Source organism: Acomys russatus, chromosome 4 (assembly GCF_903995435.1).
Source record: "Acomys russatus chromosome 4, mAcoRus1.1, whole genome shotgun sequence".
Taxonomy (NCBI): domain Eukaryota; kingdom Metazoa; phylum Chordata; class Mammalia; order Rodentia; family Muridae; genus Acomys; species Acomys russatus.
In genome coordinates this window covers 10,089,789-10,233,967 of record NC_067140.1, presented here as the reverse complement: position 1 = coordinate 10,233,967, position 144,179 = coordinate 10,089,789, and the positions used below count along the sequence as shown (strand labels likewise).

Genomic DNA, 144,179 nt, shown 5'->3' with positions numbered 1-144,179 from the left:
TATGGCCTGGTGGTCCTTCCTCCCTCCTGAGAAGAGACCGGATGAACAGGGAGAAGCATACTCACGTATTATGTGAGGAAGAGATCCAGTAGTGAGAGAGAGGGTTGTTCATGGTGTCTGGGCACACAGCGTCCAGCTGCGAGTTCCACACACTGTTCTCTTTGGAGAACAGAAAGGTGACAAACTACAGGAGTAAACGAGAACAAGAGTGAGTCCTGTGCGTGCACAAGAGCGTGCTCAGGCTCGGCTCCGCTGGCAAAGTGAGAAGTAGGCTGCAGCAACAGCTTCTAGGGCACATGTAGGCTCTGGCCACCCCACCTATTTTCTCTAACAGAATGGTGGGAAAGATGGGGCTCACCTCATCCAAGAAGAAGTATGGTTCCTCAATCTCTCGCAAGGGGTCTCGAAGAAAGCTGAGCATAAATTCCTGCACCTGGAGCCGGTCAACAGCCCACAGCTCCTGCTGAGTAGAGAGCAAGTCATGGAAGAGGCCTCCAATGGTGAACCCGCCCCACTACCCGACTCCCTGGCCCAGCCATACCCCCTGGTACTCAAGGAGGAACTGCTGGAACTCAGAAAGGGATACCCGGCAAAGCTCTGGCCGCTCTCCAGGCCTGCAGGGAGAGAACAAAAGTGTCTGGCAGCTGGCTGACTTGATCAACAGACAAGGGCCCTTGCTAATGTAGACACCCAGTGATTTGTCATGCCCCACCCCCACCCACCTACCGCTTCCCACCTAGATCTGGAACCACCCAAAAGAACCCCAATTGGCTATTCCAAACCAAACCTCAATGTGCTGGTTTCCAAGAAGGGGAGGTCCATCTGCAGGAAACAGAATCTGGTCAGGGAGAGAGTCCTGGGAGACCATGTAGGAAAGGGGCTCTTAGGGAGCAGATGCCCTTGGGGGATGGCTGGAGCAGTGGCACCCAAGAGCCCCGAAGCAGGGCAGCAGGGCTAGGAGAGGAGGCAGAGGAGCTGGGGCAAGGGCGGGGGAGGGCAAGAGGCTCATGCACCGTCTTCTGGGCGCTGTACATGAGGCTGCGGTACAGCTGAGCAAACTGCCCGTAGGTGATGTCCCCACTGCGCTGTTCTAGGTCCTGCATGGTACAGAACGGGACTTCAGTCAGGCTCCTTATGAGGAGCTGCTGGCCTCTCCTGCCCTGCCAGTAGATAAAGGGTCCATTACCGTTAGTCGTTCTCGGAGGAAGCGCATGTTGGGGACCCGGTAATTGACCTGTGACAGCATGTTCTTCAAGTCCTTGGCAGATATACTGAGGAAAAAAGGACACCCTTTTGACCTTAGGCCATGCCCACCTGAGATGGACAGGTCAACACCTAAAGTCTGGGAACCTGCAGTCTTAAGGGTAACGCTGGTTCCAACTTCATGGTATGATAGATGGAAGTCCCTTCCTTTTCTCTGGGCCTCAGTTTCTGCATGTGAAAGAGAAAAACCCGGTATTCTAGACGTGACCAAGCTCAGGAAAGCAGGTCAGGCCCAGCAGAGGAGGGCAGGGACAAGCCATCTCCAGCGGTTGCCCCCAGCTCCCATCTCCTGCCTATTCAGGGCAGGGCAGGGCCTACTACAATGCCTTCCACCACCTACTAGGAAATCCTGGGACGTACAGCTCCTAGGTCCATCAACACCCCAGAATCAGCAGCAACGAGAAAAACATGGTCCACCCTTAGCCACATGAGCTGCTGCTGCTGAAGCTGGACAGTAAACTGGCTCCCGGAAAAGAACTCAGTCAAGAGCTACCCTCCAGGTATGGCAGCTTGGACAACAGGAAGAACAACATAGAAAAGGATGTTTTCAAGGCAGGTAGTGGTGGCTCACGCCTTTAATCTCGGTAACTTCCTGTGAGTTCGAGGCCAGCCTGGTCTACAAAGCGAGTCCAGGACAGCCAAGGCTACACAGAGAAACCCTGTCTCAAAAAACCAAAAGGATGCTCTCCTGGGAGTGGGTACTGGAAATAGTGGGCACATCTCCTTTGGCCTAAAAGCCAGACAGGAAGGACCAAAACTCCCTAAGTAGGGTGTGACATAGGCTCAGCTCTGCACTGATGGTTGGATGCTCTAGAGCAGCTGTTCTCAGCCTTCCTGATGCTGCAACCCTCATGATACGGTGATTTCCCCCAACCATAAAGTTATTTTCATCACTACTTCATAACTTTAATTTTGCTCCTGTTATGAATTGTAATGTAAACATCTGATATGTAGATAGTCTTAGATGGCCCCTGTGAAAGGGTCATTCAACCCCACAAAGGAATTAGGATCCACAGGTGGAAAACCAATGCTCTAGAGTCGCTATTTGTTCTGCATAGGGCACTGAGTCACCTGACCCTCAGTCAGCCATGTAGGTGCCGTCGAGGGGCCCCATTTCTATGAAGGAGACAGAACCTCTGTTCCTTCCCTTTTCCATCGTCATACAAATATGCTGTTCTTTTTGTCTTGTCCCGCTTGCTTCTCTAGTTGCTGCTCCCTTCTCCCTCCATGTAAAACTTACAAGGCTGCACTCCCTTACTACCCTTAGCCCCTAAGCTGCTCACTACTGGGCTGAACCTACAATCCCCACAATCTTAGCAAACATAAGGGTAAACTTACTCCTTCCTAGCTTCTCATGTGGTAGGAGTATGGAGCTGGACACTGGGGCTCCTCCGTTTTCTTGCTATCTGGGTCCCCCAAGACTTTCCATTCCACCTGTTCATAGCTGGGGATGTCCAGCCCCAGCTCATCTGAACTCATTCTACCAGCTTGGTGACTCCGTATCTCTGTACAGGGACACCTTCTATGAATCATTAAACGCTAAGGCGCCCACAATGTGTTCCTCCCACCAGCTTCTTGTCTCGGCCAATGACAACTTTACTTTCCAGTTTCTCAAGTCAAAAGCCTGTTGATCTCTGACTGTTCTCTCTGACATCCAAAAATCAATGGTTAGGAAATTCTTTTTGATACAATTTTAAACAAGCAACTTTAGCCCAAATCTAGCTAATCCCTACCATTATTACCTCAATCCGAGCCCTCTCATCTTCCACCCAGAACATTAGAACAGTGTCTAACAGTCTAATTCTGCAGTATCATCTTCACTGTGCCAGCTAGTTTTATGTTACTTGACACAAGCTAGAGTCACTGGGAGAGGAGGAAGCCTCAACTGAGAAAATCCCTCCATATGATCCAGGTGTAAGCAAGCCTGCAGGACATTTTCTTAATTAATGACTGATATGGGGCAGGGCAGCCCATTGTTTGTTGTGGGGAGCACCCCTAGGCTGGTGGTCCTGGGTTCTAAAGCCAGGCCGAGTAAGCCATAAAAAGCAAGGCAGTAAGCAGCACCCCTCCATGGCTTCTGCATCAGCTCCTGCCTCCAGGGTCCTGCCCTGGCTTCCTTTGGTGATGAGCAGCAGTGTGGAAGTATAGACTGAAAAAGCCCTTCCCCCGACAAGTTGCTTTAGACATAGTGTCTCATCACGGCCACAGTAACCCTATCTAGGACAGTGAGCAAACTCTAAGTCAGAGCAGGTCATTCCTTTGCACTTCCCATGACTTCCTGCTTCTGGGGACTACCAGAGGGCTTTACAACAGCACAAGCGGCATAGACAGCATGCCATCTGGTCTCTGCTTCCCCCATCTCCTGGTCCTCTGGCTGCACTGCTAGCCACTCTTCTAAAACCGAGAAGCAGCTCTCCACTCTCAGCAGCAATGAACTATTTGCATCGGAATTCCTACCCCCTCACAAGGTAACTCCTTTCTCTGGGCCCTCTGGCTCAGATGCTCTGGTGACTCTACCAACCGGTTAGGCACATACCCCAGCTCAGCACCTACCGGTCCTCTCGGTTCCGATCTACTGAGTAGAACTGCTTCCGGAGCCACCTGAAGAGAGAGAGGGGGTGGGGGGAGGGAGAGGGAGGAGCCTGAGGTGAGGGTCCCTTCTCCAGCTAAGGTAAAGCACAGAAGGACCTCAAGGCGCTGCCTCTTTTTCCCTGGTTCCAAGACATGAAGATGAGTCTTACCTCTCAATTTGCAGGGGTGTGGCTGCTTGCAACGTGTCCTCCATCAGCCAAGTTAAGCCCTTGATCCACATGTTCACTTCATCCTCAGATGTGGCTGTGAGCAGACCAACAGCTGAGCTAAGGGCACATAGCTCTCACAAGAAGAAGGGGAGGCCCGCTTTCCCTTTACCTACACCCCGCCTCCTCCAAGTCCAGGCCTCCCACCTTGCAGGCTTAGGGTCTTCAGGCGGAATTCCATTCCATAGAGGATGACAAAGCAGTGTGATTGGTCTGGCCGGAAGGCAGGGTCTTCTTGGTAGCGATCGAAGTCCCGTGATGTCTTCCCTGGGCGGATCTCCTTGATTTCACGAATATCAACTGGGAAGGTAGTTAAGGTCCAAGGTCAGACTGAGGTCCTCACAGTCAGTATCAAAGGGAGCACAGCCTGCTTTTCTCAGTCATTTCCACATCCTCCTCCCTCAGGAGATGGACCACAAACAGACAACCCTTTCTCTGAGACAGACTGACCCCACGCAATAGTTAGCCCAGGTGATAGAGAGGCTGGCTTATCTAAGAGTAGGCCTTTTTGTTGTTGTTGCTAAAGGCTAAGGCTCTTTGGGGACAGTTAAGTAGATGTCTATGTTATCCCTTCCCTATCTTTGTTCCATTGCTGGGAACACAGGCTACACACCTGAACCTTGAAAAGAGTGGGACTCCAGAAGGAACAACAGAGATCCAAGGCAGTTTCTTTCTTTCTTTCTTTCTTTCTTTTTTTTTTGAGACAAAGTTTCTGTGTGTAGCTTTGGCTGTCCTAGATTCACTCTGTAGACCAGGCTGGCCTCGAACTCACAGCGATCCACTTGCCTCTGCCTCCCCGAGTGCTGGGATTAAAGGCGTGCACCACCACAGGCGGCTACCAAGGCAGTTTCTTGTGGGCCACTTTCTAACACAATACACATGAAGACCCAAAGTCCTACAGCAGGGCTGGACAAGTCTAGATTGGTCTCAGAATCCCAGACAGAACTGTGGATCAGGTCCAGAGAACTGGCAAATCCTGAAATGACCCACACACCAGACATGCCCACACAAATCTTAGCAAAAGGCCAGGTTCTAGTTAAGGCCCAGGCTGTCCAAGAATATCAAGCATCCTGCACTGTGTGGCTTGGTATCCTTATCTCAGCTAGGAAGGGGTTCTCAACTGCTTCCCTCACAAGCGGAGGTGAAGCAACTGTGTGGATGGGCCTGAGAGGTAAACGACAGATTCTGGCTACTAAGCTTATCAACAGGCAGAGCAACTGTAAGCTAGTGACTCAGTTACCTCCTTCCAACTTAGCTTCTCAGGGCAGTGAGCTGGTGGATTGCTCTATCTCACACTCCTCTGAGTCTCAGCATAGAAACAACTGCCCTGCATCCACTGCTACAGTTACAGCGGGTATTAAAAGCATTAGATAGGATGCTGGAGAGACCAAAAGAGATGCTCAAAGCTTGGAAACTGTGTACACCACATAGAGGGAGCTGTTCCTTGGCCAGCACTTGCTCAGATGTGGGCTCTCAGCCCACCTAGTCTGAGAGGTTCTGCCACAGCCACCCTGACTGTACGTCCACTTCACTTCATCCCTGAACTACCTGGGAGCCTAGGCAAAGAAAACACTCAGGCCAGGAAGAGAGACTGGGGGTTGATAAAGCTTTCCTTCATCTTGGGAACTTCTTATAAATGTTCTGACCAGTCCCCCTTCTGACTAAATTCCCCTAGATTCTAGTTATAAGCACCAGCATGGCCGAAACATCCCAAACACCCAACCAGCAGCTCACAGTCTTCCTGTCTTGTCCCTTGAGCCAGCCACAGTAGGCTCATCTGTTCCACCTGGAATGGTAGCAACACTTCTGGCCCTGTCCCCAACACTGCTACCACAAACCGCACTGGCTTTACCTGGATCTAATTCTGTCCCCTCAGGAAAGCTCTTAGATCTATCCTCTAGCAGGAAGTCCAGACTATCCTGAGGGTGGCCAGTTCTCACCAACTTGCCATCCTTCCTGACTCTCCTGAAGCACAGACCATTGTTTGGACATCTGGTCCTGTAGACCCATTCACTCCCCTCCCGAGGATACCCACTGTTAACCTACTATGAACCCACTCCCTTTACAGCCTTTGAGATTCTCATGTTGGGCTTAGAGATATACCTGAAGCCTCTGTCTTGCCCTCTTCCTTGATCCTTCCAAACCAAGCAAGACCTACAGTTTGGTCTGGAAGAACAGCAAATGCTCCTATCCCATTTCATCCCGGACCCTGGCCTGGCCCGTTCTCCTGCTGGATTCTCTCCTACTAGAGATCCAAATGAGAAGTTTCATCCTGCAGCAGTCATCCTCTCAATGCCTCATGCTGCTATGAAATGTATATTCTTCACACTCCATGGGAGGCAGAGCCCCTTCCAGTACCCATAATGACTGAAGGCAAAAATGAGAAAAATGCAGGCACACAGAGCAGGCGAGCAAAAAAGGCATAGAGGATGGAGCAAAAGCAGGAATATTCTACTCAGTTCTAGAACCAACCTTAACTTGAGAACACAGTTTCTAAAGGTGGAAGGAAGAGCTGCCATTAGGGGGAAATGCCTACATCATACACCACCCAACCACCACAAACTCTGCCCTTTGAAACAGAAACTAGAATATTCTTCCAGTGCAAAGCTATCATTCTCCTCCCACACATTTGCCCAGAGGTGTATATGTGCACAGAGCCAGTGAGCCCAGGTGAGCTCTAGCCTACACTGTATTTCAGGCACATTTGCACAGAGTCCAATCTGAAGTCAGAGCAGGCAGGGATAGAGCAGGGTGGCCAGGCACACCACTCTTCTAGGCCCACTGATCACACCAATCCCTTATCCTTTCTCCCATAAGGAGACACCAGTGCAGCCCTGATGCCCTCTAAGTCCATGAAGTCAGAAGTAGACTGAAAAGGACCTGGTGGCAATGAAATAGTCTACCAGGCCCTTGAAAGCACAGCTTGTGTTATCCACCCATCCTCCTGCATCTCAGGACAAACACTGAGAGAGCCCAAGCCAGTTCCCAGGGGCTACTAACACGGGGAAGAGACTCCCTCATCAGATGCAGCCTCTGCTTTAACTGCAGAAGAGGGTAGGAAGACTTTGCCAGCCCAGCCGTGATTTGGGTGAGACCTTCTGTATGTTAGGGATGACTCCGTGTGTGTGTGTGTACCTGTGTGTGTGCACATGCGCATGCAACTGCTTAGATGTTCGTTCCCTATGCCTGGAACATTCCTTTCTTCCTAAAAACTATGGGAGAACAGCATTTGGAGGAACACTGGGGAAAAGGAAATCCAGGATACTGAGAGCTTCCTGATATCCAGGGGCTGAGGAAGTTAAAAAAAAAAGATATTGCTGTGAAAACAAGGGCCAATTTTTCCACAACTGGGGACCATGATGACAAGGGCCCAACTGTGGGCCTATCCGAACTAAATGGGCACAGTCTAGCTAGCACAACCTGTCAGGAGCTGCCATGTGTGCACTCCTCTAAGGACCAGGGCTCTAGGCCGAGTGAGAGGTTTACCCTGGCTTTAGGAATAGCCTGGGCTGCCTGGGAAGCCAGGGACACCCAGTCCTTCACACCTAACCTTCATAAGCTCTTACAAAGAAGTCGAGGCTTGGTTTTTTCCTGTGTTCCTTCTGTGTGGCTTTTCTGAGGTAGCCCTGGATCTTGCACTTCTCCAGATTCAACCTCCAGAGTGCTGAGGACACAGGTGTGAGCCACCAGGCTCTTCTCACAGGGATCTGGATTATGAAAAACCACCCACATCTATGCCAAGGGCTAGCGCCACATGTAGCTCTGAGGACAGACAGACGGGATATCAGGCAGAATCCTGGGAGGTCTGTGCTTGTCACTGGCCCTACTAGAGACCTGCCTACTCCAAAGCCCTAAGGGCTCTTTCAGGTTTAGTTTCCCAAATTGGAAAACTGTGAAATCCTCTCACCTCACAAGGCCTAGCTGGGAAGCACTGTCTGTGAGCCTGGTTATATACACAGGGCCTATGAAAGATAGCTCTAGGGGAAACGAACACAGCTGCCTGCCAGGGTCTGCTCAGAGGGGCAGACTCAAACCTCTAACAGTTTTTTTCTTGAAGATAAAGACCACCAGGAAAAGAATCCAGGCAGCTATTTCCCAACTCACAATTGGGCCTTACAAGATAAGGCATCTGTGGGGAGCAGGTCTCCTTCTGATTAGTGTGTGCCAAGATGAGCTGACACAGGGCTACTTGAGTGTGCAGCGCTCCACCTGCACACTCCTCATAGTGTACAGTCCCCAGTGGTGCAGTCCAGGGGGGAAAAAAAAAAGAGAGAGAGACCAACAGATCTGAAATTGCAAAGATAAACTTTTCTCCTCTCTGGATCATCAAGACAAATGTATCAATGGGGGCATCCCACTAACCAAACATCTACCTGGGAGCATCATCTCTTACTTGCCTGGTCATTCCAATCTTGTATTTTGGGTTTGCTAGGAGTTGAAATGTGATTCCTGCCTGGAGCTTGGAGCCATCTCTAAGATCTGAGGCAGATGACACAAGACTAAATTTGTAAAATCCAAGTTTGTACGTGAGGCGATGGTTGCCTCTCCGCCTCCTCTCCTCTTTTCTGCCTCCTCAACCCAAGGACAGTCTCCTGACGTGGGACCCTGAAACTAGAGACCGGCCTTAGTCAGCGTAGCACAGGTATGATGCTTACAGACAGCAAGCACCTTGAGGACATGCCAGTAATGGCAGTGTCCCTCTAAAAGACTTCTCATTCAGGGTACCCGGGATGAGAACAAACCCCAAGCACTTTGAGAGCTGTGAGGATAGTACTCTGGGTGGGGTGAGGCCTGCTTCTTCTGTGAACAGGCTCCTAACCCTCAAAGAGCACTCAGTGCACTATGTAAGCGAAGACACAGTGCTGTTACAGGGACAAGCAAACGGCGGACAGGCCGTCTGTAGCCTGGGGAAGGGGGAAGAGGGCTCTTCTGGTACTTGGCTCCCAAAGGCAGGCTACTCTGGCCTTTGACACTCAATTCCCAGAGACCAGGCCAGGCTCTTGCCTGCCAACAGCACTCTTGCCCATTACAGTGGGTCAACCACCGTGTACATCCACTACAGAGATGGACACAGGTAAGTGGCCTATAACCTGTTTGAGTTCTAGGACACCCGGAACACTACAGAAAGGGAATAAAATGAATGGGGCACTAAACCTTTCTTAGGGGTTCAGAACACAGGCCTTGGCAGCCAAGCCACAAAACCCCAAAACTTAATTTAGACCCAAGACTCTGGGCCAGAACGTGTCCTAGCATTCCCCACCTTCAATACAGCTACTTTCCAAACAGACCCACAGAAAAATATCCCCCACATATAGGCTCACAAGGTCACAAGGCAAAGGGAAGTTGGTGCCAAGATACACTCCCCCTTCCTGTGCCTGTGCAGCAAGCAGCTGCTGCCACACCAGCGACCATGGCGAAAAAACAGTGACCCCCCCCCTCCTCCGAAGCCTAGCCAAACTAGTTCCATCCACAGTAGACTGCCTCCAGCACCTGACTAAGAACAGCTGCACCTAACTCTGATTTCAGCTTCTTTCCTACCTTGGTAAACAGGAAGCTGCCATTCAGACAGCTGGACAGAGGTCCATGGGGCTCTCCCACTGCATGGGACTTACACTGCTATGTACAAACTGTATCAGGCTACAACCGCACAGTACACAATCCTCACCAATACACACTGTCACCTAGAGACTAGATTCTAGATGACTTTCCTGTTCAGGAAAATGAGGACTGGAGAGGCGAAGGGGCTTCAGCACACTGGTGATTCATGGCAGACAGGGGTTTTGAGATGTCCTCACGGTAGTGCCGTCCGTCTCTGATACTCGGTATACAGGGAAAAAGAAAGGAGGTTTTAGAGGGCAGCCCTCTTCCCTAAAACACCACTTATTTCACGTGGTGACAGCATACATAGGTTGCAAAGGAAGGGAGGAAGGAAAACAGCCAGGAGAGACCTCAGTCATCTGAAGCTCATTCCATGACTTTGTTGGTCACAGGCATCTATCTGCTCCACACCAGGCCCGGAGCTGGGTCCTGGGTAAATAGATCAATAGGCATGGAGTTCCTGCCCTTCAGAAAATCCCAGCCTGATGAGGAAACAGATGGGGAAGCAGATAACTATGAGGTCATGCAAAGAATGGGGCAACAGGGAGACATCTGTGGTGCTGTGTGTGAAAAACTCCCTCCACACCGCCTTGCCCAGACTTTCCTGCTTCTTTGTGAGCTATAAGCCCACCGCCATTAAACATGGGCCAAAGTCCTCTGCTCTTCTGATGCACTGCCTTCTCCTTAATGATAATCATGCCCACAGCTTTAATTCCTTCTGATACACAGACAATTCACCAAACATCTCTAGCCTCCAAATGTTTCACTATACTCCAACTGCCAACTTCCTATTCCTATCCATCCACCCAAGACACCCAGACACACAGAGACACACACACTAAACCAAAGATAAATTTCAACTATTGTCTTCTCTCACCCAAAACCCTAAGCTTCTGGCTAGGTTCCTCAAGGTATAACAACCATGTGACCATTCAGACAGGTACATGAACTGAAAACTTCACAACCAGCCATTAAGATTCTCTCTTTTAGGGCCTATCAAAATGGTTCAGGAGGACATGGTAGACCCACATGGTAGAAGGAGAGAATCAACTTCCCCAAGTTGTCTCCGGACCCCAAAACACGCACACATTCTGAAGTTTTTTGATTTCGTTGTCTCTCATCAATCTTCAATCCAACCGAGCAAGTCCGGCTGACTCTGTTATTCACGACGAGCAAGTCTAGGAAGGGCACCATGGTGGGTGCTAGAGCTCAACCACGGGAAGAAGGGTGAGTTCCTTCGCACTAGGCAGGTTATGTTAACTGGCCTGCAGACACTTCTCAGAAATGGCAAAGCACAGAGGATGAGGTTGTGGCTCTGCTGGGTGGGGAGGGCAGCAGCTGTGGGTGTGGCATCTGGTATCCTGCTACTCATCTTTTGCACACTTGCTGTGTCTATTACACAAGCTCTCTAATTAACTGTGCTGTTTCATCCTTATAACTAATACTATTTTAAAAAAAAATAAAGTATTGGGGGGCTGGAGAGATGGCTCAGAGGTTGAGAGCACTGGTTGCTCTTCCAAAGGTCCGGAGTTCATTTCCCAGCAACCACATGGTGGCTCACAACCATCTATAATGAGATCTAGTGCCCTCTTTTGGCATGCATGTGTCCATGTAGACAGAACACTGTATGCATAATAAATAAATAAATCTTTAAAAAAAAAAAAAAGTATTAGGGTTTCCATTTCCCAAGCAAGGATACTGAACACAGAATGATTCTACCCAAGGAGACAGTTTGTGAGTGGCAGAGCCACAGTTTTTCAAAGCCAAGCTGCATGTGCCCTTGGCTTGTGCTCTGTGCTGCCTTGGGATCCCTGTAGGAAACAGCCAAGTGGGAGCAGTGTGGCGCTCTCATAATAAAAGCCTATGTGTACTGTTTTAATCCTATTATTATTAGTGTGTGCATGTGTGTATGCATGTGATTTGTAAGGGTGTACACGTCCCATGACACTTGGGAATACCAGAGAACAACTATGGGTCCCAGTGATCAGTGTGTTCACACAGTGGGCTAGCTATCTCTCAGGGCTGGCTGGCTGTTTTCTGTAAATGCCTTGAGAACATGAGCCTCATCTTCACTGCTCCATACCTAGCAAGAACTTAACAGTATGTGAGCGTTTTTCTTGGCTGACCAACCTGCTCCCGCCAGCACAACAGTGAGCCCTCCCAGCCTCAGCTGCCTGCAGGCCTCTCTGCTGCCCAGTCTATGCAAGACCCTCCCAAAGGGCAGAGGGGCAAGCAGTAGGTTAGGAGATGAAAGGAAAATCTGGGATCTCCCTCCCACAAAGAAAACAAAGCAGCTTCAGACTGAAGGGGAGACCAGAGAGAGGGACTAGGGAGGCGGAGGCTTCCCTTGGCAAAACTACTCATCTTCTTGTGTAAGTATGGCCAGTCTTAAGTCCCCCACAGAAGGTCACAGGGATTAATTCTCAATGACAAAGGAAGTCATCAAGTTGGAAGGCTTGGTGACTACGGACATATTTCTTTAAACTCCAAGAGATTTTCCTGCCCCAGAGCTTTATGCCCATCCCCTCCATAGCACCTGCCACACTCCCTGGGTCCTGCCAGCCAAAGCCACTCTCTTTTTGCTTTCTAGAAAAGCAAGGCCCCAGAGAAAGATCTAGTCTCGGTCTTTAACCACAGGGGAATTAATTCACTGTCATCCCAGGAAGCTACTTTGAAATTCTCTCCACCTCTCAAATTAGAGAGAGAAAGGGGGGAAGGGGAGAAGGGGAGAAGGGGAGAGTGCGCTACCTTGGGACCCCACCCCCAGGTTTAGTAAGTGCCATCCCTCACCAAAGCGCAAGGGCATCCTAGTACAGAACTTCACGTTTCTAGTATAGGCCAGTTCTAAGAACAGAAATCAGGACAACCTCTTGGGAGCAGGCTGGCACTGGGCACTCTCATGTCACTGCTGGACGGGAGGCCTGCAACAAAGCCCCTGACAAAGTGCTACTGTCACCTTCTGAACCTCCTCGGTGGATATGCTAAGGGTCCCAAGAAAGGCCGCAGCCCCAGCTAGGACTGCCACGGGAACACAAGAACATTGCACTCCATACTGTTGTGGTGAGGCAGTGACTTCCCACGTGAGAAGCATCAGGTGGGACCATTAGGTGGCCTGCAGAGCCTTAGAGAAGGAAGTCACTGCCTGCCCATCAATACCCCCACCTGTCAAATGAGGAACGGTACACCACGCTGACCTACTACCTCCAGAGGCTGAGAGACCTGTGGGACCCAAGGCTAATGAAGGCTTTCCTCCCTTTTGTCTTAGGCTAATCATGCTTTGAACTTAATTTGGGCCCGAGGCTAGAATCTCCCCAGGACACACCCACATCTTATGACACAGCCAGGACTTATATTGTCAAAGCCTTACTTTTACCACAGCTATAGCAAAGCCAATGACACTCTGCCCCTCAGGCACACATGTCCTCAAGAGTCACTTCATAGGACTTTAACTCAGCCGTATCTCCAGGAAGCCAACCCCATAATAAATGCCCCACTTGAGCTGAAGAAAACCTATATCCACAAACAAATGGTGTCAAACTTGCTAAAGGCTATCCAAGTTCTCTCTTTGGTCAGGCCAGTATACTCTTCACAGTGTCTGTGTTCTGCTTCCAAGCACCTCAAGAGCCTCTACCCCATGCTGATATGTCAGTCAATGAGGAAGGGACTCTACAGAGCAGGTGGCTGCCAGACAGAGAGGCCAACTCCATCTGGGCCCTCTGACTCAGTCCGCAGCACTCTAGGACAGCAATGCCTGTGAGCCCTGGCTTCACATCTGCTGTATGTTCCAGACTGCAAACTCCCCAGGATCAAGGACTGGGCCATCTCTTTTTCTTGCTTCCCAACTCATGTCTTCCTGGCCTGGGTTCAATAAAGATGCCAGTCTTCTGCTGGAGAAGGCCTCGCCCAGTTTACTCCTGAATTTTGCTGAAGCCAGAGCCTCTGGCCAACACGGGAAGGGCCAGTCCCGGAAGGAAGCAGCAGAGCCTATACACAAAGCCTCTATGCGGGCTATAAAAAGGAGCCCCTCCCTGCTTCCCCCAGGATGGGCCTGGTTCCTAGGAGGTGAGAGTAGAGTGCTAATACTTGCACCTGGGCACAAAGCCACCCCAAGCCTCTCAAAGGCTAGCCCAGCACTACCTCAACGCTCTTCTTGGTCTGCGTGAGCATACCAAGGTTGAGCTGGGAAGGCAAGTAGAGGCTCTTGAGATCAGCTCCACAGTCCTCACCACCTCTCCCCACAGCTCTCCAGAATTCAGCTCATGGACCAGTACCTCCCACCCTGTGGGCACTGACAGGCAGATTCTCTAGAAGTCTCCAGGAGCCTGCATTCCCAGTTCTCTGGTGGCTCCAGCACATGAAGCTAGGAGCTGTGAAGCAACCATGATAAGAGGCTACGAGAAGCTCTCATTCTGAGGCCACGGGGCAAACACCAAGGCCATCTCAAGTAAGGCTAAATAAAGGCAGGGACACTACAGAAGAGCTTCCAAGTCCAAATGCTAGGACGGTCTCCTGAAGATCACACACACTGTTCCCAGCTTTACAGAGAAGGCCATTCCTTCCACTGGACTCCAAATTCCTCTTGAGCCTAGTTTCCCCACAGTGTTCAGGTCTCCACCACAGGACTCACCTAGAGCCCTGAGGCCACAGTGCTCCAAAGAGTGATGTGGCTTAGATAAACAGTACATGTAACACGGAGGACAAATGAACGTTTATGCCACCAGGCCGAGGTCAGGGCCTTTGTCCTGCAGCGTGCCCTCAATCATCCTTTGGACAGAAAGGCCCCTGCTTGCTTCCTCCTCAGCACTCACCACACCCTGTAATTATTCGTCTGGCTGTTTGGGCCCTAACTGTATGTTCACTACCAGACTTCACAGGGCCTGCCACAGTGAAAAGCTAGAGAACACGTGGTGCCTTGCTTGTTTAGTGACCCGGTGAGGCCCAAGGAAGCCATGGTTCTTTTTTAATTGAGATTTATTTTTACTTTGTATGTATGAGTACCTGTCTGAATGTGTGTCTGTATATTATGTGCATGCAGCGCCCATGGAGGCCAGAAGAGGACGTCAGGATTTCCTGCTGGGGCTGAGGTTACAGACAGTCGACATACCACATGGGTGCTGGTTATTACCCCTGGGACCTCTCACCACTCTAACCACTGAGACATCTCTCCAGCCTCTCCCCTCCCTTCCTAAACAAAGTGGCTAGGCTGACGTGAAGGCAACCACCCTAACCCTAACCCTGAGTGCTACCATAAACTGGCAGAGACAGAAGATCCCCCACCCAGCTTCTTATGCCCAACACATAGCAGCTAGGCCCATGCGACACCTGATGAACGGATGTAGGAACACAGGAATGGAGGCACACTGGGGCCTGCTCTGAGGGGAGCCTGGAAAGGTGCTTCTTGGGAGTACCTGGAACCCTGTGACCCTTTCCTCTGTAGAGGTACTGATGGGCTGTCACCATGCTACAGTAGAGGCAACTCCAGGGATGAGGCTCTGGCTTCCACGACAGATAGTACCTCACTGTAGGATGGGAGGGTCTGGGAAGGGCAGGTATCTGGCTGAGTACCATGGCCAAGAGAAGACTGGAGAGTCCAGTATGGAGGCAATGAGTCTAGCTTGTCCATAGACAAAAGCCTGAGTATAGAACAGTGGTCAAATATCTATATACAATAGTCCACCTTATCATCACTTTCCTAGAGTGGGGAAATAAACAATACTACAGCAAGGCTCAGAGACCCCACACTTAACTGTGACCTCGCTCCATGACCTCGCTCTTAGGACCTTCGTCTCCTCCTCTCTGTAATCGGGACAATAGCTCCTGCTTTCCCTAGATGCATGGCGCTATGCAGAGGGTGAGAAACGCACCACGCACTCCTGGAACATTACTCCAACACCAGATCCTTCTGTTCTCTGTACTTAAACTCAAGGAGACAAGGGGCTCCCAGTCACATCCCAGTGGAAAGCAGAAGCTGCTGTTAACTGAGATAAGAGCAAAGGGAAGGCATGACTAAGAGCCCCTAAGATTCAAATGATCTGCTGCCATTTCACAAAAGTATCTTATACTTATATACAGACTTACTTCGCTAGCCTCACCTATAACTTCTTGAGGAGGAATTTTGTTTGTTTGCCTGCCTTTTGAGACTGGACTCACTCTGTAGCCCAGGGTAGTCTAAAATGATGTGGACCAAGACAACCTTGAACTTGTCATTCCTGCCTAAGAGTTGTTTTATAGAACAGTCTGATAAACTAAAAAGTGACCTACCTAAGTTCACAAAAACACACTGGCTCTAGCTCAGTTACCAGGAAGATAGGATTAACATCTGAGGCATTCTGTGTCACTAGCAGGGATTCCTCCAAGACAGCGGACTCCACACACTACACGGTGCACCAAACACTCATGTACTCCTACCCAACACCGCTCCAACGACGCTCCTCAAGTATACATTTAACCTCTCCCCGCGAGAGCGCAAAATGGGGGAAAGTCTGTCTCCTAGCAGCAAGACCCAAAGCAGGCTTCCATAACCTCAGGCCTTACCACTTCCTCTGATGTATTCAGTTGAGGATTCACTGCCCTTGAAGCCATGTTTCATAAGAAAGGAGACAGAGTGAAAAGAGATACTCTGAGTTAATTAAAGCGGATGTAGCCCTACCACTCTGGGCTGTGGCAGAGCACTTCCTGGAAGACTGGGTCTCCCTTATCATTCAGATAGTGAGGCCAATCAACATAATAGATGTCTTCACCCAAGCAGCTGCTCCCAGCCAACACCCACAGTAGTGAAAAGCCTGAATCGTAGAGGCGCTGTTGAGAACTGCAGCTTCTTGCCCTTCAAAGGACTTGGTGGCCAGGCACCCGCCTCTGGCCACAACAGACACATCTACTCTCCTATCCTGGCCCTCCTGGGGCCTCAATCCCATTTCTTTCCTGTCAGATTCCACACACTAGGCATGTACACCATGCCACACTTGACGCCAAGTACTTTACACAAATAGTCCACCAACCCTCATAGGAACCTAGAAGTCAGCACTGCTTACAGAGAAGCTCAAAAGGATAAATACATATCCGAGATCATAGAGCAGGTGAGCTGTGCACACAACAGCCCTTGCAGTCTCATCTCTGTACTCACCCCTACTCGGAGTTTTTTTTTTTCCCCCCTCATTACTGCATTCTGGTCCTGTCTCCTCCTCAAGTCAAGTAAGGGGTTTGCCAACAATGTTTATTGAACAAGTAAGTGCCCAGCATTCCAAGGGGCCACCTGAAGCCACACTGGTGGTCAAGTGCCCTAAACTCCAACTCAAGTCGATGCATCTATGTAAACCATCTCTTCTGAACAAAGTCCTGGGAGAACTGCGGTGCTGGGCTTCCTAGTACTCAGTTTGCTCAGCTTTGCTAGTCATCCGTGAAGCAGGTTCAGAGAAAACAAAGCCCCACCTGGACAGGGAACCCAAAAACTCTCACATCACCCAAGCTTAGTGTGCTCGGGAAACAGGAAGAGGTCTAGGAAACACATGGCAGGAATAGCTAACTCTGGAAGTGCAGGCACATGCCCTTGCTGTTCTCTCAATGGAGTACCTAGCCAGCACAAAGGAATCCTTGAGAACATCTACCTACTGTTCTTAGGTGCCGTGGGCCTACCTCAGAGCAGGCCTCTTGATACTGACTCCTCACCAGTCAGATGCCCAGGACCACAGTGACTACATCATCCCGGCAATCACAACATACTTTTACAGTCCCCACCTGGAGCTACTGGGCCAACAGCAGTCCTCAACTGGACAACCTCACTAACCACAGGTCTGAACTGCCTCACCACAGAGGCACTATATGGAAAGCTATAGAGCCAAAGCCTTGGATGGCTGGCTAGGAAGTAGATGTTCAAGAGGTCTTTTGCCTACAAATACCATCTGAACATGGAGGTTTCTCTTCACAAGGAGCAACGTAGGCTACAGAAAACATGAGCCCAAGGCTCATGCCATCACGACCTAAGAGAACTGTCCTGTAAAGATTGGCTGAGCAGTCACAGCGAAAAGTCTCTTTAGCACAGGGCAGGAAGTCTCTAACTGCTTTTAACTCACTCAAGTTCTGCAACCTAAACGCCAAACGCCAGCCCGACTCCAGTCACAACCACCACACAACCAAACAGCACCAAAGCACCTTCCGCCCTTTTCAAGCGCGCTGCTGCTTCAGACATCAGACATCAGAAGGTGCTGGCTTGTTTCACAAGTGCCAAAGCGAGAGAACGAAAGAGCTAGGAGATGGCAGTCTGTCTTTCAGGTCGATGGCACCCTGAGGGCAGTGGTAGTCTTTCTCTCTGGCCTGGCTTTAGGCACGGCTAAGGTTATCAGGGAAAAACCTTGAACACCTGAGGCATTTGAACAAGAGACCAGGTGGTAGGGACCCAATTGGCAACTCAATCCTTTTCACAATCTGCAGCAGGCTGCAGGACTGGGAACACACCAAGGCAGTGATATGCAAATGAGACATGGGGCGGGGCTTCAAGGGGAGCTCCATTCACAAGATGTGAACTCCCCAACTGACCAGTCTGCCAGCCTTTAAAGGGCCAAGCCAATGAAAACCTGCAGATCTCTGGATGCCCCTTCAGGTCTGGGAGAACGATTGAGGTTCTCTTTATTCCTGCACCCAACCCTCAAAGACCTGAGTGAGACAAGATGGACTAGCTGGTACCCTCTTCCTGTCCAGGCCCCAACTTACAAAGATGCCCAATGTACAAAACCCCAAACATTTTCTCTACAGAAGTGTGTTCTACATGGTGAGTGGATGGATAAGCGGGGCAAAGTAAAACCGTTTCCGTTTCCTCTTGTTTCCGGAGTAACGGGTTAAGGGAAATGTGAGCCTCTCTCTGCCTTCCTCCCTCCAAGCCCTTTCTTCCTCTCATCGGCCACATTAGACCTCCCTCAGCAGCACACCCATCCCAGGGTCTCGCAGGGCAGACATCATCTACCGTAGCCACTGTCCTAACAACTGGTTTGTAAACATCTGCAATGCCTCAGCTCACATCTACAGCATGTTTAGGTTAGCCCTTACTCTACATCCACTACCCTGCTTACTTCCAAGAACGACATTTATAGTAAACATACTTCCAATAACGTACAGAGGAACCAAAGTGCAGAGAAGGAAAGCACCTGACTGGGTGACACAAACTGACATACTGGCTTCAAATGCAAACCTGTCTTCAACCACTGCTCACACACATGGTTTAAGAATGCAGCTGTTACCGAGAGCTGGCTCCCAGGGAACTAATGCCTCCACGGAAACACGGGAAATACTACAAATGTAAAAGAGGTGGCCATGCCTGCAACCTGATGTCTGAGTGATGTCCTCAGGACCAACGGAACTGTCTGTAGTCCCATCCCCCGACACTGGAAACCATGGTTTCTTAAATCACTGAACTGTTCTTCCAACAGAGGCTGGGGCTGATGGGCACTGATGATGGTTAGGTGCCAATTGTTTGGCAGCTGTGTTAGACCTTAAGTTTGTACTTGAGGATGTCTGCTTTACCACAAAAACCTTCCTTCCTCCTCATCTCCTCACCCATCTACACACATGCACACCATACCCAGGAAGATCTGTAGGACAGTCTCTCTGTTGCTACTTCCTGGCACCCTCCCCTCTCTAACACAGACCTAGTTCTGAGTCTAGGTCTCTCTAATTATAGTCTCTTTGGGGGTTCTTGCATGAGGCAACTCAAAACCTGAGCACGTGCCTGTAATCCCAGAACTCGGGGAGGTAGAGGCAGGTGGATCTCTATGAGTTCGAGGCCAGCCTGGTCTACAAAAGTGAATCCAGGACAGCCAAGGCTACACAGAGAAACCCTGTCTCGAAAAACCAAACCAAAAAAGGGAAAAAAAAAAAGCAACTCAAAGCCTGCAGTTGTAAATCTATCCTTTCCTCAGCTGGGAGGACAGAGCTGAGTGCCCATCCAGACTCACACCAAGGAAAATGACTCTCAGAAAGCGCTGAAGTTGCCCTTCTCCACTCCTCCCACCAGAGTCTTGTGTAAACCCTCCAAATTCAGGCCTGGAAAGGCTGAGACCGGGGAACAGCTCTGGGCTCCCCTGTGGTCACCAGATCATCCAACGGCGAAGGGCAGGACCCCAAACTGGCTGTCAACTCCTAAAAGGAGTACCTGACTCTAAGGTCCGGGGAGCCTTTCTGAACCCAAGCGTATCCTTACGTGCTTGCAAAGGCAAAGGAGGGTGGTGGTTTTTACCAAGAGCCCCAGCGATGGGTTTGGATGTCTGCCTATCAACACAGACCTCCAAAACTCAGATTTTTGGACAAAAGCATCCAGGGGTAAAATCAGCCACTATTTTATTTCAGCTTTCCTACCCCAATCCTCCCAAAGGACCATTTTCTTCTAAGAGGGAAATGAGTAGGCCCCCCTTTGCTCCAAAACCAGCCCTACCCCAACATCTGCCCAAGTTCTAAATGGAGATTCCAAAGGTGCTTGTGTCAATAAGCCCATCCCAGAGCTCTCAAGGGTTTCACAGACAGCACTCTCAGAAGAAATGGCAGCAGGCAAGAAGATCTAGTCGTTTCCCCAGGTTTTCAGGCTGGATGAGGGGTCCTTGCCTTGGCTTCCCCTCACCGACGCTAACAGCGGCCGGGTTCTAGGCGCCAGAATCCCGATCCACTTGTCCAAACAGTGAGGACTTTTAGGCCTCAGGGCAAAGTGCCTGGAACACTCCCCTCTGCTGGGGAAGGGGGTGTCCTATCAGGTGATCCAAGACCCGGATGCCCCCCCGCCCAGAGTGACCACCAGGGACTAGGTGGAGACCCGGCGCGAGGCGCGGGGCCCGAAAGTTTGCCCAAGTGTTTCAGAGGCGGGCAAGCGGGCGCGAGCCAGGCCGGACAGGGGCGCACTTACTGGACCCCTCGATCTTGTCGGCGCCGCGGCTCCACGTGATCTGGCGCGTCTCCAACTTGACCTGGAAGGTCTTCCGTTCCGGCCGCTGCGACTTCTTGGAGTAGAACAAAGTCATGACGGTGCCCACCTCGAGGCTGCGGCAGAGGTGCAGCACCTCGGCTTCGGAGGGCGCGCCGGGACCGCAGCCATTGGCGCAGGGGGTCGCGGCGCCCGCCATGCTGCAGCGACCTCGGCGACGCAGGCCGGCGGGCCCAGGGCAGCGGAGGCGGAGGCGGTGGCCCGGGAGGCGAGCGGGACCCGGTGGCGGCTCCTGCAGGCGGACACGGGGCGGGACTGAGCGCGGGGGCGGGGCGGAGCCAGGCTCCGCCCTCGGCGCGCCGGGAACAAAGGCGCGCGTGGGGGCGACCCCCGCCCGCCGCCGCGCCTGCGCCCCGCGATCCCGGGCAGGCCGCGGCGGGCACACCTATACCTCGGTCCCGCAGCGCTTTCCCCGCGCGGGCCACAGCCGCTCGTCACGCACGCAACCCCGCCCACAGGCTGCGGCCCGTCGGTCAGTCAGGCGCGAGGACTGGCCTCCGTCCCGCACCGGCCCCGCCGCAGTGTGCACGCCTCCCGGGGAGTGAGGGTGAGGCGCGACCCCCGGCCCGCCCGCCCGCCCGCCGAACCCGGTTACCTGGGCGGGCTGCCTGACGGAGGGAGCCGCGCCAGGCTGGCCGCCTAACACCCGCGGCGGCGGCGGCGGCGGCGGGGGCGGACCCTCCACGCACCCTCTCCGGGGAGGGGCGCGCTCACGGATTGGTCAGCGGGCTGTGAGTGACAGCATGCTCGCCCCGCCTCCTCGTCACAGGCGTCTCTAGCGAGGGTTGAGCAAACCGGTTTTGGGGTGGCCTTCGAGGGTGTCCTCGCATTAAGAGGCCCAGCGGTCGTGGGCAGGGCCCTCAGACCCTCGGACGCGGGCCCCGTGGCCTTCGACGCCTCTCGCGTGGGCCGCTACGCGCTGCACACTCCGCCCGCACCCTACCTGCAGATGCCCTGCGACGCTCTGGTTTTTCCTCAGCTTTGTGCCGCCCCCCTTCCCCCGGGGCCGAACCCTCCTGGTCCCAGAAGCCTGCTTTCCTCTGGACTCAGTGCTGGGCTAGTTGCTAGGTAGAGCCACTGCGCAGACACAGGTGACGCCAATCCCGGGATCCTCCCCGCCTGACCTCAGGACCCTGACTCGCCTTTATCTGCGCCACAGCCTTGCCATCCTCATTACATGGCTCTTTTCACCGGCTTCACCTTCTCTGCTTAGCAGTAGAGTTGGGAAGATCCCACACCTCTCCAGGGGACCTTTTTTCCTCTCTGTCTTCCCCTGAGGTCATCCACTGGATCTCTTCCCTTCTACCTTCTGGGCTCTCTTCACTCTAGCCCACAATCCCCGAGGCCCCATCCTGTCTCTGTGTACACTATTTATCCTTTGGGGTCTTGCCTGCATTTGTGCTTCATGATTTACCACTAAAATGGAATTAATCGTGATCCTTTTAACTACGCACGGGAATTCCACTGCGATTCAAATCAGCACCCCTTCGTGCCCCAGCGGTCCTGTCTTGCCTTCCCCTGCCCACCTCCTGCTTCATCACTCACCACTGACCTTCACTCTTGTCTCCAGACATGACACCTGTCTGTGACTGTTGAGTAACTTAAAATTAGACTTCCTAAAGCCGTCCTCCCAACAGCATCTGTAAACTCGAGGGCATCTCTTGATAAAAAGTGTCAAGCGGACACTTGGGCAGCTACCATGCAACTCTAGGCAGGGGTGAAAAGTCCCTCAGAGAATCCACCGTGCAGAAAAGTTTCCTTGGGATCCGTGAGACTAGAATTTGTGAATGTATGAGTTCAGACAATTTACCCAGCTGGAGTGGTGACAAGTGTGCTGTCTCCCTTAAGTGTGGTGCTCAAGAAGGTCAGAATCCAATATAATATCCAGGACCTTTGTCCTAAGGAATTGAGTAGTTGAGATGGACTGACTGCCACCTAGTGACGGACCTTTAATATAGGAGGGAGGGAACTGGAATTAACCCAGTTGCTTGACCCTGGGCTTGCACAACTTATGCTCATAATTATCCTCTGATCAAAGTTTCAGAACACCACGACTTTCAGGGAGGCCACATAAACAAGTGGGAACCTGTGTCTTCTGTTCCATAAGAGAGCCACTGGCTGAGGTAAATCCTCATGGTCATCCAGTAGCTGGCCAATCAGTGTAGGTAAGAGGAGGCATGTTCGTGTCTGTAGGACTTTAAGAGATGTCCAAGGATGGAAGAAGATGGACAAATGCTTTCTTTCTTTCTTTCTTTCTTTCTTTCTTTTTTCTTTTGATGGTGGGCTGAAGGAAAATACTCTCCAGGCAAGCCGGCCATAGTGGCATGCCCCTTCAATTCTAGGAGGTAGAGGCAGACAGATCAATGTGAGTTTGAGGCTAGCCTGGTCTACAAAGCGAGTCCAGAACAGCCAAGGCTAACACAGAGAAACCCTGTCTCAAAAACAAACAAACAAACAACAACAACAAAAGGTAACAGAGTATACAAAGGCCCTGAGGCCAAAAAGGACCCTAGGGTTTACTAAGTGGAAGGGATGATCAGACTGAGAGGGTAGACGGGGCTGAGCAGGGTCTTCCCTGCTTGCCTGGTCTTGTTGGTTCTCCCAAGGGGCACCTGGGAGATTACAACATTTACAATTAAATCATTGTTGAGCTTTCTGTGCCAACTTTAGCAGCCTATAAGCTGAAATGCACTTTTAAAAATCTCTTTTCTGGGAGCGTCCCAGTGTCCAGCCCAACCCCTTTGTTCTTTTATCTGTAACCAGACCCCCAGAGGATCTGTGAATCCCTTCCAACAGCAGTTTGTTTGCCAGACCCATAATCAGGGAGCAGGGCCCTATTTCCTCTTAGGACTCAATAGCTTCCCAGGCCTTAGGTGTCTCCTCCCACCATAGGAAGTGTGAGAAAAGTAGGGCACACACAGGGTGTAGCCGGTGTGGGCCTTCGCCCAGCTCAGCATATATGAGGATATGAGGATGCGTAGGTGTCACTGGTAATGTATATACATTTGCGGTGACTGGGAGGAGCAGCCCTCTCAGCCGCATGAGGCACTCACCGTTGACATCACCCAGACTAGCCCCACTTGGGGTTTATTTCTGGAAACATGCTTCAGCATGCCTTAGCTTATACCAAACCTGTGCCTAAGGTCAAGGAGAGACTTCCCAACTGCCCCTTCTGGCCTGTGGACTTGATCTCAGAGACACTGTATTTAGTAACTACTTAAAGCAGTGGTAAGCATTTTGTGAACATGATCTAGCTGCTTTTATTTACACTGCCTCATTACAGCTCTAAGATTCTCTATTAATCCCACTTAACAAAAGGAACTGAGGCCTTTCTTGGCAGTGGTACACTTCCAAGTCCTACAACGTTGGAGCCTGATGCTGGAGGATCTCAAGTGTGAGGTCAGTAAGTTAGGCTGGCACCTTCCTAGGGTCGCACAGCCAGCAGGTCCAGAGAAACACCAACCCAGGTGTGGAGGGGGTTTCTGTCAGTGCTATGCTGCCTACATACGTTTCCCCCTGTATTTTCACGTCTTTCTGAACATCAGATGTGTCTTCTCTTTCTTCCTTTTACATTTAGTGGGTGTGTGTGCATTTGTGTTTATAACACCATGGCACACATGTAGAGAGGTCAGAGGACAATTTCTGGAAGTTGGTTTTTCTACCATGTGGGTCCTGGGAATAGAAATCAGGTCATCAAGTTTAGCAAGCACCTTTACCCACTGAACCCTTACTATATCTGTTTTCTGTTTTTAGTTATTTTATGCATGTGTGTCAAAGCTGGGTTTTGTTTTGTTTGAGACAAAGTCTCTGTAGCCCAGGCTAGACTTGAATTTAGCAATTCTGGCTCAGCCTCAGCCTCTCAGCCTTGCTGGGATTTACAAGGAGGGGCTGCTATGCCTCCTGGCAAGGCTGGGATTTTTTTTTTTTTTTTTTTTTTTTTAGGATGCTGGCTCTGATAGTTAAAGGGTAGAATGTTTATTAGGGAACAGCCCTAAAGTCAGCATTGTGGAGCAAACAGGAAGGAAATAGGGGTGGGTACAGCCTCTGCCAACCTCCAGGGACCTGTGTTGTTCAGTACTAGCCTGGAATGGATGTTCATTGTTCCGGGAAAAGTTTGTCCTCGGCATCATGGCTCTTTGTGATCTTAGGGACTAGCAGCTGGTTTTCTGTTTATACTTCTTCCAGAAGTAATGACAAGTCTTTCTTTGAATGGGAAGCAGGCACACGGCTATGTTTACTGCGTTTTACTTGAGGCAAGGTATAACCCAGGCTGGTTTTAAACCTGAATTCTCCCCAGCCTCCCAAGAACTGAGATGTCCAGTAGGCACCACCACACCAAGATCTTTAAGAAAAACAGAGTACTTAAACACAAAAGAACAAAAAATACCGTGTTATTGAAATGGGAGATGTGGTTGTAAGGGATCATAATATGGTTGATATGGTGATAGAGCTGCTATGACTGAGAACTAAATGGAGCTGAAGCAATAACTCATCAATGTTTGGTAACTGGTTCCTTGGAAAGCGGATACAATTTTCCTGGAATTAAATTATAAGAAAAGATTCTCACATGGACATGTATTTGATTAAAATAAGAGGGTGTCCTTAGCGGGCTAGTACCACGTGCTAACACACGTGTAATTTCTTCCTTATAATGAATGTGCTTGAGCAACTATAGAAGTCATGATTTAAAAGCGTAGTTTAGTGCTGTTCTGTTCACAAAGGGAGACAGACTTGCAGTGTCTGGCTAATCCATGCATGAAGCTCTGCTCCTTGTCTTAGCCCTCTTATTTACTGTGTTAGGTGTGCACACAGCAAGTACTTCCTAAGCACACACCTCCGTGAACCTTGAGCTTCACCCCAACCCACAGTATAGGCCCTTGTCCTCTGATTCCCAAATCTCTCTGGCGCCCCTTCTGACTCCCTTCTTAAGTAGGTAGCATTCTCATGTAGTCTCTTAAAGGAACTTCAGAGGTGTTTTTTATTTAAGTGAAAAATCACACCTGTCGCCAGGTGTGGTGGCGCACGCCTTTAATCCCAGCACTCGGGAGGCAGAGGCAGGTGGATTGCTGTGAGTTCGAGGCCAGTCTGGTCTACAAAGGGAGCCCAGGACAGCCAGGGCTATACAAAGAGACCCTGTCTCGAAAAACCAAAAAAAGAAACTAAACCAACAAAATCACACCTGTGCCAACATCTGCCAAGAGCCTCTTTTCCATGGCCTATTGTTCTCACTGGCTCTCTTTAGCTGGAAATGGCAGGTACAACGGCTGCTTCACTAAGGTCATGTGTGGCACTGAAGATGGGGGAAACTGAGGCCAGGGTGGACTTGCTCTTTACTCTTCCACCCTTTCTTCCAGCACACACTCCTACTGTGGCTTCTAGAGGATTTCAGCAGGGCAGGAACAGACTGAGCCTGCTCAGAAGTGTCTACAGAAATGCCTATGTGCCATGCTCAGTCTGAGGAGGGCACAGGAAGCAAGAAGGGCCTTATCTAGGTTCTTCAGAGATTGTGGGGAGAGAACAAAGTGAGAGTGCTGTGTATTCATGAAATACAGCCTCTCCAAATGAGGTAAATAGTCCATCCACCCCCAAGCTATTTCTGGTTTATTTCTGCAAAGAAGTACCAAGGTTTAGAAATGAGTGATTAGAATGCCAGGTGTTTGTTCAGTGACATGCATTCTTTGGCTAGTATCACTGAAAACCATTGTTTATGAATATTGATTCCCCACATTCGCAGTCCTAACATTAAATCCACACAGAGAATCATCCAGTGTTATCAAAGCACACTGCCCTCACAGCTTCTGAAAGCCTAGGCTTTTGAAGAATAACTTACATGTAAGTTGTACCCACGCTTTTTTTACTTTTTGTATGAGTGCTTTGCCTGTGTATATACACAGATTGCACATCAGTTATGTGCCTGGTGCCCACAGAGGTCAGGATTACCTCAAACTGTTGTTGCATGGATGGATGTGAGCCACCATATAGCTGCGAGGTTCCAAACCCAGATCTTCTGCAAGAGTAGCTCTGCAACCCCAAGATGCACCCATCTAGCTTACCTATGAAGTTTGAGTTTGAAAAACACTAATAACCTCTACCAGACAATCTATAGGGTAGATAGGCTGTCACTGGGAATTTAATGTAGACATCATTGCCTTAATGTTTTAACAATGATGGCTCTTCCACATGCCAAGGCTCTTCATAATGATCACTGCATTGTTTTAAACAAGGTATAAGGCTTCTCAAATATAAGTATAGACAGGGCAGTAGGTACAGTGAGCCTCTACCCAGCTTTGGAAGTTATGTTGAGGGTTTTTTTGTTATTGGGTTTATGGTGTTAAGAGGCAGGCCCCAGGGCCAAGTGCTCTACCTCTGAGCTACACTACACCACCAGCCCCAACTTCTGCAGTTGTGAACTGATGATCACTTGTTTTCAATAAATATTTAAGTGCTTTTCTAAAAAGATTTTTAAAACTATACACACACACACACACACACACACACACACACACACACACACAGCTTAATTATTAAGCCTAAAAAGTCTATTTGGTAACTTTTAAAAGGCTGCTTGCTTGGGGTTGTGGGAAATAATTAGTAAGTCTATTAAATCTCTTCTTCCTCCCTGTTTGCTGATTTGTCAGGGGACTACTTATAAGCATCCAAAACTAGCTTGACTGAGGTCATTTCAGGGTAATATGTTCTCCAAGAAGTACTCTCTTGTTCAAAACAAGTTGAGAATGCCTGTTTATAGGATGGATTTGCAAGGGCTGAAATAAAAGCCAGCTCTTTCTTAGAAATTAAAAAAGAAAAAAAATCCCTTTGGGGAAATGCCTATATGCAGTGTAAGTAGTATTTAGGAAAAAATTTTCAAGGTTGACAAGTTTCCAGATGTGAGAATGGGAGAAGAGCTGAAGGCTGAGGCTACCCGGTTCAGTGGTGGTGCTTTTCACACACACAGGAAACCCAGGCCCAACAGGCGTAGAATGACAAATACTAAGCTGTCCTCAAGGTTTCTGTGTGCAGAAGTGTGGCTGACAGTGTGTGCAGAACTCAGGAGTATATTGGAATTAAGGCAAATAAGACCAGAAGCATGGCAACTACAGACCTAACATTAGGGGCATCTCAGCAACAAACAGCCTAACAAAAAGAGGGGTAAAATCAGGAAATACAGGAATCACAGAGGCATTTGGAGGAGCAGTCACATGGCTACAAGTCCTTTGAAATAACGTCCAGAAGACATGTTGAGACAATGATCAGTGGAGGAGACTTGTGGGAGCAGAGATTACGTGCAATGGGCATAAGGGGTGTTACTCAGATGAAATGGTCTAAAACTGACCTGTGATGGTGGATTAATCTGCCAGTAGTTAGTAAAAACCAATTATAATGTTGGATTTATGACATGTAAAATATACTTCAAGGGCAGTGCTTTACAAAAAAAGAAAAAACAACAAACAAAACAAAACTGGAGAGATAGCTCAGAGGTTAAGGGCACTGGCTGCTCTTCCAAAAGTCCGGAGTTCAACTCCCAGCAACCACATGGTGGCCTGCAGTTGTATGTGCAGGCAGAGCACCGTATACATATTAATAAATTAATTTTAAAAGATTAAAAAAACTTTATTTAAAAGACAGAGTCCCAGTCACATTACAGAGCTTAAGATGCTCAAAGAAAGGTGCATTTTTTCCTTGTCCCTTGGTCATTGGTGACTAGGGTTAGAGTGCAGGGAGGGGACTGAGGCAGGCAGACACTGGTGGCAGTAGGTGGGGAATGACAGAGTGGTGTGGGTGACTCATGGCAGGTACTTGTTTATGAAATGAGAGGAAGAGGTGGTGGAGGGAAAGATTCAGGGTTATGAAGTTTCTCTTTTCATTAAAAAAAAAAAATTTATTATGTATACAGTGTTCTGCCTGTATGTACACCTGCACACCAAAAGAGGGCATCAGATCACATTATAGATGGCTGTGAGCTACCACGTGGTTGCTGGGAGTTAACTCAGTCAGGACTTTTGGAAGAGCAGCCAGTGTGCTTAACCTGTGAGCCATCTCTCCTGCCCTTTTCATTTTTTAACGTGGCAGTTGTTAGGTCTTACAGCTTTTGGCAGGGACAATGGACCTGCTGCACAGATGGCAGGTGGAGACATGCATAGTTTGGGTGCCAATAGAAGCCACACCCCTTTGCCCAAAACTGGGCACTACAGAAGGAATTTCTCAGATGCTGCCCATCTGGCTGGCTTCTGCTGTTGAATATGGGCTGAAATTTGAGATTTGCTGGCTCATCAAGGCCATAGGGTTTACTCCCCAAACTCAAGCATCTTTCAGCACTCTACACTTCCTGCTCAGCAGCACCCACAGCTGCCCCAGTCTTTGGCGCCTCTCCTCAGCCCCAGTCAGCATCCGCTGAGATTCCCATTCCGGCTTTACTCAGGGGGCCTGCCACCACTGCTGGGAATCAGAGAAGACCTGGCAGCAGGTGGGGCTGGCCAGAAGCAGGCACTATTGCCTTCTCAGTATCTGCCCAGTGCTGGCAACCTAGTTATCAGGTCCCAAAAATGAGGTTCAGCTAGCAGCCGGAGAATATCAGTTGGTTACTGAAGCCCTTCTGTTTTAGCATTTCACCTGGCTAACTCAACACTACAGAATTCAAAATTACCTGCGTATAATCTCTTGGTTCCAAACAGTAATGGTTATGTTTTTATTCCCTAGTGCTGCCTCTCATTGGCCATGAAGCTCAAGTTTCAAGGGACCAAGGATTTTCTGCTGTGGTCCTAGCACCAGGGAAAACTGAGACCATTAAGGAATGTGGTTCTGAATAGACTGCAGGCTCAGATGCAGGCCCTTCAACTGGTGACCCACCTTCAACTGGTGACCCATGCTGACCTTCCCTTTGGCCTGAAGACTTCAGCTTCTCATCCTGAATTTCAGCATTAGGGTAATGGGAGGAACATTTTTGTGGGGATTATGGATACTATGAGGTATCAAGAGCTCCAGGCTTTCAACCAATCACCGCAGAGTTGTCATTCCACCTGGGAGGCAGCTTCTGAGATCTGGTACTCAGTACTGGCTGGAGGCTTCCCCATATAAGCAAACCTCACGCTGTCTTCTGTTTCTGTGCTGTACATGTGGAAAGCTTTCTACAACCATTTCCCAAATAGCTTGGTCCTGTCTTGTGCAGTAGTAAAAGCACTGCCTGCCCTGGGCATATGCAGCTCCTGAAGACTTAATGCACACATTTCCTTGCTTTGTGGGCCTATCTCTAGGGGTGGAGACTGTGATGCTCTTCATTCCACGCAGGACAGATGGACTTGCAGACCAAGCCCCGTGCCATCTTCCCCTGGGAGGAATCTACCCTTGCTGGCCTGAATGAATAGACTATGTACTGCACTAAATCCCAGCCCCTGGCCTGGGGCCTCATTCACAAAGAGGCAGACGCTAATTTTCCGTTAAGTTGTAGGAGTTTATTTTAAATAACCTACAGTTGATTAAAAGGGAATTCATGATAAAAATAGAAGATACTTGAGGAAAGATGTGGGAATGGACTCTGCACACACACTAAACTAACAATGCCTCTAAAACTAATGATTATAGCAAAAAATGTCTTCACATTAAATTTTTGCTTTTTATGTTTTTTTCCATTTTTTTACACAATTACAAAAGAAAAAAATTAAAGCCCTAAAATCTTGATTATTTTTCCTTTTTGTTTTGTTTTTGTTTTTGTTTTCTTGGACCAAATGCTTATTTTCCTCTGAATTTATTGACCTGTGGAAGTTTTTATACAATAAAATCTTTCAAATGAAAGACTGGGGTTTCCAAAGAAAAAGATGGATCTCTTAAAGGGTACATAGAATGCTCAGAACAAAGGATGATGGGAAAATGGTTTCAGTCACTGATTATTTCATTATCTTTAGACTCACTTGCCCTTCATCCCTCCCCAACCCCAAGCTACACGATCTTTAAGATCAAGAAGAAGGCTTAAATATTTTAAAATAATTAAAAAGAAATAAAAATTCACATTTAAAAAGGAACACTCAAGTCAGGAAATATTTTCCCATCATGCTTTTCTGTGAATAGGTGTCTGAACCAAAACACTGCCGATGTCACAACTGCTTCAAGTTTAATGAAAACTGATTCCCATGACGATAGAGTGACAACTCTAATAGGTGCGCTGGGTTTTTGTTTTGTTCTACTTAATTTTAAGTTCCTGAAATGGGGGAGAGGAAGGAGTTTAAGGAATTCGTTTCTATTAAAATATAGAAGTTATTGCAAAACCCTAACTGTAAAAACGCACCAATATAATCAGACTTCGCATACAGTAGCTGAGAGAATTCAAACATTGCAGCAAAACTGAATTTGCCTGGCAGGATGCTGACAAATTCCCATCCACTTGCTCTCTTGAAAATAAAAACAAAGTTCAAAACAAATCATACAGCTAGAATTTTGATATCTGAAATATTTTTAAATAAGTTGTCCATAGGACAACTGGCTCAGCTCTCCCTTATAATATCTCCAGGTATCTCTTTTTGCAAAGATGTTGGTTTGTTAAGACTTGAGGCCTCTCCCTCGGGTGTGAGGGCAAGTGAGGCTCAGTTTATCCATCTTCCCCAAACCACACTGTTCCTTTTCACAGAACCCCTGCCGAGACTGGTCAAAACTCGTAGTCTTCATCAGTCATATCAATGGCCCAAGCAAACTTCTCCCTCTGGGTTTTGTTGTAAATCTTCTCAATTGGGACCCCCCATTTCTTGCACCTGTAAGAAATAAAGATGGAGACAAGAAAGGAGATTAGAATACTCAATAATAGCTCACAGCAGGAGCCTAAGAGGTTTCTGGTGCACCAAAAAGATTCAAAGGACTTTAATCTCAACAGGAATATCTCAGTAGGTGTTACTAAAGATATACAAACAAAAAAAGGTAGACTTTAAACAACCACCATGCAGAAATGGTAAATAGCAGTGTCCTCATGCCACCAGTGGAATTTTACACTAAGCAGTTTGGTCCAAAACATGTATCACACTGCTTCTCAGGAATTAATCTAGGGATGGTGAGAGGGCTCAGTGGGTGTCCTGACTTGTTTAACTTGACACAGCTAGAGTTATCAGTGAAAGGGAGCCTCAATTGAGAACATGCCTCCATTGGATAGGTCTTAGGAAGGTCTACAGAGCATGTTCTTGACCAACAATTGATCTCAGAGGGTTCAACTCAGCAGGCAGGCTGAGTAAGCCAGGGAAGCTAGTAAGCAGTATTCCTCTATGGTGGTCTCAGCTTCATTTCCTGCCTCCATATACCCTTCCCTGGCATCCCTCAGTAATGGAATGTGACGTGAGAATTTTAAACTGAAAGGAACACCTTCCTCCCAAAGCTGCTTTTGGGTCATGGTATTGTATCACAGCAATAGAAACCCTAACCAGGACAGCAGGGTTTGCCACCAAGCCTGAAGACCAAAGTGTGATTCTTGGGAGCTACATGATGGAACCTACTGACTCCTGCTAAACTGTCACAACACACACACACACACACACACACACACACACACACACACACACACACACGAGAAAATAAAGTTAACCTAGCAACACAATCAAAAAGCTGGGTCTCTGGTCTAAAACTCAATAACTCAAGCTAATTAAGCCCCTTCAGAAAGGAGCCACTTGTTTGGATGCTATTGTACGAATATACATGAAAGACTAAGGGAGGGAGGGGCTACGTATCTACACACAATAGAGAATCTATGTGCCTTTCTTGAATGGTCTCTCTACCTCTGTGTAGATCTATGCTCTCAGTTCTTTGCCTTGGCTTCCTTCCCTTTTTGTTTTTGGAATTTTTTTCCCCCTGATTTTATTTATTTAGTTTTTGAGACAGTCTTTTTCTATATAAACCAGGCGCTTTTGCCACCTGCATGCTGGGGTATAGGCATACACAACCAACTAAGCCCAGCTTTCTTTGTTCATGTGCAAAATTTCACTGAGGAAACTGGACAGACCGCTCAATGTTTAAAGAACACTTGCTACTCTTATAGAGGGCCACAGTTCAGTTCACAATGGCCTTCCATAACCATCCAGATCGAGGTGATCCGGCATGTTCTTCTGGCATGCTCAGGTAACAGGCAAAAATGAGGTGGGTTTGGGGTGGTAATGTGCACTCAGAAGGCAAGGATGGGAGGTTCCCTGAGTTCAAGGCCAGCATGGTCTACACAGCTAGTTCAAGGCTAGCCAGGAATATTTATTAAGACCTAATCTAAAAAAAGATTGTTTTATTTGTAACTGAAAAGCTTTGTTAAAATAGAAATGAACGGACCCTTCATAAAAGGCCTAGGAAAGTACATTCCTGTCACACTCACCTTCTCAGGATAACAGGACTAGGAGGTGCTCAGTAGGCAAGAATACTTGTGTGAGAGCAGAAGGACATAAAGGTTGGCTCCCCAGTACCCATGGGGGAAATTAGGTATGCTCTGAGCCACTCTAATCCAGGCCCTACAGGGTGGAGACACATGGATCTCATGGGCTCATTTGAGAATCAAGACACAGAGTGATAGAAGCTACCAGATGTACTTCTCTGGTCTCTGCAGGCATGGGCTCTTCCACATAACATATGACATTGAGACTATCTAGAGTCCTGTACCTCTAGATAGGGCTCAGCACCAGAACAGTAGGCTCTCCTAGAAGAAATGTGAACTTAGGCATGCTATGAGGAGGCAGCCAATACTCTCAGACTCACTGCCTTCCTTAAACAACAACAGGAGCTCCACACAGGCCTAATACTTACCAAGCCACTGTGATCCTAGGGTCCAGATAATTGAGTTTAGAGGTTCCCAAGGCAATTTGCTTATTCTCCTCTCGATCTGTGGCTTGAACTTCCAGCTTCATCAGCTGCTCTTCCAGTCTCTGTACAGCCTTCTTTTTTGACTCTACTACCCTAGAAGAATGGTAGAGTCATTATACATTAAGACTGACTTCTAGGTAAGAATAGCCAAGTAGTTCACATTCTGCTTAGAAGAGAAAAATGGTGGAAAACCTCTCCAAGAAACCTTTGGAAAAAAAAAAAAAAAAAAACTGAGCATGGTGGTTTACCCTGGGAACAACAAAGATGGCCAGCCAAGGCCACATAACAAGCCCTGGGAGCTGGGACACCTATGCCCCTGAGTGATGATGCCAACTATTCGCTCTTATCCAGCCCTCCGTGCAGTGTCAGATACATACTTCTTGGTCTTTGCATCCTTCATGACTTTGGCGTCAGCCTTAGCACTTTTCAAGTCCCTTCGAGCATCTGCTAGCTGATCTTTCTTGGCATCAATCTAGGCAGAGAAAAACAGCAGTAAAGTTAGGAATAAATGAGCCAAAGAGGGAAAAGAGCTCCCATCTTAGAATGTAAAACTGAGAGTTGTCAGTGTTTTCTAGGTACAAGAAGGTTTTATGAGGACAACAGCTGGACAGTGAATGCAGGAAACAATGAAATTGCTATTTGCTGCTTATATATGTTTTTCAGTGAATGTTAAACAGTGTAAGGTTCTGTAAGAGTAACCTGGAAATCTGGTCCTAACCTCTGAGGAAAACACTCTGGCTTTAGAGAACAGAGAGGAGTATGCAGATGACAGGTGTTATCAAATGAGTCCTGTGCCAGGCATTAGTATTCCTTTGTTGTTTGTTAGTTTAAGAAAGACAGGGTTTCATTATGTAGCCTTGGTTGCCCTAGAACTCGCAATATAGACCAAGATGCCCTTGAACTCAGAGATCTGCTGCCTCTGGCTCTCTAATGTATGGGTCACCACTCCTGGCCTTTAGCATTCCTTCTGAGAATACTGTAGGAGAAACTAAATAGAAACATAGATAGACCTATCTACTAAGCAAGCCCAGATCATTAATTGCTGGCTTTGGGGGAAAAGGATGCATTAAATAGGATATCCAGAAAACTAAACAGTGGCAAGTAGACATCAGGAATTGCCTAGCCTTGACTTTCTGTTTTAGAAAGTAGAAGTCTAAAGTGAGAAGAAAATTAGTAGTCATCATTTAATAACTAAGATTTGAAAATCATCTATTGAAGATTTTTCCTCCACAAAGGAAATCTTAGTGATTCTTTTCTTGTTTGTTAGAACCCTTGAAAAGCTAAGGTCTTCTTTGAGTGTTGCCTAGAAACAGCAGTAGGCAATACTATGATGCTAGAAATAAAGCTGGTGAGTTTTGCCTGGTTTCAAAGAATCTCACCACTGGATCACCCTGATGACCTATGAGGTCAAGAGAATATCCCAGAGTAAATTACATGTCGATTTACTCTCATTGGGTTGTTGTTGACTGACCCTAAAATTTGTTAGACAAACACTACACAAAAACACAAAAAACCACACACACGTAGAAAATGCAACCCACGATTAGAAACTGTAATCCCAGCACTTGGGAGGTCGATCTCTCTTCTACAAAGTAAGTCCAGGACAGCCAAGACCCTATCTCGAAAAACAACAACAAAAACAAAAAAATCCTAACAACAACAACAACCAAACAGCCCACCATTGTGAGAGTCATTAAATATGTTTTACTGTTAGTGGCTTCCTTCCAATAGCTAAGGTGCTCAAAAAGTTACTAGAACTGGCTGCACTTAAAAGCATCACAGCCACCACTAGCCATATGCTTCTTAGGCTAGAAGTAGAGCAAACTACAGTCTTAACCATTTCTGTGAATGCTAAACTGGCAAGCTACATCAAATTCTCTCAAAGTATCAAAGACTCCATTGATTCTCTAGGCAACCGGGCGTGTGTTTGCTTTGTGGGCACACAGGAGAAGGTTCCTACGCTTGGAGGGCTTGTGTGGCTGGCAGCCTGAGCTGCTCAAACAGTGGTTCCAGAATAAGAGCAACAAATGACCTCTTCATGCTCCAGGAAGGGTCTCTTGAACTGGGTACACAGAACCCCGTACTCATACTTTATTCTGGGCTTGGAATGACAACACAAGAGGAAAGTAAACAATACCAGAGGATCTCCATTTAACACAGGGGCAAAGCAAAGGCAAAGATGGGCAGCCTGTGGGTTTGGTTCTTGGTCTGCTGGCCTAGGCACAGACTAGAGGTCTGTGATCTGTGTTCATGCACTGTGGATATGGAGATCCCTTCAGGCCAGCTGTAGCAAAGCCTTTAAGTTGTAGCTTTAGATTTACATACATTATGTCAGGATACCCATCTTGCAGAAATCTCAGTAAGAGAATATTCAGAGCCTGAAAATATATTTCTAAAAGTGAGTTGTCCAAGTATAGAATTCCATAAATTCAAAAGGAGGAAAAAAATATATCTGTACTTTGGCTACTCTCTAGATGACATTTCTTGTTGCCTCTTTAATTATGACTGTGAGCAAGAACTCAAATGTGACTTGTCCTGCGACTATTACCAACAGATGTTGAATACTTAATTTCCTGTTATGCATTACAGTGTTATAGAACTTTTACTTATTACTATCTTAAACTTCATAGTAATTATTAGGACCACCTCAAGATATTAACTGAGGGTATTTACTCATATGCCAAACTGCATTTTAATGTAAATTATTTCCATTGTCATCACGTGCATCTATTTTAACATGAAGTATCTGCAAATGGTCACAATGGATTAGGGAGTTCAGATGCATAGTTAAGCAGCCAATGATAAGAGAGAGGAAGGAGAGTGGAACAACATCAACGTGTTTCCATATCAGTCTCTCCCTACAGGGCACAACCCTGACACAGGCAGATCTGACACACAGCAACAGATGTAAACTGCTGTTCTAGGATTGGGAGGAATTAAATGCCATTGCTTGACTATCTTTTAAATTTTAAACAATCTAACAGAGAACAGTTAACTTTCCTCTCTCCTGTCCTGCTTCTGCCTTGGGAATCAAACCCAGAGCTTTGTGTATGGTAGACAAGCAAAGGCAGGCTCTACTGAGTGGTATCTTCCTGTCATGTTTCTTAGCTAGAGCACGGAGACTTTGTGCTGGGGATGGAGCCCAGGGCCTGCTTGCACACCAAGGAAGCATTCTGCCACAAAGCTTCATTCTTATTTCCATTTTCCTTATGTATAACAGGGATAACAATTAGCAATTCAGAGGTGCATCAAAGTTAGCACTTCAAAACAGAAAGTGGTTAACACAGAACTTGTGTCCAACAGCACAAATACTTTAAGAAAAAACAAACACTATGATACTATCAAAGTATCTCCATCTGTCATCTGTAGAATAATCTTTAAGAACAGCCCCACACAAGCCTGCTATTATCCGAGCCCACACAAGGTCAGATTCCAGAAGCCTCTGTTTGAGGAAGATATCAAATGATATCTTTTTTGCTATCCCACCTTAGGACCCACCATACCTTAGACTGCAAATTCATCATTGACTTCTCAAAGGTCTTTGGTGGTGCCCTCTGGTGGTTACAAAGAATTGCAACAGCTCGATTGGCACGGTTATAAGACAGAATCTTTGCTGGTACATTCTCATCAGCTGTAAAGAAATAGATAGTAACAGAGTCAATTTGTATACCAAAATATGTATACATAAAGTGTCTTCTAGGGACTTCATCCCTGTAGAGTTTGTACTGGTCTTCAGCTTATCATAACCAAGTTTCTCTGAAGGTACAAGGTCAAAATTTGAGTCAAAGGCAGGAAGTATCTACATAGCCTGAATGAGTTTCCGGCACAATAGGAATTCTGAGCCTCTTTTTATTTTGTGACCAGGTCTCATTATGGGTTCCTTCCTGAGTGGCAAGAATTACTGTACCCAGCTTGTCTCTACTATTACAGAGAAATCTACAGGTTGTTTTTTAACTTCAGGAGTCTGGCTATGGACCCCTTATAATGTTTTCCTTATTTGTTGTCTCCCACTTACCAGCCAAATGTAGCCTGGAGAAAATGCTGTACTAGGAGAAAAGACTGTAGGAGGATGAGATGAAGGGATCTTAAGCTATATATTTTAAAACCATATTTAAAAAAACCACTTGCTGCTCTTGCTAAGGACCTGGGTTTACTTTCTAGTATTCTTGTGGTAGCTCACAATCATCTCTAACTCCAGTTCTAGGGATTTGACTTTACTTGCATTTTTTTCCTTCAAGACAGTGCTTATTTGTGTAGTCCTGGCTGTCCTGGAACTCACTCGGTGGACCAAGCTAGCCTCGAACTCACAGATCTTCCTGCCTCTGTCTTCCAAGTGCTGGGACTAACGGTAGTGTGCCGCCATGTGCCGCTGCTACCACCATTGATAGGCTTTTTAGCACTTACTTAAACCACACCCTAACTAAATACTTATCTCCAGTATGCCATCTGGCTCTAAGACCATTGGATTCATTTACAGACAACAGTGGAAACTCAGGTCCTAGAAACCAGGAATGGTGGTTCTTGCTTATAGTCCTAGCCTTGGGGAGGGTGAGGCAAAAGGTTCCCTATTTGAGGCTAGCGTGGGCCACATAATGAGTTGTTGTGGCCAGCCTTCAGCTACAATGTGAGAACTTGTTTTAACAGGAGGGGAGCAAAAGTCCTAATGTCCCAGGAGTAATTATTACCTATTACTATGAAGAGAAAAAATAACAGAGACCTTAGGGAAAACATTTACTCTATTATATTTTTCTGGTAACCATGACAACTACCTTCCCTAATTTAACCACACTATCTGTACCCTGTGAGCTTTTAAGTAACCCAGACAAATCACAAGAATGTTTAGAACAGATGCAAAGCTCTTTTCAGTATTCTATGAGATTAATCTAGAATCTGGGGCAGGAGTGGGAAGAAAAGACACTGACTGGTTTTGTTTAGACAGCTAAATCTCTTCTAGCAGTTGGAGGGAAAGAGTAAAGCTCAAGGACACTGCACCATCTCTAGGGGCAGCCCTAGAGAGTACTTACGGGCCGTGAGCTCTTTAAGCTGCTGCTGTAGCGTGATGGAGGCATTGTAAGTACGGAACACCTTGGCAGTCAAGCCCTCCATGAGATCCTGAAGATGCTTATTTAGAATACCAGTCTACAGAAGACAACAAAGAGGATGTTGGAACTGAGGTAAAAGTCAAACCAGCCTTTCCCTTGCAGCAAGCACTAGGAGTCATTGTGCCAGTGCTGTCATCATCCTGTCAGTTACTGCCCTGTCCTTCGAGGAGGAAGGTAGCCAATGAGGGAAAATAATTCTATAATATAGGATTGCAGATACCTTCCTACAAATGGCGTAACTCTTGAGCAGCTCAAAACAACAAATCTGTTCTTTCTTATAAAGATCTTTCCCAGTGAAGAAAATAAGGCAAAAGTTTTAGGTCTCCAGTACAGACAGCTGGAAATCTCATGAAAGAGGAAAAGATACATGCAAGGCTCAACTCCCTCTGCCTTACGGCTCTACAGCAGGAAGGAGTCTGCTCCTAGTTATAGGTGCACTGTGTGCACCAAGGAAGGAAGCATATGTAGAATATCACTGGACGAGCTACAATGAATGGACAGCCCAAATATCCTTTGGCAACTTTCATCCTCAGGAGCTTGAGATTTCCTGGGACTCTAGCCTATGTCCTGTGTCTACTCACATTAAGTCGATCAAAAAGATCATCCTCAGGCTGCTTGTTCTCCATAAACAGTTGTAAGTTCTTAAAAACCTAAAAAAAAAAAGCCCGATTATTATTTTTAAAAATTTTAGAAATAATTTCAGACTCACAACTTTCAAAAAAGAGAAATGGCACAAAGACCACCCATATATAGTATACCCAAATTCTTGCTTTTATGTGTAAATTTACATAAATACCTAAGTATCTGTTCTGAGCCATTTGGAGGTATATATTGTAGCTGTTTAGAGCCAAACATCTCAGTGTCTATTGCCTAAGAATAAAAAAAATGCTCCCTTATAGTCAAACTATGCTTGCCCTAGCTGCACAATTTAACTGTAATCTAGCCAGTTAGAGTAGTGAGTGCCTGTGTGCCTATCTTCTACATTTACAGTGATAGGCACAGAGACCTGAGAAGTGAAAGGTTACCGTTTTCATCAGGTGGGAATTGGCCTGGGGCTGAACATGGGGACATGGGGACAATATGCAACATGACCAGAGGATGCCGTGCTTAAATCACTAAAGTGGTTGGGTTCAATTTTATGTTGGATTTGCTGTAAGGGCTAACTCTCTGTAGACTCCATTACAAACTGCTTCCAGAGATGGCCACACACTCCCAGTAATGTGTCAGAGGTTGCAGGACAGGGCTAAATGAGGCACACAACACAGCAAGCAGTTTCTTCTTTCTTTGAGATCATTTTTGCTAGAGCCCAGCAAAATATAGAGCAGACAAAAGCACTCAATAACTATTTGCGGAATGACTAAGTAAAAAAGCATGCCAGAGAGCACAGGCCACATTAACTTACTCGTTTCTCAACTGGGACTTTGTTATAGTATCTGATTGAGTCCTTCCCGGGAAAGTCAAATTCGACCACATATTCCTGACCATCCAATTCTGGGTGTAGATTGATGTGCTCCACTCTAAGTGAACAGCAACCCACGGTGTCTGCCGTCTCTCCTTCTTCTTTCTCATTGCCTGCTCTCAGAGCAAGCTGTTAAAAGAAGTGGAGTAGGGTTGTTAAGAAAGAGATGAGTGTCAGTGAAGAAACATGGACTGCATATGATCCCTAGGAAACCCCAAAGCAGAAGCCTCCGCAATTTTTTTATGAACAAAGCATCAGCCTGCACAGCCTGGAAACTCAGATCCTATTATGTGATGACGCATATGAAAGCCACAGGGGTACCCGAGACCCAAGCTTCTCTACTCTATCCCTAGGCCTTGGAATGGAGATAGAGGGAAGAGAAGAAGGGGAAAAACAAAACAAAACACCAAAGACACAAATGAGAACTTTTTTTCCTTTGGACAGTTAGATTAAAAACTGTTATCAATTTGTGGGAATTTAGAATTTGAGCTAAAATATAAGCACTGTAAAATGAAAAAAAAAAAAATCTTCTGAGTACCAAGAAACTGAACTTGGTAACATTATCTTTCAAACTGTAATTACAATAAATGACACTTTTTAAAAAGATTTATTTATGGCCGGGCGTGGTGGCGCACGCCTTTAATCCCAGCACTTGGGAGGCAGAGGCAGGCGGATCGCTGTGAGTTCGAGGCCAGCCTGGTCTACAAAGTGAGTCCAGGATGGCCAAGGCTACACAGAGAAACCCTGTCTCGAAAAACCAAAAAAAAAAAAAAAGATTTATTTATTTATTATTATGTATACAGTGCTCTGCCTGAAGGTACAATTGCAGGCTAGAAGAGAGAATCAAATCACGTTATAGATAGCTGTGAGCCACTATGTGGTTGTTGGGAATTGGATTCAGGACCTCTGGAGGAACAGTCGGTGCTCCTAATCTTTTAGCTATCTCTCCAGCCCATAAACCACACTTTTTAATCAATTTATAGGTTCTAAAAGAATGAAATAGAAAAGAAATACCACAATTCACTGCTAGTAGTTTAAGCGGGTGGTGGTGGTGTATTTTTATTTAATTGCATACAAATAAAAATATGTGTTGAATTTTGACATAAATAAGTAGTTGTGCATTATGAGTTATAGTAAAAAAAAAAAAAGCTTGAAATCATGTTATTTAAAAAGCAAACAGTCAGGAGTGGTGGTGCGCACCTTTAATCCTAGCACTTGGGAGGTAGAGGCAGGTAGATCTCTGTAAATTTGAGGCCAGCCTGGACTACAGAGTGAGTTCTAGGACAGCCAAGGCTACACAGGCAAACCCTGTTCAAACAAACAAACAACAAAAACAACAACAAAACCCAAACCAAACCAAACCGTTCACTTTATGCATATCTTCCTGTTATAAAGGCTGTACTCAACAGCAAACATACCATGGATACCTCTTTCTTTGTATCCATATATGCTTTTCCTACTGGGTTTAATTTGATTTGAAGTCACACAGCAGATATACATTCCCATCCCCTGTACTTACAGAGTAGACACTCCCTATACCTACAAACAACTGTTCAATTCGGACAAAGGAATCTGCTCCCACCTTATCAATGAAGTACAGTGCTACAGCTCTCTGCCGAACTTTCATCTCTTTGGACTTCCAGTCTTCCCGATACTGATTTCGGATCTTGTCCACACACTTCTTCAGGCGCCGAGCAGTCTCATACTTCTGCCAGTCTTTCTCACCCTGCAGAACAAAATGTGGAGTAACACACTAAATATTCAGAGCTCTGTACCCAAGAGCAGAAACCAGAGCTTAATCAAGGCTGAAAAGAATAGAACTGAAGAGAACACATGCTGGGGAGGGTGGGAACAGGAGCATAAGAGGGAGGGGATTACAATCGGGAAGTAATGTGAGTAAATTATTTTTTTAAAAAGAATATATTTTGTTCTACTTTCACACAACTGACTCCTATCTAATTGCTAGGAAAGCTTTCCAATCTATAAAATGCACACACTCTTAGGAGAAGCTCACAAAACTGACTTCTGCCAACATAAAGATATAAGCATCCCCATTCCCTTACAAGCATCACAGCCTTACTGCAGAATCTAAGACCCATATCAGTTTTTTGCTAACACTGAATTCCATTAAATTCGAGACAGTCATTGAGTCTTGAATTTGCCCATGTATGTCCTTATTTCATTGACATATCCAAGAAACAGAACCCAAGACTACAACATGTAATTACCAAGGAACACAATGACTTCCAGGAACAGCTATAATTATTTTCTCACTTTGGCATTTAAAAGCCATCTCTTATTAGACTGAGAAAAAATGTTTCAAGGAACACCTTCCTTCCTTCCCTCCCCCGCCCCCCCCCCCCAGGTTTTCAAGACAGAGTTTCTCTGTATAGGCTGATCTCAATTCAGAGATCAGCCAACCTCTGCTTCCCAAGTGCTAGGATTAAAGGTGTATATCACCACCACCACCACCACCCAGCTTCGTCGTCGTCATCTTCTTTTGTTTTTGTATTTTTGCGGCAGGGTTTCTCTGTGTAGCCTGGACTGTCTTGGACTCACTTTGTAGACCAGGCTAGCCTCGAACTCACAATGAAGCTGCTTCTTTTAAACAGAGCTTTTGGCACAAATTTTGAGGTGTGATCCTAAAGCCAAGAAATGCTATGGAAATTACATGTGCCTGGTTTTTTACATCTTATCAAGAAACCGTGGCTGGGAAGCTCGTAGGTCTGAGGGGTGAAAAACAGTACTGTGACTTTGCTAGATGGACATGGCATCAAGCTGCCTTCTAAGTACTATCTCCACACCCACTGACTAAAGCAGCTCTTGTTCCTAATCAGTAGAGTTTTGCAATGGATGTAGTTAATACCAAAGGCTGCAACTGGTCAAAGTACAGAGAACAAGTGTTTGTGAACTATTCAGCCATGAATGGAACCACTACCTCACACACTCTGACCTCAAGATTCAGGAAGCATTGTTATAGGTGATGGAAAGACTCTAAGAGGCACAGGTCAGGGAGCACTGGGGCTAAAGTATCTTTTGGACATGGCAGGGCCACTATACTCAGGAACTCTCACAGTTGTGGTTGTATGCACAGGATCAAGCCAGTCAACATCCAATCATGAAGGGGAGAAGGATACACAAGCCCTGACTCCTAGCTGAGGAGCTATTGATACTTAGTGGCTGATAGTGTGTATTTGTCGTGTTTTCTTTTGAGGTGAGGTCCCTGGTAGCTTTCCCATGCTCCAGTGGATGGCCTCCATTCATGCATGTATGGACATCACTAATACAACTGAGTGGGCTACTAAAAAGAGAAGACATGAAGTTAAGAGGAAGATGTATGTGGAGGGAATCTGGGGGTTATCCAAGTACATTGTATGTACGTATACAATTCTTTTTTTTTAGCCGGGCGTGGTGGCACACGCCTTTAATCCCAGCACTCAGGAGGCAGAGGCAGGCAGATGGCTGTGAGTTCGAGGCCAGCCTGGTCTACAAAGTGAGTCCAGGACAGTCAAGGCTACACAGAGAAACCCTGTCTCAAAAAACCATTAATTTTCTTTAAAAAGATTTATTTATTAAGCATACAATGTTGTCTTCCTGTAGGCCAGAAGAAGGCATCAGGTTACATTATAGATGGTTGTGACCCACCATGTGGTTGCTGGGAATTGAACTCAGGACCTTTGGAAGAGCAGGCGGTACTCTTAACCACTGAGCCATCTCTCCAGCCCACGTATACAATCCTTAAAGAATAAATAATGAATATTTTTAAAAAGACTATTAAACAACAGAAGATTTCTGTTACCACTCTGAGTGAAAACAGACCTGCAAACAAAGGCTAAGAGTTTTACCAGGTGTGAAACTGACCACACGGCAGTAACACAAGAAAAGCAAGCATGTAAGAACCCAAGAACCTGGGGCTGGTGATGGCTTAGCAGTGGCCTGTGACTCCAGCTCTAGCAGGATTTTAGGTCTCCTAATCTGTGGTATTCAAATGCACATGCCTCACACAGACACATGGGTAAAATACATGGAATTAAAGAAAAAGAAATAATCCAAGAATTTCTGCTCTTTAATTCTTTAATTCTACAAAGGAGAGGAGGTGGTAGAGACTTCTTTTTCTATATTCTTGGTTTCCACCTGATACAAAAGTACCTGACCCACGGGACCACATAGAATCCTTAAAACATAAAAACTATGGTCAAGGTAACCAGCCTCCTCTCATGGAGGCATGAGGGTACCTGGAAAAAGCCTTGTTTCCAGATCTTAACAAATGCTCAGAAAGCAATGTTTATTTGGATGTGCTATGGAGTCATCAGCATTTCCTCACAATTGTATGTGTACTTACTATTTGTATGGATTTGTTTAGCTTTAAAACAAGAGGTTGAATAATAGCTGTTGCATTTCCTGGGAAGATGAAAATTTTTCACTGAGTTCTCTAAGTACAATTTGACATTTAAGAGAATGAATTACTGGGGGCTGGAGAGATGGCTCAGAGGTTAAGAGCACTGGCTGCTTTCCCAAAGGTCCTGAGTTCAATTCCCAGCAACCACATGGTGGCTCACAACCATCTGTAATGAGAACTGGTGCCCTCTTCTGGGCTGCAGGTGTACATGCAGGTAGAATACTCTATACATAATAAATAAATCTTGAAAAAAAAAAAAAAAGAGAGAGACTGAATTAGAAAAAAATACAATATAAACTGTCTTCCTGTGCAAAACAATAATGCACCTCCACCATTCTTTCTTACATCAACCACCACCAAGAAGACACCTGAAAGGCTCACTAAAATACACTATCTACCCAGAAATGGACTCTTCCATCACTCCAACACACATAGGCATTGGTCTAACTCGATGATTAACTGGGAGCAGGCAGGCAAACCAAGTTTGAGAAAGTCAAATAAGAAATTTACACAAGAGACCGCTGGAGCAGCTTTCCTGTCACATGATTGGGCTCCTGGAACAATCCAAAGTTATCTCAAGAACACTGGAATAGGGGACAGAACATAAGACAGCCTGCAAAGGACTAACAAGAGGGCTGGCCTCTAAGTACACTTGCCCTGGTTGCTTTCAGTGCTGAACAGAATCTATAAGATGACAATACTTAAAACCTTCTTGGACTGCTTCTAAAAAATATCCACCTAGGTTCTGCAGGGAGAGTGAAATCAAACCCGTTGTACAAGGTCCTTTTCCTGTCCTTTTCAGAGATGTACTGTCTCAAACTCTGTTACCACATCAACACGTAACATATGGAGTAGAAAAGCAATTTGCTAAAACAAAGACAGATAATGTAAGAGCCTTTGACTCCCTCTCCTCTTTTCCTAGTTGGCAACTTCTCCTTAATGGAGAGAAAACTAGTTAGTGACAGTTATAAACCAGTGCCACCACACTTTTTCTTAAATGTAGATACTTATCCATGCAATGACATGGGCACTTGGAGCAGGAAGTAAGCTGAATCTGTCGTTTAGCCTTTCTCAGGATCTGTATTCGCAAGATGCCATTTGCTACTATACTTTGAGTGTGTTAAGACAAACGCAGGCATGGTTGCTTAGATGCTTGGTTCTAAAGCAGCGTCTCTCACCGGCCTAAACTCCCCACTTAGGCCAGACTGTTTACCAGACTGTTTGGCAAGCCAGGCCCAGGAATCCCTCCTCTTGCTCCTTCCTCAGGGCTGGGTCACAAGAAAGTGCCATCACGCCTAGCATTTTTGTTTTAATTAATGTAATTTGGCACATCTTTTATCTTTATTTTTGAAATTTTCTTTTTTTTTTCTTTTTTTTTTTTTGTTTGTTTGTTTTTTGAGACAGGGTTTCTCTGTGTAGCCTTGGCCATCCTGGACTCACTTTGTAGACCAGGCTGGCCTCACTCACAGCGATCTGCCTGCCTCTGCCTCTCGAGTGCTGGGATTAAAGGCGTGCGCCACCACGCCCGGCTATTTTTGAAATTTTCTTACACATATACAAAGAGATATGATATTATCTTTCTCCCATTTCTTCTGAAGGCCCCCATATCCCCTGCCAACTTAAAGTTTTTGGTTTTATAGTAACTCAGTAAGTACAGTTAGTGCCACCCATAGATCCATGTGTGAGTTGGCACGGTAGCACCTACCAGAGTATGTGAAGTCTATCGGCCTCCCTGCTTAGCCTTGGCTAGCCTGGAACTTGATATGAACACCAGGACAGCCTTACACTCAAGAGATCCCTTGTCTCCCAAGTACTAGGTTAAAGGCTCAAACCACCATATGCAGCATATCAGAGTATTTTTTGTAATTAAGTGATATAAGACATAATGCTAACATCTGACAATGCTAGACAATAAGAACAAGAATTAATTAAATATCTATTCTTACATGTTTGAATTATTTCACTAAAAACAAAACTCAGGGCTGGAGAAATGGTTCAGAGGTAAAAAGCACTAGCAGCTCTTAGAGAGGAAGTAGTTTTGGTTCCCAGCACCCATACAGCAAGCAGCCCAGCACTCAATTACCTCCAGCTCAGGGTATCTGCTACCTTTTACTAGACTCTGTTGGCACTAGGCATATAATACAGTGTACATGCATTAGGCAGAGAAAACATTCATACACATTAAGTAAAAATCAATCTAAAAGAACACAGAGAAAAAACAAACAAAAAACCAAAACGTCTCAAGCTTGAACCTGTCTTTACTGAAGAGAATGCTTTTCTGGGTGGCAACACACTATTCAAAGTTCTATCAAGATTCGCCATCTGAAGACGATGATGTTCTGCTGCATAGGCCTTTCTTAAGCCTTAAAACCTAAGACAAGAGTGAGGGCAAGTTCAAGAAGCCACAGGCACTGTCACCTCACTCCTGATCCCCAAACTTTCTACCTTTCCAGACTTTTAATGACTCTTCTTGGGGATTCCATCCTAGTTGTCTCAAGTCATACATCTGATCTTGGATTCAGGCATCTAGACAAACATAATCTCTGGGTAAGTCTCAAGTTAATAAAACCATCTTCTAAAAACTTGGAAAATGCTTACTATGCAGTTATCTGGTGGCTATTGTCTGGACTAAGACTGGGTAGCTTTCTGCTCTTGGGGTGCTGTCCTGGCTTGCCAGCAAAGATCTCACTTGTGAGAATTACAACCCCCTGTAATTTCTGCCTATAGGAAAACATAACCACATATTTGAAATCTATGCCCTTTTCTCCACTTTCATTGGCATCACCTGCCTTGGCCACTACAGTTTCTTGCCTGAAGAACAACAGCCATCTAGAGGCCTCCTAATTTCCTATTTATGTCCAAATTTGTGTGCCACAATTTGACAGCAGGATGTCATGGGAAAGCATGAGATTAGAGATCTAAATTACATTCTAAGAAGATTGACAGAGTTATTAGCTATCAGATCTAGTTTTTTTTTTTTAATTCCCATAGACTAAATTTATTCATCTACAAAGTGGAACCATGAATATATGTCTGTTATGGTTACTAAATGCCACTTACATGAAAAAGCTTTTAAAGACCAAGCTAATACTCATCACAGATTGACAATTTTCTGACTGTGGTGAATATACATAGAATTTACCATTAGTGTGACATTTAGTATATTAACAATGTTCTGGAGCCACCATTACTTGGTAGTTATAGTGTATGTGGTACATGTATATGTGTGTGTAGGCACAAATCCTTGTGCATGAGGAAGATTCTCCACTTTATTTTTAAAAGATTTATTTTAATTTTTTATATTTATGTGTATTGTGCCTGCCTCATGCATGCAGTGCCTACAGAGACCAGAAGAGGGCATCAGATCCCCTAAGAACTGAATTGGTTGTGCAGTGACTGAAACACGGGTCATCTGGAAAAACAGCCAGCATTCTTAGTCACTGAGCCATCTCTTTAACCCCTCCCTCCACCTGATTAAGGCTGGGTCTCTTACTGTACTCACAATCTCAACTAAGCTGGCTGGGCAGTGGGCTCCCAGGATCTGCCTGTATCCTAACACTGAAATTATAGGCATGCATGGCTATGTCCAGTTTTATGACAGGTAAAATCTTGCTTTTATAAAACCTTACCCATTGAGTCTTCACACTCACCCCTATTTGACAGTTTGTGTTACTTTTCACATCCTTTATATCTCACCCTATTCTCTACTCACTCTCCTCTTCCGTCCATAGGCACCCAAGTCTATTTAGAAGATTTCTTTAAAAATCTAACTTTACGCCAGGCATGGTGGCCCACGCCTTTAACCCAGCACTCAGGAGGCAGAGGCAGGTGGCTCACTTTGAGTTCGAGGCCAGCCTGGTCTACAAAAGTGAGTCCAGGACAGCCAGGGCTACACAGAGAAATCCTGTCTTGAAAACCAAAACAAAAACCAACCAAACAAAAGATCTAACTTTAATCTGATTTCCTTTAAAAAGTCCACTCTGATGTTAAGAAAAACTACTTTCACTTATCCATTTCTGTAGCTCTATGAGGTGCTAAGAGAAAGAGAACACGATTTTAACTGTTGTTCTGAGTTCTCTTTTGTGTCCCCGTATACTTACTCTGAACCAAAAGAACTATTTTCCAATTTATATGAAGAAAGTATCCAGATGGTATTTTTCATTAAGAAAGTAGTGACACATGTCAGACCACAGGGTATACGCTGGAAAGCATACAAAATTTACATAGATTTTTTTCACCTGTGACTCTCAGATCTTAACAGAGGCTAAATCCTCATAAACAAGGGTTTCAAAAGTCTTTAGCTTCAGACTCTTGAATGGAATCAGTTTCGGACTACACAGAACCAATTCCTTGGACTTTTTTTTTTTTTTTTTGGTGAGGCTTAGCTCTCTTTTCGTGTAGTTCAGATTTCCATAATGTCTGATGGAAAACACTTATAGAACTCTCCAGAATAGCTAGCTGGCTAACAAAAACCCAAGACAGTCCCTCTCAGTAAATCTAACAATTGAAAACAACACACAAGCATTTAAGATGTATATGGTAGGTTATCAATACAATCACATCTTAAAGGAACCTACTCAGATGCGATTTCAGAAACCCTGAGGTATATAAAACTCTAGGTTTTATAGCTTGTTTCTACATTCAGAGAAAATAGTTCCTACATGTCTCATATATGTCTACCAATCACTTCATCACATCTTGAGCCCCAGTTGGTAAGCAGGGACTGTGAAGGCAAGAGCTGCATCTGCACAGTTGCTATTACCATACATACACCATCCTTGGAACATGGTGCGGTCTCAGAAATTTTCCACAAATAAGATCAGAATAGGAGGAACCAACAACTAGTATCTCTGAAACAGTGTATCAGGCCAACAACCTTTGGAAATTACTTTGTTCTAAATTTTATCTTAGCAAGCATGTGACTATGATGTTTATGTAAATATTCACTGGTATATGTTCATCAATAATGTATATTATATCCATTCTAATTGCAAACCTGCATTCTTTAACTTTTTGTAAAATAATGTTAACTAGGCACCTAAAAAAAAAAAAAAAAAAAAAAAGATTACAATAGGACAATAGGACACAAATATGAAACATCTTTGGGAGGTTAACAGGTAATGCTAACCATAAAAGCTCTTGCCTCCTTTCATGAGAAGGTAGGCTTTTTTTTTTTTTTTTATTAATTTATTCTTGTTACATCTCAATGTTTATCCCATCCCTTGTATCCTCCCATTCTTCCCTCCCTCCCATTTTCCCCTTATTCCCCTCCTCTATGACTGTTCCTGAGGGGGATTACCTCCCCCTGTATATGCTCATAGGGTATCAAGGAGAGGGTAGGCTTTTAATTTGTTAAACTGAGTCTAAAAAGCACATTGCAACTCAAAAGAAAAAAGAGATTCTTAGCCACCTAGAAAGAGGCGTACCCAATAGCCATGCTCACCTTGATTCGTGAACTGGGATTCAGCATGATGTATTTAATAGAACCTTGGATGTTCTCTGTCCAGGAGACCAGCCAGGTAACCTTGTTGTCATGTCGGACCTCTTTCCATTTATGTCCTGGAGGAGGAGAAGGAACCTTGGCATCTCTGTGAAAATAATCGTGAAGAAGGGAAATGAAATGAAAAGTGACAAATCATGTCTCCTTCTCATGACCAGAAGTGAACCTATCTGCCCCAGGCCCCAATTCTGGGAAAAAAAAAAAAAAAAAAAAAAAAAGCCTTGGGAGACCTACCAATGACGATACTACACTGCTCTCCTTAACAATGTGAACAGTCCCAACCACCAGTGAGGAAAAAGCTCTGCACCTCAGGTTCGCTCATAAATCGTGCTCACTTGCTACAGTTGATAATGATGTCCTCAGGCATGATCCTTCTCTTCAGCATGCCCATCTTGGGATGGTTGCCTCGGCCACGGAAAAGCCCTGGAGGTTCTATCTTGAAGTTGGCAATCCGTTCTCTATGATTATCCATAACACAAAATCCATATTCTTTCAGTAACTTTTCATTTTCTTCTTTGATTTTCTAAAATAGAGCAAGGAGGTACACAAAATGGATTCAAACTCCTACATTCTAAGAGTTAACTATTTTTATCTCTTGCATAAGAAAGACCAAGGTAAAGTTTAAAGGTCATTCAGAAATGAATTCAAATAAAGGAAAATGTCCAATGGATTTGGGGGAAGCGGGGGAAGGTTTTTCTCTGTGTAACCTTGGCTGTCCTGGACTCACTTTGTAGACCAGGCTGGCCTCCAACTCATAGTGATCCACCTGCCTCTGCTTACCGAGTGCTGAGATTACAGGCGTGCGCCACCACATCTGGCCTCTAATGGATCTTAAACTTATATATAATAACTTGCCAAAAGATCTACCAAGAATAAATGACTACACAGTTAACAGATTTTCACTGTTTTTCTTTTATACTTACTGCAGACTGAGTCTACAACTTAGCTAAAGCTTCAATCCTTAAATCTTTTATTGTAAAGGGTATAGATTTATGAATGTTATATATTTTTTAGTTTGGCTTAGTTCAGTTTTAAAAATATGGTCTCATGTATCTCAAGATTTCTTCAAATTCTCTATGTAATTGAGAACGACCTTGAATTTCTGGTCTTCCTGTCTCCACTTCCCAAGGGCTGATACTACAGGCATGCACTATCACACACAGTTTCATGCAGTGTTGGAGAACAAAGCCAGGGCTTTACGCATATGAGGAAAGGCCTGTACTAGCTGAGCTAGTTGCAGCCCCAGTGTACCGAGGTATCTTAAGATGTGAACCCTAAAAATTAATATTATAAAGGAGAGGTAAATGTCAGGCAGTGAGGAAGGACTGAAAGCAGAAAAAGGAGACTTGGGGGGAAAAAAAAAAGGATACAAAGCTAATTTTTCCCTTGTAGTTTCTACTGTGTCATGGATTATTTTGTTTCGCGGTGGAAGATAAGAGCATAAAACATATATTTGATAGTGATAATGTAAAATTTAACCCACATGACTATTCTGTTTCATTGAGATGTACAGACTTTGGGTCTGGCTAATACATTTTTGTTTGGTTGTTTCTGTTTTTTGGTTCTGTTTGTTGTTGTTGTTGGTTTGTTTTTTTGTTTGTTTGTTTGTTTGTTTGTTTTTATGAGACATGGTTTCTCTGTGTAGCTTTGGCTGTCCTAGACTCACTTTGTAGACCAGGGCTGGCCTCGAACTCACAGCGATCCACCTGCCTCTGCCTCCCGAGTGCTGGGATTACAGGCGTGCGCCACCATGCCCGGCCTGTTGTTGTTTTTTACAATCAAATTTTAATTAAAAATAAAAATGTATAGCCAGGTATGGTGGTGCACACCTTTAATCCCAGCACTTGGGAGGCACGGGCAGGCTTCGAGGCCAACCTGATTTACACCAAGGCTACACAGTGAAACCTTGTCTCAAAAACAAAAAACAAACAACAAAAAATCCAAAACCTGCTCCCCGCAACAAAAATTTTACAATATGGACTGGGGATGTAGCTCAATTACAGAACACCTGTCCAGTGTGCACAAACTGTCATACCCTGTCTTTATCTTCTAAAAGCTACTTAACAGGACAGCACTTCCCATATTTTAAGCCCCAACGAATTTGTATCTGACGTGTAATGTGTATGTGATATCTAGTTTTTTGCTTGTTTCTAGGCAATCATTCTCCTACTGAGTTAAATCCCCCTAACCTATTTCCTCTATATGTGATTTGTGGTAAGTTCCCCCTCCTTCCTTGTTATTGTTTTGGCTTTAGAGCTAATGCTTACAACCACATGTAACAGCTCCAGATCATCTGAGATCTTCTGATCTGCAAGTGTACCCACAGATATATGCATGCATGCACACACAATTAAAAGTAAGAAACATCTACAAAGTGAATAATAGACAAATTTCAGTGCTTTGGAAAACTGCAGATAAAATGAACCTAAAATGAAAAAGTCTAATGCAATTTTTGTTTGTTTTGTTGAGACATGATGTTTCTTGCTTTGTAGTCCAGAATGAACTTAACTTACAGTAATCCTCTTGCCTCAGCCCTGAGTGCTAAGATTACAGGTTTGTATCAATACAGATGGCTGCCAGTTAGTGTAACTCAATACGTGTAGACGTATGAAATGAATATTAAGTTACTTAAATTATAAGTCTTTTAAAATGCCAAAACTACAGCATCATGAAGTACAAAAAAATTCCTTGAACTTCTTAACTTTTGGACCCAGGTTTGGAAAACAAAAAACCTACCTTAGATTCCTCTAAATTAGGCTTGGCAACATTTCCTAAATAGAAAATATTTTAAGCTTGAAGGCTATATAGTTCCTGTCTCAACTACTCAGAGACTATGGAAATAAACTGGCATATACATACCCATTCTTAGGTTAAGCCTGTTTATGAAAGCAAGTAGTTTGCAGAAACAAACAACAAAAAGCCCACACCCTGGATACTAGAAGGATCTTTCAACAATGAGTACAGCTAGCAGTGGGAAATGGAGATGGATGACAGTAAACAAACAAAGTAAAACACCTCAGTAGAATGGCTACGTACATAGCCAGCAGTATTTCATGTGCCTTAAATGGTAAACACTGGGAGACAGGGCTCCCCACACTTAAACTGACAACAGTAATACAGTTATTGACTGCTACTGAAGTACTCACAAAGCTCACTGTAAATTTAAATAAAAATAACTAGACTTTACTAAGGAAATCTTTAACACAGGAAAATATAATATTAATGAAGTCAATGTGTGTGGCAAGAACAAGAAGATTATACAAGTAATCACCATTCAAATTTTCTAGCTTAATATTAATTCTTTCATACCAATTTTTCTTCTTTGCTCATCTGTTTCCGAGCCTCTGACTGAGCTTTGAAATACTGGCTCATCTGTGTAAAGTCGCATTTGCTTAGGTTGGTAATCGTATTTTTCTCATCATTAGTCATTTCCTAGTTGAATGAAAAGAAGGGAAAAGAATTTAAATACATTAACAAGTCCTCCTCTTTCTTTGTATTTAAAGTACAACTCTTTTTTTTTAAGTCAAAGGTGTCTAGAAAGGTAGCCAATCTCAGTGAGGTCTTCTATTGGGAAAAGAGGTTATTCTGTTATAAGCTATATTTTTTTTAATATAAAAAGATTTTAAGTGACTTATCATAGAGAAAGCAGAGAGAAAGGTTATATGCTTATTGGACCAAAACCTCATTAAAATATTAAGAGATGAGCCAGGTGTGGAGGCACATGGCTTTATTCCCAGCACTCGGGAGACAGAGGTAGGTGGATTGCTGTGAGTTTGAGGCCAGCCTGGACTACAAAGTGAGTACAATACAGTCAGCCAGGGCTACACAGAGAAACTCTGTCTCCAAAAAAAAAAAAAAAAAAAAAGGAAAAAAAGAACAAAATATATACATCTTTTACTACAATAAAACCCAGAAAACTTATTCATTAAACTATAGTTTGCATTCTTAAAAAAGATGTATTGATTTATTTATTATGTATACAGTGTTCTGCCTGCTTGTACCCCTGCAGGCTGGAAGAGGGCATCAGATCACATTATAGATGGTTGTGAGCCACCATGTCGTTGCTGGAAATTGAACTCAGGACCTCTAGAATAGCAATCAGTGCTCTTAACCACTGAGCCATCTCTATAGCCCACATTTAATTTTTTTTTTTCCTCTTTTTACAGTTAAGACAGTATAACGCATGGGCTACAACTCCCAGCCAGCACTTTTGTGGATTATTAAGATATAAACACATGAGCCACAATACCTTTCTCCAATCTTTAAAGAAATTTTTCCTGAATATTTCCTTAGTAGTATACTCATGGTCAAGCATTTTTGCAAAGAATGTAGCTACTTCTTCTGCTTTGGGACTCAGCTTCATAACTTTACCTAAAGGAAGAAAACGGGTCCAAAAGTGAGGCTCAATATTCATATTCTATGTGAACTGAACACTGGAGAAGTCTTTACTGATGGCTTACCTTTCCAAGGTGTACAAAGGTCTGCTGACATAGTTAAAACAACAACAGAGCAACATACTGTTATATGTCTATTTATAAATTTTCTCCTTCTCTTTAGTAGATATTTACCTGGGTCTTTTTTTGGAGACTATGCCAGTTAATTGTTCCCAGGTGCCTGTTCAGGACAGGGATGACCTGGGGAAGGCCCAGCCATTCTTCCTTTTCCTTTCAGCAAGCAGGGTCCTTTACACCTCTTCAATGGTTTTTAAAAATCAAATCCTCAGAAGGACTCCTGCCACTGCTAAGCTAAGCAGCCTCTGTTCAAGAAGAGGAGGAAAGGATAGGGGCAGGGAGTGGAAGAAAGGAATTGTGGGGAAAAGAAATAGGCATCTTTCTTCTTCAAAGTTACGTGGGTGGAATATGAGTAAGAATATATATTCACAGCAGGCAAGCCCAGATTTCCCACATAAAAAACCGAAATAAACCTTCCTCTAGAACCTTGCTACTCAAAGTGTGGTTTGTAAACCAAAAGCATAACAAGCAAGATTGTTATAAATACTAAGTTTTGGGGACTCCATCCTAGACATAGAATCAGAAACTACATTGTGTGTATGTGTGTGGTTGGATGTGTGCAACAGTGCCCATGTAGGGGTCAGAGCCTTAGGTGTCAGTCCTTGCCTTCCATCTTGTTTTGAGATTAAGGTCTCTTTGTTTACTGCTATTACGATGCAGGCTGGCTGACACAGTCACTCATGCCAATTTTCGTTTCCACTTCCCATCTCATTATAGGAATATGCTAGAATTAGACAAACGTGCTACTTCATCCAATGGAAACCCACTGAGCCATCTCCCCAGCCAGAAATGGCACTTTTGCATACAGTGTACCTGAAACACTGGGAACAGCACCAGGAGCTCACCTCTTTCAGGAAATCCCAACCAATCCACAGCAGGTGTGGCTAGGTCTAGGCAGCAAGTAAGTAAAGTAAGTAAAAGCTGCTCTAAAAAGCCCTTATGTTCAAGGAAAGCCGGCAAACTGAAAAGGAGACTCTGGAGAAGGCCTAGGCTTTGTGTACTGTAGTTAGATGGTAACTGGCAGTGAAAGTAAAGTATATAGGAGCCCAATCTACCAAATATTCAGAGAATATTGCACTCCTACTCCTAGGGCCAATTTCTATCTTTTCTGGAAACCAACCAACCAACCAACATTACAATACTATACAGAAACAATCTATGCCATAATAATAGCATTTGGTTGCATTCTAAATGAGATTAAATATAATCCCACTGCTTGTAGTTATGTAACTACTAATGATTCAAAAAGATTGACATTCATTACAGAAACCTAAAACTTAACCTGAAGCAAACTCATTGTAAAATTGAGAAGACATCTCATAATGGCTGGAAGGGCTCTTCCTGACTGTAAAAACAGGGAATATAACACAAAATTGAAACCTGTATGGTAGGCAGAGGATCAACTAAGAAAACATAGTTTAAAAGGTTGTGTAGTTCTTTCTAAGTCCTTTCAAGATTCTGTGTTGGCAAAGTCTCTGAGGAAGTCTCTGAGTTGCAAATACAACTGCAACATGATTCAAATCTAACTGAGACAGGGTTGTCAGTTTGAAGTTAGCCTAGACTTCAGAATCACTACCTCAAAACAAAACAAAAAGTAAAAATAAGTTAAAAAAGGAATTTAAATGAATGTATTCCCTGGCATGTTTGCCATAAACTAAATGTTCACTAGTGCTTTTATTTTTAGTGGGGTGTCTTTAGACTATTTCATTGGCTTTGTCCCAATAAAGAAGCTACTCTGAAAGAAAAAAAAAAAAAAACCTACTCTGACTCACTTTGTTTTAAATGGGCTGTGAAAGATTACATAACAGCTCCTACAGCAGAGAGGTGGGCGGAGGTTGCATAGCTTCCCAGCAATAGTAGTACTTTGTGGAAAAGGCTGAGCTCTGGAAACGGAAACTGTTGAGTCAGAGCTGAAACTGAAGGTCCTTAACAGAGGCCACAACCCTGTGCTTTAGCTAACTCATGTCCAGCCCACCAGTATTTATCAGTTTGGACTAATAAGTCAAATACTCTTGACTTACTACTGTGTGGGAGTTTTATAATCAAAGGGTAAAAATCCCAGGAAGACAAGCAGAGAAAAAACACTTTTGCTCCTATAGTGGAAGACGAAGCTAAAAGGGAAAAGGAACCACAGCCAACAATAAACTGGTTCCAGGCCTCAGTTTCCTATACTGAAAAATAAGAGAAGCCCCAAAATAAAGGGATCTAGTTTCTATCCATCATCACCTTGACTTTCACACTGAGGGCCAGCTGAGCTTTCTCAAGTTAGTGAGTCCAGATCATGCTACAGAATATAGCAACTGTCTTTTCTAAGGTCTTAGGTCTCTTCATCAGGAAGTTTAAATTCAAGTATTTTCATAAGAGTCTCCAAGAATGACCCAATGTGAGGGCTGTGTTGTGCTCTCTGAACAAACTGCTAATTTAAACATTTGCCAGTCAGACCATGAAGTGTTTTGTACTATCAACTTCTTAATAGACTGAATCAGTAGTCTCTATCTACTGCTAGGACTTGGATGTTTGAAAAGAAGCATATTCAATAAACACTTACAGAATGAACACCTTGGTAAAAAACTAGTTGAACATGCCTTATCCAAAGTATCTGAAACTGAAGTGTTTAGGCTTTTACTTTTTCACCCTTAGATTGTGTGTGTGTGTGTGTGTGTGTGTGTGTGTGTGTGTGTGTGTGTGTGTTGTAGACAAGAGGTATCAGCCAGGGCATGATGGTGTACATCTTTAATTCCAGCACTCAGGAGGCAAAGGCTGGTGAACTTGTGAGGTGCTTGTATATGTCTCAGTAGCTTCCCTATCCAGTGTTTCTCCATGTGGCAAAAATCATTTGGTTCAGAAGCACCCAGTCCTACCCCTCAACTATTAAATGGGCCCAGATCTACTTAGTAAATCTTAATGACACGGAGGGTTTGAGAAACAATACTCTAGCATCTCTGGACAGAACTTTTGGAATGAAGAAGTCAGTTGGACATTATCGCCTGATACACTGTTAGTAGAAGGCTTGGAAAACGCCACTCTCAAATCCCTCAACCCAAGGACAAAAACACAGATGATGTAACTCTCAGGCAATCTGGAAAGTTCCAAGAGACCTAAGCAGGCCACGTAATGTGGCTCATGTCTCAGGAACAGGCACAGATCAATCTACCGAATTCAAGACCAGCTGATATACAATATCAAGTTCCAGGCCAGACAGGGATACATAATTAGAAATGTTTCAAAAACTAAAAACAAGGACCTCAGCATAGCATTTCTTCAAAATTCACCTATCAAAGGCACAGCATTACACTACATAGAGTGATGCAGCTTATGATTCCTACCTACAAGCTGCATGACTGGGGCTAAGCCTTTGCTAATACTATTTCTAGTGGTAAGCAGCTTGTTGGTATATTGTATCCTACCAAACTAAAATACTACTATTTGGATGAGAACAACTCCACAGAACAGAACAGTTTCCTAGAAATTGAGTTCAGATAAGAACCTCCAGTGTGTTGGCCGTAGGCTAGCTGTGACAATGACAAGCCTTTTTAGGATTACAGATGGTATTTCCCACCTTCCTAGCCCCCAGTTTTTTTTCAAGCAGCAAATGGAACCTTATAAACTAAATACTAAAGTTCCTTTTCCCAAGCCACACATGGACAATAAAACAAAGTCAAGTAACTAGATAGGACTGTCCCATAGCAGCAGTGTCTTCATTTTCTATCCCAGAATAGAAGAAGCAAACTCTTCTTAGCCAAAATTCAAACAACCTGAAATAACTCACCATCATAGTAAAACTTGACACCCTCTGGAAGAGGCTCATATGGTGGAGCAAAGACAGGCCCTTTATGTTCTAGGAATTTCCACTTGATGCCTTCTGGATAGCGTTCTTCTTCCCACCTTTCAAAGACAAGGCACAACCTCATTAAGTGATCACCTTGCTTAATAAAAAAGATCCTCACCTATTAAATGCCAAAATAAGCTGGGCGTGGCGGCGCATGGCTTTAATCCCAGCACTTAGAAGGCAGAGGCAGGCCAGCCTGGTTTACAAAGTAAGTCCAGGACAGCCAGGACTACACAGAGAAAACTTGCTGGGGTGGGGTGGGATAGAGGAGCCAAAATAATTATCTAATTAATTGGTGGTACTCATCCAAAGCCTGGATAAGAATAACCTGTGCCTTACTGGAAAACCCAGCAATTTCAAGCAAGATGAAAGAACGTGGTACCTAAAAGAGAATTCACTGCAACAGTTTCAGTTCAAAGATACTAAGCATTAAAAGACCATCACTCAAAGAGCCCAGCAATAACTATGGACTATAAAAATGGAGATAACTGTTCTACCATGGTACTCTTAACAACAAGCCACAATGGTACACAGGAAAGAGGCATAATGACGGCACGCAGGTCAAAGTTATGGGAAAGCAGTTCTACTTAAAAATACAAAGTACAGCCAGGCAGGATGATACATGTCTTTAGTCCTAGCACTTGAGAGGCAAAGGCAAGCAAAACTGAGTTCCAGACCAGCTTGGACTATATAGCAAGTTCTAAGATCAGCCAAAACTACACAGTAAGACCTTGTATCTGAGAAAAACAAAACAAGCAAACAAAATCAACCAAACAAAAGTCCCAAAAGACTGGGAAAGATTTAACTGAGGTACACAGTTTAAGGCACATCTTAAATACGCAGAACTATCTAGTAGATACTTGACAAAAATATAAATAAACCGCAAGCTACATAATTTTTTGAAATGTTTCACTTAAAAAAAAAAATCAAGCTTATAGAAAAACTCTGGATAGTACAACTGACCACGGATATATACAAATAACTACTGAAATTTATTACATTTCTATTTTTACTGATTGTTTCAAAGTTAGTTGTGGATGTGAAACTTCAATAAATATTTCAGTAATTATCCTTATAAAATTGATCTTGTATGCATCTATAACACATATTATCAGATCTAACAAAAGCAATAGTTTTCTAGTGTTATTCTAGTATTTAGTCTCTATAAATTCAATGAGACCAAATACTTTACAGGTCAAGATATACTGAACGATTGTGCAATGCAACTGGATGCATCTAACATCCCCTTTACACTGACAGACAGATCTTACCACCCTCGCAGTTTGAAAAGAATCAGCCAGACAGAATCCCTCTGACATACAGATTTAATTTTAATCTTCTCAGATTCTATCCTTATTGCTGCTTCTAAACAAAAGAACTTTTGTGGATTTCTGTTGTTTTGGGTTTTGTTATTGTTTTGAGACAGGGTTTCTCTGTGTATCCTTAGCTGTCCGGGAACTCTGTAGGCCAGAGATCCGCCCATCCACTTGCCTCTGCCTCCAGAGTGTTGTGATTGTTCTAATGTTAATTCCACGCCCTGTATTTTAAACAATGTTCAGAAACACAAGTAAGAAATACACAAATCCTATCAGGCTTCAACAATACTGTTATATAAAGCTATGATCAATATATATTGTTAAGTCACTTTCCATAAGAATTAGGACCACCCAATAAGGTTAGAGGCAAAGAATGACACTGGACAAGTCGTTAATATTATATACAAAAGTTAACTCAATATGAACCAGGAAATTAAAATTCTAAATATAACAGCTAAAACTCATTTAGGAGAAAATAAAGGGGAGTGGCTTTATAACACTAGATTTGGAATTGATTTCCTGGATAGAATGAAAAAGTAATAGGAGCAAAACCACATATACATTGGGCTACATCAAAATTAAAAATGCCTGTGGATCAAATGCCATACTCAAGAAAGGGAAAGGCAACCCACAATGAAAGAAGATAGCTGGAAGTTGAAAATCTTATTAAGAGCTAATATTATGAATACACAAAACGTTCCTTATTGGGCATAATAGCATGGGCCTATAGTTCCAGAACTTGGGGGGCTGAGAAAAAAAAGGAAAATTGAGCTAGGAATCCAAGGCCAGCCTGGGCAACAGCAGGGAGGCTGATTCTTAAACAACAAACAAAGGAACGCTGGGTAGTTAGTGGTAGTGTTGCCTTCCTGTTTTCTATAATGTATACACTGTTCCCTCCAGAATATACAGAGAGTCCAATTTCTCTTTTTCTCCTTTACCAACACTTCTCTTTGTTTGTGTTACCGTCTTTTTTTTTTTTTTTTTTTTTTGGTTTTTCGAGACAGGGTTTCTCTGTGTAGCCTTGGCCATCCTGGACTCACTTTGTAGACCAGGCTGGCCTCGAACTCAGTGATCCGCCTGCCTCTGCCTCCCGAGTGCTGGGATTAAAGGCGTGCGCCACCACGCCTGGCCTGTGTTACCATCTTAATGGATGTGTATTTCATTATAGCTTATTTATGTTAAGATGACAATTTTTGTGTGCTTTTTTTTTTTTTTTTTTTTTTTTTAATTTTTGAGACAGGGTTTTTTCTCTGTGCAATCTTAGCAGCCCTAGACTCTCTTTGTAGACCAGGTTGGCCTCAAACTCACAGCAATCCACTTGCCTCTGCCTCCCAAGGGCTGGGATTAAAGGTGTACACCACCACGCCCAGCTTTGTGTGCATCTTAAATATAAAAAGTACTTAAATTTTTTTAAAATTTTTTTAAAATTTTTTATTTTTTTTTAATTTTTATTTATTTATTTTTTTTAATTTTTTTTAATCTAAAGATTTTTCTAAACTCTGAGAACTAGAAGGAACAATAAAGACTTTCTATAATTAAACACTTTACAGATAGGAAATTACTATTCTAACTGATGACCAAGGTCCACATGTATGAAACTCAAATCTTCTACTCTCCAAATCAGAGAAAATGTCTGAAAGCATGTGAAACACCTGTAAGTGACTCAGCTGCTGTAACAGTCACAGCATAATTGTGGAGGAGTTAGAACACCATGTTTCCCCTTATATTCTTGTCATCAACTCCATTGTTTCGAAATTAGGATTCTAAACCATTTATCACAACTCCTTCAAATTCAACATGGTTTTTCTTCAGGCTCTATAATAATGTCCTTATCATTTAAGCAAATTAAGAGATTCAATAAATCACTAACACAAAACTTTGGTTTAAACAAAAAACTGCAACATACCCTTCCAATATATTAGTATTATTGGAGTGACAGGTATTACAGTTCAAATAAAATTGTAGTGCTAGCCTTTTAACACCCACCACCACCACCAATTAACAAATGTGCATGCACGCAAAATGTCTCCTCAATGGTGGTTGGCTTATAAATTCAAGATAGATAGTAGTTTTCTTAAAAAAAATAAAAAATAAAAATAAAGATGGTTTAAAGATGGTTGATTTGAGAACAGGAGGGGTTTTTGTTTTGTTGCTACAGATTCATACAAGCTTTTCTTTTTAAAGATTTGTCTTTATGTTATGTATGTGAATATTTGCCTATAGTATATTTTATATATATATATATATACACACACACACACACACACACACACACACACACTACTTGCATGCAGTGCCCAGAAAAGGGCAGAGACACAGAGGGTTATGAGCTACCATGTAGAAAACTAACTAAACAGAGGTCTTTTGCAAGAGCAGCAGCAGGTGGTTCTAGAGCACTTAGCTTTCTCTTTAGGGCTATGTATGATTTTCTTAAATCTGAGTGAACTTAACACAACAGAGCTGAAAACCTATAAGGGTCTATGATAGACAACATTTTTGGTTCACATAAATTAAGTACATTGCATGATTAGATCTAAAGCATACTGCCACCAATTCTAACATTAACCTTATAAGGAAAACATATCAAAGAAAGCTATAGAGATCTGGGCTATTTCCTGTTCCCATAATTATGAAACTGAGGAAGATAATTAGAGTAAGCTTATTTTTGTGGTCAGGACAAACATCTGCTGACTTTGGAGGAAGGCTGCTTCTGTAGTCTCTTCCATTCAGATAGTAGAGGGAATCTTCCATCTAAGGTCTCCAACTAAGGCCACTGGTAGAACACCGTGAGGACTTCGTATGTAGTAAGAAGGTGCCCACCAATATTCTCTATTTCTAGCATCTTACACTGTGCCACTGGCCAGATAGCACAAGTTGAGCAATGAGATTTGATAAAAGCATGCATAATCTATATCAAAAAACTGTTCATTTCCAAACCAACCCAAAGGCTAGCCAGTTCCCCTTTGAACCAAAATAAAAATTAAAACAAAAGTTCTGATTTCTTACAATTAATGTATGGCACCACTCAATAAGGATTTCAACCCCCCAAAGTAAAACCGGGACACTAAAGCCCTCCAAGGCACCTTATTCTGTACACAAAGGTAAGACTCCAACTACTTTGGAGCCCACAACAGGAGTGTTAAGGCCACAGGGAGTTCCTACTAACAGGGAAATCAGTCTACATTTCCTGAACACCTAGCAGAGAAATCCAACAGACTGGAATCACCCATTTAACCATTCACATGATTCCCAGTAACAAACACCTCCTAATTATATAATTATTTATTTTAAGACTGTTTAATCCCAGCACAGGCAACCTGGGGTGTATAGCCTGTCTCAAAAAAGGAGAGAGTTGGGGATATAAAGTGTTTCGTTATTCTATCAACAAGCAGTAGGAAAGATCAATGAAAAGTGAAATAAAAGCCTAAGAAAATAAAAAGATAGATTCTTTGGTTGTCGATAACTCTGATCCCTAGAAAGGCTAGGGTTCCCTAGCTCTGTCATCTTCGTTTTATATACCTCCCTTTTAACTCCTAGACATCACACCAGTTACTGAGTATGGGAATACATTTCTGCTCTACTATTCCACAGCAACTCCCTGGGTGCTGCTGTTTCCCATTCCTCAGAGGTACTAGGTACATCATTTTTCTAAATAATTTTCTAAATAATAAAAAAAAATACATACTTTTTTTCTGACTTGGTCTCTGGATCATTTGAAATTTTTCAATAAAAATATATATTAAACACTTCTGGTACAATAGTTAAGTAGTTTAAAATTATTAAGAGAAACAAACATACCAATTTACAGCTATTTTAAAATTCTCCAAGTAGAAAATAAAAGTCCCACACCAATTCACCTGTGAGAACTGTCATTGCTTTGTTTATGTATCTTCACATGTATAACTTCCCTAATACTTACATGCAATAATCTTTCCCAACCTCACAGGCAGTAAACAGATTAAGATTACGGTATTTTCTTTGCATCTGATTTCTTGTTAAGTTACCAATGTTTACAAACTCTTTATTTGCATTAATGAACCCTATATGTTTTGCTGGGCATGGTGGCACACACCTTTAATCCCAGCACTTGGGAAGCAGAGGAAGAGGCAGAGGGAGGCGGTTCTCTGTGAGTTCCAGGCTAACCTGATCTACAAAGCGAGTCTAGGACAGCCAAGTCTACACAAAGAAACCCTGGCTTGGAAAAAAAAAACAGAAACAAAAAACCCTGTGTTCCTCACTTTTGTATCATCTTTCACATTTGACTTCCAAGACCTTTTTAACATTAAGTGTTACCTCTTTGTATTACAAATATATTCCTTCAGGAATTGTATGTGCTCAAGTGCATACTCATATGCATACTGGCACTCACACAAGAGCTCATGTGGATGAGAGCGTAACCTCACACTGTTTCTCGGGAGTCACTCACACTGTTTTTCTTTTGTTTTGAGGCAGGGACTCTACATAGACCAGGCTGGCTTTAAACTACTCACAAAGATCCCCATGCCTCTGAGGATTAAAGAAACTCAACACTCTTGACTTTTGAGAGTCTTTCTCATTGGGAGCAAAGATTCAATGACTGAGTAAGGTTGGTCAGGGAGCCCTGGACATGGACCCATGTCTGCTTCTCCAGCACAGGGTGCAAGGAATCAAACTCAAGCACTCAGGCAAGTACTTTACCAACTGAGTCCTAGTCTAGATTTTATTTTATAAAATTTAATGTGTGTGTGTGGAAAGCATGGGGGAAAGGGGTACCAGAGAGCCCACAAAGGCCAGAAGAGGGTACTGGGCCCCTTAACCTGGAGTTACAGGAGACTGTAGGCCATCTGATTTGCTGAGAACAGATCTTCTCTATGCAAAAACAGCATTATTCTTAACACTGGAGCCATCTTTCCAGCCCTGGAGGGTTTTTTTTAACTAATTTTTTTAATGGCATGAAACTGTTTCTGACATAGAATATTTCAGGCTTAAAACAAAAACAAAAAACATTTATTAGCTTGTGTTTGTGGAAACACAGAGCCACAGCACACAGTTGGCAGTCAGAAGACAATTTGCAGTAGTTAGTTCTCTCCTCCTACTGTGTTGAGTTCTGGTAATCAAACTCAAGTGATCAGACCTAGCGACAAGCGCCCTTAAACAAAGAGCAATCTCAGCAGCTTAAATTTTTCAATTAAAAGCTGGGCAGTGGTGGTACATGCCTGTTTTGTTTTGTTTTGTTACATGCCTTTAATCCTGGACAGCTAAGGCCACACAGAGAAACCTTATCTTGAAAAACATCATCATCATCATCATCATAATCAAAAACTGTTGGAGGAAGGTCCAACTGTGTGTGGGTTTTTTTTTGTTTTGTTTTGTTTTTCTGAGACAGGGTTTCTCTGTGCAGCCTTGACTGTCCTGGACTCACTTTGTAGACCAAGCTGGTCTTGAACTCACAGTGATCCAACTGCCTCTGTCTCCAGAGTGGGATTAAAGGCATGCGCCACCACGCCCGCCTTCCAACTGTGTTTTCAAATGCTAATTTCAGTGCCTTGAGATCTGGTTCCCACCCTGCCGTGGGCATTGTTATGAATGTTGAACTATCTCCCTTAACCATGTGATGATAAGGAGTGTTCCCCAATATTGCTGATTGGCTAAGTAAAGATACTGAAGCCTATGACTGGGTAGAAGAGGGGGAGGCCTGGGGCTTGGGCTCTAGGGAAGAGGAAACAAAAGAGGAAGAGAAGAGGAGGGTTGGAGAAGAAAGAAGATGGAGCTGACCATGTGGCTCTAGGAACAGACTGATGGACCAGAAGCAGCCCTGGGAGTCATCATATAGGCAAGTGATTGGTTTTATGTGGGTTTTAAAGGTACTAGGATTAGAGTAGTTCAGAATCTGCCCAGCATAGTGCTTACAGGCTAAAAATAAATCAGTCTCTCTGTGGCAGGAACTACCTGTAACTGTTTAAAGAAAACTACTGCCTTAATAATTTGCTGTATTGATTAATACAGAAAGAATGAATCATCTTTCTATTTAAAAAATCTTATAAGCCAATAAGATGGCTAAAAAAGTAAAAAAGTTTTTTGTGTAAGCCTGGCAACCTGAGTTTGATCCACAGCATCTACATATTGGGGGGGAGGGGGCGGCGGTGTGGGTGGAGGGAGAAAGATAACAATTCCAAAAAAGATTGTCCTCTAAAGTAGGTAGTCACGTGTTTCTACACCCATAGGACTGCATGTGCTTTGTGCACGCACACATGTGTGCCAAGAGATAAGATGTAAAATGTCTTCCTCATTACTATTTTTAAAACAGGTCTATAACTTAACATGTTCATTCTTGCTTGTTTGTTTGTTTGTTTTGGGGGACAGGGTTTCTCTGTACAGCCTTGGCTGTCCTGGAACTCACTTTGTAGACCAGGCTGGCCTCCAAACTCACAGAGATCTGCCTGCCTCTGCCTCCAGAGTGCTAGGACTAAAGATGTGCACCACCACGCCTGGCTGTACTGAACACATTCTTGAATTTAGTTAGGCTGGCTGGCAAGCGCCAGAAATTTGCTTGTCTGTGCCTCCTCAGCACTGGGATTACAATTGTGTCCACTGTGCTCTGCTTTTTAGCAGGTGCTGGGAATCTGAACTCAGGTCCTCATGCTTGTGCAGCAAGCAATTTACCAACTGACCTATTATCCCAGGCTGAAATTTTTAATTTTGACGGGTTACGTTAATAATTTTATTATGGTTCTGGTTATTATTTGCTTCAAAAAAAAATCCTCACTCTTCTACAATTACACAATGTTCACCAAGATTTTCTTTTTTTTTTCTTTTTTGGTTTTTCGAGACAGGGTCTCTCTGTGTAGTCTTGGCCATCCTGAACTCACTTTGTAGACCAGGCTGGCCTTGAACTCACAGCGATCCGCCTGCCTCTGCCTCCCGGGTGCTGGGATTAAAGGCGTGCGCCACCATGGCCGGCTCACCAAGATTTTCTTATGGAGGTTTCCTTCGCTGTTGTTTTAACAAATAGGCAGTTTTCCAAACCTGATTTACAGTACTCTTACTAATACCACTAATGAACTGAGCACTTCAAAAAGCCACAGGAAAGTATGCTGATAATTCAGCATTAAGATAGGATATATGAGCCGGGCATGGTGGCGCACGCCTTTAATCCCAGCACTCCGGAGGCAGAGGCAGGCGGATCACTCTGAGTTCGAGGCCAGCTTGGTCTACAAAGCGAGTCCAGGACAGCCACGACTACACAGAGAGACTCTGTCTCGGGGGAGGAAAAAAAAAAAAAAAGATAGGATATATGATGAGATAGGTAGGCTTAGATTTACTAAAACATTATTTAGGGTATACATGCACAAAGATATTATACCACCAATAGGTACAGTTTTAATTGAATGAATGAATGCATTTGTGCTTTCCTCCTATGCTGAATTCCCTTCTATCCATAGGCTACTTATACAGTCTATTCTATTCAATGAAAAGAAATTAGTTTTCAGCTATTCTTCTAGAGATTCTTTAAGTACTTCTCAATCAGATGTCAGGAAATTAATCTTAATAATTCAAGTCTTGCTTAATTAGGCTGCACAAAGTGCTGACATCTTAATCCAATGCTGAGATGTTACCATTTCCACTTCTGTTCCTCTTCTTTTTTTGGCTTCTTTTTCTTGTTATCTGGCTCAGAAACTTTTTTATCTTTATCTTTATTCTTGGGCTTTTTCAATTTGCCATCCTAAAAAGACACAGAAAGGATGCACTTAATTCAGGACTGATTATACAGCTGGAGGCTGTTTTGGGGGAGCCACTAAAGAAGAAACAAAACAAAACAAACAAAAAACCAGTTGAACGGGAGATCTTACATCTAACCCCTGCCCCCAACAGAGAAAATTTACTGATACTTTACAATTGAGTTAACATTTTCCCCAACTCCTCAGGAATACCACATGGGCAAGTTGGAAAATACTCCAACAGGCACCCCAGGGTATTTTCCTCATTTGCTTTAAAATGTATTCCTGAGTTCAACACCAGAAAGAAAAAGAGTCTGTTTACTTCAAGGATGCATGCAGGTTCTGAGAGGCTAACTTGAGAGGTCTCACACCTATGATCTAAGGAAGCACTAAATGTTCAGTGGGTTAAAAACAATAGCAACAATGTATGAGAGGCAAAGTGGGGAGAAAGGTAGGACAAGAATTAGAAAGAAGGGAACAAGGAATAAATACACACACACACAGTCTTGTGAGTACTAGGATCAACAGGTATGCACCACCATGCCTGCCTGATCTTTTATTGTGCCACTGTAAGCAGTTGAGAGTACCCTGTCTTTGTGTGTATAAGCAGCAGTAACTGAGTTACAGGAGTTCAAGGCCAGCCTGGATCACAGAGTAAGATCTTAAAATACAAACTAGGCTGGGGATAGTATACACCTTTAATCTTAGTGTTCAAAGAAGCACAGGGATCTTTTTGAGTCTGAACTGTGTGTGTGTATTGAAAGTCTCAAAAAAAAAAGTTTCAAACCTAGTTTTTTGGGGGGTTTTCTGCCATCAAAGGAAGACAAATGCAAAAACAAACACATCTCAACAAAAATGAGACATTCAACAGAATCTGATTTCTGAAGAATTTTTGACTGATCTACATTTTCAACATCATATAAGGCTTTATTTATAAGTTTCATACAGTAATGAAGGATGATCTATGGAATCGCACTGCTTGAAGCCATTTGGTTTGTTCTCTTTCAGTAATAATCAAGGTAGTTCCAAAATTGGTTTGCCATTAGATAAAGGCTATGTAGCTGTTGCTCAGCATAATAAGACCCTAAGTTTATTTTAAAATTAAACAGATCAACAGAATATGATAAATGAAAATGGCTGGAGAATATCCTGCAACTCCATAAAGAGGAGGGTAATCAAAGTCCTGTAGTCTGGGCTGGAGAGATGGCTCAGAGGTTAAGAGCACTGTCTGCTCTTTCAGAGGTCCTGAGTTCAATTCCCAGCAACCACGTGGTGGATCACAACCATCTATAATGTGATCTGATGCCCTCTTCTGGCCTGTGGGTAAACGTGCAGAAAGAGCACTATATACATAATAAGAAAAAAATTAATCTATTTCCACATTCTCCACAATTGTGTGGAGAGCAGGGACTGACTCCAACATGAACTCTGGTACGCCCTATTTGACCAGTTCCCCTTGGTGGGGAGATCTGGTGACACTCAGAGGATGAGTAAGCAGGCTACAAGGAAGAGACCTGATAGGCTGTGGTCTTATAGTGGGGTAGGAGGTCCCCTTCTGTCACAGAACTAGGGGAGAGGGATAGGATGAAAGAGGGAGGGAGGACGGAACAGGAAGTTAAAAGTAAGGGGATAACAATTGAGATGCAATCTGAATAAATTACATAAAAAGACCCTGTAGTCAAGAGGCTGAGGTAGGAAGTGTGCCAGTTCAAAGGCCAGCCTGAGTCACAGAGTGAAGAGCACTGGCTCATCTTGCAGGACATTGGGTTCAGATCAAAGCATACATAGCAGTTCCCAATCACCTGAAACTCCAGTTCCAGGGATCTCATGTCCTCTTCTAACTTCTGCAGGCACCCGATAGACATGTGGTACACATAAACACACAGGCAAACTCTCACACACATAAAAATTTAAAAACTTAAAAAAGAAAAGAAAAAAAGGGCGTATGTGTGTGTTAGAAAGACAGCCCACATGTTAAAATCAGTTGAAGAGAACTAGGTTTGGTTCCCAGGAACTACATGGTGGCTTAAAACCAACCAATCCCAATTCCAGAGAATCTGATGCCCTCTTCTGGCTCCTGTGAGTACATGCATGTGGTGAACATAAATGGAACGTGGGAAAAACACACATAAAATAAAAATAAATCTGTAATATAAAGTAAATTAAACCACCTGCCCGGACAGAGCAACAGCCCCACTTCTCAGCAAAAACTTCTTGTATTAGTTACTCACTATGACAGATTTTGTAACACAATCAACTAAAAGGAAAAGGGCCATGGTTTGGCTCATGGTTTGAGGGTAAACTCCATCACTCAGGGCCTACGTGTACGGGAGCAGGAATATACGGTAGATTGTCACATTAATCAAATGCTGCCTGGCTATGAGTGCAGTATGACCAAACACTTCATTCCTCTCACCATACCAGAATGTGTTTCCTCAAGCCTTAAGCCAAAATAAACTTGTCCTTAAGTTGCTTTTGTCAGGCATGTCACAGCAAAAGAAAATAACCTTGGGCTAGAGAGATGGCTCAGCAGTTAAAAACACCGGCTGCACATACAAAGGCCCTGAGTTCAATTGCCAGCAACCACATGGTGGCTCACAATCATCTATAATGGAATCTGATGCCCTTGTCTATCTGATGCTCTCTTCTGTCAGGCAGGCAAAAATGCAACAGAGTGCTTATATACACAGGCATTTTTTTTTTTTTTAAGAACCTTAAAAAAAAAAAAATCGCACTACCTCACTGAACGTAAAATATTCCTATTTTTATGTTATCGATTTAAATGGAGAAAATACATCTGCTTTTTTGGGTAGAGAGAAGGGGTTAGAGGATTTCATTAATTTAGATTATATTTACTACTTAGGCTGAAACACATTACAGGATATAGAAATGTTTAGTTAAGACATTCTTTGGACAGCTTTTTAGAAGGCACACATATGATCCTATCAGGAAACTACTACCCACAGAACAATCCCAGAAACAAATTAAAAATAAGAAGTGAATGCAAGTGAATGAGGTTTAATAATTAATTCTGACATCAAGTCCCTGCTGTAAGAGGGCTATATATCAAAACTCAGTCTTTCAGCCTGTGTTTTCTCCACAGGGAGAGGGGTCTTAAACAAAAACATGAGAAATAAAGTCAAAAGCTGTCTCTTTTCCAAACTGTTTAATACAGGGTACAACTATTTTATATAAAGACAAAGCAATGGATTGCATTAAGAATCCCGCATTTACTCGTTTGCACTGACTATCTAAATGAGAGTACAGTGGCTGGCTACTCCAACAGCTGCACAATATTTCACTATCAATTCCATACACTATAACTTGAGCCTTTGGCTAAGCAAACACTAACGATCTGAAAACCTACATACAACCTTTCTAACTGCAGTTATATCTTTAGCTCACTATGGCCATAATCATTTTAAACATCATTTCAGTGAAGACTTTTCTTCCTTCTGGTGAAATGAAAGGACCATCAGACTCTCACAGCAAGGGAGCAGGATAACAGGACAGTTAGTGTGCTAGCTCTAGACCCACAGTGCTTGAAAACAAATTCTGGTTAAACAATGCGGTAGCTATATTTTATGACTAGCTTCTCTAAACCTCAAGTTGATGCATCTGCCAGTTAGGATGGAGTTATATTCATCTCTTGTGGTTGCTGCAAGAATTAAAAAGCACTTATGCAAAAAACTGGGATGAAGTAAATTTCTATTTCATTTAACTATGAAGATCAAGTTCTTTTTATAAAAAATGATTTATTTCTATTTTATTTATATTGGAATTCTTCCTGCTTGTATGTGAGTGTTGTATCCCATAGAACTGGAGTTACAGACAGCTGTGAGCTGCCATATGGGTGTTGGGAATTGAAACAGGATCCTTTGCAAGAGCAGCCAGTGCTCTTAAGCACAGCTATCTCTCCAGATCCTCAACTTCTCAATACTGTGATAACTGGAATTTTTGGTTGTTAGTTTGTAGCTCAGGCTGAACTTTGATCTTATAATCCTCCCACTTCAGTCTTCAAAGTGCTGAGATTGCAATTTTGCAGTTACCATACCTGATCAAATTACTTCCTGCTGCCCACCCAGGGTATCCTTGAGTGTCCTCAGAATCACAGATTCCCTGTGTCTGCCTCCCGAGTACTGGAATTAAAAGATGTGTGCCCCTGACCCTACGATCACTATCATTACTTCTGGCACTTTTAAGCTATCTACTTTGGCAGCATCTGGAGCATCATAACCAGGAGCCAGCCACACGTACGCCTTCTTCTCTCTGTCAGGCCTTATCAGGGTGTCAACTTTGGCCACATCAATGCCATAGAGTTTCTTCATGGCCTGTTTGATCTGGTACTCATTAGCCTTGACATTCACAATGGACGCAATCGTGTTGTTGTCCTCTATCTTTTTCATGGCTGACTCAGTGGTCAGGAGGACTTAACAATGGCATAGTGGTCAAGCTTGTTTCTCCTGGGTGCACTCTTTCAAGGGTATTTGCGCTGCCTCCAGAGCCGCAGGGTCTTGGGCCACAAGAAGGAGGGTGACCTGTGGATCTTCTTTTTGTGGCTGTGGACACCTTTCAGCACTGTCTTCTGAGCTTTCAAGGGTTTTGCTTTGGGAGGGGCAGGAGCTTCGTTCTTTACTTTCGGTGCCATCTAAGCTACGGACTATTAAGCCTATTTTATCTACAATATTGACTAACCTCAGAAGGAAGATAAAAGTTAAGAATTCTACTCAAGAGTCCAAGTTTGAGAGCCTTAGGAATCACTGACATCTTTTTTAAAAATACCTTGCTAACAAATTTTTAGTATATATTAAAAAAATAAACAATACTAGGGAAAAAACTACATTATTCTATTTTAAATTTACCATAAGCAACAAATAGAATCCTAAGAAAAGCACTTGAGCTGGGTGGTGGTGGCACATTCCTGTAGTCCCAGTAGTCGGGAGGCAGGGGCAGGCAGATCTGTGAGTTCAAAGCCAGCCTGGTCTACAGAGTGAGTTCAGGATAGCTAAGGGTACACAGAGAAACCCTGTCTCAAAAAAACCCAAAAATTTAAAAAAGGTAAAAAAGCACTTAAACTAAAGTAAGATTTTTAAGGAAGATTACAAGGCAGTAGAAGGGAAGTATGTTCCAGACAGAAGAACAGTATGTACTACACACAAAGCTCTGAAGCACAGATTTGGTATGAAAAACGAACAGAAGTAGCCAATATGGCCTGAGCAAGGTGAGCTCAAGAGGAACAAAACATAGCAAGGCACAAGATGCAAAGGCTAGACTGAGGAGTGGTGCTCAATAGCTTAGATTTCATCCTATGACCAAGAGGGACTCTAAATTAGGGCAGCTATTTAAAGTAAGGGAAAAGTATGCTTTATCAGATAAAGCACTCTAAAGGCAGAATGATTAAGAGTTGTGAGCCAAATGTTTCTTACGAACATTTTTTCTGCATACCTGCAGGTGGCATAATTGCTTTAAAGTCTCAGTTAACAATACAGCTTTAAGTAGACAAAAAGTAGACTCAAGGGTGGCCAAAGATAACTTAAAGATACTCTGGGTCACTTCAAGATCTTGGCACACTCAGTGTCACGGCAACAACTTGCCTGTAAAACTCTTCCCCCCTCTGTTACTACAACAACACACCAATAAATTCATAAAACTTATTTGGCCTTAAGAGCTGTCTTAGGAACAATGAGATGGCTCAGCAGTTAAAGGTACTCACTGTCAAGCCTAATAAATCCAGTTCGAGTTCCAAGAGAAGCGGCTTCTCAAAGCTGTCCTGACTTCCATATGCACATCATGATGTGTACGTGCTAGTTAAAGCTGAGTTATAAAAACATAAGCCTCAAAACCTTTACTAACCTCCTCTTCTTCTAATTTTCTTTTCTTCTCTTTCTTGATATCTTCTGTCTTAATTTTCTTAGGTTTATAATCAGCACTAGAAAAGGGAACATGAATATGTAGTTAATGCAACTATGACTCAAAAGTTCTCACCTATAGGATTTGGCTCTCCCGACTCTTTGAAGTGTCCATGGCAGGTGTGACTGCTGTTATTCGTGACTGGGCATCCTACAATAGTAAAGACCAGACTAAGGACTGAAGGAAGGCACTGGCTGTTCTTGCTGAGGACCTAGCCTTAGTTACCACCACCTACATGGAACAGCTTACAACTGTCTGTAGCTATAGCTCTGGAGGATCTGACGCCCTTTGTGGGTACCAGGCATGTATGTGGTTCACATACAAATGTTCAGGCTCATAGACATAAAAGAAAAAAATAAAGCTGACAAACCCAGACTAGAGACCAATAGATATAATGCTATAAAGAGTCACCTTATATAGATGCTGGGAAACAAACTTGGGTCCTCCAAAAGAACAGCAGGCACTCTTAACCACTAAGCCATTGCTGTATATATTTTATTTTATTTTTGTTTTTTTTGAGACAGGGTTTTTCTGTGTAGCCATGGCTACCCTGGACTTGCTTTGTAGATCAAGCTGGCCTCAAACTCACATCGATCCACCTGCCCCTGGCTGCTGGGATTAAAAGCATGCAGCACCATGCCGGCTATCTATTTGATTTTTAAGTGTTGTATGCACAAATATCTGAGTGCTCGTGTTCATGTGGAGGCCAGTGAACAACCGCTGCTATCCTAAGGAACATTATCAGTCTCTTTTGAGACATGGTTGCTCACAAGCCTTAAGCTTACTAATTAAGCTAGACTGGGTAACCAGGAAGTCCTAGGGATTCTCCTGTCTCTGCCTTCCCAGCCCTAGTATTATATGCACGCTCCACCACAGCTGGGATTTGTATGTGGGCTCTGGATCAGACTCAGATCCTCATGTTTACAAGGTAAGCAGTTTACCTTATATAGATAGATAAAATAGCACCAGCCATTCTATCATAAATCCTTTGATCATCCAGAGTATATACTAAGCTACATATTAAAACTAGTAAACAATGTATTAGCATTAGGTGAATATAGGGAAGAGGTAGATGCAAGCCTTAAATAACAAGAGCATTATCTCTAAACATTAAAGGTTCCCTTATCTATCAAAAGGCATAGATCTTAGAAGAAAAAAAAAAAAGTGAGGTAGAATCTCATGTAGCCCAAGCTAGCCCCAAATTCACTACGTAGTGAAAAATGACTGTGTTACTGACCCTCTTGTCTCCACTTCCCAAATGCTGGTCTTATGGGAATGCACTATCACCCAAAATTTCTCAATTTATATGGGGTGCAAAATTGAAAAACTTCTAAGTGCTTAAAATAATTTAAATACCTTCCACTAATTCTATATTATTTGAAATTACTATATTAAATATGCATTAACTTTTTCATAAGAAAAGACATACTTCACATAACCTAATAAAATATTCTGCTTAGCAAACCCACTTCTCACAAATCAAAGTCTATTAATCACAAATACAAATTAATGCAGTTTTTGTTTATTATAGAGATACATATATTTATTCTTTAAATAGCCTTTTTCTTTTAAAAAATTTTGAAGTATGTTTTCTCTTCCAATTCATTTTTTAATGTTTTATGAACTTTTATTTTTAAAAAAACTTTACAATTACCCAGACTCAACTCAATGAACCCTTCATTTATACTTATAATATGTGTATATTCTTATATTATAACTATATTATATTACTATATATGTATAAACATAAATATATTTAAAATAAGGAATTCATTTATATTTATATTTAGAATAGCCACTCAGAATGAAGTTCTAGGGCTTCATTCAATTTTACATTTTCAGTATTGAATGTATTTTATATATACACTTACCTTCACCAAAACCAAAAAAAAAAAAAAAAAAATCCATGAGCAGTCAGAAGGAGCAACATCAACAAGCTTTATACCCTCTTTCATAATTCACTCAGTCCTTCCTCAGCCTTTTCTAGTTAACCTTTCCTGTTCTCTTTCTTCAAGGTATACAGTGCTCACATATACATTTGTTTACATTTATACACAGATTATTAGTAAATTCCAGGAGAGAATGTGTTTTTTTTTCCTTTCAGAGTTTGTGTGACCTTCCTTAATATTATACATTTTAAATCTATCCATACTCCTGCAAACATGTTAACTTCACGTTTCTTTAGAGCTGAGTAGCATGCTCTGCTATCCACACATACACCTAAGGCTCATTATTCAGCCATCTGCTGATCAACAAGGCTGGTTCCAATCTTTTGCTATAGTTAATAAGGCATCAACAAACATTCTCCTCAGATTGAAATTTCTTTATATGTTCCTCTAGAAATACATACTCATCCTCATCTCGAGGCCTCTTCAGTGGCTTCATATCCTCTTTTGTAGGCGCAAAATAACCATCATCTTCAGGCTCATCTTTAATCCGCGGTGGACTAAATAGAAAGAAAACAAAACAGCTAGTTACTGAATACTAGAATTGTGTTTAAACAACACAAAGTAGGTGCCCTGCCTAGTTTTTGTCAATTTATCACAAGCTGGAGTCATCTGAAAGTGGGAACCCCCAACCGAGAAAATGCCTCCCTTAGATCCAGCTATAGGGCATTTTTCTAAATTAGTGATTGATGTGAGAGAGCCCAATCCGTGTGGGTGTAGTCAGCCCTGGGCTGGTGGTCCTTGGTTCTATAGAGAGCAGGCTGAGCAAACCATGACAAGTAAGTCAGTAAGCAGCACCTCCTCCATGGCCTCTGTATCCGGTACCTGCTCAAGCTGCATTTGGTCATGATGCTTCATCAGAGCTATAGTGACCGTAACCAAGACAGTAGGCATACGTCATCTTATCAAGGAAAAGCTAATGTACATATCATAATTATTTTCTACAATCACTTCTGTATTCCATTACAAGCTTAGGAAAACCTTTCATGTCTTTAAAAAATTAAACATTATGAAAACGAATACTGTCCTCATTTAATATGTAAATGGATAATATCAAGATTCAGGATCAAAGACCTTATTCCAAATTAAGCATTTTTCCCCCCCTCACTAGAATTTAGTTGCCTTTGCCAGTAGGGCTCAAATCATGATAGGAATAAATTTAAATTGATTTTTTAAGGTTACATGAAGGATTTATTATGTATATGACCCCACTAATGACCCAACTGACTGTTTTAACAATCCAAAAACTAAATAAAGCCCCTACATGGAAAGTTAAAAAAAACTGACAACCTAAGCCTGGCATGCTAAAGTGGTGATGTAGCATGTATTTATTCAGTGACAAAAAAACAAAAAAACAAAAAAACAAAAAAAAAGACCATACATATTCACAAAATTATAGCAAAAAGCTACTTGTTAAGCAAGGACTAGAATAAAGTAGTTATTCACTCTAAGTCAAACTTTCCATTGTTACAACTTCTGGTTAGGTTTGTTACTTAACATAGAAACATGTATAAAATCTTTTGCTAAAACTCTGCCTTCTGAAAATAAATTCAATACAGACTTCAGAGTAGGGCAAAATGATGAAGGACAAGAGCCAAGAAAAAGAAAGAACATACTTTGGAGGCTGGGGTAAGAGGAGTATGAGATTAAGACAAAAAACAAAGAAAACTTTTACATTCTAAAATTAAGATTAAAAAAAAAATAGATAAATATAAGGACTAGAGAGAGAAAGGTCGGTGGTTAACAGCACATTGCTGCTCTTTCAGAGGATCTCAATTTGACATATCAGGTTACTCACAACAGCCCCAACTCCAGCTATAGGGCAAGCACCACACCGCACCACACACACACACACACACACACAATCTTATCAGTTAAAAATCACTCTCTGTTTGTTCTTCCAGATAACCCAGGTTCAATTCCAAACACAGAAGTACACAAGTCCAGTTCCAGGGGATGGTGCCTTTGTCTAGACTCTGGGCAGCATCTATGCACAGCCAAAATACCCACACACCCAAAACTTAAAGTAAGCTGCTCTTCCAGAAGGCTTGAATTCAATTCCCAGCAACCACATGGTTGTTCATATGAGATCTGGTGCCCTCTTCTGGCAGGCAAGAAGAACAATGTATACATAATGAATAAAAACAAACAAGCCCGATGGTGGTGGTAGTGCTCGCCTTTAGTCCCAGCACTCAGGAGGCAGAGGCAGGCAGATCTCTGTGAGGTTGGAGGCCAATCTGGTCTAAAGAGCAAGTTCCAGAACAGCCAAGGCTACACAAAGAAATGTTGTCTATAAAACCAACCAACCAACCAACCAACAAACAAAACAACAATAAAACACTGCTGAGCATGGTGATGCTCCCCTTTAATCCCAACACTAGGGAGGCAGAGGCAAGCAGATCTCTAGTCTACAGGGTGAGTTTCAAACCAGCCAGGGCTACACAGAGAAAGTTGTTCTACACCTACCCCTAAAGTACAACACAAGCTCCTAGACATATATAGCTCACCAAAATTAAATGATGAGGCTATAGACAACTTAAACAGATCTATAACAAGCAGGAGTCTCCAATAAAGAACTGCCCAGGGTTAGATAAATTCTACCACATCTTTAAAGTTATAACACCAATATGCTTCAAACTGATAATAAAAGAAAGCAAATGCTTGCTAAAAATTACTAAGATATCAAAACCAAATAAGAAAATAAAAAATTATAAACCAATTCTCCTGATAAACATAGATGCAAAAAATTCTCAAATATTTGCAACGCAAATTCAAGAACACATTCTAACATGATACACCAGTGGAAGAATGGTCCAACACCCACAAGCCAGTAAATGCAGCTACTACAGCATACACAGATTTAAGGACAGAAACCACATAATCATCTCAATGATGCAGAAAAGGCATCTGACAAAGTTCAATAGCCTTTTATGATAAAAAGCTCTGAAGAAAATAGGAATATAAGAAACATACGGAGCCGGGCGTGGTGGCGCACGCCTTTAATCCCAGCACTCGGGAGGCAGAGGCAGGCAGATCGCTGTGAGTTCAAGGCCAGCCTGGTCTACAAAGTGAGTCCCGGACAGACAAGGCTACACAGAGAAACCCTGTCTCAAAAAACCATAAAAAAAAAAAAAAAAAAGGAAACATACGGGGGCTAGAGAGATGGCTGAGAGGTCAAGAGCACTGGCTGCTCTTCCAAAGGTCGTGAGTTCAATTCCCAGAAACCACATGGTGGCTCACAACCATCTGTAATGAGATCTGGTACCCTCTTCTGCTGTGCAGGTCTACATGTAGGCAGAACACTGTATACAAAATAAATATATATTTCAAAAATATAATTCTAAGAAAGCAAGCAAGCAAGCAAGCAACATACTTGTAGAGGAATGTTAATTCAGAACATAGCTGTTCTGGCAAGAGATCACATCTAAAAACCTTCTAGTGCTATGTGATCTGGCTGGAACACAAACACACCTTTGATGCAGGAGACAGAAGGAGTCAGATCTAAGTTCAAGGCCAGCCTAGTATACAGCAAGTATCGGGTAAAGAAAAGCTTAGGTCCAGGTGTGGTGGTATATGCCTTTAATCCTAAAGTAAAGTTAGCTTGTAGGAGTAAGCACCCGTGTTTGAAAATGCTGTCTAACTGAGTGGTAGAAAAGGTGATGAATCAGAGAAGATTTGACAAAATAGGATTTGCCCAACTCTCAGAGGACAGGAAAAGGAAGCTACTTAAGAGGCAATTTTACAGAGAGAGCAGGCAGTTTTACCAGGACAGTAATAGAGAGGTAGATTGCAGAGAGAGAACTCAGGTAAAGATGGAATGAGCTAGAAAATAAGAAGCCAGAAGATTAGAACAGACTGCTTAGATAGTTTGAGGCCAAGAAGAGCAATTTTGGGCCAAGAGAAGCTACATTAAATAAGTCCATTGGGAGAGGAGTTTGAGCCTGAACAGCTGAGTTGAACTAGCCAGCCCGGAGCTCAGAAAGAACAAGTAAGGGTGAGCTCATTAAGCAGTAAGTCTCAAAGGCAGAAAACATTCTAGGCCTAGGTTAGATTACTCTTAGGTTAGAAGCTTCCAGGAGAAGGCAGGCAGAAGGAGGTAGTAAGCCTCCCAGACAATACCTGAGCCAGGAGAATAAAAGTTACTTTTACACATACCTCAACATAATAAAGGCCAATATGACAAACTTAAAGCCAATATAATACTAAATGGAGAACAACTGAAAGCACTTCCTCTAAAATCAGTACCAAAAGAAGAGTCTACTCCCTGTACTGTTACTCATACAGCTTGAAGTCTTAACTAGTGCAATAAAGTAAGACAAAGAAACAAAACAGATACTAATAGGTAAGAAAGAAGTCGAAGCATCCTATTTGAAGACAATTTGGGCCCTTATTAGAAGACACAAATCTTGGATCAGGGGGAAACTTTAACAATACAGAAAAATTAGTAGTTTACTTATATACCAATAATGATCTTGCCAAGAAGGAAATTTGAGATGGTGGATAGGACTGCTATTCAGGTAATAGCTTAAAAACAAACAGAAAACAAAACAAAACAAAACAACCAAGGTCAGCAAGATGTCTTAGCGGGTGAAGGTGTTTTGCTACCAATCTTGTTGAGTGCAATTCCGGCGCCCCACATGGTGGAAAGAGAACTGACTCTTAAAAGCTGGCAGATAGGTGCCAGTGGGTATAGCATGCAAAGCATGCTATGTATGTGTGTGCGTATGTGTGTGCACATGCAGCATGCAGTGCATACACACACACACATAGGTAAGGTGGTGCACATCTTTAATCCCAGTACTCAAAAAGAAGAAGCAGGCAATCTGTGAGTTCTAGGCTAACTTGGCTTACATAGGGAGTTCCAGGCCAGTGATGGCTACCTTGTGTCTCAAAAGCAAAGCAAGGCAAACAAACACACAAGTAGAAAAATGCCTAACAAAAGCAATGAACAATTCAAGACTCTGAATAGATTGAAGACAACACTAGAAAATTCAAAGACCATCCATGATTGCAGATAGGTAAAATTAGTACGACGAACATAAGGTATCTACAGATTCAATGCAATCCCCCTCAAAATATTAATCTGACACTCCTCACAGAACTAGAAAAAACTATCAGAGAATGTATGTTATCACAAAAGATCTCATTCAAACTAAGCAATCCTAAGCATAAAGAACACTAGAAGCATAGTGCCTGATCTCAAATTATATGAGACCAGGGTAACAAAAATAGCATAAAACAAGCACAAATGGAATAAAAGAGGTTCCAGAACAAACTCACAAAGCTACAGCCACCTAATTATCATCAGATATGTCAAAAGCATTTAGAGAAAAGGCAGTCTTCTCAGCAAATCATGCTGGGAAAACTAGACCCTTATCTATTATCCTGTGCAAACACTAATTCAAAGCAGATCAAAGGCTTTCATGTAATATCTAAATTCTAAAACTGTCTGAGGGAAATACTTCCAAAATAGAGACATGAATAAGCCAAGAACTTTCTGGAAAGAACTCCCATAGCTTATGAATTGATTAAAAAAAAAAAAAAAAGACAAATGGGATTGCATCAAATTAAAAAGCACCTGTACACAAAGAAAAAACAAAGAGACAACTTACAATAGGTGAAAAATCTTTGACAACTATATATCTGACAATAATCTACAAAGAACTCTAAGAAGCATCCATCAATAAATGGACAAGTGAACATAGTCTCAAAATATAACTGGCAAAAAGAGAAGCCCAAATGCTAGTGAGGATGTAAGCTGGTACAGCCACTGTGAAGATCCTATGGAGGACTACACCTAAGAACAAAGCCATGGTGTGACCCAGCTACACTAGTCTTGAGTGTATATGCAAGAGAAGTTCTGTCAGTACCACACAGCACAGATCCTTGTATATCCATGGTTACTGCTACACTATCCACACTGGTCCAGGTACAGAACCAGTATGGATGCCAATCAGCAGATGAATGGATAAAGAAAATAAGGTATATACACAAAGGAATTTTATTCACCCATTAAGATGAATAAAACTGTCATTTGCAAGGAAAAATAGAAAAACAAACAACATGTTTTCCTTTATGCAAAAAAAACTCAATTTTTAAAAATGTGGCATGAAAGGGGTTGAAGAGATGGCACCGTGGTTAAAAGCACTTCTTGATCTTCCAAAAAATCTGAGTCAATTATCGGTACCCACAGAGGTACGATAACCTCCACTTCCAAGGGATCTGATGCTCTCTTTTGACTTCTGTGAGGACTAGGCATGTGTGCATAGTATATACAAATACATGAAGGCAAGATACGCATACACATAAAATAAAAATAAAAGTTTTTAAAATTTCATGAAAGTAGAAGAGGAGTGTGAAGAAGAAAGAGGTCTAAAGGCAAGGGAGAAGAAAGGACTATCACATTTTTTCTCCTTTTAAGAATCTAGACTTAAGGCAGGCATGGTGGTACATACCTTTAATCCCAGCACTCAGGAAGTAGAGGCAGGTGGATATCTTGAGTTCAAGGCCAGCCTGGTCTACAAAGCGAGTCCAGGACAGCCAAGGCTGTTACACAGAGAAACCCTGTCTCAAAAACCCAAAGAATCTAGATTTAAATAGATGTACTATATACTTATATAGTACATTTGAGCAAAGAACCATGCAATTATGAAACCTATGCTAACTAGAAAGCGTAAGCTGGAGGTCTGGAGAGATGGCTCAGTACTTGTTAAGAGCGCTTGTTCTTCTTGCAAAGGACCCCGGATTCATCTAGCATTCACTTGGAGGTTCACAACCATCTATAATGCTAGTTCCAGGGACTCCAACGCCATCTTCTGACCTCCATGAAAATCAGGCATACACATGATGCATGCACAGATATAACATATAAGTAAAACATTCATTCATACACTTATTCAATCTAATTTTTCTTTTTTAAACTAAGTTGGGTACAGTGGTACGTGTCTGTAATTCCAATACTTGCAACAATTACTAAGGAGCAGGAGTCAAGGTCAGCCTTGGCTATATAATGAGTTTAGGCCAGTGTGGACTTCAGAAGATCCTATCATTCACAAACAATGAGGAAGAAGATCGTGTTGCACAACTATCTTACAGCAATCATAACAACAACAATATGAAGTCCACAAGGACCAGCACTCAAAAACCTTAGAATGTTCTTTCCTGGCTTGGCTTAGTACACCTCTTCCTATGAGGCCTCTCGGCCTTACCTCAGTAAAGAAGATGGCCTCCCCAAATGAGGCTGGATCTAAAGAGGATCTAGTCTCGGCTGTAACAATGTACTCACAGGGTGAGGAGTAAATACTGTATCCTCTCCTCTTCCCCAAAGCATTATAGTCCTTTGCTTGCAAAAACAAATCTGAATGTTTAAAAGATTAGCTCTCCTTATTTCAGCACATTTTCCCCAAATGCACTTTCACAGCTGTTCCTTCTATCTGCTCCTGAAGATCTACAAGAAACACTGCCACATCTACTGGCTGAAAGTAAACGTTCCATCCCAAGTGTCACATGTGAATTTTAAGCATGTAGTAGGGATTTCAAAGAAGTTCTAAAAGGTTTTAGTGAAGCATCTGGATTCTCCAATACGACTTACTGTTGGCAAGAGGTCCAGCAAAGTCAGATGACAGTGCCTCAGAGAAGCACGTGTTCCTGACCTTCTAACCCCAAAGTCTGTACTAAGTGAACTCGTAACGTAAGTCTATATAATCTATTCAGATTTTAGTTTAATAAAATTCTTGCATGCTCTCTTGGCACAGATTAGGTATCATGCGCCTCAATCAATTATCTAAGAAACAGAATTCCTACGGTAGTTTTTAGAATCCTTCCTCAACCTTATTAGTCTGCATTTTTATTGTTTTTTATTTTTTGTTTTTCAAGACAGGGTTTCTCTGTGTAGCCTTGGTTGTCTGGGACTCACTCTGTAGACCAGGCTGGCCTCAAACTCACAGCGATCCACCTGCCTCTGCCTCCCAAGTGCTGGGATTAAAGGCGTGTGCCACCACGCCCGGCTTAGTCTGCATTTTTAAACCAGTTATAAAACATCCCTGTAAAGGGCATCTGCTTCTCTTTCTCTAAAGGACCTGGATACATGGCAGAGTTTCAAATTTTTCATCTATCAAATAAAACTGAAAGTTTGAAGTCTCAAGTAAGCAAACCTCTCAAAATTCTTTGTCCTAGTCAATAAGGCAAATGCTCTCTGACCAAGTCCTAACAAGCCTATTCTGTTGTTCCATGGAAAGCATCACAATATACACTGATCCTCCCCCCCCCCCCCGAAACAGGGTTTCTCTGTGTAGCCTTGGCTGTCCTGGACTCACTTCGTAGACCAGGCTAGCCTCAAACTCAAAGCGATCTGCCTGTCTCTGCCTTCCGAGTGCTGGAATAGAGTGCTGGGATTAAAGGTGTGCACCACCACGCCTGGTTACACTGTGATCTTAAACGGTCTTCTGAATCTAAAGGATTTCGGGGCTTTACTTCAGAAAACTGAAAACAGAAAAACAGATCAGATGGAGTGCAGAGAGTAAAAACACAGCCTGTAAGTAATATACAGTTATATACACATATATTAAATATGCCTACTTACATGCGTATTTATTCCTAAAACTAAGTCCAATAAAGTTCTATAGTTAAGTCTTACAGTATTATGAAGGAAGAATTCACTGCAGACTAAGAAATTCCATAATCAATACCAAGGAGTTAGTTTCTTTTGAAATGGGAATGGTGAGGTTGCACTGTGGATACACTAACTGCCCACAGCCTATCTACGCTCTAAAGTGGCAACTTTCATGGTATGCCTATATCTCAACTTCTAAAATTCTTAATCTCCCAGCCTTCTCCATTTCTAGTAAATTTCTGGGTGAGTGCTGTTTACTCTTGCTAATGAGAACTGTAAAAACCCACGCTGGCCTAGGTCACGTGCTCCTACTACTGACTTCTCTTGACCCACCAAGGTGTCTAGTTCAGTTCATATTGGAAAAGCTTAAATACCACCATGCAGGGCTGGAGAGATGGCTCAGTGATTAAGAGCACTGTCTGCTCTTCCAGAGGTCTTGAGTTCAATTCCCAGCAACCGCATGGTGGTTTATGACCATCTATAATGAGATCTGGTGCCCTCTTCTGGTGTGCAGGCATACATGAAGGCAGAACACTATATATATTACAAATAAATAAATCTTAAAAAAACGAACAAAACAAAAACAAAACAAAACCAATGCCAGAGTAGCTTAAAAAAAAAAGGCCTTACCTAGAGAAGCCATTTTCCTTCTCCTTCTTTATTTTTGCATCCCCAGAAGCTCTAATCTGCAAAGTAAAAACCACAGCAGCAACTCAGTAAGTGCTTTAAAAGTATTACACACTAAAACAAAATAGAATATTAACCAATTTGTGGGGCTTTAAAAATATTTTATTAGCATTCATTAATTATAGATAAAACAGGTTTCATTATGATATTTATACAAGTTCGTGCGGAGGCTGATCTACCTGTGACTCGTGTCTCCATTCCCAATGATCCCCTTCCTACTGCCATGTCTTTGTCTTTTATTTTTTGTTTTTGAATGCCCCACTGAGTTGAATCCGGGTTGCTTACAGGAATAGAGATAGGGACCTTACCAATAACTATACCACTGGAGAAACTGTTTCTCCTTCCTTTAATAACCATTAAGTCTTCAAAGAGGAGTGAGTCCCCATGAGTCCCTACCCTTCTCCAAGACAGAATTGTTGACAGGTTCAATATTGTTCATTATGCTGATTATCACGGGGGGTTGAATGTTCAGGAAGACCATGCCAGGCTAATTTGGAACATCTTGATCATTGACTGACTCTTCTTATTAGCAAAACTGATATCGGTCAAACTAAAGATGTTTTCCTAAGGTTGGTTTTTGACCATACTAGGTGAAACTGATTGAGAAAAGCCTTCCTCCAAACAGCAGCTTTTTTATTTTAAAATAATAAGAGATTTCATCTCTTCGATAAATATATTCACTTCTCAAAATTTGGCCCTGGCAGAGCAGATTAAAGAAACACAGTGGGCTAATCTATTTCCTACTCTCTCTGCTTTATATATCCCATCTCCTTCAACTTTCTTTTTGACACTTGTCAGAAAAAAGCAAATCTTTCAAATATCTTGACACACACAGACAAAGGGATACTTTTCTGCTCAGCTCCACAGCCACAGGGTCTCTCAGGAAAAGCATAAAACAATCAGACATTGGCTGTCTCTGGGAAAGATGGGGACTGCAAGTCGGGAGTAAACAAGGAGTTGTCTTATCCCACAGTCTCTGTTTCCCAGTGTCTGAGTCTATATTCAAGAATCTTCAATCTTTCTTGAGACAGGGTATACAACCCAGCTAGGGATCACCTGAACTCACTTTGTAGCCCAAAATGACCTTTAGTTTCTACTCCTGTCTCCACCTCCCAAGTGCTGGGATTACAGGCATGCACAGATAACCTGGTTTAGGTGGTGCTGGGAATCAAACCCAAGACTAGTCAAACTTAGTCCAGCAACTAAGTATACACCTAGCCCCAGAATCTTCAGTCTTTCCATCAAAAAAGACACCTAGTAAAGCTTTAGGACTTCTTCAAAAACAAAATTTTCCCTAATACAGAAAGATGTTTCCAGAAACTTTTATCTCTTCATAGTAGTATAAACTAAACAGGTTTACTGTATTATGAAAGACATGTGGTAAATTTGTAGTTCATAGTTTCAGAAAGGTAGAGTCTAAAGTCTTTTTTTTGAGAGGGAAGTAGGGAGTTTAGTGAGACACTGCAAAGAACGAGTGGGCTGGGCAGTAACTACAGTACTGCCTCGACTGACTCTCAAGTCTTCTTACACAGACCAGGTTTACTCCCAAGGCCAAGGGTGTATATGTGTATATATACAAAGACACACAACTAAGGTGCTTTCATTACCTGTTTCTAAAGCAATCAAAATACAAGTCCATTATTAACTCCCTTTTGTTCTCCCCAAAGGGAAAGTTCTGTACCTTTTCCTCCTTTCGTTTTTCCTTGTCTCTGTCTTTATGTTTGTCTTTATGTTTTTCTGAGCTTCCATCTTTGTGTTTGGTTTTCTCTTTCTCTTTGTGTTTCTTTTCAGAATCTTTATGTTCGCTGTTAAAAATAAGACATAAAGGGTTAGCCTAGAGTAGAGACCACAAATCAACTCAAAAAACATTAAGCATGAAAATTGGTAATGCTTAGATGGTCCTGACAAAAGGCTATATCAGAAGTCCCTCCTGGGTTAAGTTTACCAAGTGTAGCCAGAAACACTAAGTTTATTGTATATATTTTTGATAATATAAATGTACATTAAAAAAGTAAAAAAGAAAGAAAGAGGTCATCTGGTTTTTTTGTTTTTAATCTCCCCTCAGCTTCTAGGTACAAGCTGCTGCTGGGACAGGAGCCCATGATGAACCAGGAGGGACAAAGAAGTGTAGCCAGTGTGCAACTATACTGCTGTGTTAGGGGCACATGAACAAGTGGGAAGGAGAAAACATCCATGGCATAACCTTGCTTCATTCTTGACTCTTTGTAAGCGTGACATGGGCCCAATGAAACTTGAGGGATGGTGCCCCTTTAAATGTTGACTCAGCAGTCAATCAAGTCCCTTAAAAATAAAGTTGCTAAGTCCTAAACATGATCACTTGTTTCCTGTCCTAACAGGAACTTTTTAAAGATCCTTTCATAGTTGCCTCATTATTACCTGGGAATTTTGGATTCTTATTCTCATTAACTCTCTTTAGAAACAGACTCAGAAGGAAGCTTAGGGTCATGTAAAATATCTTGGTACCTGCCAGAGAAAGGCAGAAAGTGGAGGAAGGCAGAAACCCATGCTGTTGAATTAGGCGAACATGCTCAGTAATGGAGGTCCGCAGAAGTAGCCACATAGTAAACAAGCAGCTCATGGCAGAAGGAGTATGGGGAGTGTCTTAGAGAACAAGTGAGAAAGCCAGAGTGTTAGGGAAAGTATGTCCAGGCTTTTGGCCTGTATATCAAAGAAAAACAGAATTTAAAAAATGGGGGCTGGGGAGGGGGAGTTAAGCTTTTCTAAGTTAGGTCTCACAGAAGCAGGTAGATAAAATTCTACAGCACTACATAGGAAGCTTTGCAAGTGAACAAATCCAGAACCTTCTTAAAAAGTGACAGAATATACAGCAGGCTGTGTTATTTCTGTAACTTTCTAATAATATAAAATACAATGAAAGTTCTATCTCCAACAGTCATATCTGATGTAGAGGGTTCAATCGGATTTACTCAAAATGTATTTGGTAGCTATGCCAGACTCGAGTCAAAATGGCCCAACACACCAAGAAGAACGAATTCTGTTTGCCTCTTCCTCACAGTAAGAAAAGATCCATCTGAAAGCAAGGACAAAGTTTGTGTTCATTATTTCAAGTCTTGCTTTGAAAATAATATGTGGTCATATTAGCAGCAATATAAAAACATACTTCCTATTTTGAAAAGCAAACACTGCACTATAAGGCAAAGCCATTAAAGTGATCACATATGAAGGCAAAAGCCATTAAAGTGACCACATATGTCCATACAGCACCCATCTCCCAGTAACTTCACTCAGGGAAATGATGTTACGCACTAAGATGCTTGTTTTGCAACTTACATAGTACCCAAAAGGAAAAAGAGAGAAAATGACAAAATCAATACAAACTAAATGATCAGAGAGGAAATTGTGTTGTATCAAATTATGTAACTATTAAGGAATATTTGTTTGACTACTGTAAGTATACACTCAGAATACTGACAGATGCCAACAAGACTATGCAAAATGCCTTTGACTGTAAATGTAGACAAAGACAATAAATAAGCAGCCAAAAAAACACACACTACAGAACAATGTAGATAGTAATTTTCTTTGGTGTACTAGGCTGAATAGTTAAGGCACTTGCTCATTGCAGCACGCTGGATTCCACAGCTAAGCAAAACATAACTCAAGTTCAGGTATTCTGAATTAGGGGTTCGTTCTAGGTGCAGGAGTGCTAACACTAAGCACAATCAGTAGGGATAGTCAGGTCTATAAGGTTCCTATGCTACTTGTTTTACTCAGGGCAGATAAAGCAGGCTAGGCTTCACTAGCAATGATCAAGGGGCCCAAGAAATCTCCTCTAAAAAACACTGTGTTTTCTTTTTTTTCTTTCGGTTTTCGAGACAGGGTTTCTCTATGTAGCCTTGGCTGTCCTGGAGTCCCTTTGTAGACCAGGCTGGCCTTGAACTCAGAGATCCCCCTGTTTCTGCCTCCCAGGGCTGAGATTAAAGGTGTGTGCTACCACCACCCAGCTAAGAGGTTATTTGTCTATAAAGAGAGCCACAGAACACAGATCTGGTAGGCATAGCTAAGACAGGCCTCTGGGTTGTAAAGTACAAAGTTTAAAACCAGAAGGGAAAGACTAGCAGATACAGGACTACCAGAGATGGGACGAGATACCCACTTTGTATTGTCTGTACATTCCTCCCTTGTGTACGTTCTCCTCCAACTCTCTTCAGCTGCTATTTATATGAGCTATACATATAAATGACAAGTTTCTATATCAGCAAACCTTTCAGCTCACAAAGGCTGGATGACACAGAGAATGCTAAGTACACCACTCTACTCATTTTGTTCTCATGTTTCTACCAAAGTACAATGTTTTATCAAAAACTTTATCCTATAACCAGCATAAAAAAATTAACCTGTTATACATTGCAGAGCCTAAAACTGGACTCGTGTCACTCACATAATAATATGAATGGTTTTGATATTACTATGTTTAGCTTCTATTATAAAAATACCATAATTTTTTAAAAACTTAAGTCTTAAGTCTCCGACACAAATTTTATATAAAAGCAAACTCTGTAAACAATTGCAGTCATCTTAATGAGGAATATTATCTTCTCCCTGCACCACTGTCTAACCAAACACTGTGCTTGGTTTTTGATGGTGCGTGCGTGCGTGCAAGAGCTAGTTTGAGTGTTTTGGGGATTTTGCTTGTCTTTGAGATAGGGTCTTACTATGTATCCTTGGCTAGCCTGAAACTCACTATGTAGACCAGGCTGGCCTTAAGCTCACAGAGCTCTACTGGCTCTTGCTTGGATTAAAGGTGTGCACAACACCTGGCTGTACTTGATTTTACAACCTTATTTTACTCAATTTTGTAATAATCCTGACAGGTAGGTTTTATTTTCTTTTAGACTAATTTATTATACAGAGAAAAGTGTATTTAAAAAGAGGAACTTTAAAAACTAATGCAAATTCTGTTAGAGAGAAGCAGTGCTAGGACTTGGTTATTTCCATTTAGAAGTTTGGAACACCTAACATTTCCACTTAAATAATTTGTTTGTTTGTTTGTTTGTTTACTGGATATGGGTGTTTTGCTTCTGCACCACATGCACACCTGGTATCTGAGGAAGACAGAGGAGGGTGTCAGAGGTGCTAGAGCTATGGAAGATTGTGAGCCATTATGTGGGTAATTGAAATGGGGTTCTCTGAAAGAGTAGTGAATACTCTTTAACTGCTGAGACATCTCTTCAGCCCCAGATATCACATTTTCACTCAAGTTAATATTTATCATTTAAGAGAGACTGACAATAATGTATATCAAGACTATCCTAGGTAAGTAAAACAACACACATACACAAATTGTTACTTTTTTATCTGCTAACCCAAGGGGAATCTATGTAGAAAACTCAAAGATCCCCCTAGGATGAAATACCAACCTGATTTTTTAAAGGAACTAAGTTTTCTCTACTTCCAACTGCTTGAAAAAATAAAAAACTAGGTTTGGATTTTACACTAGCTAAACTCAGATAATTTACAGTTAAGGATAGTTTGGGTATTGAGACAAGAGTCTCTCTCCATAGCTCTGCTTTCCTGGAGCTCATTATGTAGAACAGGCTGGTCTCAAACTCAGAGAGATCCACCTGCCTCTGCCTCCCAACTCCTAGCTGGGATTAAAGGTGTGCACCACCATCTCCTGGCCAAGAGATTTATTTATGCTAATCTTGCCACTTTTTCAATAATACAGTATGTCAAAGTCACAAAGCTGGTTTTAACCACCAAAGGCTACAACAGCAGCAGTTGAGAAGCCAGAGAATGACCATTTTTACCAATCAACAGAGTTCAGAGGCTAAATAAGTAAAAGAAATGCTTAAGAGCAAATACACATACATTAAAAAATAATTTTAGATATGCTGAGGACCTAGATATTGTGATGGTTACACTTTTGGATGAAATATGAATTTACCTCCATAGTATAAAGGAACTTTTAGAGAAAAAAATTCCTAATGAATGGCTATGCACAGAGGTTGCTAATTCAGTACTCATGTCCCTCTATGAGTAAGATTCTACCACACCAGCTGAAAAGCAAAGCCATGTTAAAGAGAGTAAACGGATAAATAGACAGCATGTCTAGCCCTGTATGGAACACACACACACACACACACACACACACACACACACACACACACACACCCTGCATCCTCTTCTTTAAGGGCTCAAGAGTCATTGCAGAAAAGAGAGCAGAAAGAAAATGCTAGACGACTGTGTCTTCAGGAAAAAAACTCGAATTCTCTAAGAACTAATAATTTTAAAAAGAAAAATAACAGGACTGGAGAGATGGCTCAGAGGGTAAGAGAACTGTCTGTTCTTCCAGAGGTCTTGAGTTTGGTTCCCAGCAACCACATGGTGGCTCACAGCCATCTATGATAAGATCTGGTGCCTTCTTGTAGCATGTATATGTAATAAATAAATAAAAAATCTTTAAAAAATATATAATGAGCAGAGCCTTCTTTTCATAATGTTCATGCCTGTCTTAGGCTTCAAACAGTTGATTTCCAATGATGATGATAATAATGGTGAAGATGATGATTAAGAAAGTCGCCATGCTATTTTTAAAGTGACAATAGTGAGCCTTCTGGTCCTGTGACTGTCAGATGAGCCAAGTAAACAACAGCGAAGAAGGGCAGGGTTTCATTAAGGTACTTAGAAGTAAGGTGTGAGAAGGGACAAGGCAGGGATGGCAATAAGAAGCCAGGAAGGTAAAACATTTCTCTTTTGCACTAGAAAAGTGTTTGGTTCTTTAGGAAAAATTAAAAGAGGGTGGGCTCCACGCAAAACCCAGAGTCTGACACTGTTGTGAAGCTACATTTGGCTATGGAAAGCCATCAAAATCTGTTCCTTACGATCAATTATAGTGTTTAGCAGATAGCAGAATAGTTCCACCTAATACAAATACACCTTGCTACAACAAAACCCTGGTATATCCACTTCACACATCCGGAAATCAAAGCACAGAAGTAACTTTCCCATTTAATTTAAGTAACTTTTTCATTTAATGAGAAAGACTGAGGATTTAAACTCAGTCTGTCCCCAGAGTCATAACCTCGACCATTCTATTACTTCCCAAACAAAGTAAAACAAACACACAATATTAGGTTTAACAGAATTCTGCTCATCTTCTGAGAACAATGCAGCAAACCCTAAAGGTTTTGAATCAGGCTTGATGGTACATGCCTTTATCACAGCATTTGGGAGGCAGAAGCAGGAGGCTCTCTGAGTTTGATGTCAGCCTGGTTGGTCTACAGAGCTAGTTTTAGGAAGTCCAAAGTAACATAGAAAAATCCCATGTAAAACAAACAAACAAAAAGTTGTCTCCACTGTGAAATCTTAATAGCAAAGAAAGCATTCACTACAATAAGGCTAGAAATAACTAAAAATGCCACAGCTCCAAATTAGATCTATCAATAATTAACTACTGAATTAAAATCCACTAAAAAACTTGACAGCTGCATTTATCTACATGATCTTCTATTAGATTTTGTGGTAATTGTCATTGTTGCCATCATTATGCTAATTACTTGACATGTTACGTTTATGATGAGCTATCATGTACATAAACAAATACAGAAGCTTGCCATGGCAGGTACTGTTATCCACGCCAACGAGAATTGAGAAGGGGGCAAAGAAGCCAAGATGCTTAGATTAGGATACAGCTTGTGAATGACAGGACCTTTTGTTTTATGGTGCTTTTCAATATCACACCTAATATTAAAGAAAACCTGATTATGAATGATTACAGGAGCTCTCTGGTCACATTACAAGCCCAGTATCACGTTGGGAGCTAGAAAAATAGTCTTTTTATTTCAAGTGTTTTTTAAAAATCTGAACTGTAAATGTTACTACTCTGTCCTAGTTTGCTTTCTATTGTTGCAACAAAACACTGATCAAAAAAAAAAAAAGGAACTTGGGAAGTCAGGTATGGTGCCTCACATCTATAATCCCAACACTCAGGGAGGCATAGACAGGTGGATCTCTATGAGTTTGAGGCCAGCCTGGTCTACATACAAAGCAAATCCAGAGCCGGGCTTGGTGGTGCACACCTGTAGTCCCTGCACTCGTGAGGCAGAGGCAGGCGGATCACTGTGAGTTCGAGGCCAGCCTGGTCTACAAAGTGACTCCAGGATAGCCAAGGCTACACAGAGAAACCCTGTCTTGAAAAACAAAACAAAAAAACCTAAAGCAAGTCCAGGACAGCCAAACCTTGTCTCAAAGAACCTCCTCCACCCGGGGGTGTGGGGTGGGGTGGGGGTGGGGAACTTGGAAAGAAAAGTTTATTTGGCTTACATGTTCTAGGTCACAATCCATTGGAGGAAGCCAAGACAGAAGCCAAGCAGAGCCATGGAGGAGTGCTGTTTACCAACTTGCTCTGGATGGCTTGCCCAGCCTGCCACAGGGATGGCATAACCCACACTGAGTTGAGCCTTTTAACATCAATCATTAATCAAGAACACCCTCCTCACTTGCCTACAGGCTGATCTTATGGAGGCATTTTGCCAATTTCCCAACTGAGGTTCCCTCTTTCCGAATGACTGTAATTTATGCCAAATTCTCTCTCTCTCTCTCTCTCTCTCTCTCTCTCTCACACACACACACACACACACAATCACCAACATAAAGCCATTGATGCATTATTAAAAACTAAATGAGCACTAGAGAGACAGTAAAGAGTACTTGTTGCTCTTGCAGAGGACCTACATTTAGTTCCTAGCACCCACATTGTGGCTCACAATAATCCACATGACTCCAATTCCAAAGGGTTTGATGCCCTGATCTTTTAAGGCACCAGGCACATATTTGGTACACATACATACATATTAGAAGGCAAAACACCCATTTTATACACATAAAATAAATCTAATAAAATAAAAAATAAAGACGGGAATGGTGGCCCACACCTATAATCCTAGCACTTGGGGAGGCAGAGGCAGGTGGATCTCTGTGAGTTCAAGGCCAGCCTGGTGTACAGTGAGTCCGGACCGCCAAGTCTACGCAGAGAAACTGTGGGGGGTGGGGGAGGGGATGAGGCAAACCAACCAAACAACAAATAAATAGATGGCTTTTGGGGGGTAGGGGGGACAGGGTTTCTCTGTGTAGCCTTGGCTGTCCTAGGCCCACTTTGTAGACCAGGCTGGCCTTGAACTCACAGAGATCCACCTGCCTCTGCCTCCCGAGTGCTGGGATTAAAGGCGTGCGCCACCACGCCTGGCTAGATAACTAAATACTTTTATGTGACTGGTATAACCAAGCAATGTCACAAGCCAAAACATTGGAGACAGTTAAAGATGAGGTTTTCTTAAGATTAGAAGTTGCTGTGACTAGTACTTTTAGTGACAAGTTTGAGAAAGTTGGGAGTCCAAAGAGAAAGGCAGTGGACATGAGCTGATATTTTTAAAACCGGGGAACCTATAACATGCTTATGGGGCCAGTGCTTGTACTTGGGTAAGTTTGCTACACTTTGTTCATGCAGGGAGTTTATTTAGTTGTTTTGTTTTGATTATAATGAATAATCTACTGAGGATGTAGGAGCCACAACCTTTCCTTTTTAGATAGCACTATGACTCTTGTACACAGGACCTCAGGCTCCTGTCCACACAAACAAACTAATGAAGTCATCTTCAATATATGCTCCCTTGTTTTTTCCCTTAAGTGAAACCAAATAACGAAGGCGGGATCCTGTCAGGCTTGTGCCCACAGCACCGGAAGAAAGAAAGGTTAACTCTCCTATTTAGAGTAATATTATTGCACAGAAATGTAATTCCTGGACTTGGGTTCCAAGTGCAATCTGCTGACAAATAATTGATGCAACCATCAGAAAAGGGGACACAGAAGTCTGTTCCAATTGCCTGCTCCCTCACGGTAACAGTTGAAATGAGGATAACAGTCACCGAGTTAGCTAGGTTTGGTCAGAAAATAAACTAAAAACAGGAACGCAGTACACTGACTGGACTGTATTAGATAGAATATAACCTACTTACTTTGTTGCAAAAACTGTCTAGGGAATGGTCAAAACAGAAGTAGCTTTAAGCTTCCTTACAAGCTGTCTGTTTAACTATGCTCCTAAACTAAACCACAGATCAATGAAGAGTCTCACAGCCACACTTAGTCATGAGTAAACAAACTCAGACCACATTCTTTCAATGCTACTTTCTGATAAAAAGGCCACTGGTTTCTTCATTATTTCCATCAAAAGAAAAGCATATTAGAAGACAAACTGTATACCAAAACCAGCCTCAACCTAGGCTGGCTTAATCTTAAGGAATGGCTTAAATCTCCATACTTAGGAGACAGAGGCATGGTCATTTTTGTGGGTTAAGTCAGCCTGGTTTACATAGTGAGTGCATTTTGAAACTCTGTCAAACAAAACAAAACAAATAAACGAAAAGCTGCCTAAATCTGTGTGTGCTTACTCAGAGAAGACTGTAATTGTGATAGATGAGCAAAATATTGCTTTCTCACATCTGCAGAACACTTCACAAAGATCATCTGAAGCACACATTAATATGAAGACGAGGAAGTTGACTGGAGAAAAAGATTAGGAAATCTAGTGAAAATCATGGGGCATACATATTAGTGGACAGGCCAGAATTCTAAGATAAAGGCTTTGGAATTATTGTAGCCTTTCAAAAAAGTATGTCAATAGCCAGGCGGTGTTGCCACATGCCTTTAATCCCAGCCCACAGGAGACACTTTATTTATGTATTATGTATACAATATTATGCCTGTATGTACACCTGCATGCCAGAAGAGGTTACCAGAACTCGTTATAGATGGTTGTGAGCCACCGTGTGGTTGCTGGGAATTGAACTCAGGACTTTTGATAGAACAGCCAGTGCTCTTAACCTCTGAGCCATCTCTCCAGCCCGAGACATTTTATTTTGACAAAATGATTTTAGTAAAACAGGATAAGAAGAAAGTATGGTCCCTAAGTCCTTGGTTACACGTTTAACTTTATGCTATCCTTTTTACTCATTATAATAATAAGTTATGGTTGAAGTCATATGTCAACACAAAATCATTTTGAAAAGATTGTTTTAAATATTAACCTTTTTCTTTTAAATGTTTTCTCAACAAATTTCTAGTCACATTAAAATCATCTGACTTATAAAATATGCCTCCCATCACTGCCAATGATAAAATTCCTTCATGGTAAGGAAAAAACGAACCAACTCTTTTTTTCCTATTGCACTATACATCAGCTAGAACAGCAGCATAACACTAATTAAGCTGCAGATGTAGCTCAGTTGTAGAATGTAACCTGGGTTCAGTCCCTAGTATCTCAAAAGGAAAAAGAAGCAACAATGGCTTGACATAATCCAATAATTCTACTCTTAGATCTACACACCCAGAAGAATTGAAAACAGGATTTCAGATATGAGTTCATATACCACTGTTCATATCAGGATTACTCACAAGACCCAAGCCTGGTAATGACCAAGAAAAGAATATATTCGTGGGACCATAAGACATAAAAAGTTAATAATATGGAGTGATTAGAAAGATATTACTAAAAAGAGTATTAAGAGAACAATAAGAGGCCGAGCACGGTGGTGCACGCCTTTAATCCCAGCACTTGGGAGGCAGAGGCAGGCGGATCTTGAGTTCGAGGCCAGCCTGGTCTAAAAAGTGAGTCCAGGACAGTCAAAGGCTACACAGAGAAACCCTCTCTCAAAAAACAACAACAACAACAAAAAAAACCAAAATCAAAAAGAAAAAAAGAAAGAAAGAAAAGAAAGGAAACAACAAAGAGAACAACAAGAAAGGTCAGGTGTAATAGTGATACTTGGCAAGCTGAAGCAGGAAAATCATAAATTCCAGGCCTGCCTGGGCTTACCAAGCAAGTCCCAAGAACAAGTCAGGGCAACTTGTTGAGACCTCATCTCTCTATCAATCTAAAAAAGGGTTGGGGATATACACAATTCAGTGATGTTGTGTTGCCTAGCATTTAAGGCCCTAGGTTCAATCCCTAGTACAGTAGGGAAATGGGGAGTGTAGGGCAACATGGTATTTAGTCTACAAACAGCCATGGCGTATTGTAAGGCCTAGTGGTATCAGAAAAGATGTTGTATTTGAGAAGTTTACAAGGCTCAATACACAGTATAAGGTGAAGGCAAATCACAAGGGAAAACAGCAGAGGAAGGCAACCAAAGGCTGCTGGAGAACTACTATGCACATTAGAAGGAAATGAGAACCTTGCAAAAAAAGATGAAAAGGCATGGAGGAGTCAAACTGTTTTTAAGAAGGGCTAGCTGCAGAGTGTGATTTATCTCAGCTCTCAAACACAGCTCTAATGCTTGGGTGTCACTATTCTGGAAACGTCAATTAAGTCAAACTAGGCAATAACTGCACTTTATTACTTTCAAATGTTTGTCTGAGTTAGTGTCTTGCACTATGTAGCCTAGACCTGGCCTCAATCTTGTGGTCATCCTCCTGCTTTAGACTGTTGCAACGCTGACATTACAGGTGTTGGTCTACCATGCTCACCTAGTGGTTGCTGTTGTTTAACCCCCAACCCTCACCCAGGCATCCTTAGTGATTTCTACATGTACTAACATTTAGAAAAAACATGTACTAACAATTACTGAAAATAAAAGAATAAAATCATTGGCTGTAATAATTCTCCTCTCAATTCTAATAGTTTGTGTGTACATATTTTGAGGCATTGATAATACTACAGAAACTATACAGAAAATAATTGTTATGTCTTTCGTATCACCATGAAAAGTGTTTCCATAGCCTTGGCAATATTCTTTGCTCTCCAATCTATTTTGGTAGATAAAACTATTAGCTGAACAATTGCAAGCTGAAAATGCACAAGCAAAACTCGATTCAAATGCTGAGATTAATATTAAGAGTAAATAAAATGCAAACTAATATGACTATGTGATAGGAAAAAAAAAACAAAATGGGTACATGATTTGGGAAGAAATGTTCTCATAAGAGAAAACTTAACTGGTTATTTTAATGATTCATAAAAAACTTGTTTCTGGCTAGGTGGTGGTGGCACACCTTTAATCCCAGCACTCAGAAGAGCAGAGGCAGGTGGACCTTTGTGAGTTAAAGGCCAGCCTGGCCTACAGAGCTACTTCCAGGGTATCCAAGGTTACACAAAGAAACTATGTTTCAGAGCCAGGCGTGGTGAAGCACACCTTTAATCCCAGCATTTGGGATGCAAAGGCAGGCAGGTTGCTGTGGGTTCAAGGCCAGCCTGGTCTACAAAAGCAAGTCCAGGGCAGTCAAGGCTACACAGAGAAACCCTGTCTCAAAAACCTTTAAAAAGAAAGAAAGAAAGAAACCATGTTTCAAAACACCAAAGCAAACAAAAACCAACACTTATTACAAAAGGATATAAATATTGTCTTTAAGTTGTCTGCTGACAATAAGACAAATTAGTGAAATAGTTTTGAAACATCAAGTTTAAAATGTAAATATAGCTTTAAAATCTAGGAATCAATGACACCAAATCACTTTACCAAGGTAATCTCTGCATGTTTGACTAAGCAGTCTATTACAATAGATCTATCTATACTTTAGTTGTTATGAACTGTATTTTTTTTAACTGCTTGCTTTGTTTTTTTAGATCTAAACAATCTTATCCCAAGTGAGGCCTGACTTATCAAAGCATTCTCTTCAGCAAATACAGTGTCTTGCTTTGCTACCCGTGCTGTTGGCTTCACCTAGAGTTGATACCTACCCATGGAAGCCGGATCAATTCCCTATTGAATGAGGCGCTCTGTTGGTCAATCCTTACCTGTTGCTATGCTTAGACTTTTCCCGGTCCTTCTCCTTCTCCTTCTTGTGCTCTTTATGCCTGTGTTCTCGATCTTTGTGTTTATCTTTGTGTTTGTGAGAATCTGCAACCATAAGAGACAAGTTGGTCACAAGGAATCATAAGTTATCTTTTGCCTGCCCACCTTAACAAACAGCTATAGAAACAGAAGTCAAACGCCAAAGTGGCCACAAAAGAACATCCTACTGGAAGGAAGATTTTACAAAGACGCTCCATTGCCCTGCCTCAAATCCAGGAACATATGAATGAGAAGGAAGCAAGCAGCCACTAAGCTGCCTCCATGGTTTCATTTAGCTTCCATTACATAGATGTCCTGTAATTTACAACTCACGTGGTGGATATTTGCTTTTAAATGAAGTAAAATAAAATTGCCACGTCACATAAAAATGTACTTTTAACTTTATAGGAAACCGCTAAACTATATATTCCTAAGTGATGGACTATCATATATTCCCATGAACTATTATTAGAGTCCTAAGCTGATGCAAATCACTAGCAACATCTAGAATTATCAGGCTTACCGTTGTTTCTCTTTAAGGCAAAGCTATGCAGCTATGTACATCAGGCTAGCCTCAAACTGAGAGATCCATTCTCCTGAGTACATCACAATGCCTGGCCAACATGATCTTTATTACCTTAAATTTTGCTACTCTACAAAGTGTATATATTGTGATGGCTATAATAAGAATAACCCCCATAGACTCATATGTTTGAATGCTTAATCATCAACGAATGGCATTATTTGAAAAAGTTAAGAGGTGTGGCCTTATTGGACAAAGTATGTCACTAGAGTGGGCTTTGAGGTTTCAAAAGCCAACACCAGGCCCAGGGTTTCTCTCTTGGCCAACAGATCAGAATCAGGATGTAGCTCTCAGCTACTTCTCCAGCACCATGCCTGCCTACTGCTTCCATGTTCCCTAAACCTCTGAAACTATAAACAAGACCCCATTTAAATGCTTTCTTTTATAAGAGTTGTATTGATCAAGACATCTCTTCACAGCAAAAGAATAGTGACTAAGACATATATACTGCCTCACTGTGTTTTTTAAAATGCTTCACACATATATGCCTGCATATATGTAAATCCACTGTGTGTGTGTGCGGGCGCGCATGCATGCGTGCGTGCGTGCGTGCTGGGTCCCTGTAGAGGTCATAAGAGTACTGGATCCTCTGGAACTGGAATTGCAGATATAAGCCGCCATGAGTGCTGGAAGCCAAACCTAGGTCCTCTACAAGAGCAAGCGCTCTTAACCACTGAGAGAGCCTCCTCAGTGTGGTTTTTAATTCCTGTTTTTCTAATGATTAAATGATTGTTTAAAGAACTGTGCTTATTGACTATTAATACTACAGTTTCTCCCACTGCAGTATTTGTGTGTGTGTGTTTGGGTAAATGTGTGTACATTATTACTGAGTCATACAAGTTCTGTCATTTCCCCCCCCCCCTTTTTGGGGGGTCTGGTTTTTCAGGATAGGGTTTCTCTGTATAGCCCTGGCTGTCCTAGGACTTGCTCTGTAGACCAAACTGGCCTTGAACTACTCACAGGGATCCACTTGCCTCTACGGGGTCTTTATATATTTCTGGGATGCAATTTTTTGCCCAAATGTATTATGATACTGTGGATATTTTCTGTTAGTCACGGGATTGCTGTTTTGGATAGATACCCCCAACCTCAAACATCCAAGTGTTGGGGATTACAAAAGTGAACTATCATAATTAAATTAGCCATTTTTCAAAAACAGATTTATTTTAATTTATGTACATAGGTATTTTGCTTGTATAGACATCTATGTACCATGTGTATGCAATGCCTTTGTAGGCCAGAAGAGGACATCAGATTCTCTGGAACTAGAGCTGCAGATGGTTGTGAGCCTCCATGTCAGGGATGGGAGCTCATAACTGCTAAGTTATCTCTGCAGCCACCATAACCAGTTTTAAGAAACTTACGTTTTAAATGTAGTAAAAATTGATTTAGTTAATTTTTCTGTAAAATTTTAGTAAAAATTGATTTAATCAATTTTCTCTTGGAATGAGCTTTGCTTACTAAAACATTATTGCTCTTTACCCCCTCTAATTCTCTTAGAGGTAAGGGCTGGGGTTCTTTGTTTTGTTTTGATGTATGTTGATTGTATAAAATAGTAAGATCTGTTATTACATTGTCTCTCCCCCACTTTTTGCTAGGGTAACTATCACAGTAGTACTAGGGAAACTAGCAGAGCTACCGACATCCTAGGCATTATTAAAACATTTCAACATGCATATAAAGTACTTTGATAATAATATTCCTTCATTATTCATTCTTATCCCCACTTCCACTGGTTCCCTTCCTAGTCCCATTTCTTGTGATGTCTTTTTAAGAACACATGAGGGAAATTCACAATACTGTGTATTCTGAATCTGGCTTATTGCTGTGTACATATATCCCAACTCTGGAAAGACAGAGACAGACCCCTGGAACTCCCAAGTCAGTGAAAAATTCTATCTCAAAAATATACAGTAAAAAGAAGCTGGAGAGAAGTTTCAGTAGATAAGAGCGCTTGCTGCTCTTTAAGACATGACAACAGTTCAGTTCACAGCACTAACGTTAGGGGCAGCTCATAGCCTCCCTTAATTCCAGCTTCTGGAGATCTAACACCCTCTTCTGGCCTCCAACGGCATCTATTCGCATACATATACACAGACAAATAATAAAATAAACCCTTAAAAAATAAAGCAGAGAGAGCCTGATGAAAACATCTGATGCTAGCTGGGCATGGTAGTGTACACCTTTAATGCCAGCACTTGGAGGGCAGAGGCAGGCGGATCGCTGTGAGTTTGAGGCCAGTCTAATCTACAAAGTGAGTTCAGGACAGCCAAGGCTAACACAGGGAGATCCTGTCTCAAAATACAAAAACAAGAACAAAACACAAAACAAAAGACATCTGATGCTGCCCTGCAAATGTCTATCTACCCTCCCACACACTTCTACAAGTAAATGTCAGTATACAGCACCCAACATTAGCTCATAAAGGCACTGGAACTTCCCTCTTGCTCTCTTTTTCTGGTGGAAACCAGCTAGCTACCACATTAGAAACACTCAGACACATGTGGTGGGGAACTAATGCTTCCTTCTAACAGCCACATGAAATTATCTTGGAAGTGAATCCTCACAGCCCAATTTAGCCTTCAGATAACTCTAGGTGACATGCAATTTTTATGAAAGAGATTTTTTTCATTTAATGAATTCTTGAATTAGCCTCCCAAGAAGTTGAGACTATGGAGCAAGTGACACTACATCCAACTTAAGTCTACTAAATTTGTAGTAGCATGCTTCATAATAATAATATTATATATAAATTAAGTATTGCTGCCGGGTGGTGGTGGCGGCTAACTCCTTTAATCCCAGTACTCAGGAGGCTGAGACGGTGGATCTCGTTGTTCGGGAACAGCCCGGTCTACAAATTAAGTCCAGGATAGCCAAGGCTACACAGAAAAAACAAAACAAACAAAAGAAAAATTAAGTGTTGCTGACCTGCAGCAAAGTAAGTGATATTTGACATAACTGAGTGTCTATTCTATACCAGGCCCCAAGGAAAGAGAAAAATTAATATTTGTAAGATCATGCCCTTAGTTCTAAGAACTCCCTCCCTTTCCAATCCTTTATGTTTTGCTACTATGTAAAGGAAGAAAATGAGCCTAATTCCAAGAGAGAAATTGTATTAAGGAGACAAAAAATTTGGGATTGGGGCTAGGGATCAAATGCAAAGTCTTATTTTACACTGTTAACTGTTTTCTTATTGAGTTATGTCCCCAGCCTTTGAGTTTCTCAAAGAAGGTCTTGTTGCTAAGCTGTCTGAAGAACTCAAGATCCTCCTGCCTCCACCTCTTGAATACTAGGATAACAGACCTTTGCCACCATACTAGGTGCCAAAAGTTTAACAGATAATATTAGCCTAGGGTCAGAGTGCTCTACTCTAGGATGACAGCTGCTTCAATCTGAAAAAGAACAGAAACCATACTTAAGGGAAGCTAGTTGAAATGCCATGTGTAAGGGGGGTGGGGGGAACAACCCAGAAAACACACACATACAAACATGCACACAACAGTGATAGCAAAGAGATTAAGAACAATGGAAAAAATCAGGACAATAGAAGCACTTGATGGGAAAAGAATGTAGAGGAAGAGGAGGTCAGGAAAATTCTCTTAGATCCTAGTAGTTGGAAGAACAAAAGGCCCTAATGAAAACAGAAAGCTGTGCTCAAATAGTGAGACTTTATTTGCTAACTGAAGCCAAGTATTTAAGGCAATGGTGGGGGAACCTTGACCAAGTCCGTGGTCAGAGGAGGCAGTAAGTAAAAAGCAAAGCGAGCTCTATCATGCATGGTGAAAACACTGTTTGTAGAGAATATACTAGTGCCTTTAAAGATTAATTATACTTCCTGGGATTTGTCAAAGAATAGATATTGTTAAAATACTTGTAAAAATAATTGTGACACTCCAAGTACCTGTCAAGTGCAAAAAGGACTGCAATAAATTTAACTGACAGCTAAGAAAAGTAGCAACCACTATGTACTATATCACCATAAAACCTTATTTACTGTGAATTTAGTCACCCAATGGCTTGTATGTATGTATTCTGCTTGAGCCCATGCAAAAGCGCAAGCCTTTATATGCATAGGCACCACCTGTTTCAATTCTTAGCATTTGAAAACTCTAAATGAAACCACAGAAAGAACCCTAAAGTCTTCAAAAAAACAGAAGTGTGTAACAACTATTTCACTGTCAATTAAATAAAATTACTCTAGAAAGACACATTAGTAAATGAATAGCTAGAAAACACCAGATATTACTATTATTATTATTATTATTACCCAAAGCATGCCTCCTTGAAGTTGAAAGGGCTTTTAAGCAAAGAAACTTGTAGGTCCTGAGTTCAGTTCCCAGCACTCATGTTGAGTGAACTCACAACTGCCTGCAACTCTGGCTCTGGATTCCAAGGGCACACACATACACACATTTAAAAATAAAGCAGAAAGAAACAAACTTCCAAATGATAAAGATAGTCCATCTTTTTCCCACACTAGGAACAGCTTCTGGTTAGCACTATACAGGATTTGATGTTTAATGAGCACAGGAAAAGGGATTCTTAGCATTACCAGATTCAGGATTATGTTGTGAGGGCTAATTTACCACCATTACATGTACTCTCAAGTCCACACCCCCCTACTAAAGACTAATCAGATGACTCTATCTTCAAAGAGTTTACGATACAATCATGTAATTAATGAACAAGAGAAAGATACATTAAAACAGGAGCCAGCAACATGCAGACTCTCAACATGTGACCAACTTTTAAATATTTATTTATGTATACAGTGCTCTGCATGCCCACCTGCAGGCCAGAAGAAGGGATCTGATCACATTACATACAGATGGCTGTGAGCCACCATATGGTTGCTGTAAATTGAACTCAGGACCTTTGGAAGAGCAGACAGTGCTCTTTACCTCTGAGCCATCTCTCCAGCCCCCATGTGGCCAATTTTAAAGGAAAGGAAATATACACATTTCAGCAAAGGTAATCGCTAATCTTTACTAGATACACACTTTGCTTAAAATGACATTTTAAAAAATAAAGTATGCCTAGTTGGTGCACACAGTTCTTGAGACAGGAGAATCCTACAATGTCTAATCAGCTCATGTGTTCCACCCCTTCTTTTACCCACCAGTGCTACAATTAGGAGTTTAACCTGAAGACGTACCTCCAAGATGTCTCTAGACTCTACAGTCTAGAAACAGAATGAATGGATGACAACAATGCTAAGGGTTTGAAAAACTCCTGAAACACAAGTGGCAGGTAAAGGGAAGGAATCAGAAGGCAGACTAACACAAGGGACACAAAAGAATGAAGAAATTAAGTCTATTCTGAAAAATTGTAACAGAATTCCTATATTATCAACTTTCAAAGAGCAATTTAATTGTATTGGTGCTATTACCTGTTTGAATGTCTTGCTGCTGTTATATTTCTATGTTTATTATTGTTTTGTGTTTCTAAGTTACTTTCCTCTTTCTACTAGGTAGATCTCAGGTGGAAGAAACAGTGAAATATCTTCATCAAATAAATCTTGACAAAATTTGACCTACTGGAAAAGAGAATCTCTCAAAGTTGATCTAATCTCAAGATGACAATAAAGCTAGAGATTTGTAAGCCAAGTCCCCTCTAGCATCACCTGGCCAAATAAAACCTTCTTTTCCATATGAAAATCAGACATATGAATTATATGAGAAAGAAAGCCAAACTCAGAAAACATTTTGCAAAACCTTAGAATAAGATGGATGAGGCAAAGTATACCTATTGTCCCATTAGCTACTCAGAAGCTGAGACACAAGATTGAAAAGATTGAAACCAAAGGTTCCCTGAGTAGACCTCCGCCTCAAAAGAAGGAGACAGAATATAAACAATCATAGGCAAACCCTACCACAGAGCTCCGAAAGAGGCTAGAGAAAACAGACTTGCTCTACAGCTAAAAATATCAAATTCTTGTTCTATCTTTAATGTATGTCCTTGGATGCAAACTGCTTAACTTTTTTTCTTTCTTTCTTTCTTTCTTTCTTTCTTTCTTTCTTTCCCTTTTTGGTTTTGAGACAGGGTTTTCTCTGTGTAGCTCTGGCTATCCTGGACTCACTTTGCAGACCAGGCTGGCCTCGAACTCACAAAGATTCACCTACCTCTGCCTCCTGAATGCTAGGTTTAAAGGCGTGCACCACCACACCTGGCTTAACTTTGGCACTGGAAAGACAGGCAGGCAGATCTGAGTTGAAACCAACCTAGTCTACAGAGAGAGTTCCAGCACAGGTGGGGCTACAAAAAGAAACCCTGTCTCAGCACTCACCACCCAAAAGAGAAGGCAGCATAGAAAAGCTCTCAGGAGCTTCGCATCTCTGCTCATTATAAACTTGGCATCTGTGTACTTGGTAAAAGTGCTCCTTTTTGATAGATGAAATAATAGTTGGGGCTCATATGTGTATGAATGAAGTTAACCAACTAAATAGATTTCAACAGAATTCCTGGCTAATTTCTAAGAAATTACAAGCGTACATCATTTAATCATCTTCATTATTTAGTTATATAGACCTGAATTGAGCTTAGTCATTGCATACAAGTTAAGAGTTCTGGCTCTATATGTGGACTCAAAGCAGCAATCATGCCCTAGGCACCTTATCTGATAGGGCAACACTGGATAAAAAGGTGCTTAATTTTTCTTTCCTGCTGGGTGTAGTGGCCCACACCTTTAATCTCAGCACATGGGAGGCAGAGGCAGGTGGATTGCTGTGAGTTGGAGGCCAGCCTGGTCTACAAAGCGGAGTCCAGGACAGCCAAGACTACACAGAGAAACCCTATCTTGGAAAAAAATTTTTTTTTCTTTCCCTACACTGAGATCCTGAAAAAGACTAAAAACAAAACAAACCCCACAATTTTGGCCTCTTCTAACAATCCTACATCTAGAAGCCTGAGGGAGGAATTCCCCCAGGCTGGTCCAGGGAGATGGCTCAACATGCGCTAGTGCTATACACACCCAGAGAACTCTCTATATAAAAGACCAGATCCATTGGCAGGCACTGTTATCTCAACACTCCTATGGCAAAACAGTGGCAGAGATAAGAGCATCACCCCTAGAAGCTTAAAAGTCAGCAACAGCTGGGCTGGAGAGATGGCTCAGTGGTTAAGAGCGCCACCTGCTTTTCCAGAGGTCCTGAGTTCAATCCCAGCAACCACATGATGGCTCACAACCATCTATAATGTGATCTAACACCCTCTTCTGCAGATAAAGCACTCATATGCAATAAATAAAATAAATAAATCTTTAAAAAAGTCAGCAACAGCAACAAGAAAAGGGGTCCCACCTCAAGGTAGAAGAGAACCAACTCCTGAAAGCGGTCCTCTCATTTCCATAAACACACAACACACATGCTCTATGTGCATACAATTTGTTTTCAAAGACATCACCAGTTAAAATTCGTTGTGCAGTACATGCTTGCATTATTTTAGCTGTAGTCAGTAGGTGGCCACCTAACAAAGTAGCCAAGCCTATTCCTCTTTAAATGCAGTCAAAGATCAATCCAAGCATAAACATTCACACTTTCTAAGAGGAAACAGGTTGGGGTGTGTGGAACCGACTCAATGGCACTACTGTATTTGCCTAACATAGCAATTCCATCTTGTGGAGGAGGGATGCTAAAGAATCAACAAACAGTAATAATTATAAAACCATTTCACAACCTTCAAGACTTTAAGGTAATCAAATCAAGGCCATAAAAGCAGAGACAGACAGAGAGAGAGAGAGAGAGAAAAGGAGTGCGCGTGCGCTTTCTGGAACAAAGAAGGGAACTCTAAGCCATGATTGAAGCCAGACTCTACACCAACTTTTCTTGGTAGACTTTTGAGATTTTTATTTATAGTAGCTATATAACAGTATGACCTCCCTCCTTCAAGGTGCAATCAGTGTAGGAAGGAGTTATGCTATCAAAAGCTGCCTTCCCCAAGAAGGCACACACTGTATAACTTTTCTTCAAGAAAATCACTATTCCTCTTTAACATACAAATATATACAACCAGCTCACAAAATGGATATTGGAGCAACAGTGATGGCTCTTAAATGTAATCTCAGGAGGCAGAGATAAGTGGACTGAGCATCGGAGGCCAGCCTTTGATACTTAATAATACCTTGTCTCAAAAAAGACAATAGTTCCCTCCTGGACTTGGTGGCACATGCCTTTAACCCCAAAGACTGGTGGATCTTTGGGAGGTGGAGGCTAGCCTAGTCTATATAATGTATTCCAAGCTAGCTGGTGTTACATAGCAAGACCTTGTCCCCGCCCCAAAAAAATATAATAAAATAAAGTAAAAAACAAGGACTTTAGCAGTGGTTCTCAATCTGTGAATCACAACTCCTTTGGGGACTGAGCAACCACTTTCCAGGGGTTGCATATTATATCAGATGTTTATCTTACAATTCATAACAGTAACAAAATTACAATTATGAAGTAGCAATAAAATAATTTTAAAGTTGAGGGGTCACTCAATATGAAGAACTGTATTAAAGGGCTGAAGCATTATCAACACTGGCTTAGAATGTAGCTCAATGGCAGAGCAATTTGCCTATCATGTACAAGGCCTTGGTTTTGTTTCTCAGTACCACAAAACAACATAATAGACAATGAAACCAACTGACAGAACAAACTGATTATTTTTTTAAAGACGGCATTTATTGCCTACTATTATAAAGCTTACTTGTATCTTCCTCCTGTGGAATCACATCCCCAATGCTGGAGTTTACACAAAAATCAACATTATACTTAATACTATGCACTTGTATTTTCTAATGCTTTAAAAGACTTTTTGTTTAAGACAGATAATGAACTGGTCTCTAGTGATAAAGACTGACATCCTGGAGTGTGGTCATTTATCAGAAATGTGTGAATCTCCCCAGGAACTAACAAGCCTAAAAGCTTATTGTCATTAGTAGGAAAGAACAGTGAAAAAATTCCATTCCCTCTTTCCAACTGTCTCGATTCACACTTTAAGAGTGCTGGCTTCTGCTCCATCTTTTTTTTTTTTTGGTTTTTCGAGACAGGATTTCTGTGTGTAGCCTTGGCCATCCTGCACTCACTTTGTAGACCAGGCTGGCCTCAAACTCACTGCGATCTGCCTGCCTCTGCCTCCGAAGTGCTGGGATTAAAGGCCTGTGCCACCGCCTGGCTTTGTGTTTCTAATCTCTACGTAATTTACTCAAGTGTCTGTCAGTGGCCTCAGCAGCCAAGGTTATAATGCCATTTTGTTTCAGCAGATGAATATGTCTTAGCTAATTGTGAGCACAATTATTTACAAGCTATTGCCTACACTCAACATAGGCATGCGAAGGGCTCTAAGAAAACAAACCGGACAGGAAGGAATAGCTCTAACCTGTTTTTACTAAGAGTTAACATGCCAGATACAATCTTAAGATTCTCTATAATTTATAGTGCAGTATTTATAGTATTGTTAACTCTAACAATGTGAGCATACTTGGTACAGGTAACATGCTAGAAGCTTAGAATTTCAAATGAAGTCATAAGCAAACAGTAACCATTTTAAAAGATATTAATCCATGAAACTAGATTTAAGCCAATCTATTTTGCCAAATATGAAATACACATAAACTAGTTCATAGGGACACTGAGATAAAATAAGAATTCATTCTATCCAAAAGACTATAAATTTTCTCTTTTAGCACTAGAGGGAAAGCAAAGAATAAGTGATAAGTTCTCTTAGCGCATCATCTACAATAAAGCAACGTAAGCATATAGGTGGGAAATCCATTTAAACTTTGCAATACACTACTCACACTGGTCTTCAGATTTCTTGAAAAGTTACAAGAGACCCAAACATCTTTTGCAAGCAAAATATAAGCCTTAATCTCTTCGGTTGTGTCTGTATTTTATTTAGAGTTGTGCTGTCCAATATGAAAGGATTCCACCACATGTGACTAGTTTAAATTCAATAAAATAGGAAAGGCTGGGGAGGGAGGCAACACTACCTTGCAGGTTGGTGTCTTGCAACATTGTAGCTGTTCCTGGGCATCTGCTATACCAACTACCAGCTGCCATGAGCCAGCCTGGTAGACTACACTAGCCAAGTTCTGAGCGTGAACTATGAGCGGCTCCATGCCAATGAAAGCCAGGTGCCCAGGCACAGATGGAGTTCTTACAGCAGGCCAGCCTCTCACACTCTGACATGACACACTATTGAGGATAAATATCTGCACCACAATAGAAAGCAGCAGGTACAGCTGCTGCACTTCAGTTCTGCCACCAGCAAAGATGCCTTTGTGTACTCAGGGAGCACAACGTAACTGTGAAGCCCGGCTGTGTCATGGCCCTGGAGCCCTTACATAAAAGCACAGTGCCACCTACCAAGATGGGCAGTGACATGCAGAAGTGTTCATTAGGTGGCACAGCTGTCCCATGTCACAGTTGGGGCTAGATACCATGTGACACAGAAGGTGAGAGGAATCAAGAAAATTGCTCAGTGGGATAATAGAGAATCTGACTGACAAGAGACTGAAGGGACCTGTGGTGGTAGACAAGCTGGTGCGTGGTGAGAAGCCAGAAATCCCTTTAGGAAAACAACCCTCAAATCACTGTGACAAACTAAGACCCTAAAGAAGGGTCTTTCATCTCAGCTGATCAACTAAAGACTCCTCAAGAATACCTACCATATGGTTCTAGGGACATAGCCCATACCTGTGCCCTTTCCCCTTTGGGACTATTGATCAAGGAGTGTATTTTCTTCCCTGTTAAAAGTCTGATATGGCTAACATACTGGACAGTACAGAATTGGATTTTCCTAATCTAGAAAGTTGGAAGCAAAACATTCTACTGTGTGACCTCTTCAGCATAGTTGGCAATTGAGAATTCCTTTGTGTTGACTCCCTACATAGCATTCTAACCGACCCATTGAAGCTGAGGCATCTTTCCTACATGCATGCTCTACAGAATTGGGCCATTGCTAAGTGGACTACTTCTGCACAACGTCCCTGGAAAGTCAAAGCCTGAGTCTGCAGAAGATATTCACCCTTAGGAACAATGAATCCCATCTGTACTAACTCATCCTTTTCTTCTAAGAACAATGCTTAAAGTTAGACTGTTTTATTCTTGCCTCCATCCACGTTTCTGTAGTATGACTCATTTTCACACAGACATCCCCGCACTGCTTCTCCTTTTCTAGGAGGTAGACTCATCTAACCTGGACATTTATGTTCTCAGGCCAGCTCAATTAGGGTTAAGCCCATTCCTGCAGGCTTCGCTTCCATTAACTGAGTGCTCAATGGCTAAGTAATAGGGAAAGTTAACTTCCAACCTGCCTATAATATACAGGTGTCCACAGCTTAGTCTAAACTGCCTTTGATTCCATTGGCCAGGGGCCTCAAATGGCCCCAAATCTGTATTTTGTCTAGCCATAAAGGCATTAAGGTGTTAATGTTTCTTTATCTCATTGCTGATTCCACCAACATGGCTTTCTTTGAGGTATTATGATTAGAGCGTTCAAGCCATGCTGTGGTCCACTAGGGAATTTAGCAAGACATCGGAACACATTCCTCAAATTGCCCGTGCTCTGGAAAGCCCTTCCTCACTAGGAATTATTCAGTATCACAGCCTTACAGAAGCGCAAACACTGCACAAGTCATGACACCCCAGCCATGGAGCTTTGTGAGGGCAAAAAGAGAGAGAAAATAAAAACATAGCTTTAAGCAGCCAAATTACTACAAAACTAGTTTTAGGCTTTGTACAAATAAATGTCAGGTCAAGTTCTATAAAGAACTTAACCAGAAGATTATGATGATCTGCCAGTTTATCTTATTCTTGTCAACAATTTGATACAGGGGATATGTTCGTACCAGGCCTAGTTGTTTACTTCTTTGGGTTTTTGTTTTCTTTTGCTTTTATTTTTGTTGGAAGACAGCATTTGGCTTTGTGGCCCAGATTGGCTCAAAGTTGCATACCCCTGCTTCTGCCTCCTAAATACTGGGGCTACAGACATCGCTCTCAAATTCATGGATAAGAACATTAGGGTAAGTTGTGACATGTTGAAGGTTACCTAGCTAAGAGTTGATCTAAGACAATCTAAACTCCACAGCCTAAAAGTATGAGGCTCAACAAAGTCGAACTTCAAATCTGGTTGTACTCCACAAGCTTTGAAACATCAGTATGCATCAGATCACCTAGAATTCTGCTTAAAACTTAGATAGCTGAGACTCCATTTCAGAATCGGAGTGCCATGGGTCTAGGCAAGGCCCAAGAAATTCTATTTCCAACAAGTTCTCAGGAAATGCTAATGCGCTGATCAGGAAACTATACTCCCACACACTCCACTCATAATCTCCCACTTAAACCAACACCATTACTAGATGAAGACCCCAACTAATTTAATGACCCATAGACTAGATTTCGGTATTTTACTGTTTACTTAAAGCCCTCTCCTTCACCACTGTAGGACTGGAGAGATGGCTCATCAGCTAAGAGTACTTGCTGTTAACCCAGAGGATCTGAGTTTGGTTCCCAGCATCCACATGCAGTAACGTCAGTTCTGGGGTATTCTACATCCTCCACTGGCCTCAGAGGGCACCTGCTCACACATGGCATGGATGGATAGACATAAAAGACAGACAGAAACATAAGTAAAAATAATTATTTTTAAAAAATAAAGCAAACTCTAGTTCTCTGAGCTCTAGTCAGTTATCCCATGCAAAAAGAAAACCAAGATTAAATGGCTTTATAAAAATGGAAACAGAAGGAATAGGATTCTGGTAAGACATAGCAAAAGCCACTCATTATCTCTATTGAGGTAAATCCTCAATGAATGAATTTATCCTTTTTAAAATCTATTATTATTATAATTTATTCACATTGCATCCTGATTGTAATCCTCTGGCTCTTATCTTCCTATTCCCACACTCCCTCCCCCTTTTCCGTTAAATTCCCCTCCCTAGACCTTTTGACAGGTGGGGTCCTCCTCCCCTACTACAGCCTATCAAGTCTCATCTGCATAGCCAGTATCCCCTTCCTTTGTGTTTCCAAAGTTTTTTGGGTTTTGTTTTTAAAGCAGGACCTCAAATTATATAGCCAAAAAATGGCCTTGAACTCCTAGTTCTCCTTCCTTGGCCTTCATGTACTGACATCATAAGCACACACTACCTCACCTGGTATGGCTACTTAAACTAGAAGTGAGTTGGCAGTGAGGTTTTACAAATGTACACTGGGGGAAAAAAAAAAAATCAATGTTCTGGTCTTTAACCACTGAGAGAGGGAGAAGTAGTTTCTCTGAGAAACGAACCCCCTTAACTGGGTATCTATCACAAACTGGTCAATACAACATACAGCATTAAGATTCACCTTCCTAGCCTGGCAGTGGTGGCACACGCCTTTAATCCCAGCACTAGGGAGGCAGAGGTAGGTGAATCTCTGAATTTGAGGCCAGGTTGGTCTACACAGTGAGTTCCAGGACAGTTAGGGCTGTTACAGAGAAACTGTGTCTCGGAAAAACAAACAGACAAATTCGTCTTCCTGGTTTTTCCCAAATATTTTAAGAACCATTTTTCCATGGCAAAACCTTTCGAAGGCTTTAAGGATTTCTTAAAACTGGACCCCATTCATTAATCTCCACAGTTACTATGACCTACTTTTAAGTGAGTATTAATTTTATAGTCTGAGCCTATTGCAATCATCTTCCTGATCAAAGGTCTATGGTCTATTAAGATCTATTAGGTGTAATTTAATGGACACTAGTGTACCATTCCTACCTGACTTGTATTTCCTTTAAGTAGTAGTTTAAAAAATAAAAATTCAAAACAATTCAATATTCAGCATTAATTACTTATAAGCCACTGTGGAAATGTCTGTCCCCAAAACACCTATCCTCTCATATAACTAATAATATGCACTCTACTACAAATTCTATAATATAAGCTTCAATTAAGGGGTTGTTTTTTGTTTTTTGTAGTACTGGAGACTAAACCTGGAGCCTTGCACATCCTAGGGCTAGTGCTCTACTCTGCGCTGTATTGACTGCCATTTTTTATTAGACAGAAGATACCCTGGAATGAAGACTACAAGACCACTCAGTTGTGTATAGGAGGCAGAGTAGCAGAGAAGGTGTAATGGTTATGGTACGCAGCACAGGAGCACCTTATGAGGGGCAGGGTCTGTTTCTCTCCAAAGCATACTAGGGGCGAAAGGGAGTGAATGAGCAGACACAGAGAAATGAAATTTGGGAGAGCAAAAGAAGGAGCAGCCACCAGCACCATGTGGTACTCTGAGCCATCAGGCTTAAGCCCTTATATCTGAGAGAGGCGGCTAGATCTCTGAGCACAGAGCTATTCTAACTGAAGACCATAGGAGTCAGTCTAGAGATAAAGTTTGCATGAAGAGGTGTACTGTCCCTGTTGCTAAAACTGGCTCAGAAGACCTTGACATGCGGGAAGCAAGGGTTGCCTAGTTCTTGCTCTTAAAAGATAAGACATCTCACAGAGCGTAGTGGTGCATACTTTTAATCTCAGCACTTGGAAGGCACAGACAAATATATGAGTTTGGAGGCAGCCTGTTCTACAGAGTGAGTTCCACGACAGCCAGAGATATGTAGATAGTACTGTCTCAAGCAAACAAAACTGGGGGCTATGATGGCTCAGATGGCAAAGGCCTGTGCCCACAAGGTGGAAGAACTGATTCTGGCAAATTGTCCTTTGACGACATGTCACTGTGGCTTTAAAGACACACACACAAATCCCACTCAAAAACGCAAGTACACACACAAAACAAATATTATAAAAACAAAACAAAACAGGAAGCTGTTAGAATTAAAAAATATCAGGCTAGTGGTTAAGAACACTAGCTGCTCTTTCAGAGGTCCTGAGTTCAATTCCCAGCAACCAGATGGTGGCTCACAACCATCTATAATGGAATCTGATGCCCTCTTCTGTGATGCAAACATAAATACAAGTTGAGTACTCATATGTATAAATAAATAAATCTTTAAAGAAAAGAGATTTTAAAAAAGAATTCAAAAATATCTCTTAAAAGTTTCAAGATGGTATGAAGAGGTGAAAAAATGGTAGAAACGTGATTATTCTAAAAAACAAGACAACAAATTAAAAATGAGTACAGGACAACCAGAGCTACACAGAGAAACCCTATCTTGGGGGGGGGGGGAGAAAGAAAGAAAGAAAGAAAGAAAACAAACAAACAAAAATAAATAAATAAATAAAAACGAGTACCTACCAAAAAGAAATAAAAACTAAAGTTGCCTCTTCACCAAAATTTCGAGATGGGAAGTAACAGACAATTAACTCAAAATTTGCTATGGGAAATCTAAGTAATTATTTTAATCTGTATGTACCCCAGAAATATTATTACCACAAATAACAGTGACACCTGTTTGAAAGCATGTATTTAGGATATTTCTTAACAAACGGAACAGATGCCATGTTAAATAATACCTACTTACAAACTATGAGACATTTCCTCTAACACTACCAAAACACTCTAGTATCTAAATGGGTTTCTGCTTTAAATGTTTGTGTGTGTGCTTCTCTCCACCCTTCTTTATCATTCCCTTCTGAGTGTCAAGGCCCACACTGTCGGCACAGCACACTACCTGCACAGAGACAGTCAAGGCCCACACTGTCAGCACAGCACACTACCCGCACAGAGACAGTCAAGGCCCACACTGTCAGCACAGCACACTACCCGCACAGAGACAGTCAAGGCCCACACTGTCGGCACAGCACACTACCCGCACAGAGACTGTCAAGAGGAAGTAGAAGAGTAGAGTTGGGAGGGGAAAAAAAGCTAATTCTTCCAAATTAGTGTCTTCAGTGTTAAAATCCCTTATTTCAGCTATTGCCCTGAAGCCACAGAAATATAAAGGTGATTCTCAAACTTCAGACTTACAAAAAATGAAAATAAGAGACAACACCTGCTTTCCTACTTAAGGTAAACATAATCTGAAGTCTTCCCTTAAACACAATACTCCATTGACTCTTAAGTCTGAAACCTCTAAACTTGACATCTTAAGGTAAATTCTTGCCAGATACAGTGGCATGCACCTGTGACCCCAGCACTTAGGAAGGCAGAGGCAGTCGCATCTGTTTGAGGCAATCTGAATTCGAGGCCAGCCTGGTCTACAAAGTGAGTCCAGAACAGTTAAGGCTACACAGAGAAACCCTGTCTTGAGGCGGGTGGAGGCGGGGTGAATTCTCAATTGTTCAAATGCCTTAGATTTGCAAAGTTGGTAGATTAAAAGTAATCAAGGAATCAGATAAACCACAAGACACAAAGTTTCATTCAAGGACATCCACTTCTAAATGCCAACAAATAGATTGTTTTACTATTCCTTCAAGCTATTTTCTTCTTTTTCTAAAAAAATTAAAAAAACAAAATAAAAACAACAAAGACTTCTAGGTTTGACACCAAATAGTTATTACCAGTGTTTATAGTCTCAAGGTAAATTACACCTACATTCAAAGTAATTACACTTGGACTCCATTTCAAAGTGAACCTAGAACAGTCCAAGTCCATCATAGTCTCATAGGAGAAAGATGTTATCCCTCACACAACACACTTCTGGGGAAATGACTGGTTTGAAGAAAGTCAGTTAACTTGGCATCAGAAATGTCAAAAGTTACTGAAGATCTGTAATGCATATTATGCACTCATGCCCAATTAATATGAAGAATAGAATTTCAGAATAATGTGGTCTTTGACAAAATAATCATTTCCCATGCCACAATCAACGTAAGATAACTGTTGCTATAAAATACATATATATACATAATTTTCCTAACATGTACAGATTGAAAATGCAGACATATTGCAAACAAACAAAAATCTTACAGCCTAACTTTGGTGTGTGTGTGTGTGTGTGTGTGACACACACACACACACACACACACACACACACACACCTATAAAAAATCCCTGTCACTCAGCGGGGTGCAACGGCACACACCTTTAATCCCTGCACTGACCTAGGCAGAGGTCAACCTGGTCTATGAAAGGTATCCAGGATAGCCACTGTCACACAGAGAAACCCTGTCTCAAAAAACAAAACAAAACAATCCCTGCCACTCATACAAGTAGCTATTTCACTATACCCAGAGTAAATCAGGATTTTTCAAACTTTCAAAATCAATGGTTTTTATGCTGACAGGAGAAAGACTCGACTTTCCTGGCCCTGTGCTTTAAGTTTTAGGGACCAACTCTGGGTTGTGAGTTTCCATTTTGCACCACCTACTTACCAAAGAAAAGAAGTTAAAGGGTTACAAACATTACCCAGTTTTTTTCTTTTAAACCTTTAGTTTGTGGGGGGGGGGGGGCTAATTTTTTTTTTTTTTTTTTTTTAGTAACTCGTAGATTTTCTTGTTTTACCAGAAATACTCAGGCTGAAATTTGTCTGTGAGATCTGATATGCTCCAAGATACCAGCAGCTTACTAATTTCAAAAGGCCATCAAATAGTCTGGCTAAAGAGTAAAAATGCGTCCAGACTGAATCTGAAGATTTCTAGATTTCATTTGGAGACGACCAGTTTCCAGCTTTAAAATGTGATGCACATTCTCAGAGCCTTCTCATTGCCTGTCCCAACTCAAATCCAACACAAAAGCACAGCTATTAGAATCAAATCAATTCTCCTCATCCACTAAGCCTACCCAGAGTGCACACGTGTCACCAAAGTATTCTACTTTGCTTCGGGGGAGAGGAGGGATCTCTGTAACTCCAAAAACTTCTTCAGGTTCTTGAAACAGCACCTTAAGCTGATGTTATCAACGGCACATCGAGGCGTCCTGCGCAACACTGTAATAATGACTCAGCCTCACTATGGTTAGTGCTACTGACAAAGGGAGTCTATTTCATTCAGGTGAAAAGGAAGTCTGAAGTACGGGCTGTGCTCCTAGCTCATTGCTGATATCTTAAATACAAATATACTACACAAATAACATTTTCACAGCAGTTGAGTATGGCCCAGAATGGCCTAAATTTCACACAAAATGTAAGCACTATAAAAAAAAAAAAAATGAGCTTCACAGTGGGGGGGGGATCTTTTACATAGCATTCAGGCAAGCAAAATGAGGGATAATGTGGTTTTACCCAGTGAACTTGCAACTAATGTGTATAATTGTTCAGGCTCACTTAATGTAGTGTTTAAGTAAATATCCTCTCACTGTAAGGATCAATTAAGAAGCCAGGGTATTAAAAACTAGTTTTTTTTTTAAAGTTGTCTTTTCATATTTATTTGATTAATCACTAGTAAAAGTGTATTACTTGATAGAGCAAGCAGTTACTGACACTAAATCTAGACAATACCCACAAAGGCGATCACTACAGCGTCAGAACCTTAGGGCAGTAGGTACACCCAGGGGCTTTTCTCTTCAATATTTTGGTAAAAAGTAAGTGGCATGCCATCAATACTTCTCTTTCTCCTTTTAACTGTTCTATACCTAACAGTAAACTTCATAACAATATCATCCCTACTACATACATGGAGGCTAGGTTCATGGCTTTAGTGTGAACTCAGTTTAGTCATCTATCAGATGGAGATAACAGGGTCCCCCCCAAAGAATAAATTAGATGATCCAAGAAAAAGAGTTGCATTCAAGCTTGACAGTTAAGTGCTCAATAAATACTAAATATCATTGTTTGAAAATATAAATGTATCTTGAAAGTTAACACAGGCCGTTTAACTCACTCTCTATAAAAATGCACAGGTAACATACCCAGCTCATAATCATGCACATATTCAATAGCTCCTTTATATTATCTAGATGAGAACAATGAAAGTTAAACGTGAGGAAAAAGGCTCAATTTTGTTTCATTGTAATGTATCTCTTACTAGGCCCAATTAAAAAGCGAATAACTTTGATATTAAATCCCTACCTTCCTGCTGAGCTGAAAGCCACTTCTTACGTTCGCACCCACCACATCCTCTTTGCCCTCTTCCCAAAGAGGTTTGTCCGTACTTGACGGCTTTCTAAATTGAAGAGGCCTCAGCTCCCTCCTCCAAAAGCCAAACAGGATGGACAAAGACTCCTAAGACACAATCCACCCCTGACAATTCTCAGCACCTAGTCTTATACAACACACAGTCTCCTCTGAGAAATTTCCCCACCTCCAGATAAAATTAAGCCCTTTATGTTCTTAAAGCATTTTGGGTACACATACACTCCAACACCTACCTGGTAATTAACTAATATGACTCCCCAACAGGCTGAGTTGAGAGCAAGACAGAGATGTGGTCACAGTTTCAATTCTAGCACTAAGCACATTATCTGGGAAATATGAAGTGCTCAAGCAAGGCTGTTTTGCCTAGATTCTCTCCTGACTAAGTGCCATCTCTCTTTGGATGTCCTACTTCAAAATATAAACCTATGACTGCTTTTAGTTGGGCAGGCCAATACCATGGGCTCTGTGGCTTCTACCATTGACTCAATTCCCCAGAACCCAAACTCAATTGAACAGGATCATCAACCATCAAAGTTAATGGGAATTTCCAGTATACCACAATAGGATTGCTGCAAAGTCCATAAGTGTGAGCTTCTTACAGGGGTGGTGAGAAGGAGACACACACCAACATATTCTTCCCTGGGTAACTTTAGTGGAAATATTTTAAAACAAATGACTGTAAAGGGCTCAAAAAAGCATAAGGATGTGGGGGAAAGCTAGTTAATGCTTGATTCCTGAAAAACAACAGCTTCTGAGAAGAATGAACAGGAAGACAGGAGTCGGGGCTGGCCACTCTTTGTTTCAATAAAGTCTTCTTAAAAAAAAAAAAAAAAAAAAAAAAAAAACCTCCCTATAGCCCCAAAGAAAAGGCCAGAAGCATACCATGTCCAAATGAGCAACTAGGCAGTCTATTCTCAGGACACTAAACTGTGTCTCTAAAACAAACTGCCTTAGGAACCCTACCCACAATACAAAAATCTATCACTAATACTTTTTAAAAAAAAATTTTTAAAGAAAATCAATATGGTCAAGTCCAACACTCACACTAGGTGACACACAGACAACTTGAAAACTTTTTAAAGGAGAAGTTATCTTTGCAAAGAACACAACTTGGGAAAACAATCCCCAAATACAAAGAACTCCACAAAAGGTGGCTTTAGTTTTCAGAACCATAATTGCTATCATTAACATCTCACCATTAAAAAATGGGGGGGGGGGCAAAAACACAAAATTCCAGCAGCTGCCTAAGGGAATCTTTCATTCTGGAAGCAGAAAAAAGGCAAGCAAACATGAAGCAGAAGGTGGAATAACTTCCAATATAAAGTTCTATTATTTTTTTTTTTTTTAAAGTAATTCAGTCTCTGAGCCTTCCTTCTCGGGTGAGGTCTGTGATTTATATGGCTCTGCTCTGCAGAAAGCTCTTTCTGGGCAGCTCAAGGAAGGAGCCGAGGGAGGGAGAGAAAAGACACAGGCACAGAAAGGAGAGGAGAGAGAAAAAGAAAATGGCGCAGAGACTAAGTCCCGACCGTCGACAAGGCGACTTTCCCGGGAAGAATCCCGGCGGAGAAAGGCCGCCCGAGACTCAGCGACGGGCGACACGGGGTCTCCGTTGCCCCCTCTGGGGAAGGCCGTGATCTGGGGGCGCTGGGACCCCGGGAAAGGGGGTCCAGAGGCGGCCCGATGGGAACAATGGGGCCGGTGAGCGAGGAACCGGGACTTAGTCTCTGGGACGCCATGTCTGTCCTCTGCCCGGCTCCGGCCCGGCGTGGGGGAGGCAGCCAGCGGCGTGTTGGGGGACACTCGGGGTGGGGCGGGGGCGGAAGGGGGGACACACTCACCATTCAATCGGAAATCCGCTTCGATCTGTGGAAAGAAAAGGAGGGAAGATGAAACAACCGGCACATGAAGCCCCGGGGGCTGCGGGCGGAGAGCGCGCGGCCAGGGGGCCAGGCCCACCCGGCGCCCCGCAACCCAGAGCCCCCTTGAACGGCCTCCCCAGGCCTGCCACCCCCCGCCCCAACTCCAACTTGACGGCTCCGTCCGGGGTCGGGCCATCCAAGCGGCTCCAGCCGGCCGCCCCTCGCCGCGGACCCGGGCCTGTCAAGGCGGCGGCGGCCGGGGCTGGGGCCGGGAGCCCTGCGGCTGGCGGCGAGGCCGGGGTGGGGGGCGCCGGCGGGTCGCACCTGGGAGTCGTTGTGGAGATGGTCCCCGCTCATGTCGGCCGGCGGGAGAGCGCTGCTGCGGTCTCAAAGACAGCGCCGGGGAAGAGACGCGGACGGACGGTCGGAGCGGCCTGAGCAGGCGGACGGAGCTCCCGAGAGGCACGAGTAGACGGCGGCGACAGCCACGGGCCCGAGACTCCCGGGACAGCGGAGGAGGAGGAGGAGGCGGCGGCGACGGCGACGGCGGCAGCGACGGCGACGCTGACAGACTGCCGGGCGGGCCGGCGGGCGGGCGAGCGGCGAGCACAGACCCCAGCGGTTGTGTAACAGCCTAAGTTCGCATTTCCCCTCACTGCGCCTGCGCGGCCGCTTTTAAATGGGACGTCGGCGACGTCAGAGCTCGTGGAAACAAGGCTGAGGGTTGCGGCGGGTCTCTGCGAGGTCTCCAAGGCAGAGCCGGTTTTGCCTGGCAAGTCCCGCCCTTCATTTGCATACGGGCTTGACTCCGCCCACCCCCTGCGTTCCGCCTAGCTCCCGGCTCTCGTTCTCGGGAGGCGGTACGCCGGTGTCTAAGGCAGTGCGCAGGCGCAGCGCGGCGGACACCGCCTCTCAGCCCCGGGACAGCGGCGCGGCCACGTGGTAGGCCTTTGAAGGCCACGGCGGGACCCAGCTGAGCTGGGCTGGGTCCGAGTCTCCTAGCGTCTGCATCTCTGGAGCCAGAGAAGTTTGATCCGTGCAGACCTTGGCTGCCAGGATCTTAGTTCACCAGCGGCCCTAAGACGGTTAGCTGGAGTCTCCTCCCAGCCTTTGTCCAGACCTCAGACTTGTAGATTCCTTCACACACTTTTTTTTAAAAATTGTTTTAATTTTCCAATCAGGTTTAGCTCCAGTTTACAGACTCATACATGTAGCCCTGGCTCACAGGTACCCTACTGCATTCGTTCTGTCTACAAATATTTACTGAGCATCTACTGTGAGCCAGAAATTATGCTGATGTGAGAGGGTTGATGCTCCAGACCAAAGGGAATTGGACCCTCAGATAAATGGATCCTGGTTCTATCCAGGGCTGTACACCAAGCATGCTATTGGAAGAGAGGTAAGGAGAGAGCTACCCTTTAGGGAGCAGCAGACTCTAAAGTTTGTCCTGAATCCTCACAGGCCTAGGTGTGGACCTCCTCCCCTTACCAAGCTGTCACAGGGATAAGTGACTTGCAGTCACCCTAGTAACATCAACACTTGGATGCCTCACTAACACGTCCTGGCCTCAACTCATCTACACCCTGGCTCAATCCCCAGCACAGCAAAATACCAATAAAAATTGGAAGATGTGTGTAAACTCACCGAGTGGTAAACACTTAGGGTTAATTCTTGTGAATACTTCAAAACTCAACCCCCACCCCCACACCCCTCCCCCCACCTTTTCCGCATGCAGATCACTTGTGCCTCTCATAAAGTGTCTCTCGTTTATTCGTTCATTGGTTCATTCGGGGTTCTGATTTGTTTTGTTTTTGAGACAGGGTTTCTTTGTGTAACAGCCCTGGCTGCCCTCTTAACTCTCTGTAGACCAGGCTGGCCTGGAACTTCCGGAGATCCGCCTGCCTGCCTGCCTCATCCTTGGGATTAAAGGCGTGCACCACCACGCCTGCCATGTTTCTCTTCTTTATAACAGTTATCCGGATCGTTAAATTACTCATAGGGGAGCTAGTGACTTCCTGTCTGTCTCCTCTATATAATGCAAAGTCAGTGCAAAGTCAGACTTGTCTATCTCGTTTAGCGCTTAAGTCTCCAGGACTCAGCAAGAGATCCTCTGACAGAAGAGGTCCTAGTTAATTAGCGAATGCAAGCAAAGCAATGCAGTGACTAAAAGTCCAGCTGTGGAAGTAGTCAACCCAACCTGATTTTGAATTCTGCTTTCCTTGGACAAATTGTTTAACTACTCCGAGTCCCAATTCCTTCATCTGGACAATGGTGATAATTGTGTTTAATAGACTATCCCAAACACACAAAAAAGACCTTATTTGAGGGCAAGTAGACAATGTGTATCCTCCAGGGTTTATTAGAACTCAGGTCTGCCCTACTCCGGTGCTCTTTCTTTGCAACCATATGCCAGAGCTGGTTTTGCCTGGCTTAGTATCTGTCCTTGTAGCCTTCCTGGGTCAAAAGCAATCCCAGGCCAGCAGGGGAGGCTTCTGGCTCCCACCTGTTGACTGCAGTTAGGCTGCAGTAATTCAGCCTTCAAGAAAAATGGTGCAGCCAGACAGTGGTGGCGATCGCCTTGAATGCCTTTAATCCCAGCACTCTGGAGGTAGAGGCAGGAGGATTTCTATGAGTTCAAAGTCAGCCTGGTCTATAGACTATTGCAGGACAGCCAGGGCTGCATAGTGAAAATCTATCCCAGGAAAAAAAAACAAAAAACAACAAATATGAGAGAGAGAGAGAGAGAGAGAGAGAGAGAGAGAGAGAGAGAGAGAAATAGTGCTATCTTCCTCTGCTTTTCCCTCCAGCCCTAGTGCTAATCCCTTGGGATAATTTTCATTTGCTTTCCAGGTCACTCCCAGGAAGACCAGCTAGACTGGATACAGACTCCAGGCCCCAGCATGCTGTATCTCAAGGGTGGTACACTAGACTCAGTCATGGCTACCCATCATCTAGCAAGCGACTAAACGCCTCTGCCTCTATGTTTGGCTAGCAATGTCCACATGGCCTCTCTCTTCTCCAAACAATGATCTCACACACATGGGCATAGCACTTGAAAGGACTTTTGGTCCTGCACAGACGAACTTTTGCATTTTTACTGCTGTATATCTATTTCAAAGTGCATGAGCAAAAACTTAACTACCACATGAAGCCCATTGTAGTAATTGTTTAGGTTAAAGATTAAAAAAAAAAAACTTGGGTGATTAATTTTAAATAAAAATATCCAGCTGGGTGTGGTGGCCCACAACTTTAATTAACTCACTACTCCACAGGCAGAGAGACAAGGACAAGGACATCTTTGTGAGTTTGAGGTCAACCTAGCATAGTGAGTCTCAGGCCAACCGGGGCTACATAATAAGACTGTCTTTATTTAAAAAATAAAAAAAATCCAGGAATAGTACAGAGAGGGAATATAAGACATACTCCGGAAAGGTCAAAGGCAAATATATGAGGTTTGGAAAATACTGCTTTAACTCAAGACTGTTCACTGAAGGACCACCTCAGCCTTCATAAAAATAACTAGCAGATGAAAACTGATGACGTGGGCTTATTTCCAGAGTATGACTTGTGAAAGGTGGATGATTTGTAGATGTTACGCAAAAAAGAGCACTCCACTCACAAATGCATGCACCATTGTGATTTAAAGTTAGAGCTTTTCTCAGAGTCCTATTTAGAGTCTTCAGTATGGTGATACCTGTATGATTCTTAAAAGAGCCGTGGTGAGCAGTGTCTCCAAAACACCTTTTTAATTAATTATTTATTTTTTTACATGGCATGTATGTCTGTGTGAGGGGTGCCAGATCCTCTGGAACTGGAATTATAGTTGTGAACTGTCATGTGGGTGCTGGAAATTGAACCCTGGTCCTCTGAAAGGGCAGCCTTCTTTCCTTCCTTCCTTCCTTCCTTCCTTCCTTTCTTTTTTCAAGACAGGGTTTCTCTATGTAGCCTTGGGTGTCCCAGAACTCACTCTGTAGACTATGCTGGCCTGGAATTCACAAAGATCCACCTGCCTCTGCCTCCAAATACTGGAATTAGAGGCATGTGCCACCTCTGTAAGACTTCTTTCTTTCTTTTCTTTTTTCTTCTTTTCCTACCTCCCCCCTTTGGTTTTGAATTTTTGAGATTGTCTGTAGACCAGACTGGCCTCAAACTCAGATACTTACATCCTCTGTCTCGCAAGTGTTGAGATCAAAGGCACATGCCAATACTGCCTATCCAAAATATCTTTAAGTCTAGAAATCCTTTTTTTCCCCCCTCACTTCTTTCTTTCTTCATTTTCCCCCCTCCCCCCCCCCCCTTTCCTCTTGCCTCCTGCCTGCTGCATGAGACTTCGGTCTTTGGAATGAGTGGACTCAGGACACCAGAGCTACGAAACTGCTCAAGATTCAGCCCACATCTGTTTGCTTCTTGGGTGGGTTACACTAAACCTGGCCCAATTGCTGTCTTCCAAAATTAAACACTTGTGGCCCGGGCGGTGGTGGTGCACACCTTTAATCCCAGCACTCGGGAGGCAGAGACAGGTGGTTCACTGTGAGTTCGAGGCCAGCCTGGTCTACAAAGTGAGTCCAGGACAGTCAAGGCTACACAGAGAAACCCTGTCTTGAAAAAACAAACAAACAAAAAAACCCCAAAACCCAAAATTAAACACTTGTCAAGGTGCCTGAACATCTGCTGTCCAGGGTCATTCCTCCAGACTCGCAAGGTTCTGGAGGGACCATATACACAGCCTCAAATGCACTGTGGTTCCTCTTTCACAGTCTCAATTCTAAATTCAATTCGGTCACTCTTCTTGCTAATAGATCCTATAGCATGTTAAGTTAAGTAATAGTACGTTTTGTCAAGGCTGGAGGAAGCTGGGAGAGGTTCAAGAGAGGGGGCAAGAAAGTGCTAATAGGCACAGAGCAGAGCCTGGTGAAGGTCTGTGGGTTCTACTTCACTATGATGTGTGATGCCTTTGTGGTACCCTGAAATACATTGGTCCTTTTGCTTCAGTAAGCTGGGGTGGATCATGTGGCGGATACTCAACCTCCATCTAATCTCAAGTCAAGGAATTCTCAAGGCCTCGGCTGCGCTTTTGCTCCAACATGTGATCTTCATGTTTCAAGACCCAGATACCCCTCCTGACATTTATTTTTTTTAATGTATTTGTTTGTATTTGCTTTTTAACTTTTTGAATAGGGTCTCATACAGCTCAGGTTGGGCTTGAACTCACTATATAGCTGAGGCTAGCCTTGAACTCCTGATCCTGTGCCCTAAATCTCCTAAATGCTGGCTTTACTACGGTCACGCATCACCATACCTAGCTCTCCTGAAAGTATGATACTGAGGTGCTAGTCTAGTCTTGAAGTTACTAGGTCTCTGACAACAGTTTCCCAGCAGTTCCCCCCTTGACACGATGCCCTGCCTAGAGATCCACTGCCCTGTTAAGATGTAGACACTCTCAAAATAGAACCTGCTTGGTGACCCATGGAAATTTTCCATGCTGTTGACCCCAGGAGCAACCTGAAATGTTCTGCTGCCTCCTGGTACTACAACAGCTGCTCAGCAGGGCTTGAAAATTGTTAAATTAAAAGAAAAGGCTGCAGGGCATGGTGGCACTCTAGAGGCAGAGACAGGTGGATCTCTATGAGTTCAAGGCCAGCCTGGTCTACAAAGTGAATCCAGGACAGTCAAGACTACACAAGAGAAATCCTGTCTCAGAAAACAACAACAAAAACAGAAAAGAAAGAGAGAAAGAAAGGAAGAGAGAAGGAAAGAAAGAAAGAAAGAAAAGAAGAAAAAGAAAGGCTAATGGGAAAGATCCAAGCCTTGAATTGCAGAATGAGAGGAGTTCAGGTAGCTAGGATTTAGGAGCCTGCCATGTGACTCAGGGTGTAGGGGAATTCACTTGTGTGTTTCCACTGTCTTTCTCCATCCTCTTGCCTCAACCTCATAACGTACTGAGATTACAGGTCCATGCCCTCTGTTGTCTTCCTTCCCCAAGCTATCCCTGCTATGATAAGAATATTTATTCATTCAAGCACTATTCCCTAAGGAATAGGCGTAGAGTTTATACTATGAGGTGGATGGCTCCTACGCTAAGCCATGTAAATACAGATACAAGCAAGACCTAAGCTTCCTTTGGAAAAAAATAACTCCTAATCTAATAATGAGAAATTCATATTCTTCAACTGTTACCTCAAGATACAAGGAACAGTAAGGAAGATGTGACAAACTACCAACTACTATGGGAACTCTGGAATGGAGGCGCATACAACTCACCAGAAAAAATTGGAGGGACAAAATTAAGAAGAAGAAGAAGAAAAATCAGCCGGGCGTGGTGGCGCATGCCTTTAATCCCAGCACTCGGGAGGCAGAGGCAGGCGGATCGCTGTGAGTTCGAGGCCAGCCTGGTCTACAAAGCGAGTCCAGGACAGCCAAGGCTACATAGAGAAACCCTGTCTCAAAAACCAAAAAAAAAAAAAAAAAAAAAAAAAAAAAAAGAAGAAGAAGAAGAAGAAGAAGAAGAAGAAGAAGAAGAAGAAGAAGAAAAATTATCCAGTTGCATGTCATTTCTGAAAGATGAGGGGTGGAATGTCTGACAATGTGAAGATGTTGCAAGAAAAAAAATGACAAAGTCAGAAAATTATGAGCATAAATAGCTTTGGATCCCAATGAAGGAGAAAGGCAACTGTAAGGCTATGAGATAGAATGAGGCTGGGAAGGTGGGAGGGTCCTTCCCATAACAGTGCAACAGTGAGATAGGTTTAACTGATGTCTGAAAACCATGAGCACCAGAGGGTGAACAGTGAGTGGTTCGGTGGAACTGACAGAGGAGAAGGGCAGGTTAGCTAGGAGACCTACTAAGGTCTTTACACCACAGCAGCTTATCTGGGATGGGCATGGAGATGTGCGTTATAAAGGACAGTGCAGTAAGATTTGGACCCATCTAGAGTGGAGCCCAGGGGCCATGTGACAGCACCTTTGACTCACTCTCCTCAAAGGGTATGTGTGCCACTTGGTGGGTCACCATCCTGCTGCCGTGTCAGTCAGTCTAGAGAAGCTGCAAGCAGTGGGAATCAGAAAGACAAGCATGAGGTTCCAGAGAAACACCCAAAGATTCTGGGAGCTAAAGAAACCCCAAGATGACTCAGTGTGACTCCTCCAGAAGAAGGAAAGAAGTTAACTTCACTTAGCCAGGTGATGACAGCTAAGCCAGGGTCTACAAAGCAAGTCCAGGACAGCCAAGGCTACACAGAGAAACACTGTCTCGAAAATAAAAATAAGCTTTTTAAGTCCTATATTACCCTCCTCCTCTGACCATGCTAGGAGCCTTGCTACTACAAGGGACAGCTTTTCCTACAGAAGTCCCTGTAGCATTAACTTTACTTGCTCCCCTCTTCCTGGTTCCCTCCCTGACCTTGTTAAAAAAACAAAAAACAAAACAAAACAAAACAAAACAAAAAAACAGTATTTCAGAAATCAGGCATGATATACACCTATAATCTCAGCATTTGGGAGGCAGAGGCAAGCGGATCTCTTATTAGTTCTAGGCCAGCCTGGTCTACATTGTAAGTGTCAGGCCAACCAAGGCCACATGATGAAACCCACTGTCTTGATAACAACAAATAAGACAAAACAAAAAAAAAAAAAAAAAATATCTTCTGTTGATTGATTAATTGCTTGGAGCTCTTTGCTGGGCTAAGTGTTTCTGAGAGTTTTTCTTATTTAATCCTCCTTAATAACTGGGGGGCGGGGGTAGTTTCTAGTGCTTCCTTCGTTTTATGGGCAAAGGCTGTAAAGTAAGTTAAGTAAACTATTGAGCCCAGACCCTGAATCTCTCCCTTGTTTTCCCAAGTTGTCGTCAGGTCGCTGTTCCCTTCACCTTTCTGGGAGGTATTTGGAAAGGCGGTGGCTTAGATAGGAAGCAGAGCCAGGCTGTGCTAGTCAAGGTAATACCACCAGCCCCTGCTTCCTGTGGGCTCTGCGGATCCACACCCAGGCCCTTGGGCTTATGAGGTAACATTCTAGCAGCCAAGCCATCTTCCCAACGTATGTTATCCTCAGCCTTCCCCTCTCTTTACGTATTTCCCTCTTGGCAGCTTTATACAGCTCCTAAGTTGACTTCCACAGATAGCCTCTCAGAACAAGTGTCTCTCTAATCTTGACTCCTTCTGAAATAGTAATTCCTCTATCATTTTCTCCTGCCCGCGTGACACTCCCACAGCCCTCAGGCCCTGAGGTCAGCTTTCTCCCTGAGCCTCTTTGTCCCTTCTGTTGGCCCTGCCCAGTTCTCAAGCTCGAAACTTTATATCCTCTGGAGTTGTAACCCTTTGGTCCAGTTCCCCATACCCCATTTGTAGCTATTACCTCTGTGGAATCTACCAAGACATCCTAAAATTATATGCCTTTCCCTCCCTGGATTTTCCTTATATTCTGCCCCTTAACTAAGCTTTCCCCTCATCCTAGACAAAAACCAACAAACAAGCAAAAACCAACGGGCCAAGCGCTACACCTAGAACAAAACGAAGGTGTGAACTAAAGCAGCAAGATGCCTGTTCTTAAGAGGTACAGATGTGGTGGCTAAGGTAGACAAAGGAAATGGGTGTTTGTTATTCTGGGGGGCGGAATGCGGTATGATTGCTGTGAAGTCCTTCAGAGGAGCCCTGATCCAAAAGTGACGTCTGTGCTCAGGCGTGCAGATAGATACAGAAGTTAGCAGGTTGAAAGGTGAGTGAGCCCAGGTGGTGGTGGCACATGCTCTCCTTTAATCCCAGCACTCTGGAGAGGGTGGAGTGGGGATGGGTGGGGTTGGGGAGGGCCACAGAGGGGGCCAGAGGCAAGCAGATCTCTGTGAGTTCGAGGTCTAAAAAGCGAGGTCCAGGACATCCAGGGCTGTTATACAGAGAAACCCTGTCTTGAAAAACAAAACAAGGGCCTGGAGAGATGGCTCAGAGGTTAAGAGCACTGGCTGCTCTTCCGGAGGTCCTGAGTTCAATTCCCAGCAACCACATGGTGGCCCACAACCATCTGTAATATGATCTGATGTCCTCTTCTGGCCTGCAGGTGTACATGCAGACAGACTACTGTACACATAATAAATAAATAAATCTTTAAAAAAAAAAAAAAGAAAGAAAAACAAAACAAAACAGACAAACAAAGGCGGGTGAACCAGACAAGGTGTGTGAGGGATGTGAGTACTGGAGGCCAAGGGACCTGGTAGGAAAGACTTGGAAGTTGTGAGCTTTGGGGGCTCCTGGTTATTTAGCATGGCTAGGAGTGGAGAATCAAGATAGGCTGTGAGAAATAAGACCTAGAATTTGGATAGGGTTTGAGAGCTCCCAAAGACTTGCTGTGAGATGGCAAGTGGGTTAAATTTCATCATCTTTGACATGTATTTAGTTAGTTAGTTTTTTTGAGGCAGGGTTTCTCTGTGTAGCCTTGCTTGTCCTGGAACTTGATCCGAAGACCAGGCTGGCCTCTCAAGAGATCCACCCACCTCTGCCTCCTGCAAGCTGGATTAAAGGCGTGTGCCTCCACCACCCAACTAAGCCCTCCTTTTTTTTTTTTTTTTCAATTTCTTTTTATTATACTTCATTTTTACATATACATTTATATTATTACACACAGCCCCCGCCCCCTTCTTTCTAAGGTTACTATTCAGTCTGTCATGTTTCATTACTGGCACAGAAAAGTTGACTGCTGCAAGGCTGGCTCAGTGAGCAGGGCCCAACTCATGTACAATCTTTTGAATTGGGTTCAGGCACTAGCAGTTTGTCTTCACCACAACAGGAAGGAGCTATGAGCACCAACAGTGGGGACGCATAATCAGATAATATTACCTATAGTAAGAACGCAAATCTGAAGCAGCCAAGCCTGGAGGTTTGTTTGTTAGTCCCTAGGAAGGCGGTCGTTTTCATGTCAGCAAAAATAATGATGTTGGCCTGAGGAGACTGCTCAGGTGGTAAAACTCCTGTGGCACAAGCTGAGGCTGATCCCCAGCACCCATATAAAATAAGATGAGTGTAGAGGTGCACGCCTATAATCCAAGTACAGGGGAAGTAGAGGCAGGATGATCCCCTTGGTGACCCGACAACCTAGTAAAGTCAGCAAGCTCCAGGTTCAGGGAAAGACCCTGTCTCAAAACCAAAACCAAGCAACCAAGCAATCCAAAAAAAAAAAAAAAAACCAAAACAAAAAAGAAACCACTCATGTAGTGACTGAGTCAGGCACGTGACACTGACTCTCACCTTTCACACACATGTGCACACAAACCCCCCTCTTCATTTACAAACGACAATGACAGCCCAGGTCAGCAAAACAGTCCTGAGGGTGAAGAGAAATTGGCAATGGTGGGTGGTATTCATGGCTTAGGGTTGACACTAGTGACTGATGATGCATTTCTGGGAAGGGGTGGGGAGGAGTGAAGGATGCGGTTGGAGGTACAAATCACAGGAATAAGGAATACTGGGAGTTGGCCTGTGGCTTAGTTAGGGCTACTATTGCTGTGATGAAACACCATGACCAGAAGCAACTTAGGTTTATTTGCCTTATACTTCTACACCACTGTTTATCACTGAATGAAGTCAGGACAGGAACTCAAACCCTGTCTCAAAAAAAAAAAAAAAAAAAAAAATTAGCCAGCACAACTTGGTTTGAGAAAAGACGATGGACTCAGCTCTGCCTATGCAGAGCTTAAAGCGAAACTTAAAATGTTTTAGCTGAGTCATGATGTCTAGTAGGCAGTGGGACACAAGGCTTTGAGCTCAGGAGAGGGACTGGAAGTTGACAGCACTGAAGTAATACCTGAAGTAATTCAAGCAGATGAGGTCACTGGGAAGGCCTGGGAGCAGAGCAGGAAGTAGAGGCAGCAAGTTTAGACAAGTAGTTCAGAAGGTTTCACTATAAACAGGGAGGAATGTAAAGCAGCAGTAACCGGAGCAGCCTGGGGCCAAGAAAGTGTGTGTGTGTGTGTGTGTGTGTGTGTGTGTGTGTGTGTGTGTGTGTGTGTGTATTGGTGTTGTTGATGATGATAATGGACAAGACACACTGACACACTCATGTCTAATAAGAAAGAGGGTCTGCTGATTTCCAGTTCGGGGTTATGGGATCAGCCCAACCTCCTCAAAAAAACAAAAACAAAAACAAACAAACAAACAAACAAACGCTAGTCCAGTTAATATCAGGGATTCTGGGACAGAAAGAGGAGAAATTTTCTTTTGGAGGAGACAGCTTTCTTTGTCCCTAAAAAAACCACAGGCTGCTTCCAGCCTTACTCCCAAAGCTCTGTGCCCCTACTCTGAGGATTGACTTAGAGGACAAGTTTTTCAGGATGGCTTATCTTTCAGGATTCTAAAGATATTTTTCTCCCAAAGGGCCTGCAAGAGACATCCCTGTTTTTCCAGGACTCTGCTTTGGGTACTAGCAGTGGCCTCTGGCACTGAAGCTGCGGGGAAGGCACTCAGAACCCAGGAAGACAGAGGTGTTCCTTGTCAACTTCTGCAGCACAGTTAAGTTACTCTGACATGCCTCCAAGCCTGTTTGATGTCAGGCTCTGCCTGTGCTACTGTGGGTCAGAGTTCACCATGGCCTCCCTCCACCTGGAGGAAGAGGAGATAGACAGAGTAACCTGTCAATTACAACATGGCCTTCTGGAACCTTGAACGAGAGCCCCCAGGACAGGGAATCCAACCGGAGTCTTTCAGGGAGTCCAGCCATACACACTTGATCGAAAAAAGACAATGCTATAGTTTCCAAATACCCTCAATGACCCTGAATGATCCTGGACGTGATTCTTCTGCTCCATTTCCTTCCTTCCTTCCTTCCTTCCCTTTTCTTTTTTATTAGCAACACAATTTATTTGAAATCTATTTCTCTTTCTTATGCATCCGTATTCTGAGCCAGGAGACAGAACACCAGGAATGTATTTGCACAAATCTTTGCAGAATGTCTGCATCTAAGAGCAAATTATACAGATGAGGCTACCAGCTCTGCGTGTTGGAAAGGCCCAGGGCTTAATTCAGGTCACTTTGCTGTTTGTATCACTGCTTCCTTCATTCTTATCACTCTGTTTGTTTGTTTGTGTGTTTGTTTGTTTCCAAGACAGGGTTTCTCTGTATAGCCCTGGCTGTCCTGGACTCGATTTATAGACAAGCCTGGCCTTGAACTCAGAGAGATCTACTTGCCTTTGCATCCCAAGTGCTGGGATTACAGGTGTGTGCCACTGCATCTGGCTCATTCTTACCATGCTAAGCACCAGTTCTAATAAGTCTTAAGTTATGTCTATAACTAGAGCCCTGTTTGTAGGTCTTGGACATCCAGCTGCCTAGCCAACACTTCTACTGGGCTTGTTAAGCATAATATGGCCCCAAACCTAATTTCTCTTTCCTCCAGCACCTATTCTGTCCTTGGTCTTCTCTGTATTGTTAATGGCTCTGGCCAAAACCTAGAGGCATCCATGGTGCATCCTTGGTGCTTGCTGCTAGCTCATCTGTCAATACATCCTGTTTATCGCCCTCAAATGCCCAAGTGCTAAACACCTCTCATCACTCCTTTGTTTCCGCATTAACCCACATCTGCATCGTCTCCAGTTCGTGTAATGCAGGAGCCTCCCAGTGGTGTACTATGTTTCTGTGCTCCTCCCACTGGTCCATGCCACATCCAGAACAAGTGAACGTCTGACGCAGAGTGATCTCTTGAGAAAGCAGCATCCCCACACTGCTACAGAAAGCACTACAGTGACTTCCATCTCACTTACAGTAAAGTCAACGTCGTTTGTTTCTTTGTTTGCTTGCTTGCTTGCTTATTTATTTTTTCCAGACAGGTTTTCTCTATGTAGCCTTGGCTATCCTGGACTCAATTAGTAGACAAGGCTGGCCTTGAACTCACAGAGATCTGTCTCCCCTCCTGGGATTATAGGCGTGAGCCATCACACCTGGCTGTTTTGTTTGTTTATTTTTGTTTTTTATTTTCTATTTTTGAGACAGGGTTTCTGTCTGTGTAGCCCTGGATGTCTGACATGCTTTGTAGACCAGGCTGGTGTCCTCGATCTCACAGAGATCCATCTGCCTCTGCTTCCCTAGTGCTGGGATTAAAGGTATGCGCCAGCTCATAAGATCAAAGTCCTAGCGAGGCATGGTGGTGAATGTCTTTAATCCTAGCACTCAGGAGGCAGAGGCAGGTGGATTGTTGTGAGTTTGAGGCCAGCCTGGTCTACAAAGCAAGTCTCTGGTCTCTGTATGATGCTTACCTACATGCTTGCCCACCAGCCTGGGCCCTTTGCATTTGGGGATAATTTTGCTTACCCCCTCAGCCTTTCCCCATCAGATATTGAAATGGCCCATTCACTTTTGCCTTCCATCTACTTCTCAGTCAAACTGTTCTTAATCACTCTGAGATGATAACCACTCCACTTGGTTCTTCCCACCCATCACTCCTGCGTTGTCTCCCAGGTGCTTACATATATCTATTTTATCTGTTGATGTATTACTTTTCAGGCACTTGCCCATTCTGTTTGCTTTTGAGACAAGGTCTCACTATGTAGCTCCAGCTGACCTAGAACTCACTATGTATGTAGACCAGGTTGGCCTGGGACTCACAGAGATCAGCCTGTCTCTAGCTCTGTCTCTAGAGGCCTAGGATTAAAGGTGGAGCCACCATGCCTGGCCATATGATGTAATTTTTTTTTTTTTTTTTTTTTGGTAGTTTGAGACAGAGTTTCTCTCTCTGTAGCCTTGGCTGTCCTGGACTCTCTTTGTAGATCAGCCTTGCCTCGAACTCACAGCATCTGCCTCCTGAGTGCTGGGATTAAAGGCATGCACCACCACCACTGCCTGGCCATATCATGTAATCTTGATGAAGACTAGGGTTTTGGTTTTGGTTTGTGAGATAGGGTTTCTCTGTGTAGCCCTGGCTGTCCTGGAACTCCCTCTGCTGACCAGGCTGGCCTTGAACTCAGAGATCCCTTTGCCTCTCCCTCCCAAGTGTTGGGATTAAAGGCATGTGCCACCACTGACCTTCTGATGTGTAAAGCAAGGCAGAAACAAAACCACAGTCAGGGTCTTTATTACCTTCCCCCCTCCCACCCCTGCCTCAGATCTGCAGTTTTCCTATCTGTCCATCAACTTAAACTTCAGCCTATAGCCCCTGGGACCCCCTAAGCTACATGATAGCCCAGCTAACCCCCATCCCCTCCCCTTGTAAGCTTGCTTGGTTCTCTAAGCCTTCCTTCTGTTTCCTTTGTTGCTTTCTTTACCCCACTGTATGTCCTGGTTCATGAGCTTAGCTTCTTCCATCCATGCATGAGAGTGGGCCTCTAGTCTCATCTGCTTCCCTTTTTAGGCTAAGTAATTTTAAAATATGTATATTCATATGTGCTATCAGGTCCTCTGAGACTCTGATATGCTATGGGCCATCTTCAACCCAGAACATGGTATGCATAACCTTAGCACTTTGCATAGGCATGCATGTGTTTCTGGACTCGGAGCGTCTCCTCAGGTGGTGGTGGGGGGGGTGGGGGTTGTCTCTCTTGCTTCCTTCCCCCTCTGGATTTCTGGTTGTAGCTGGTTCTCCAGATGGCCTTCCTCAGCTCCTTTCAGAAGCCAGGAGTTTCTTCTTCTCATATTGTCAACACTTATTATTTATTTTCAGTAAAGGACATGATTTAAACCACATTTTTGGTTTTGTGATGGGTCTCTCGCTCTGCCACTCAAGCTGGCTATGCACTTCTGGACTCAGGCACTCCACATGTCTCAGCCTCCTGAGTAGCTGTGCACCTGGCTATGCTCAGCTGTACATAGTTTATGCATCAGTTGACTTCATCCTCTCAGTGACCCCAAGAGGAAGGAACTATCACGGTCCCAATCTTACAGATGAGAGAACTGAGGGCTGCTTGCTTTGCCAGTGTCTTATAGTTCAAAGTCAACAGTTTTTCCTCCACACAATGGTTGTAAACTATTTATTTATTTATTTGTTGGTTTTTTTGAAGACAGGGTTTCTCTTTGTAGACTTGGCTGTCCTGGACTTACTTTGTAGACCAGGCTGGTCTCGAACTTACAGAGACCTGCCTGCCTCTGCCTCCCAAGTGCTGGATGACAGGTGTGTGCCACCATGCCCAGCTGGTTGTAAACTATTAATGGCTATTGACCTCTAGAGTCTACCATCTGAAGACTGCCTTCTTCCTACCCTAGACCCACGCTGACCGACCTCGCCCTAGGATGGAACCTATGTTATTCTGAACTGCTGGTTTTCTGTCATCCACCACCTGAAATCTACCATCTTTACTTACCCTCACCACTGCTCTAGTATCCTCTCTCTACCCAAGCCACACTTCAACTGACCACAGGTGGCTTCTCTGCTTGAGCACATGTGAGCTGTGGCAGGGTTTCGTTTCCCTCTTCTGTTCTCAGCCCAGCTTTGCTTGGCTCCGTAATCCTTCCTGGCCCTAAATGCAACACAGCAGTCCTCATGGTGGACCCAAGTAGCTCTGGTTCCCAAGTCACAACCGAAATCCAAGAAGGAAGAAGACAGCTAACAGTGCTTTACTCTGTCCTCAAGCCATCATAGGCATGGTGACGCAGAACCCAATTCAGAAAGGCCTCAGCTTCTAAGTACATTAGGTACCCTACTTATAGGCTCTTGGTATTGCAGGTAACTGGTTTAATCTCTCTCTCTCTCTCTCTCTTTCTGGATTTTGATGGTTGAGGACCTTTCTGCAGCACAGCTAACCTCTAGCTGCCCTTTAGCCTGCAGCATACTGCTTAGATACTATCATGGGAAAAACATCTGGCTGGTGATTTACCCTTTCTCCCTAGTTCAAATCTCAGACTAGCTTGAAAAGTTTTACTTTTCAAATCACATAATTTTTTTCTCTTAGTTGGATAGTGCTGTGTATATATATATCTCATCACAACAATTATGATAGTCTAGCAATACATAATATGAAAAGATGCACATAAAAATGGGTTCTGGATAGGGAGCTCACCTGGTGACTTTAACTCAATACCTGATACCCACACAAAAAGCCAGATATGAGGCCTGGCATGGTGATACATACACATCTGTAATCCTAGTGTTTTGCAGAGGTAGGAAGATCTCTGGGATTTTGAGGTCAGCCTGGTCTACATGGTGAATTCCAGGACAGCCAGGACTACACAGAAAGACCCTATCTCAACAAAAAAGAAAAAAATGCCACATGTCATAGTGTACATCTGTAATACCATAGCAAGCTGGGAAAATCAAACAACTCTTGGGCCAGTATGTAGCCCAGTGTCAGAAGTAACCAAGAAAGACCCTGCCTTAAAAACAAGATGGAGGAGAGAATGACCTTCCTGAAAAGCTGCCCTCTGACCTCCATATGGGTATGCACACACAAACACACACAGACACTCACGAACTGAATACAATATACTTGCATGACCTATACAGAATCAAAAAGTTAAACATTGCCAGCACAGAGCCCCTCTCCCCTTCCTCCCTACCATAATCCCCCTCCCCACCCCTGAGGATGACTTTTATTCTGGTGACTTCCACAGTAGAGACAGGTCTTACCTGATTTGGTCCTACCAATGCAATTTCAAAAGAAACATCTTCCTGACCACCACCCAGACACATGCTGTGAGAGGTCACTGGCTCATCTGGCTTGTCAGTGGCCAGATGACTGTGTCTAATCGATCAAGAGTCCTCTGGACTGAGCTGAGCATCTGGAGCCTCCGAGGGATTTGAGGTTTACATTGATTTTGCTCTGGAGCCTCTAGATCCTCTTGTGTTCTTGTTTTTTGTTTTGTTTTGTTTTGTTTTGTTTGAGACGGGATCACCACATAACTCTGGCTGCTTTGTAACTCAGTCTGTAGACCTGGCTATCCTCAAAATCACAAAAGTCCACCTGCCTCTGCCTCCTGAGTGCTCAGATTAAAAGCATGTGCCACCACACCCGGCAGCTACTGTGTTCTTAAGAAAGGGCTCAGGCCATGTCTGGTCACTTCCTCTGATGCTGAAAGTTTCTTCCGACTACTGCTTTTTTCTCCCCATTTAAGAGACTCTGGGGGGAGCTTCCTACCTACTTAACAGGGCCATTGAGCCTTGACTGCTCTCAGTGATGAGAAAAGTCTTCACCTCACAAAGTCGCCTATTGCATGGCAAGACTATTCTGGTAACTTGGTTTTAGGTGGCTTTATTTTTTGTATATGGGTGGTTTTGCCATATGTCTGTTCATCACCAGAAGAGGGCCCTGGAACTACAGATATAGATGGTTGTGAGCTGCCATATGGGTGCTGGGAATAAAGCTTGGCCCTTCTGGAAGAGAAGCAAGTTCTCTTACTTGGTGAGCCATCCCTCCAGCCTTTGAGTGTGTGTGTGTGTGTGTGTGTGTGTGTGATGTGTAGGTACACATGGGTGTATGCATATGTGTGTGTATGGAGGCCAAAGGTCAGCACAGCATCAGGTTGTCTTCCTTAGCCACGATCCATCTGATTTTTTTGAGACAGTCTCTTATTGAACCCAGAGCTCACCCATTCACCTCAGCTGTCTAGTGCTCTAACTCTTGGCTTCCTCTCCCCAGCAATTGGATTATAGGCACATGCTGCCATGTCCAGCTTTTTACATGAGAACTTGGGGATTCAAAGTCATGTCCTGATGCTTATGTAGCCCTTTATCCATTTTACTTTTGTTTTGTTTTGTTTTGTTTGGTTTGGTTTTTCGAGACAGGGTTTCTCTGTGTAGCCTTGGCTGTCCTGGACTTGCTTTGGTAGACCAGGCTGGCCTCGAACTCACAGCAATCCACCTGCCTCTGCCTCCCAAATTCTGGGATTATAGGCATGTGCCACCAACACCCAGCTCCGTTTTACTTTTAAAAATCTCCCCACTCTCTCACTTTAGTTTTAAACTGCTTACACACACACATACACACACATGCACACACACACACACACACACACCATGATCACACACACCCCCGCCCCTTCTATTGGATATGGTTTCTTTGTATATCTCTGGTTGTCCTGGAACTAGCTCTGTAGACCAGGCTGGCCTCGAACTCTCAGAGATCCACCTGCCTCTGCCTCTCAAGTGCTGGGATTAAAGGCGTGTGATACCACTACCAGGCTTCTCCCACTACTCTCCCCTTACCGCCCCCCTCCCCCCACGCTCAATTAAAATATGCTGGAACTTTAACCAACCATTTCCAGTCCTGTCCTCTCTAGCTTCCCATGTCACCCCAGTAGTTATGTTTCAAGTGCAGGCACACTAACGGTGGTTCCCCGAGTCCCAGGTTCCTCCTGTGGGGATCCTTGGACCTACTGTATCAAGGATGTGTCCCAAGCATTTGCAAGTGTGTGCTCCTCTGGCTGCGGTCCCCAGGAGTGTTTTCCGAAAGCTGAAATCTGAGCTCGGGTGAGTTGAGGGAAATGCTACAGCTTTCTGTTCTGTTTCTAGTATCACATGTCACAGGAGCACAGAGAGGACTCTGGGAGCATCTTAAAGTAGAAAACTCAGTTTCATTTTGTTACTGTTTTCAGTACTTATTTGACTTAAACTACCTTCCCCCCCCACCCCCCCCCCCCCCCGGCAGAATGTCTAGAATGTTTCTCAGATATGCTGACCCTAGGGCAGGAAATGAATTTAAACATTCTTTAAAGGTGTGGTTAACTCTGGGGGACACTGGGGGTGTAGTGTTTGTTACTGGGTTGTCCAAATAAAGATGGGCTATATTAGTATAAGATACACAACAAATCTCGAAACATTAGTATAAAAACAAAATGTCAATAATGCTTAAAAGACATTTATCTTTATTGCATATGTTATGGCTGTTTTGTCTGCATATATGTCTGTGCACTAAGTACATGCAGTCTCTGAAGAGGCCACAGGAGAGTATTGGAGCCCCTGGAACTAGGGAGTTATAGATGGTTGTGAGCTGCCATGTAGGATCTGGGAACTGAACCCAGGTCCTCTGCAAGAATAGCACGTATCCAGTGCCAAAATGTCAATAATGTTTGCATTCATTACGTGTTGAAATAATAACATTTAAAAAAAAACTGGCTTTCAAGTGTTATTAAAATTAATTTCGCTAGCATGAATTCTGAACTACAAATCTCAGAGCAGAGAACAGCCTGTGGCTGGGAGAGAGTCAGAGGTCAGACTCGTGGTCCAGGCTGCTACTTGGAGATGGGTACATGAAGGCTGATGGTCTTGGCTCTGAGTATGAAAGCTGTGATAGGGAACTAGACATCTGTGGAGAGGAAGATGCTCAGTTCAGGACAGCTCAGAGTTTCAGAAACACTAGAGCACTCAAATGGCCATGCCCAAGATAGAGTAGATAGCCTGGACTGGGGCTCAGGAGACAATGGGGTGATATAACAGGTTAAAAGTGTCTGGCACTGCACAGACACGCAGCTAACTCTTTCAGATAGTCTCATCACCATTTGCCATGTGATCAGAGTGACGGTTAATCTCTGTTGTTAATTTAGAGACAGACCTCTGGGCATGCTTGGGAGGGCTAATCTTGATTTGGTTAACTCAGTTGGGAAGACCCACCCACTGTGGATGGTACCATAATCTGGGATGGGATCCCAGGAGAAAGGAGAGAGAGGAGAGGGAGAGAGAGAGAGAGAGAGAGAGAGAGAGAGAGAGAGAGAGAGAGAGAGAGAGAGAGAGAGAGAGAGAAACAGAAACACAACCATTCATCTCTGCCTTTGGACTGCTGATACAATGTGTCTAGCTGCCTTACTCTTCTGCTACCAGAACTTCCCTGCTACCTTAGGGACTGTACCCTGTGAGCCTCCCACCCCCTTGTGCCCCACCCCCCAGGCAAAAACCCTTTCTCCCTTAAGTTGCACTAATGTTTTTTACAGCCCATGTTCTGAAGTCCCCAGTGCAGTCAGGGGGAGATGTTTCTGGCTTAAGTTGTGGGGAATGATGAGAGAAGGCTGCTCTGCCTCATTCTAAACCTCAGTGCGGGCTCAAGGAGCAGTTGGCTAGCTAGGCCCTGCCTGTTTCTGTCCTCGCCACCTTCTCGCTTCCAGAAAGCTGCTCGCTTTCTCTTGACCCACAAAAGACATCACTTCCTTGAAGACTTGGCTCGTGTTAGGCCTCCTGGCGGCTCCTTCCTGAGGCAGAGGGCCAAAGTCCTGACAAGACTAAGATGAGGTTTTGGAAGCGGGCCAGCTGGAAAAACAGGAAAGATGACGAACAGAGCTGCCTCCTTCTGGGGGATTGTTTATTCCAGTGTTCCCTCAATTGAGCTTTGTGGCCACATTTCAACCCTTGACATTTCACCCAGTGCGCGTCTCTGGCCTTTTCCTGCTCCTGCTCCCCGAGCACATGCCTAGTTATAGAGACTGCTGAATAGATTCACTCCTGGAAATGCTTGGCTAACTGCACCCAACTCCTAGAAATCAGGAAGCACACAGGCACATCTTAAATGAGTGTCTACCATGTTTGATAGCAGAAACCATCTTCTAAAACAAGCCCCTCTACAAACTCCTTAGGGTAAGAAATGTTACTCTTTGTTGCCAAGAAAAGAGTGGCTCTCTGTGGCTCCCTAAGGTCACCAGTGCGCTAGGGTAACATCCAGAAACGAGGAGGGTTGAAAAGAAGAAAGGGTGTTTATCTATTCAGGGCAGAGTCTTGCGCAGTCATGAGCATTTCTACTGTGATTTCTGCCGCCTCCGCCACTTACTGCCCTTGGAATGTGAACAAGTTCTTAATAGGAAGCAGTGCAGGCGAGCACGGTAGAACGCGGGCCCTGGAGTCAAATGTCACTTCTGCCATCTGCGAGTTATGTGACCTTGGGCAATTTCCTTCGACTCTCTGCACTTTGGTTTCCACAGCAGTAAAGGGTGTAATAATAGCGCCTACCTCATCAACTTGTCGCAAGGATTAAATGTGATAATCCATGAGGAGCACTTAGCGCGCTGTCTGGCTTGTGGTCCAGCGCCATCCATGTCAGCTATGGGATGAATGTAGGTCTAGCCTGAGTTTGGCCACCACCTGTTTCCCCCGCCTGCCACCCTTGGCACACGCTAGGTACTCACAGCCTTGGCCACTGAAGGAGTGGTTAGGAATTGAGTCAGTGTTTCTGAAAACAGGCCTCAGGCAAATGTGTAGGAGTAGATTGTGGAGGAGGAGGAGGATTGTCAAGAGTTTCCCAACCAACAAGCAAGTAATTGCTTTTTGCACACTAGTGTAAACTTGAAAATATTTCCAGATGGGAAATACCCATTGGATCCATAGGTTCCGCCCATTTCCAATTGTAGCCTACGCAAGCAGAAACATTCCTGTATTCACACCTATGGAAGCAAGCTATATCCACTTAGCAACTCGCACAAGACACAACTCGAAGTAGTTTAGATAGAGTCTTAAGTAACCCCACTTCAAAAGAGCTGCTGGTTGCCTATCTGACGCACGCCCTTCTAGACATTTCCTATGCCTGTGCCTCTCGTTTTGGAGCTCACCGTGCCTTTGACACTTCAGATGTTCTAACATCTGTACCCTGGGGGCAGGCCCAGGTGGGACAGGCCACGGAATTCGCAGAACACTTCAGAGGCAGTAAAAATTTCAGAGTGCGATGACTCACCTATTCAATGTACACTTAGCACTTGGCACTTGGGAAACTGGAAATGATGAATCAGAGTGCTACCTGGATTCAGAGAGAGAGAAAGAGAGAGAAGGAGAGAGAGAGAGAGAGAGAGAGAGAGAGAGAGAGAGAGAGAGAGAGAGAGAGATCTGAGGCCGAATCAGCAAATGACCTTACTTGCTGAATGGCTATATACCAGTTCACCAAGTCTCAGCGAGAGGACAGGGTGAGTAGTAATAGGGCCTTGATTACCACAAAGATAGCATTTTGGCTGCATTACTCCTTATATGTAGGGAACAGAGCAGAAGGAGCCAGAGAGGCTGGTTTCTGTGGCCATGGGGCCAGTCACTTCCCTTCTATAATCCCCAGCTTCCTCATTTGTAGAGAGAATCTTTTTGCCTTGAAAGGCACATTTTTTTTTACATTCATTCATTCATTCATTCATTCATTCATTCATTCATTCATAGAAGATAGCATTTCCTAAAGGATGGGTTGTTCTACGTTGTGGCTATCTAGGAAAAAGAAAATGGGTCTTTTGGTAGATTGTATTATTGTTCAGGAAATATTTACTTTGCCTAGCCCTCCCCACTTCAAGAGGGATATACTTCCTCACTCTGTTGATACTGGACTTAGCCATGTGACTTGCTTGAGCCAAAAGAATATGTGTGGAAGCGGCAGGAGCCAGCTCCAAACCACTGTTTCCCTGCCCCCTCTTGAGCAATTGTCCTTGGCCCCGAGAATGCTTGGCAGCAGGGAGTCCTTCAGCTGAACATAGAACGAACAGACGTGTGAGACAGCCATGCATGACCCAATGCTTGGAGCCCAGCCTGACCCACAACACCCCCAGACCTCTTGGTGAGAAGTGAATGTCCACTGGTAATGTGTACTGAGTTTCTGAAAGATTAAAAATGTTTTTAATATTTAAAAAAAACTTTTCTTCTCCTTCTCCCCCTCTTTCTTTTTCTTCTTCCTGTGTGTGTGTGTGTGTGTGTGTGTGTGTGCATGTTTGTAGGCCAGATATCAATCTTGCGCTGATATCAATCAATACTCAAGAGCCCTCCATTTTGTGTTTATTTTTAAATTATGTGTTGTTGTTGTTGTTGTTATTATTATTATTATTATTATTATTATTATTATTATTATTATTATTATTATGTGGATGTGCATGATGTGTGTGTGCCACGGCATGTGTGTGGGGGTCTCAGTACAACTTTTGGAGACAATACTCTCCCTTTACCTTTGCACAGGTTCTGAGAGTGGAACCCAGGCCTTCAGGCTTCTGTGCAGACTCTTTACCAACTGAGCCCTCTAACAATTTTGAAATGTATGAGTCATTGTTAATTACAGTAACCTCATGGTAAGGAGCACTTGTTCTTTTTTTTTTTTTTTTTTTTTTCTTCTTCTTCTTCTTCTTCTTTTCTTTTCCCCTAACTTCAGTATCTGTTAACCAATTTTTTTTTTCTTTCCCTTCCTCTGGAAGTTGATTTTAGGCAATGCCATCAAGACAAAGCTAAACCAATGTGATTCTTTAGCTGTACTGACACTGCCTGTAGCTTGGAACCTGGGGAAGGATTTTTCTGTTTAGGTGACATTTGACCTGAGATCTCAATGTTTAAATGGGGCCGGTCACATGGCTGACTTGAGGGTGAAGGGTCTAGTCAAAGAGAGGAGACATGTGTGTGTGTGTGTGTGTGTGTGTGTGTGTGTGTGTGTGTGTGTGTGTGTGTGTATCCTTGAGTTGGGAGTTGGGAGAAACTCTGCCTGGATTTTGGTGGATGGGGAAGATGAGGTCTGAGCCCTCGACCTAAAACCTCAATAGAGACATCACATCCCTTTTCAGACTTCTCGCACAATGCCGGCGCCGAAGCTGAACTTCCAGACCTGTTTTTCTTCTTTTCCCTTCTCAATCAGTGAATGACACCACCATCTGTCTACTTAATTGCCCAAACTAGAAAGCTGCACTCCCCTTCCTCCCCCCCCCCCCCTTCAGCACCGCATCATCTGTCTTCAAGCCTTGCCAAGTCACCCCAGTCCTTCTTTTTTTTCTATTTAACCACCCCAGTTAAAATCATTACCCTTTCCTGCTTGGACACAGCAGGAACCAGCTTCACTGCCCCCTGGCCTTTGACCCTCTGTTTGTCTCTGCTGGATGGTTGCTGTTGTTTTGTTTTTTGTTTTGAATTTTCAAGACAGGGTTTCTCTGTGTATCCCTGGCTATCCTGGAACTAGTTCTGTAGAGCGGGCTGGTCTCAAACTCATAGAGATTCGCCTGTGTCTGCCTCCCAAGTGCTGGGAGTAAAGGCACATGCCACCACTGCCAGGCTATTGTTTTATGTTTAAGAAAGGGTCTCATGGCCAGGCATGGTGGCTCACACCTTTAATCCCAGCACTGGGGAGGTAGAGGCAGGTGGATCACTGTGACTTTGAGGCCAGCTTGGTCTACAAAGTGAGTCTAGGACAGCCAGGGCAACAGAGAGAAACCCTGTCTCGAAAACCAAAACAAAACAAAATGGAAAAAAAAAAAAAAAAAACAAGCAAAAAAAAAAAAGTGTCTCACATACTTTAGGCTGGCCTCAAACTTGCTGTATAGCCAAGGATGATCTTGAACCCTAGGTCTTCCTGGTGGAGTCCTCCTAGGGACTAAGATTACAAGCATACGCCCTCTTCTAAGTGGTCTTCCATACACCAACCAATGGGCTTATTTTAGAACCAGTCATCCTTACACTGTGAATGGGTGAAGAAACTGGTACAGCCATATAATAGAAGTGTTCAGCAACAAGAACGCTTTAGCAATAAAAAGGAAAGTCTGGGGGCCAAAGGGATGTCTCAGTGGCTAAGATCACGCGCTGCTCTTCCAGAGGACCTGAGTTCCGTTGCCAGCAGCTTCATCAGGCTGCTCACAATTACCTGTACTTCCAGCTCCACAGGATCTGACACCTTCTTCTGGTCTCCACACTCACTTGCGTTCCTGTGCACCTGTTCATCCTCCCTCTGTCACACATACACACATAAAGTTAGGCCTCAAAATAAAATAAGAACCAGGCACGGTGGTGCACACCTTT

At 43.1% G+C, this 144,179-nt stretch overlaps 2 protein-coding genes and 1 pseudogene across 4 annotated transcripts in view; all 3 read right to left on the bottom strand.

Moving 5' to 3' along the window:
* The window catches only part of Plcg1 (phospholipase C gamma 1), a 31,865-nt gene extending 11,092 nt beyond the window's left edge, over nucleotides 1-20,773 (bottom strand). The window contains exons 1-10 of one of the 2 annotated variants that reach the window (XM_051143710.1): nucleotides 20,542-20,773; nucleotides 4,209-4,361; nucleotides 4,005-4,098; nucleotides 3,817-3,864; nucleotides 1,187-1,271; nucleotides 1,014-1,097; nucleotides 788-822; nucleotides 542-614; nucleotides 359-460; nucleotides 66-184 (exon numbers count right to left, since the gene is read on the bottom strand). In XM_051143710.1, the coding sequence (XP_050999667.1) occupies nucleotides 66-184; nucleotides 359-460; nucleotides 542-614; nucleotides 788-822; nucleotides 1,014-1,097; nucleotides 1,187-1,271; nucleotides 3,817-3,864; nucleotides 4,005-4,098; nucleotides 4,209-4,361; nucleotides 20,542-20,758 (1,010 nt within the window). In that variant the 5' untranslated portion in view covers nucleotides 20,759-20,773. Of the gene's footprint in view, nucleotides 1-65; nucleotides 185-358; nucleotides 464-541; nucleotides 615-787; nucleotides 823-1,013; nucleotides 1,098-1,186; nucleotides 1,272-3,816; nucleotides 3,865-4,004; nucleotides 4,099-4,208; nucleotides 4,362-20,541 lie in introns of both variants that reach the window. The other variant, XM_051143709.1, reaches the window with a different exon arrangement.
* Nucleotides 20,774-30,043: 9,270 nt separating this feature from the next.
* Nucleotides 30,044-120,117, bottom strand: Top1 (DNA topoisomerase I). 2 transcript variants are annotated; one of them, XM_051143707.1, is made up of 22 exons: nucleotides 119,895-120,117; nucleotides 119,550-119,574; nucleotides 98,168-98,270; nucleotides 87,398-87,448; nucleotides 86,078-86,201; nucleotides 84,340-84,395; nucleotides 75,503-75,598; nucleotides 73,096-73,171; nucleotides 67,141-67,247; nucleotides 58,170-58,285; nucleotides 54,139-54,260; nucleotides 53,199-53,321; nucleotides 50,225-50,412; nucleotides 49,833-49,977; nucleotides 41,573-41,716; nucleotides 39,934-40,119; nucleotides 39,113-39,181; nucleotides 38,454-38,568; nucleotides 36,933-37,060; nucleotides 33,807-33,901; nucleotides 33,373-33,522; nucleotides 30,044-31,358 (listed from the first exon to the last, which is right to left on the bottom strand). In XM_051143707.1, exons 1-22 carry the CDS (start codon nucleotides 119,925-119,927, stop codon nucleotides 31,256-31,258), a joined length of 2,355 nt encoding a protein of 784 aa, XP_050999664.1. In that variant the 5' UTR covers nucleotides 119,928-120,117; the 3' UTR covers nucleotides 30,044-31,255. The 2 variants fall into 2 exon arrangements, with proteins under 2 accessions (XP_050999664.1, XP_050999665.1); XM_051143708.1 differs by lacking the exon at nucleotides 87,398-87,448 and having other exon boundaries at nucleotides 30,045-31,358.
* Nucleotides 71,335-72,137, bottom strand: LOC127187636 (60S ribosomal protein L23a-like; annotated as a pseudogene).
* Nucleotides 120,118-144,179: the final 24,062 nt, after the last annotated feature.

Coding starts and splice junctions, on each gene's coding strand:
- Top1 (XM_051143707.1), bottom strand. CDS start 119,927: ATGAGCGGGGACCATCTCCACAACGACTCCCAG. Junction 87,449..98,167: donor AAGTCTAAGCATAGCAACAG/GTAAGGATTGAC, acceptor CCTTGCTTTCAG/ATGGATCTTTTCTTACTGTG. Junction 31,359..33,372: donor CCTAGGATCACAGTGGCTTG/GTAAGTATTAGG, acceptor TATTTCTTACAG/GTGCAAGAAATGGGGGGTCC.